Source organism: Punica granatum, chromosome 1, assembly GCF_007655135.1.
Source record: "Punica granatum isolate Tunisia-2019 chromosome 1, ASM765513v2, whole genome shotgun sequence".
NCBI lineage: Eukaryota > Viridiplantae > Streptophyta > Magnoliopsida > Myrtales > Lythraceae > Punica > Punica granatum.
The window spans coordinates 44,083,730-44,201,271 of NC_045127.1; the positions used below are offsets into that span (position 1 = coordinate 44,083,730).

The window sequence follows — 117,542 nt, forward strand, 5'->3', positions numbered from 1 at the left end:
TAGGTTGCAAAACTTGTTCATCTTCGACACCTTCCTCACGGTCATGAGTCCAACTTCCTGATTGTTGGCGGTCCAAACGAGAATCTCCTGAAACGGCTATCTCTCCCTCCTCGAGTTCATCTGACTGGTAAATGTGAAAAGAACCAAATTGCAACTTAAAAATTTTTTAAAAAAAGGCGCTCAAAATACCTAGAAAAAATCCACAGAGATAGGTGGAAAGAATAAGAGGCCGTACCACCCGTTTTGAGAGAGAAGTGGGTCTAGCATCTAATGCTGATAGAGATCCAAATTTCTGTGAAGAAACAGGAGATGGAATCCTAAATTTCTGAGACTCCGCAGATGATCCTGAAGAAGTGCCTTCTTCAAGCATTTGGTTATTTTTTGCCCTCTCCGGTCCCCAAAGATACTCGTTACCCACTTCACCAGTCGGAACATCCTCTTCGGACTGGTCTTTATTATTTGGTAGTTGCCCAGCAGCACTCTTATAGTCATCATCATCATCAAACCCCTCGACTTCTCCCTCTTCTTCACGTGCAGAGTATTTGTTTCCCTCATCAGAACTTGCTTCAGAGTACTCTTCAATATCGTCATCCAATTCTTTGTAATTAATATTACTTTTACCCTTTGGTCGCCCCCTCTTTCTCCCAGTCTGCAGAGTTTCTGAATCCATGTCATTGCTTTCCATTCCAGCACTGCTGACAAAGAGAGGATTCTTAGATGGTTTCTTTGATAAAGCAGCAATAGCTGCATTGACCTCTCTTGTACTAGCTCGAAGCCACTTGGGCACCTGCTCATGATCTGTCATCTCTTCAGTCCAGTCCAGATCTTCATCCATTTGATCAAACAATTCAAGTTCTTCTTCACTCCTAGCAATCATACGATTTACCTCCCGCAGTGAGGGAACATCATGCACAGTTTCCTGGTACCTCTCCTCATCATGCAATAATGTTTCCAGAGTTAAGCGTCTTTCCTCATGCGTTGTCCTCTGGTCAAAACGACCAGCATTAATAACCTCATCAGCCATGTCAATCTTGTACTGTTGTATATTGTTCCTGATAAGACTTTCAATGGATCCCACATATCGATCCTTGCCTGCCATGTCGTCCTCCAAATCAACTCTACCACCAATCCTGAGTTCATCCTCCTTCTGATGGCTGGAAATCTTATTAACAACTGCTTCCATATAAATGACTTTGACTTCTCTTGTCTGCCCAATGCGATGGGCCCTGGCAACAGCCTGCTCTTCATTTTTAGGATTTGGATCGGGATCATAAATTATAACTGTATCAGCTGACTGAAGATTAAGACCTCTTCCAGCAGCACGAATACTGAGCAGAAAGATGAAGCAATCAGAACCAGGGCTATTGAAGTCCACAATTGCTGATTCACGATCTTCCAAGCTCGTTGTTCCATCAATTCGTCTGTAGACAAGTCTCCTCCACTGCAAGTATTCTTCCACTATGTCTAGCAGTTTTGTCATGGTGCTAAAGAGCAACACCCGGTGACCAGTTCTCTGCAATTTGATGAGGATCCTATCCAAGATCCACAACTTCCCGCAAGATCTTACAAGAAAATCTTTTGAAAAATCACTGTAGTATGGGTAGTTAAGCAAAGGGTGATTGCAGGCTTTACGGAGCTCCATGCATCTGTTATTCAAAGTCCTATAAATCCTCGCCTGGTATATTGGATTTTTCTGGACTCTGCGTTTCTCATCTTCTGGGTCGACTCGAAGAGTGCCAGTAGACTTGATCCAGTCATAAATTGCACTCTGAATTGCAGACATTCTACATTTGAGAACTATGGAGATCTGCAGTTAAGAAATCATTAGGAAAATACCATTTGAATGGAGATGATTGATTAACTAGCTCTGACCAGGGGCATACCTTAGGAGGCAGAGAACCTTCCACATCTTCAACACGGCGCCTGAGCATAAATGGCTCAAGAATTTGATGGAGCCGATGGATAATGATAACCTTCTTTTCAGTCTCAAGCCAGTCATCCTCAGCATTTGGAGTAGGGCCTTCCTTTTGGAAAGGTTTAGAGAACCAATCATGGAAAACTTTTTTATTATCAAAAACTTCAGGAAGTAGAAGATTTAAAAGGGACCAGAGCTCTTTCAGATCATTCTGCAAGAAAAGGATTATCACTATCATGTCAAATAGATCAAACACAGGCAATTCAGTGGAAGATCAATACATAGTTGTCTTGATTGTAGATAATGGTGCAGTTGCATCTATATTTCAAGACAAAGACTTGCACCAGGAAATGTTTAGCGTCCAGATATACAAGCAAAAACTTTCCTCGACAATATTGTCGGGCCATCATTAATTTTTTTTTTTTTTTTAAAAGATGGCAAACCTGAAGTGGTGTCCCTGTGAGAAGTAGCCGCCTTTGGCAACGGTATCTATCGAGATCCCGTGCTAACACTGATTCCCGATCCTTCATCCTCTGTGCCTCATCAATTATGATGTACTTCCAGTCAACTTTTGAGAGTTTCGAGCGATCATACATAATAAACTCATAAGTGGTCACTAAAACATTGAACTTCATGGCAGCAACCTCCTGTGAACAATTACTGGAGTCAAACAATAATAAAAGCCAACAACTAAAAGTACCGTAGAGAAAGAAGAAAAAACCCACCTGCGAAAACAATTTTGACCTTTGATCCTTTCCCCCCACATAAAAGATGCACGAAACAGTAGGAAGCCAATTATGGAACTCACTCTGTAAAAAATAATTGTCAATCCCACCTGAAAATCTGGAAAGAAGGTTTCTACTAGAGCATAACAAGAAGAACAAGAAAATCTACCTTCCAATTTACCAACACAGCATTAGGAACAATGATAAGATGAGGTCCATAGTTCCCTTTAAACTCCATCAAATAGGCAATCAAAGCCATAACCTGCTCCGACAGTATGAGTGAGTCGAGAATGGAAAGAGTCACGAGAAAAAGGGGGGGGAGAAAAGGGTAAAAAGTGCTCATTAGACTAAATGCTCAAAAACCAATCTCCCATCTCGTGCAGGAGAGTACTTCAACCAAGACTTTACCTGAACAGTCTTGCCGAGTCCCATTTCATCTGCTAAGATACCATTAAGCTTATTATTGTACAAAGAAAGCATCCATTGCAACCCAACCTGCAAATTTAAGTGAAAATAAATAAAAAGACAAACTAGCAGTGAACACAGAGCAGAAAAAACACTGCTGAAAAGCTCCATATAGACCTTGAATAAGTGACCTACCAGCTGATAGTCTCGCAGAGTTCCAGCCCGCAACATTGATGGTTGCCTTAGGACCCTTTCATTAACAGCATGAGCAAGATTATAATACCTGGTGAAAGCAAAGGCAATGGAATAAAGCCCTTATAGCAAACAGAATATTCATACAATTAATTTAAATAAAAATAAAAATAAAAACTAGATCCTGAACATGACCATCTGACGAAAATCAAAGCATAGCTAAGAATGTTTCACATCCACAGCCAGAACCCTGCAACATCTACAGACCTTCACTGAGGGTAACCGTATGTGAAAAACAAACTTCATTAACCTTTGCAACAACTCCTCAAACAGAGATTGATAAGGAGAATATGACCATCCTAATTATCTTACTTGTTAACATAGGAACCGTCCTTTGGAGCATTCATTTCAACAAACTGATGGCGTATCATTACTTCCTCTCCTGCGCATGTGGCTGCTGCCCTCACTTCTTCTTCTGATAAGCCCTTCAGTCAGCAAAAAGTAAGTAAACTAATCAGTTAGTGAAGCTGGACAGGGTTAGTAACACAAACAAGCATCGTACTTCGAATTAGAACTTGAAACTGCACATATGAAGGATATTCTATGCCAGAGCACAATTGAACAAAGGCAGAAGATGCTGAAGAGAGTAGGAAACCTGTAATCGTGCAGCAGCTGCTGCAGCATTTGCAGCCTCCTCAACTTCCTGCTGAGTTTTGGCTGCTGATATTTTATTTCCCAACTTTTGGAGATATTCTTCTGTTTGAGTCAAGAATGTCGAAAGAACAGCATATCTCTCCGCAGCATCACCAGGAATGCTTGTCTGCTGCTCCAGTAACATTTCCCTGTATCTCTCAACATCATTATTCTTTAATGCTTCCATTCTCTTATTCCGATCGTCGTCTTTTCTCTTTGAAAACTCTCTCAACATTCTCTCATGATACTTGGCAACTCCTCTGTTGCGTGCAATTCTTGCATCACGGATGGTCCAATGAGCTTCAAGAAGCTTTTTACGCCATTGAAAGATGGATTTCAACTGTTTTTCTCTCGCAGCCTTTTGAGAGACTTGTACTTGACGGGCCATCTCGAAACGCTGACGCTCGCACAAGCGAACAAATTTACGATATGGCCTATCAGGCATTGCCATTATCTCCTGTTGCTCATTATCAACTTCATCCCTCAAGCGCGCTTGCAGGTCTAATAGGCGAAGCTTCTTCTCTTCAATTTGCAACCGCAGAACAAGATCAGGCCTAATTCTTTTCCTTTCAAGATTAACTGCCAATAGACTACCAATTTTTTTCATGTTCTCAGACCTCTTTTTGTTAAGTACTTCCTGACCTTCCTCAAAAAGAACATCTTTGACATCATATGCCAATGTGAGATCATTATTGCCGCTCATCATCCCTGACCCAAATGAGTCATGTTTCCTGGTGAAAAATGGAAAATCGAACAACGGCCCATGATATTTTCTGGTAGCACCCATATCTTTTGGATGGGGACCTGTGCTAGCTTGTGGATTACTACCTTGCCCTGCATCAGGTGTCGCAACTTGGGGTGCAACAGCTTTCCCTTTATCAGCAGTAAAATCATTTTTAATAGGAGCTTTCTGGACAGCATTTTGCTCAGACTTGACAGCCATCTCAGCAGGCTGCTGCTCTTCTTTTCCGACAGATGCTGCAGGAGAGTGTTCCTTCATAACAATTGATGCACCTTGCATGTGAACTGCCGAGGCAGTAGCTCTCTCCTCAGCATCTGCTTCATCTCTGAGACGTTTTGTTGTATCAAGTGATGGCAAAGGTGGGCAATCCTTATCATTGGACTCCAAGTGTTTTCCACCATCATCAACAAGCTTTCCAGCAGGTTTATCCTGAACATTTCCTCCTGGAGAAATAACTTGCTGCTGCTGCTGTTGCAGCTGCAACTCAAGGGGGGGTGGCGCAATAGCTCGGAGAAGCTCCTGTGGTAGAGTACCTTCTCCTTTCTGCCAAGCCAAAAAAAAAAAAAAAGAAGAAGATGAGTCTGAGAAAATGGAAGTAATGGAAATAGATTTTCCCCAACTATGAGAGAAGAAAGATGGGAAAGATATTTTCCAACCTTCAATCTTCTAAACGCCAGGATTTGGGCTTTAAGGACATGCAATTGCTGTTTGGTAAACCCAAAACGCTGTTGTGCTGCTCCTTCTTGGGATGGGAGAGAATTGTTGGAGCCTCCACCATGTGAAGGAGCTGCAGGCTGTGGTGATGGCCGACTTACCTGCCTAGGATACTGAGCTTGGAAAGTTTCAGGACCATTTAACTGGCTTTTTGTTTGTGACAGTTGGTCTGCAACCTGACTTAAATTTGCAGCCTGTTGAGGGGGCCGCATAGGAAGCACTCCATCCTGTGAAGGAACTACAGGTTGAGGCTGAGGATGATTCATCTGCCTGAGATACTGAGCTTGAAAACCTTCAGGACCGCTTGAACTTTTTGCTTGCTGGGATTGGTCTACACTCTGATTAGAATTTGCAGCCTGTTGAGGTGGACGCATAGGCAGCATTCCATTGCCAATTATTACTGATTTTCCTGAAGACGAAACTTGGTTGTCCCTCATATGAGCAGGAAACTGCTGCATCACCATGTTATTGTTCTTGACAATTCCAGGGCCAGAATTCAGGCCAACATGAACCGTCTGCGCAGCTTTACCAGAGGCCGACTGTGTAGGTGTTTCATTAGGTGAATTGACATGAGGAGAACTAGTACCTGCCACAGATGGAGAAGCAGCTGGTGGCTTTGACAATGGAACGGGTGATGATTGGGCATTGAGATTGTTTTCATTTGCTTTTTGCTGCGCAGCCATCCTGGCTTGCATGAGAGGAATCAGCTTTACCATCATGTTGGCATTTGCAGGCTGTGATAGATCAATATTGTTTTCCCGTGCCCATGCCTGAATTGCTTGCATCTGTGCAGCCACGGCCAGCTGGTTGTTCTGCATACTCTGAGCAAATTGTTGAGCCTGCATCATTTGTGGAGGCCTCGCAGCACTTGCAGGTGAAAACTGTCCCATAGGAGATGACTGCATCATTGGTCTCATCTGAGCAAACTGTTCAGATGGATTCTTGGAAGATGATGCATGAGATTCGCTGGCAGTTGAACCCGCAGTATGCTCCTGCATTCTCACATTTGCCATGCACACATCTTGATCTTTTCCAGGTGCAAGGCCTGACAAGTCCATTTTAGCTTGTTGTGATGGTTGCGGCATTAAGGGAGACTTCTGTGGAGCCTGAAAAGCAAACTGAAAGGGAGCTTGATGCATGGGATTCGACACTTGCTGCTCAACAGACTGCCTCCTAGTTGATCCATCCTCAGTGGGAACATGTTGTAGAGCCAAATCATCTAACTTCCGAGACTGTTGAGGCAGTTGGCTGGACCCTGGCGATGGAAATGAGTTGCTCCCTCCCACCACCCCTTGTAAACTACCAGCTTGATACGCTAGAAAGGCTTCATTCCCTTCTGGTTTTCTGAGAAAAGGTTGTTGGAGTAACTGCACGCATAGAAGTTGAAGCCAAATTACAAAAAATTCTAATTTCCATAGAGGATGCTCAATTAAGACAACATAAAATTTATAGAAAACAAGGATCTTCTTTTGTAGAAAACTAACATCCTCTGGCAAATTAACCAATCTGGTCAAGCACATAATTTACAGATATAAGAGGCATCGAAACAAGATACGACCAACATATGGGATCTTACATCATCTATGGCAACTCATGTGAGATGAAAAACTTCAAATGCCAAGGGTAACTTAGAACTACAAGCACCAGACTGATCACAACTCCACTCAAAAAACAAAATTTCTTTTTAAAAGAAAAAAGGGCTTACTTTCGAATGTGGCCAGTATCAGCTAAGAGCTGATAGTAGGCTGCACTAATACCATCGAAATGCTATTGTTACACATATCTATGTATATATATATATATATATATATATCTATACCGAAACCCACTTCTCTCAGGGAAAAAAAAAGAAAAAAAGAAAAAAAATAACTGTTTGGAATGAAGCATAGTGAAACTTCAAATAGTCATCATAACAGAAAACACCAATCAGGAGAGCTAGGATCAAACCATTTGCAGGAACATTCAGCTAATAAATTGCCGAGGCCGTTTAGTAAATCACCAGAGTAAGAAAGAGAGCTGCATCCTGCAGCTTACCATAAAATAAGGTTCTAATACCGCTGTTATATATACCATCTAAAGCTAAAGCGGCAAGTAACCGACAGCAGAAATCTTGGCAGGCAGTCACCACAGATTCCCACAGGTGGCGACAAGCCGATGCAATAAATACATATCGAGTCCAAATTATAGGGATTCCGTTGGGATTGATCAATGATTTAATAATACATAATCAACAACAACAACATCCATCCCACTATCAACACAGCACGAAGGGTATTAATTACCACGATCCACTCACCCAATCGCAAGAAACCACGTAAAATTCGAAAAGCAGAGCTGAAAAGGACAAAATCAAGAGTGATCCCCTCAGGAAAAAACTCACCTACAAACCCATTAGCAAATCCTTCGAATTTCTTGGAAAATGGAAAACGCAATTCGTAACAGATACCCAACAAAAAGAAATTACCTGCTGAGTTGAATCAAACCCTAGGTGAGAGGCAGACACGGCGGAGGAGGACGACGACGGCGATGCCGCGGCGGAAGTGGACCCGGCCCGGCCCGGCGGGTTCCGGCCGGGCCCGTTGCCTCTACCGGCGGTCTGCATGCAATTACGGGACGCCCAGGAACAACAGCTGCTGCTTCTGCTGCTGTCAACGTCAATTCAACAGAAAATCCCAAAACCCTAAAAATGTCAGATCCCTCCAAAATTTGAAGGAAACCCCCCCCCCTGTTCAGCTCCGATCCCAACGTTTAAAACCCAACCAACGGCTTCCACCACCCATGCAGGCGGGCACACAAGCACAGAGACAGACACAGACACCCAGTCACTCTCTCTCTCTCTCTACCTTCCACCAAATATTTTCTCTCTCTAGAAAAGGTTTTCGGACTGGCGTAGTGAGTTTCCTTCGGCGTAAAAGGACTCGGACGTCAGAGAGGAATCGGTGAGTCGACCCGGACCCCTCCCCCACTCGGCTCACTGTTGTGGGTTCCTCACGCGATTGGCATCTTGCAGTCAAACTCGAACGAACCCTAGAGAGAGCGAGAGAGAGAAGAGAGAGAGAGATCTTCGCCAATTTGTCTATTTTCTTTCTATATTTTTTATTTTTCCTTTTTGTTTTCTTGCTGATTTTTCCCTGAGGTCCTACCTGCTAAAGCAGAGAGCATCGGGGCTTTTTATGCAAGGGCTACGGGGCCCCACCTGAAGGTGGTATTTGAGAATATAACCTTCACTTTCTTCATATTTACGAAACAAAACCCATTGCTTTGGGATCAGTTCCAATTGGCCTTTTCTTTTTTACAGTTTGCAGCAGATTTATTTTGAAATTAAAGAGAAAAAAAAATTAACAATTTATGACCAAATTCGAGTACGTATGCTTTTAATTTCCAAATTTCATTGATTTTGAATCAATTTTGATTAATTTCCATCACCTGCACCCTCTTCTTTTTTCTAATTCTATTAATTATATTTTGAGGTGATGATGGCTCGCATTGTTTTCCTTTTCTTGAAATGGCTATAGGCTCGAATGAGGACATTTTTTTAAAATTCTCCCTGAATTTGTGATATCGTTTTTCTCCTCCATATGGTATCATTTTTAAATTAAAACATGCATAATCTAAACGCGTCAGAAATTGAATGCGAGATCTCGCTCTCTACGAAACTTTTTTTGCATTTTCTCATATTACACCCTTTAATACCTATGGCATTTCAAAGCTAATGCAATCTTAACTCTTGCGCTCAAAACCTACCTTCAATAAGTATTGGTACGATTTAGATTCACAAAATTAAATGACAAAAAAATTAAATTTTACTAAAAAAGAGATGTAATTGTACTACGGGAAAAGTCACATGAAATTTCAAGGAAGCCCAACTTGGCACATTTAATATAGCCCAAGGATTTCTCCTCGATATTATCGAAATGAGGGTAGAATTGCTTAGAATATGTTTGGTATTTGAATTGAGTTAAGTTTTCGTTTTAATTGGTTTGTAATTATTATATTATTGAATTGTGAGAAAAAAATGTGAAAAAATAATGAATAGTTGAGATAAAGTAATGATTAAATAATGATTGTATTGTTAAATTGTGGAAAAAGTAATGAATAGTTAAGAGAATTTAATATTAAAAATTGAATTGAATGGTTAAAAAAATTTTAAAAAAGAAAAAAGTAATAATTGTGTTGTTGAATTGAAGATAAATAGAGTTGAGTTGAGTTGAGTTAAAAAAATTTCTAAATCCAAACACACCATTAGGATTCAGAAAAAGTGAAAATAAGTTCATGCTTTCGTTCAAATTCATATTTGATCATTAATTAAGAAATGGAACCATAATCGATATTATAAACATTATCCACATATAAGTAGTAACAAGATTCATACCAATGTTATACACAATTTGGCATTTTTCTTTTCGTTTCTTTCAAAATCTCTAAAAGCGTATATAGATATTGAGAAAGGGTTTTTATTTTTTATTTTTAAATAAGAAAATAAATAAAACATGAAATGGTAAGAGGAAAGAGAGAAAAAGGTGGGAGAAAGAAGGGAAGAAGGAGAGAAAATAATGAGAGAAGTAAGAAAATTAGTGTGGTTAATAAGTATTCAAATTTATTAATTTATTCTTTAGTTTTCTAATTTAATGGTTTTAATTGAAGTATTGGTACGATTTAGATGCACAAAATTAAATGACAAAAAACTAAATTTTACTAAAAAGAGATGTAATTGTACTATGGGAAAAGTCACATAGAATTTCATGGAAGTCCGACTTGGCACATTTAATATAGCCCAAGGATTCCTCCTCGATATTATCGAAATGAGGATAGAATTGCTTAGGATTCGGAAAAAGTGAAAATAAGTTCATGCTTTTGTTCAAATTCATATTTGATCACTAATTAAGAAATGGAACCATAATCGATATTATAAACATTATCGACATATAAATAGTAATAAGATTCATACCAGTGTTACGCACAATTTGACATTTTTTTTTCATTTCTTTTAAAATCTCTAAAAGCGTACTTATATTTTCATATTTTTCAGTATATATTATTTTATAGATATTGAGAAAGGGTTTTTATTAATTTTATTTTTAAATAAGAAAATAAATAAAACATGAAATGGTAAGAGGAAAGAGAGAAAAAGGTGGGAGAAAGAAGGGAAGAAGGAGAGAAGATAATGAGAGAAGTAGGAAAATTAGTGTGATTAATAAGAATTCAATTTTATTAATTTATTCTTTAGTTTTCTAATTTAATGGTTCTCAATTACAATCAAATTACTAGGTGCAGAGCAATGCGTTATGGGGATGCGTAAAAAAACCAAATTTATATTTTTTGACATTTATGAGTTTCTTTTAATTTGAAGCAGATTATTCTTGAAATCAAAATAAAATCAACAATTTATGACCAAATTTGAGTATGTAATCTTTTATTTTTTCAAATTTCATTTATTTTGGATCAATTTTTTATCAACTTCCGTGACTTTCACCTTTACACTTCTTTTTTTGACAAAAAATTATTGATAATATTTGGGCGAATGGTGGCTCAGATGAGGCCATTTCTTTCAAATTTTCCTAAATTTGTAATATCATTTTCGTTTTTTTAAATCGATATGAGCTTGAATACTGACATTTTATTGAGATTCTCCTTAAATTTGTGATATAATTTTTTCATTCTCATATGGTATCTTTTTAAATTAAAGCATGCGTAATTTACATGCGTGAGAAACTGAATGTGAGATATCGCTCTCATAGTTAATGCAATCTTAACTCTTGCGCTCAAACCCTGACTTCAAATGTACCTTTACTACTTAGATGCACAAAGTTAAATTACAAAAATTTTAAATTTAAAAGAAAAAAAGATGTAAGTGTACTATGGGAAAGTCATATGAAATTTCATATCCTAACTCGGCACATTTAATATAGTCCAAGGAATTCCTCCTTGGTATTATCGAGATGAGAGTAGAATTGCTTATGATCAGGAAAAGGTCAAATAAATTCATGCTTTCATTCAAATTCAAATTTGGACACTAATTAAGAAATGGAATCATAATCGATATTACAAACATTATTTACATATATATAATAACGAGATTCATATCCGTGTTACGCACAATCTAACTTTCTTTGTTGTAGAAAAGTACTTATTTTTCATATTTTTCAGTATATATTATTTTATAGAGATTAAGAAAGGGTTTTCATTAATTTTAATGTTAAATAAGAAAATTAATAAAATGGGAAATGGTAAGAGGAAAGAGAGAAAAAGGTGGGAGAGAGAAGGGGAGAAGGAGAGAGAAGTAGGAAAATTGGTGTGGTTAATGATTATTCAAATTTATTAATTTATCCTTTAATTTTTTTCTAATTTAATTATTATCGATCATCAATTAACTTATTAGGTGTAGTCCAATGCCCAATAGGGGTGCATAAAAATCACCAAATTTATTTTATTTGACATTTATGAGCCTTTTTTTCTTTTTTTTAAATTATGGACCATATTAATTTTTTTGATGTGCACCTTGGCATTTAGAAACCCACTTGGCCATAACTAATCCAGATCAGAAGATCTCGCATTAAGGTTATTCTCATTCCCAATAAGTGTGATTTCCGAGACACGAACTTGTGTTCTCCTTCTTATGAAAGTTTGAATTGATTATCACTCAAACAATACTTTGTTGGTGGAACGAATTAATTTTGAAATCAAAAGAAAAAAAAAATTATGACCAAATTTGAGTATGTAATCTTATAATTTACAATTTTCATTTATTTTGGGTCGATTTTTTATCAATTTCTTTCGCTTTCACCTTTACACTCCTTTTAAAAGAAATTGATGTGAATAATGTCTCGGATGATGTCATTTCATTCAAATTTTCCTAAATCTATGATATCATTTTCCTTTTGTTGAAATGGTTACGGGCTCGGATAATGACATTTTATTGAGATTCTCCTTAAATTTGTGATATCGTTTTTCCCTTCTTCATATGGTACCATTTTAAACTAAAACATGAGTAATTTACATGTGTGAGAAACTGAATGCAAGAACTCGCTTTGTAAGCTACTTGTTCCACATTTTCTTACATTACATTTTTTAATACCTATAGTATTTCAGAGCCAATGCAATTTTAGCTCTTGCAAACCCTAGCTTCAATATGTTCCTATATGACTTAGATGCACAAAGTTAAATGACAAAATTTAAATTTATATAAACAAAAGATATAATTGTCCTATGGGAAAAGTTTTATAGATGCTCAACTTGGCACATTTAATATAGCCCAAGGAATTCCTCCTAGGTACCATCAAAATGAGGGTAGAATTGCTTATGATTCGGAAACGGTGAAAATAAGTTCATACTTCCTTTCAAATTCCGATTTGGACACTAATTAAGAATTAGAATAATAATCGATATTATAAACATTACTATATACATGTACTAACAAGATTCATACATGTGCCATGCATGGTCTAACTTTATTTTTTGTTGTTTCTTTTAAAATCTCTAAAAAAAATTATACTTTCATACTTTTCAATACATATATTATTTTATAGAGATTAAGAAAGGATTTTTAATTATTTTTAGCATAAGAGTTTTTAGTATATAAGAAAATTAATAAAAGAGGAACGGTAAGAGAAAAGAGATAAAAAGGTTAAAAAGGGTGGGAGAAGGAGATAAGATAATGAGAGAAGTATGAAAATTGGTGTTGTTAATAAGTATTCAAACTTATTAATTTATAAAACTGCAGGGAGACGTATTTGTGTGAGACTTTCATTTTCGGTATTTAGTTTTTTTACTATAAAGGTTTTTATACCAAGTAAAATTTGATCATTGGAGATTGGATATAAAACCCTCCTGGTCATTAGCTTCAACAAGAATCATGTTAAAGATCAAGATAAATAGTGGAATAATTTCAATCTATAGTTTCTTTTGATCATGAAAACATCTATCAAAGACATTATGTAGAGCTTTTGCGAATTAAGTTCCAAAAATGAAACTAAAGGCATGCAACATACCATATATCATGTGATGGTATGAACTATTTTTTTACCATGTGCGGGTAGATAGTAATGCATAAGTGTATGCAAAATAAAATGTGTGCGCTCTTGTACCTGTACTTATAATTTTCATCTTTTTAATTTTCATTCATTTATTTCAAACATATTAATTGAAAACACATATTGCGAATACCCGTGCAATGCGCGGATTACTCGATTAGAAGCAGATTAATAATAAAAATGAAAAATCAACAGTTTATTACCAAATTTGAGTGTGTGAGCCTTTAAGTGTCAAATTCGTTCATTTTGGATCAATTTTCGTCACTTTCATCTGGGCACTCCTTTTTCAAATGGAAAATTATTGGTAATATTTGGGGGAATGATGGTTCAGAAGATACCATTTTATTCAAATATTTCTTAAGTTTGTGATATTGTTTTGCTTTTCTTAAATGGTTACGGGCTCAAATAATGACATTTTGTTGAGATTCTCCTTAAATCCATGATATCTTTTTTCTCTTCTCCATATGGTATCATTTTAAATTAGAGCAAGTGTAATCTACATGCATCAGAAACTGAATGCGAGATCCCGCTCCCAAGGCTACCTTTTCCGCATTCTCTTATATTACACCTTTTATTACTTATGACAATTTAGAACCAATGTAATCTTAACTCTAACGCTCTGTAGTAATCTTAAAGGCCGTTTGGATTCAGAATTAAAGTTACTTTGATTTTGATTTTGATTTTGATTGTGGAAAAGGACAAATGAGATGTGATTATAAATTTGACTTGGGAAACGTGTGTTTTTGTTGTGTAGTGTGTCGAGTTAAGATTAAAGTTAAAATTTTTGAATTGGGAAATGTGTATTTTTGTTATGTAGTGTGTTGAGTTAAAGTTAAAGTTAAAGTTAAAATCAAGTAACCCTCAATCCAAACGGGCATTAATACTTATGAGAATTCTTTTTAATCACTTTTTGATAAATTTCGTCACTTTCACTTGTGCACTCTTCTTTTAGGGTAATGATGGCTCAAATGATGCCATTTCATTCAAATTTTTCTTAAATTTTTTTCTATTCAAATCAGCATGCTCCTTCATTATTTACAACAAGGATCAAAGTACAAATAGAGGCCAAATCAGTACAAGGCAGAATCCCAAAACAAGAGCACACAGGCTCATGGAAGTTTAGAGCCCAATTAATACAGTAAAATATAATCATAAATAAGGAAATACACCAGAATCTATCAATAAATCACTCCCCTTTCAGTCAGCAACTTCTTCTGAGGCTCTGTAATGATCTTTTAGCTTTTAATTCCAAGCATTCTTCCTCGAGCAGAGCTGCAAACTGTCTGAAGAATTCTCTCCTTTGATGGATTCTTCATTTGAAAGGTAGCCAAGTTCATTTCCCTCCAAACAAAATACAAAAAGGCATGCCACACTAGTTTGAAGAGTACTATCAGCATCGCTTTTCCCTTGAAATTTATAGCTGCCCAAATCAATTCTCTGTTCCAATCACTTACATTCCATCTTATACCAAACTTATGTAGAAAAACTTTCCATAAATCTCCCACAAATGAACAATCAATGACGATATGGTTCTTGCTTTTCAATCCTCCTCCGCAAAGCTTGCAAGTAGAATATGCAATGGGATTTCATCGTTTAATCCGATCCATAGTACTCAACCTATCATTAATAACAAGCCAACCGACAAAGTAATGCCTAGCTATACAGGGATTAAACCAAATAAGCTTATACCATAAAACTTTACTACCCTTCTTTCTCAACTCATTCTAAGTACCAAAAATGGAAAACCTCTCATTTTTACCACTCCAATAAACATCATCTCTCTTATTATACACAAGTTGTATCAAGGATGAGTTTCTAATCTTCCTCCTCCTTCCCCCTACACTCTATAAATCCAAGTAGTGGTATTAAGAGCACTAGTCACATAGCATTGGTAGGAATTCCATATAGGGAAATAGTAAGAATAAGTGGACATCCATCGGGCCAGTTGTAATACCAAAGTATATTGAATTGCCATTGCCCACTTTATGCCTTATGAAAAGTATATATAGTTGATTTGATCTTGAGAAGCTTTCTCCAAGCACAAGAACAACAACTTGGAGCCTTTAAACTCTAGAAATTTCTCCCTTAAATATAGGATTCAACCCAAGCAATCCATAAGGAACCAGCCTTCTTAAAGAGTAACCATATCAGTTTAATGTTGTAGGAGAGATTAGAGATCCCTCATCCCTAGTCCTCCTTCATTTTTTGGAAGACACTGTCCTCCCAGTTCACCTTGGCACTTCTTCCATCACCATCCTTACCTTTCCAAAGGAATGCTTTACATTTCTATTACAATTTTGTTCCACCCTTTTTAGAACTTTCTTTTGTATAAAAAAGCAGTGCACCATAAAGTTCACCAAAGAGTGTATCATTGAGTTAATAAGTTGAAGTCTTCCAGCGTATGATAATTCCGTCACTGCCCAGCTATCAATGCGACTAATATCCTTGTCAATGAGAGGCTTACAGTCCTTATCAGTGAGTCAGTCTGCAATTAGAGGCATTCCCAAGTATCTAAAAAGTAAGGATCCTTTCCTAAAACCACTCAATTTAAGAAATTCCTTCACTATTTGAGAAACTCATTCCAGCGCAGTAAAGCTCTGATTTTGCAGGGTTTAGCCTTAGATCAAACATATTATAAAACATCTCAAAAATAGAAAGAGCTGTCTTTATGGAGTTAGGCTCACCCTTGATGAAAACCATCAAGGCATCAACAAACCCAAGATAAGTAAGCTATATCCTTTTACAATGAGGATGATAAGCAATTAGACCATAAGCAGCAGCTTTGTTGAGTAACTTAGAGAGAGTTCCAATAGTCATTACAAACAGGTAAGGGGACAAGGGGTAACCCTGCCCAAGTCCCTTTTGTCTTTGAATGTAACTCACATGTAAGGATGAGTTAGGCTCACCCTTGATGAAAACCATCAAGTCATCAACAAACCCAAGATAAGTAAGCTATAGCCTTTTACAATGAGGATGATAAGCAATTAGACCATAAGCAATAGCTTTGTTGAGTAACTTAGAGAGAATTTTGATAGTCATTACAAACAGGTAAGGGGACAAGGGGTCACCCCTGCCCAAGTCCCTTTTGTCTTTAAATGTATCTCTCTAAACCTCCATTAATAAGAATAGAATAGCGTGCCCCAGTAATACATTCAAATACCCAATTAGTGAAGACTTCAGGGACACCAATAGCACAAAAAATATTCCTCAAGAAGCCCTAATCCACTGAGTCAAATGCCTTCATTCTATCAGCCTTGATAGCATAACAAGGACTTATCAATTTATGATAATATCCCTTTACCATTTCATGAGCAACTGGAATATTATCACCAATATACTTTCCACTCATAAAGGCACACTGGTTGGGAGAGATAAAATGAGGCAGTACACACTTTAGATGATTTGCAAGAACCTTCTTAATGCACTTATAAAGAACATTACAACAAGAGATATGTCTATACTCATACATCTTTGAAGGACATGGAACTTTAGGAACAAGGGTTATGCAAGTGTTGTTAACTTCCTTAAGGAGTTTTCCACTAGCAAAAGAACTTTTAATGGTAGAAAGAACATCCTTTCCCACTATATCCCAAGAGGGTTTAAAGAAATGAGAATTGTAACCATCAGGGCTTGGAGTTGTTTTTGGGTTAGATTATATGCTGAATTGGGCTGGCTTGGAACAAAAGGACCAAGGTTACCTGAAGGCTCGAATGAAACTGTTGGGCTTAGTCGCGGGTCACGGGTTTGACCCGAATGATACTGACTCAACTGCTACCCTCTTTGCCCAAATCTTCCTTCCCCTAAATTGAAATTAGGGTTTACGTCCCCTTCTGCCCGAATCTCCCTCCTTGGCTCCAATCGATAGAGTCCCCTGAGTGTCCGGACCCTCATCTTCCTTTGCCACCAAAATTCTTGTTTTTACCGCCATTATTCTTCCATGAGCTCTTCTTTCCATCATTGCCATTCTTCCGGTCGTTCGTATAGTTAGGGCCGGCAATATTTGATACGACACGATTACACGACACAGACATGACATGGAGTTAAATGGGTTTGGGTCGGGTATTTTTGATATTCGGGTTAAACGGGTCCAACCAATTTAGACACCTTTAATAAGCGTGTCTTACCGGGTTGAACCCGTGTAACCCGATTATACACGATTAAAATTGTTTATTTAAACGTGTTTAATCGTGTTACTAACATCGTGTAACCTGTTAACCTGTTTATGTATATGAATTGACCAAAATATCCTTATGTAACCCTAACTTCCTAACTCCCTAACCTAATTTCCTTCAATCCTTTCCTTCCTTATGCTGCAGCGCTGCTTCCAAACTCCACAGCAAATCCAACCTCCACCGTCTACCCTCTGGCCTCTTCCCTTCCGCGTAACCTCGACCTCGACCCCGGCTCAATCTTACAGTCTCAGACCTCACCTGAGTCACCTCGATCGTGCGACCTCGACCCCGGGCATTTCCCCTCCTCTCTTCCACTCTTTCGGTCTCTCCCAGTTTCCATTTGTCTCTCTTTCTCCTCCTAAAGAGAAATGGCAGCAAATAGATTTGCAACAATGCTTCACAGGAACACGAACAAGATCACCGCAATACTTGTTTATGCAGTTCTTGAGTGGATCTTGATATTTCTCCTCCTCCTCAACTCCTTGTTCTGTTACTTCATTGCCAAGTTCGCAGATTACTTTGGCCTCAACCATCCTTGCCTCTGGTGCTCTAGGATCGACCATGTCTTGGACCGTGACGAGAACATAAAGAGCATCAAGGCTGATTCCATGTGCAATTGCCATGCCTTGGAGATTTCTAGACTGGGCAACTGTCACTGCCACCAGAAATTGGCCAAGTCCCAAGAAATGTGTGAGAATTGCTCTCTGACTTCGGTGGCAGAAGAAGAAATCATTTCAAGGTGCAATTGCTGCAATGGGAGGTTAGTGGGGAAAGTTTTCCCTTCCTGTTTGCTGCTAAAGCCCTCTTGGTGTAGTATAGAGGGGACAGGCCGCGAGATCGAGAGCATTGGAACCAAAAAGTGTGATAGTCCATCGGTAACTGAAGATCGTACTGATGAAGGAGTTGCAGATGTGGATGATGAGCATTAGCTAATTTCTGATTTAGATAGTTTTAGCATCCAAGAGATTACTTCCAAAGTGGAATGCTCAAAGTCTCTCTTGAACTTTCGGTGGCACGAAAAGGAAGCTACTGGAGATGGTAAGGACGCCTTTTGTGGCATGGAAGCCATGCGGGAATCTTTTGATAGCAATAACATGACAAGGATCTCTTTAGTGGAGGATTCTTGGATTGAAGTCATTGACCTGCAGTTCATTTTTGGAAAACTTTAAGCAGGTCGTGTTAATGTGTCCGGGTAATCGGGTTGAACGAATAAACATGTCGTATTAACGTGTCTCGGTAAACGGGTTGATCGGATAAATAGGTCGATTAACGTGTCCGAGTAACCGGATTAATCGGATAAACAGGTCGTGTTACTGTGTCTGGATAACGATTATAATCGCGTCATGTATACGTGTACCTATTATGACACGTTTCGATAAACAGGTTTAAACGTGTCGTGTACTGATTGACACGAATATAAACTTGTCGTGTACAAACCTGACCCGTTTAATAATCGTGTCGTGTACGGGTTATGACTTCGATGACACGAACCCGTTTAGACACGACACGTATAAATACGACACGATACGAATTGCTACCCCTACATATAGCAGTGTTATCAGAACCGGACCGGATGATGAACCGGAAGGTGTATGGGTTCACGGGTTCATGGGTCCAACCGGGAGTTTGATGGGTTGGACCGTACGTTTAATTACAATAAAATAAATATTCATATTATTAAAAAAATTATGATAATTAAGATAGAAGTATGATGATTTCAAAGAAATATAAGAATAGTGTAAAAAAATATCTATATTTAATATTTCTTATTTCAAAATAAATATTGGATTTTAATAAGTATTTAAAACTAGAGTTTAAAAAATAAGAAAATAGTGGTGGCTTGGTTGATAATATGCTAGTATGGGAAGCAAGAGGTCATGAGTTCAAATCCTTGCACAACCAAGCAATTTTTACACTAAATAAAAAAATTCATAAAACCAGCCGGTTCAATGGAATTTTGCTCAAAGCTGACCAGTTTAATGGGTCCGGCAGTTCAAATATGCAATTTGGGTTTTCAGGCAAACCGGACCGGACATGGTGCCCGTTTCCGATCCGACCGGTCGAACCTACCGGTCCGGTCTGGTTTTGATAACAATGCCGTATAGAGGATTTACGCAGGTCCTGCACCGAGCAATCCCAACAGCGGAGCTCCTGTAGTGGCGTTCGTTTGGGCTTTGGGATGGAGGGACTGAAGGTATCTGACGCGAATTTGGTGGTGTACGATCACCCGTCTAAGAGTCGGAGGGTGTCTCAAGCCATCCTCCGCGAGCTTAGCTCTCTGCTCTTCAAGTAAGATTTTGCGCTCCTTTCGTCTCTATTTTTAGGGGCTAGTGAGAAAAGGCAAATAAAGACCGTAGCCAAAAACAGGGGATTCTCGGGGCCCGAACGAGACGGGAGACGACAGGGAAGGCATTCTCATAAAAAGAAAGAAAGGAGGCAATCGGAGCTAGTTCCTTTTTTACTTTATGGTTCTTTCGTCGAAGTACCGCCCGGGTGAAGCTAGACTTGATTTCCTTATGTGATTGCCACATTTTGGCCAGGGAACACCAGCTAAAGGCCTCAATCCACCCTTTAGGCGGGAAGGTCGTAGGACGAGGGGAATAGATTTTCATGCACTGGTTTTCCATTATCTATCTTGAACTCTTGACGTTGCTTGACCCAGCTTTTGAATCATCATTATCCGTTACGAGCTTGCAAGTTGTCGATTCATATTGGCTGCTCGTGTATTGTTCAGCTTCAGCTGTTTTATTGTTGCAGTGCTGAGTTATGTCTTGCCTTCAAAATGCAAATTTTTTGCACATAGCTAGTTAACTGCACTATCAATTCAACTTTTTGGGTACTCGATTCCTTATACAAGTTTGGATTTTACGAAGGGTGACTTGGTTGATTCATGTTATCAGAAAAGTGCGAGGCACATGGATAAGGTTTGTTTTGTATGGGAATGTACAACTGATACTTGAGATATTGATTCTGTTCAATTGAATTTTGTTCTTTACTGTATTTTCCCTTGTTATTATGACATTCTCGCGTTGTTTTCTTTCACAGGTTTCATGAAGTTTTTGATGGTGTAGTATTGGCTTAGAAAGAGAACTCGTGGGAGGACACCAAATCTCGACCTCACTGGAATGCCAAGAACGCAAAAGTTGCATTCGATTTTAACAATTATGGGCAACCAATTGGGGAATATGCTAATAAAGTCTCGAGTATCTCGGCAATTTAGTTAGAACATCCGGAGATGCACCGGTTTCTTTACTTCATTGGGAAAATGTGACTGAAGATAAAAGATAGAAGATTTATGTTGTGTTTGGTTTCAAAGTAGGATTTTAAAATCAGATTTTGATTTTGAAAAAGAGTGGTATAAATGAGACCCACCCTTTAATTTTGTATGAGTTATTTTATTTTATTGTGAAAAAAGAGTAATATAAATGGGTCACCATTATTCATTTTCTTGTACATGCTTCACCCGTTTTAGGAGAAGTTTGAATATGAAGAAACTGGGTCAATTAAACAGAGTTTTATGCTAAAGATGGAAAAGAAATTCAGTGATCACATATATCGCTTGAAGATCAATTACTTTGATAACTATGGAACCCTGGAGGAGAAGTTAGCAAATTTTCCAGATTACATTGACAAGACTGACTGGATAGTATTTGTCAATCACTTGGAAACTGATAAAGCAAAGGTACATATACAAATAAGTGAGTTTTAAAAGTTTATGGTTTAACATTGGTTTCCAAACTCAATACTGTCCACAATGTTGCAGGAAGTCGCTCTCGATTCAATTGCCACGCCTTATATTCCTTCGTCTCTACTGGCCTAAATATTTACAAAACCATTGGCTCACGATGTCTTGTTTACTCTTCGGACCAAACTCGGCGTCTGGCACTTATGACAGCCGATTTGCAGGGGGATATTCAAGCAGATTCCAAATCTGATTCAGCCGCATCCAATCCCTCTGGAAGACCTTCTAATTGTTGCACTGATGAAGGAAAATAAAATAAAATCATCACAGCCAAGGAAAGCCGTGGCTACAGGAATACCGTCGCATGTGATCTTCATGCATGTAATAGGAGTGACCAAAATGATTAACTTCTAAACAATTGAATGGCTAAACTTAGACAAAGAAAACTCTAGTGGACAAAGTGATGTCATGATTCAGTTTTAGAATTTGATTGATCAAACTAACATAAAAGAAGCTTTAGTAGGCAAAATGATATCAAACTCAAATTTTAATGGGCAAAGTGTTTTTTCCCCTAAAACTTATGGTGTAAAATATAAATTCAAATTTTTACTTTTACTCTCTCTTAGATAAGGAATGAAATAATAACAAGTGATTATAATTTATCTTGATAATATTTTATTGGAAAATATATGTCATAGCTTTTGCATTCATTAACTCTCGGATCCTGGATTCATCACTAGCTACAAGTTGATGAACATGTATCCGACATAAAAGATTAGTGTAAACTAACAATTTGCCCATCAAGAAATCGATGTTGTATCAAATCTGATTTCAAGAAAATTTTTACATCAATTTTGACCTTGACCTATTAAATGTATATCATATTATCCATTCCATTTGTCTGCCGTTAAGAACTCGACGGAACCATCATCAGTAAAAATTCGATGGAACCACTAATTGAAGGGACAATATAATGTATATTTAATAGGTCAATGTCAAAATTGATGTAAACAAAGTAAAAAATAATACAACATCAGATGTTTCTGTCCACTATTAGACGGCAAGCAGACAGAAGGGGTCATCAGATGTACACTCAATCTATCAAAATTCAATTTGATATAAAAAAAATTTTGAGATTTGATTTGATGTAATATCAATTTTTGAATGGACAAATTGTTAATTTACTCAAAAGATTAAGTTTGATATTTGATTGGACGGTGAATACAGTACCCTTATCTACTTTGTTTAAAAAAATAAAATTTTCAGTTAATTACTAATAGTTCCGTAAAGTAAAGAGTGTTTATTCAGCCAAAAAAAAAAAGAAGAAGAGTAAAGAGTGTTGTTACATATGTATCGGAAAAGGAGCATTATTATATCCTCTCAATAATAAATCGAAAAAATATTTTCAATTGAAAAACTATACTCATAATGGCATGAGTATAACTTACCAACGTTTAAGAATTACTTGAAATATGTGAGTATAGGGAAATCATTAGATACATCGCAATTTAGTAATTTCACAGTCAAATATTATTAATGGTTTATCTTGAACTATTATCTCCACAGTTCGAGTAATTTTCAAATCATAATATGACGATTTGTCTGAAAAATCATTAGACGGATCTCTAAGGAGGATTTAGCATATTTGTAAACTAGATACTAACTAATCTCACTTTAGGTGAAAAGTCTCTTTTAAGTAGTCTACGCGAGTTGGCTAAGTGGCCCTTATTCAACGACAGTAATAAGTAGAAAATAAAATGAGGAGAGAACAAGAAATTTTTGTAGACATTAAAAAGAAAAATACGTGTAAGTATCAGTAGTAATGGTACTTTTGCACTGCAATTCAAATCTCCTTACATCTTTATCCTCTCATTATCTCCATCTAATCAGGTAAATAATCCAAATTATGCCGACAAGTGATGCTCCTCACGTGATTATTCACTGCGTTCACTTAGCTGTCTCAGACCCCCATGCGCTTCTTTTAAAATTAAAATCCTATTGTCGTCTCTCTCTTTCGTAGACATACTAATTAGACCATCTATGGACATACTTTATAGACTCGACCCTAAGAATTTAAATTTTCTCCAATTAATCAAAAATAATCTCTGTACAGTTATGCTAAAATTGGTCATTTTTTTAGCGTATTCCTTCCTAAAACAGCATCCAAAACGCTGCCACGTCGCAACATTAGTCCTCTATTTTATCATTTTTTTCTACTGGTTTCCTTAGCTAAATGGTTTATTTTTCATTAATGGATTTTCAATTAATTGTTCATTTTCGGCTCGTCTTCATTCAGCGTTAGCTCTTTAATCAATCTCATTGCCAAGGTGGCGGCAGTGTCCTTAATTTAATTAATTAAACAAAAAGGGATATCTTAAAAAATATATATATCCAAAACCACTGTAAGGCAACTCCAAATGCTGACACGTGTTGCAACTTAGGTTCAAGAAATCTTATTTCGAAATTATTATTTCATCAATCACTAATATCAATGATTGACAATATGCTCCCTCGAATTTTTATCGGAAATTTTAGAAATCCGAAATTAGCTGGTTGATTGGACATAATGATTTGCAAATTAGAAAAATGCAATCTTTCTTCTCTTTTTAAATTTTGAGAATGATGCTTCCATCTTTTGATAAGTCATCGGACATTAAAATTAGATGGATCAATTGAAGCCGACTCCAGATGGCGTTGCCGACGTATGTTAAGACTGAGACTCAATCCAAGCTTGAGTGTTGCTAAACTTCTCCGGCTAGCCAGCTCTCGTCTGTTCGACGATGCGACTACATTCCTAATAAAAAGGGGAATGAGTGTAACTCTTTTTTTTTTTTTGCTGGATGAATGAGTTTTTATTCAGAAGTAATATGGTGTGTACGCACACATCGTACCTAGCTGTTGCTCAGGGGCAAGAAAAATCCGTACGTAATGTTTGGTTCCTACTACAAGTCGAGACATGCATACGTGAACCAATTTTGGAAGCTTATAGGGGAGATTGAAGGATTGATTGGTTTAATTGATTAATTAATTAATTGATTTCCTCGTGAAATATTTCCAAGAAGATAATGATAATATTTATTAATACTCACGATCAGTAGCTAGCTGCATTGACAATCACAGCTTGCTGTCAGGACGACGGGTGGAAATTGCAGCTACTACGCCCATCAAACGAATCTTTATATCGAGGATTGGATTATCTATTGTCAAATAGCGTTTTTATTTCCGTAATGTTTAAGACTTTCGTTGGGAAACAAGTACGAGAGCGAGCTGGTTCAATAAGGTAGCATCTGAAGTGTTGATAAAATCATAAGGTTTGCATTGTATTTGAAATATCGTATACAGACAAAAGACATTTATCGTCTGTACAGTAATGTCATGATACTTCGACAGCCTTTGCGTGTGATAGAATTTTTGCGTATTTTCTTGATTTTTGACGCTCGGATCACGCCCCATCTTGCCACACTCTTCATGGCAAAACTAAAACTACAAATTCCTTTTACAAATTAAACAAGGCAAGATGAGGAATTGGAGACAGAAGGAATGGGGAGTGATCATGATATTCACCTTTTACACCCACCACATTGCTAAAAGAAAAGCCGATGAGAGACAAAGTACAGATACAATACATACACTCCACCTTCTTAATTTGGGTGTCTTTGATTGGGACGTCCACTGTCCATTTATTCCTCTTTACAGTGCACACATTCGATTTTTTTGTATACATTTCGAGTACAAATAATAGCAAGACAGTAACTTTTCGAAAAGGTCTAACATACAATCATATGTAATTGCACTACATATGTGAGAAAATGACTTAAAACTAGTCGTGAAACTCGTGCATTGCACATAATAGAACATAAAACTGCTTGTGTTTTTCTTCACAACTATATGAATTGAGTTATTCTGCCAAAAACAAAAGGTTTAAGAATATAATGTTATTTCTTTGCATTCATTATAAATGATATATCCATGCTGATTAATTTGCTACTTTTTGTGTTCACAATATCCCATAATTTGATTACTCTAAATTTTAATTTCCACAAATCTTTTGTCAGATGCTAATTCTCTCAATAAATTATAAGACACCCTAAAAAATAAATATTTAAAAATTGTAAAAAAGCGAAGAGCATATTTAAAAAAACAAAGATACAAATTAATATACGCATTATGAAAAAGACAAAAAAAATGAAGAAATGACAGCCCTAAGGCAAAAACTCAGATGACCAAAATCGGGAAAAAATATGACAGGAAAAAAAAAAGCAAACATTAAGGACAAAAGAAATTAAAAAATGAAAATTTCCATAAATATGAAAGAAAAAATCAAAGCACGTCGTGTTGCGTACATAGGACAAAGAATAAAATTTAATGAAAAATATGTTCCATAAGAGTATAGGTAGACGTACAAAAAGGATCGATTAAGAAAAGAGTTTAGATTAATTTATCACGGCTTTTATATTTTTTAGATAGAGGATTTGAAGTGAAACAACAATAAACAAAAAATTATAACAACAACGACAACAATAATAATTAATAACTCAACTTGTGACTATTGGTAAACGTACTTTTTAAGAACTAGCGTCTTGTGATAGACGTATTTTTTTAGACTTGAATAGGCTGTTGTTTATGGAGCGGTGCTTCATATTTATAACGCAATGCAGAATTTAGAAAAAATATATATTTTAATTTCTCTTTTTAAAATTAAATATAATTGATATATCTATAAAATATATTATGTAATCTTTTAAGGGTTAAATTGTATATCAGTAATCCAAATATCATAATATCAATTCATTGTATATATAAGACACAAAATTACATTAAAGATAAAGATATAAAGGTATTTTCATAGATTTCTCTCATCTGCGGGTACATGCCACATCAAATCATTAAAGATAAAGATATTTTAGAAATGTCATAGTGAAAGATATTAGTAATTTTTAATAATTCATCAAAAATTTAAAAATTATAAAAATACTCAAAATCTGATAAAATTTCATTCAAAAATCGAGCGTTCTCAAGCCATCTCGTAGGACCTATCGTGTTTTTGCTTCCTCATATATATATATATGTATATGTATATGTTATAGTAACGTAACTTAATTTGAAGTAGATTACAAGTCTTTTAAGTTTCAAGAGAGTTATACATATTTTGAGAAACTAATTGAGGTAAATTATTTAAATTCTTAGTATTTACTTACAATTGGAGTAAATTACTAGGGCTGTACATGGGTCGGTTCGGTATGGATATGAGGAAAATTTTCGGGGATCTAAAGTGGTCGGGTTTTTCATTTTAAAAACCATCCCCGCAATAAAGAAGAGAACCGAACCTCCATGGATCTTCTTTTTTTTTTCGGGTCGATTCTCGGGTAACTCGAATGCAACAAATATTTTTTTAAAAAAGTAAAATTTACAAATGAGATAAAATCTCAATTCATCATACAAAACTATAGTAAAAATAACTTCATTGAGATAATTAAAACTCCATATGCCATAATAGCATCACTATCACTATATAAAACTAAAATGGTCCATAGGGGTCAAAGCTCCATCAAAAACAAAATCATACAAACATAAAAAATTTGGGTCGTTTCAGGACAAACGGGTTTTCAATTATGAAACCTGAAACATATCTGAATTTGAGCTACAAAAAATAAACCTACCCTAGAACCGAACCGGGTTCTAAAAAACCCGAGACTCTGATCAGTTTGAGGCCGGTCGGGTCGGGTTTTCGGGTCTTCCTATTTTTTTTGAACATCCCTATAAAATTACACACATTTTGAGCAGTTTTTATTTACATTGTTAATAAATTACAAGGATTTTGAGACAACTTTACTTAAAATTTTATACTTTGTTTGGGTTACAACCTATATTAAGGGAAAGGTTAGGGAAGATGAGGAATTGGAAGAAAAGGGAGAAGGGAAGGGATGAGAAATTTTAATCTTGTTTGGATATACTTAGTAAGGGGAAAAAATAGAATGAAAATGAGGAGATTTTAATCCTGCTTAGGTATATATTTTTTTTCGGTTACAAGAGTACATTGAAATATAAATCTTAAATATCTAATAAAGGGCACGGGTAGTCCCACTGGGTATCGAACCTGGGACCTCTTGGTCACCAAGCGAGAGGTGCACTACTGTGCTTAGGTACATATTACTAAAGGAAATGGAGGGGAAATGAAAGAATTTTATATCAAATGACAAAAATTTATATTTTTATATGAGCTTATTGACGAAAGAATGATGGATATTTTGTTCCTTCTATTTTTAAATTTTTAAATTTTTTTGAGTGGAAATGGGCCGAAGTCAAAGTATATTAAATAAATACAAAGGAAGGTTAAATTGGGGTTGAATGGAAATGAGCCGGTGAAGGAGAAAGAAGGTTAAAGTTTCATCTCCATTGGCTTTACCTTCCTTTGAAGTATCAAAACCAAACAATGACAAAAATTCCCCTCAAACCAAACAAATTGTTAGAAATGCTTGGGTCTATCATAGTATCACTTTTAATCATCATAGTATCACTTTTAGTGATTACACTGTAGAATTTCTCGAATATCTACTATCCAATTTATAGAGCGTTCAAGGATGTGGACCGCCAATTGTTGATCTGACAAAAGAGAAAGATTTCGAAAATGTCGATTAACTGAGCTGGTGAATCTCCCGCAAACATAGTACTGTACTATGGTAAATTAAAGAACATTGAGATCACCCGCGACCGTAACATAATATCTCTGTGACCTTGTCTGGGATGGTGATAGTTGTGGCTAACCTACCTTCACTTGAATCATCACCTTGGCCATTGGACGAGGTTGATTGGTGCGGGAGACCACAAAGACAAAGCTCCCTTGGGGTCAAGGTGGCCTTCGTCAAGCGTCTCAAAACCCAATATTTGACGACACCTTAGCCATGATCGAAGTTCCCAGCATCATCTGTAGTCTATGGTGAAGTCGGCGCTGAACTTTTTGGAACGCTGGTATGTGTCAATGGCGACTGCATAGGTGGTTAGGGCCACCTGCATGAATAGTCGATCGGCGCAAAATCTTGGCAACGATATAATGGCATTGTTAGGCTGGTTGGGATCCTTTACATATTAGGAAAAGATAAACACTCGAAGATCGAACCAAAAATAATTCCCTAAAATCCTAATAATGAAAAACTAATTTCGATGAATTATGAGATTTCACTTCAGAAAACAAGATAATTTGAAAATAACCAAACATTTCCTCGTTAGTCGTTAAGATAAATTATTTTATTTTATTCTTAGAATTGTTTTTTATTTTTAGCAGATCAGAAAGACATGGGAGATAAAATTGATCATTTCCAAGGTAAAGCTAAGCTTGCTGCGAGTCAGAAAGCCCATCACGCCAATCCATCCCTCCCAGGATTTCTCTTCCATAAATTAAAAAAATAAAAATGAGAATAGCATAAATTTCAAATCCTCAAAAGAACATAACATAATCGCAGAATTCTCCTCAACTCTCAGCTCCTATATAATTTCCGTGAAGGGAAAAGAAATAAAAGAAAATGGTCTACTCGATCATACATGGTGGCTATGACTTAAACATTTGATGTTATCATGATAAATATGACGAGATTATTGCCCACCAACTACAGTCCGTCGGTAGATCGCTCTCTCTTCTCTGCCTTTTGTACTGTGACTGCAATGTGATGGCACATATCAGCTCCGCTGGAAGAGAAGCACGGTAAACTCCTGCAGTAATGAATCCATATCCATCAATTTTATTGGAGAAGCAGGTTCAACGGACAGTAGTAAGGCCTGCCTAACTCTGAGATAGCTAAAAGAAGGTTTATATTCTTCCAATAGGGAAACACAACTGCAGGTAGGTGTGGGCAGACATAATTACAGGAAGGAATGGCACATCATATCATAAGCATCGCAAACATACGAAAGCAATCTAGAACAATAAACTGGGGAAAAAAAGTTTATTTTACTTCTGAATGTAGTCAATATGACCAATCGTAGCGAAAGACTTACCTCAAAAAAATGAATTTCTAAATCAGAACATGCATATTGCCTTTAAGGCTCTTATACAATTCTTCGCTTCTTCAACTTTATAATTGTGTCATTAATGGGGGTGAGCTCCTTCGTCGCTTGCCCCTCCAACAGGCCCCGACTCTCGTTCACTCTCTTTCTACTGCTCCAACACTCACAGGTTTGATAGTAGAAAAAACAATTTTTAACCTACTAATAACATTATAAATTCGAATATTGATATAATAATGTTACCAATGCAAAATGAATACCTGTCAGTAGTTGATATTTCTGTGGAATTCTTATCCAGCCAACTGATGCTTCCTGTGTGGGCTGGAAGTAAAGAACCAGAAATGTGCAATATTTCCTCATCCAGACTGCAATGCAGTCAATTAACTGATACATCAGAACATGCAATTCACCTACACAAATTATAGAACAAGCTACATATATTCAATGACAAACTTTGGGTGTTTGTATGGAAACAAAAGGAAAATGACCATCTGAACAGTTTTATAAGGGGCACAGTACAGAAATGTGCCATACTAGGCAGATACAACAGAAATAGACCTGGAATGAACTATAATAAGCTCAAAATCCATCCCCGAGGAACTAATTTTGGGAGGATAGAAAATGAAAGAACTAAGTAACAGCAAACAGAATCCTGAAAAATACAATCATTTGAAAAGAGAATCACCTTTTGACCATGAAACGTATCATCATTCCAACTTTTATCAAGTGATGCTTCTGACTTCTGCTGCAATACAATTCTTTACCATTTTTCTGAAAAAAAAAATAGAAAATTACATCTCCAAGTTGGAAAAGATGGAACCCAAACTATAAGCAGATAAAAATCAAGTCATTAAAGAAAATGTGAAGCTGCCGCAATTTTATTTAGTAGTAGTGTACTGGGTTTTCTTCCAACGAGCATCTATTAGAAGCGAACTTCTCCTTCAATCAAACATCCATCCACATATGTAGGTCCCACTAATTTCTCATCCGAAGAACAGGAATGGAGTAAAAGAAAGAAATTGACATCTCTAAAAGGGAATGTTGATTCTTCCTGGCTAAAATATCAGGTTACTTACTCTATTTCCCCTTACTAAGACAAAAACATTCATAGTTGATCTCCCAAACAAAGAAACTATTGTTACCCACATTTTTATATCTGAAGTCTTCGCGGATATCTTCACCGATTATGACAGCAGATGCAAAGCCAAGAACAATAATATGAATGGATTCTTGTGTGAGTTTCACTACTTTTCCCTCTGGAAGTAAAACAACAAGAAAAAGAAATTGTAAGACTGGCAAATTAGAAAATAGAAGTATCAAAGGGTCTTGTCCCAAAACTACAGATAATGTCGTAGTGACATCTTCCAAGCCCCAAACATCTTTTATAGAGGAAAAAGAGCAACATAAAGGACCATCCTGAATCTACCTAGTAGCATATTCGGCTTGGGAGAAAAAAGCAACAACTTTGCATTTAATCTGACTCCAAAGTATGGATGGAGACCTGGAAGATTCTTTGCAATTTTATCGACAATTTCAACATCATAAGCCAATACTACAGCATCAAAAACTTCATGAAACCTGTGAAAGAAAACAACGCGAGAATGTGATAACAACGAAGGAAAATACAGTAAAGAACAAAATTCAGTTGAGCAAAATCAATATCTCAAGTATCAGTTGTACATTTGCATACAAAACAAACCTTATCCATGTGCCTCGCACTTTTCCGATAATATGAATCAACAATGTCACTCTTCGTAATATCCAAAATTGTATGAGGAATCGAGTACCCAAAGAAATTGAATTGATAGTGCAGTTAACTAGCTATGTGCAGTAAAATTCGCATTTTGAAGGCAAGACATAACTCAGCACAGCAGCAATGAAGCAGCTGAAGCTGAACAATACACGGCCAGCCAATATGATTCGGCAACTTGCAAGCTCGTAAAGGATAATGATGATTCAAAAGTGGGGTCAAGCAACGTCAAGAGCTCAAGATAGATAATATAGACGAAAGAAGCACAAAATCTTACTTTAAGAGCAGAGAGCTAAGCTCGCGGAGGATGGCCTGAGAGACCCTCCGACTCTTAGACGGGTGAACGTACACCACCAAATTCGCGTCAGATACCTTCAGTCTCTCCATCCCTAATAGAGAAGATACACCACCAGATTCGCGGAAATCCTCTATACGAAAGATCGGAAGAACGGTAATGATGGAAAGAAGAGCTCTGGGAATAATAATGGCGGTTGAAGCAAGAATTTTGGTGGCAAAGCAGGAGAAGGGCTTGGACACTCGGGGGACTCTATCAATCGGAGCCAAGGAGGGAGCTTCGGGCAGAGGGAACTGCAAGCGTTAAAAAATCTTAGATGCACATTTTTTACTTTTAACTTTAACTTAACTCACTACGTACGTAATAAAAATATACATTTCTCAATTCAAAAATTTTTAATTTTAACATTAACTCAATACACTATACAACAAAAACACACATTTCCCAAATCAAATTTATAATCACATCTCATTTGTCATTTCCACAATCAAAATCAAAATCAAAATCAAAGTAACTTTAACTCTGAATCCAAACGGCCTCTTAACTTTTTACTTTTAACTCAACACACTACGTAAAAAAAACGCAGTTAAAAATTTTTAACTTTAATTTTAACTCAACACACTGCACAATAAAAACACATATTTCTCAAGTCAAATTTATAATTACATCTCATTTGTCATTTTCTACAATCAAAATCAAAATCAAAATCAAAATTACTTTAACTCTAAAACTAAACACACCAGTAAAATTTCATAAGTTATGATTTAACTTTAATTTTAACTCTAACTTCTGCACACAGCACAAATCAACAAAATAATTATTATTTTCTTTAATTTTTTTAACAATTCAACTCAATTTTTAATATTAAATTTTTTTAACTATTCATTATTTTTTCACATTTTTTTCTCATAATTCAACAATACAATCATTACAAGCCAATTAAAAATAAAACTCCATTGCACTTAATTCTAAAACCAAACATACATTCTAAGAGAGGCTTTTAATTAATTACCACAAATGCCCTTAATATTTCTTCTAATTTTCAAATGAATGCCCCATTTGCCTCATACCTTCTTTGCGCCTCGTCTACCTCATATGTGCCTCCTCCACCATTGTCACATGCCCTAGGTCGGCACGAGCCTAGGGCTTGCAGCCCTTCGATCAACTGAAACAGCTCGCGATCTCTCTCTCTTTGTTTTTTTTTTTGCTTGGAAATTCACGATCTCGTTTCACAATCTCGGATGGCTTCGAGAGATCAACGGAACAAATCTAGTTGTCTCAAACTAATCTATAGTTTTGGGAAGAGAAATTGGCCTACTAGCCGATTGATGCAAGGCATGAACCCCGGGCTAGGCGAGCCTTGGCTCGTTGGAGCTGACCAGCTCCGCCGAGTTTTGGCCCTTGTGGTCGAAAGATCCTCTTTTTTTTCTTTTTCTTTTTATGCTTTAGAAATTTAAAATTAACTAATTTAATTTTATTTGCAATGGACAATTTAGTCTTTTGCTCTTTAATCTTATCCAATTTCTTATCTATTCCGAAATTTAATCAAACAAAAAAATTGATCCATAATATCAATTCAAATGATTCAGGCCTTGTTTGGTTATAGGATGTAATTTTAGAATTACAATTCTAACTTAACTCTACCCACTACAAAATAAAATAACTCATACAAAGTCCAAGAGTGGGCCCCATTTATACTACTTTTTTCCACAATAAAACAACATAATTCATACAAAGTCAAAGGGTGGGTCCCATTTATACCACTCTTTTTCAAAATCAAAATCTAATTTTAAAATCCTACTATGAAACCAAACGCAACCTCATATTCCCTTCACATTCTAATCCCCCGATTCTTATCCCACCAACCCAACGCCTCGAAATTTCAATTTAGGGGAAGGAAGCTTCGGGCAGAGAGGGCAGCAGTCTAGTTAGTATCATTCGGGTCAAATCCGTGACCCGCGACTGAGCCCAGTAGTTTTCATTTGGGCCTTCAGGTAACCTTGGGCCTTTATTCTTGACCGGGCCAATTCAGCATATAATCTAGCCCAGAACCCAGCCCTTTCTAGGAATTCCACTCTCCGACCCAATTCAATGGTCATTTGCCAGACTCGTAACCGTCCAAGCCACACTGCTCCATTTTGTCAGTATTTTGGAGTACAGGCTCATCTGACCCATAGTGTTTCTCCAAGATTTCATGATCCTGACTGGTACATGGACGTAGGGGCAACACACCATGTCACATTTGACATGTCCAACCTCAATCTTCATGATGATACCTTACACTCATATCACTTCTTCATGGGTGATCAATCACTTCACTCGTGCGAAACCTCGGTGACCGCAGAGGCAGGCGGATGACGCAACGTTGCAAGCGGAGATCGTCGGCGGAGCAATAAATAAGTCAGCCGGGGTCGACGCGGGAGAAGGAGAAATTAAGGTTAGCTTTTGATTTGTGGCGCGAAAGAAAATTTTTCTTTTTCTTTTCCTTTTTTATTTTTGGTTACTAGTTAATTCAGTTAAAGAGTACATGAATTCTTCACAAAATTAATGGGGTGGGCCCTGACAATGTTTACGTGGAGGAGAATTGAAATAGGCCCATGGAAATTTATATGGGCTTTTAATTAGATGACCGGCCCAACCTTCATGCCAGTATTGCAAGATTTGGGCCAATTCAGCAGATATCGAAAAATTAACAGGGACAGATGGTGATCTTAGCTCTGGATATAAATAGATATATAGATTAGCCCGACATTTCTGGCCGGATCGACATTGTAAAATGATGGCCGAATCTAGCTGGGTACGTAAAAGCGGTGGTTGGTTTCGTGAATCCGGAACAGAAAGATGGTTTCATGATAGGAGCTCTTTGGTTGAGAACACCAATGATGGATGAAGTGAGGACTTGCCCTTATGTTCACCTAATTAGTTGGATTATTGAAAAGATGAAATCACTACGTTTTCCCATAATTCATTTTCTTTTCTCCTGGAGATAGAGATGGTACAACTGATGAAGAGGGCCCAGGAAGGAAAGGTGAGCCGAACAAAGATTATGAAGGTAGCTAACATGAAAGGCAATAAAAGAAATATACAAGTTATTAAGAGGAAGCACATGGGATGGGCTGAGACAGAGGGAATCAATCGACCCGCCAACCAAATTTAGAACCCTAAAACCTTCTAACTATAAGGTCTTCATGATATCTTCTACTATATCAAGGAAAAAAGAATAACAATAACATACATCATCCATCTATATATATATATATATATATATTGGTGAATGTGGAAGGGTATGAATGCATGTGTGGGCTGCCCAGAATCAACTGTGGGTGTTTCATGAAAGAGTCTCATCAATCCTCCAAAGGATGCCCTTTATCTCAATATCAGTAACAGGTTGAGAAAGTACAGCTGAGTATAAAATTCAAAATATTAGATAGAATGGAGGGGTCAGCACATGAAACAAAGAGATCCTTTAAACTCAATAGTCTTTGGTAGAAACTCGCCGTTTCTTTAGAAATCTTCTCAAGATTCTCCAGCCTGGAACCATCCTCAGTAAAAAGGAGCTTGAGAGTATGCTTAGATCATCTAACTTTGACAATCTTGTGAAAGTAGCTGGTATATGCTAGCGCGAATAAGGATATAGAACTAGCCTTAAGTGCTAATACTCTAGTTGAACCTGCTGAGGTGCCTATTCCACAGAGAACCTCAAATATCGGTTCACACCCTTCACAGAGCTTGCCTTTCATATGAAACAAGCCACTGCCATTGGTATTGCTAATTTCTACTTATCATTGACCTCTTTCAATTGCTTTTCAGTAATTATTTCTATTCAATGTAAATGATAAAATATTGCTTATCTATACGTATTGCTACTAGATGTCCTTGTTGTCCTTGAGTACGTCGGCCCAATACAGGATTTGAAGAGGTCCACGACCGGTGAATCCATCAAGAAAAGAGACGTTACATTAGCAAACCCAAAAGTAAAACTATCTAAGCTACTTGCAGATAATGTTTTTGTAATTTAAGGAACATACATACATATATATATATATATATATGTTATCTAATACTCTATCTCAAAATTTGTGCATATCCCAATCCATTATTCTTACACTATGGGGGGATATGGCTATAAATGAAGAGCGGATGCTAGCTGATGTTATTCAGATGGTGCCAGTAGTTGCTATTTCTGGGGCAAAAGTTACAATCAACTTTGACGGTTTGTATTCAAAATCTCTTACATCTAAAAAATCCTTAACAGGAATTGTTACTTTGTCAACCCTATCGTTTACCACAATCCAGATTGATCCAACAATTGTGGAGGCGGAGAGCATAAGACTATGGTACGCATAGATTGATTTTTGCTCTTAATTATAGACCTATCCACGATTAACACTATTTTTATCTAATATCTATAGAAAATTCTAATATGACTCCGTGTCATCGTGACACGGAGTCTGCCCATCATTGATGGTGTAGTGGGCCACGAGACCCACACACATCTCACAGTGGAGAGGCCCGTGTCAAGATGACACAAAGTTATATTACAGTTTTCTATTATCTAAACACTTCTCGCTTGTCTAGGTCATTGAAATTTGATAGCCCAAGAAGCCCCACAAAATTTTTAAGGCCCAGGGCACAAAGTCAATACGAGCTGCTAACTCTAGAGCTAACAGAACGCAACCAATGTGAATTTAAGGTACGAACATTTTCATTAACCTTACAGGCATTTATTATTATTTAATATATTTAGTTGCCATTTCAACATTATATATGTCATAACTATAATGCTTATTATTTTCAAACCAGAATCCATATTGCTCATTCAAGGCAAAGATAGTGGCAATAGACAGTGAAACCAACCCATGGTATGATCAAGGACAGAAAAATTTACCCCGCGCGCACACACACATATATATTATAACGAGTTCGTCAATTTTTTACATGAAATTGTCATATCCCATCCCCTTGGCTTTACGATTTTAGTTTTGCTTTGGCTTCACTTTGATTTCGCTCCCTTTGGGTTTAATTTCTAGATCCATCCATGGGTATGATGCATGTAAAAACTACAACAAGTGGATTAGTATCAATGATGGAGATACATATTGCGACAAAAGTGTGCTAAATGTGTCGACTCTTATCAAAGGTACTAGATTCTTATCTCCATCCATAACAAACCCGATCTCTATCACAATCCTTGATGTAACTGTTTAATTGCATTTATAATCTAACTGTTATTAGGTATGCTGAAAATTGTTGTTGATGATGGAGTACATCGAGCACAAATCTCAATTTTTTATGCAGCCGATAAACTTTTAGGATGCTCTATAAGTGATATAGTTCAAATAACGAATCAGATACTTAAAATTTAGCATTACCAATTAAGGCTCCATAATTCCAACAAGCTATACTAACACATTTTTCCTTCAATAGGGCCAAGATCGGGGAATGTTAAATGAGCATGTTGGAAAAATAATTGGAGGCAATTATATCTTTCATACCAAAGTCGAAAAGGGATCTAATTTAGGTCGAACATCAGGGAGGATCATTGTTCATGGGATGGTTGAAGAAGGCTAAGATTGTTTGATCTATGCTTTGAAGGATTTATAGAATTATTCCATATGAAATTGTGTTTGCTAGACATACTGTACAATAATGCCCTAATTGCACCTTCATTTACTTAAATAATCAAATCTTAATTGTAAATGCACGTTCATTTACAATTTTGTAATATATGTACTATCTTAGTTGTAGATTACAATACACCCAATGCTGGTGCATTTGGATTTTTTTTTTATAGCTTTTACAGATTACTATGCCATAGAATCTAAACCTATGCCTTGCAGAAAATAAAAAATAAACACCCACAAAGCACGTGCAACGCATAGGCCATACCACTAATAACTACTAAATGGACACAAGTACTCCTACTGAATATTGAACTTGAAATATCTTAATTACTAGGCGAAAAAGTGCGTCACTGTGCTGCTCCCTCTTTTGATTGATGTTGATATTTTTTTATATTAATGATAGTATTGACACTTATTCAGAAAAAAAAAATTACAAAATGGGAAAATTACAGCAAAACAATGGTTGTAGCTGCTGGCAAAGCCCCCTACTACCCTCTCAAAATAGTTCTTTTTTTTATTGGTAAATTGCACTGGTAATCCAAAATATTTTACAAATGTTACAATATGATACAAAAAGTTTTTTTTTCTACTAAATGGCACACTAGCTTTCAAAATTGTTTCAGTGTAGTTCATCCCGTCATCTCGCGATTGACGTCGTCAGGCCGACGTGACGTGACTTATTATGTGTCAGCACTTTCCCGACGTGGCATAAACACTAAACTAATGTGGCAGGGGTGGGAAAATATGGGTTCCAACGATGATTGGAATAAAAAAAATAGAAGACAAAACTTGAAATATAGGACAAAAAGAGAGAGAGCAATGAACTAAGACAGAGTGCTGAGGGAGATAGGAGAAGACCGATCATCTCCCTCACCAAGCTCTATCTTTTACATTTCAAAATCTAATTTTGAGTGCGATCGAAGGTTTTAGGGTGATCAAATACCAGTGTGAGGGTTGTTACGTGCAATCCCTTTGTTCCCGAAGATGACTAAGTGAAAGAACAAAGAACTGAGACAAAGTATTGAGGGAGAAAGAAGAAAACCCATCATCGCTTTGGCCAAGCTCTATCTTTTACATCTCAAAATCGGATTTTGACCGCAATCAAATATTCAGGGTGATCAAAAACCATTGTGAGGGTTGTCAACAATGGCGTTCGTTCCTGATGGTGATCAAGGACCATTATGAGGATGATCAAAGAACATTTTGAAGTGAAACTATGAGTAACGATCTTACTTGAAATAGTTTTGGGATTTTTTATGTAGAGAAAGTCCTGAATTTTTTTTTCTTGCTAGTGTATATGGAATGTTTGAAGGACATTGTGCAGGATAATTGATTTGATACTTACTTGTTTTTTACAGCTGAAGGTTCTCAATATTTTTTAATATCATCATAAGGGCAAGTTGAAACATGGTAGGATACATAAAGTTTATGTTATGTGAACTAGATTTTGTGGATTTTGTATCTGTTGAATACATATCCCTACTAAAGATTGATGCTCATGTTAAGAAGTTAGGAATAAGGGGATTTGCACATTACTTTTGGACAACTTGGGTGATGTCTGGGGAAGCTTCAAACAGATGATGATGCATTGAAGATGGCAAATCGAGCTCTTAGGGAAAGGAATTATGTGCATATACATTGTTACTAAATTCGCACAAGAGTTGCTAGAGGAGTATATCAAAGAGGAACAAGTAAGGAAATTTCCCATTAATGTTATGATCAAGCAGTTGGAAGATAAAAAGCCCCCATGCCAGTGCAAAGGCCAAGAGACATTAGAAGCAAAATAAGACACCTTGTTATTGGTTGGCATGCAGATGATGGGGGTTGAACTGATGAAATTAAGGGTGAGGAGCATAGAATGGTGGCAAACAGAAATGTTGATGAGCCTGTGGAAGAGAGAATAGAGGATATTAGAGACATTGATCCTATGTGATGCGGCAGACGAGCTGGCAAATCGGTACCTGGAGACAAACAAGTTTTGACGACCCTGTTTCAAGGGAAACGACCTCTAAAGCACAACTTACGACCTTTGGCTGTGAAAAGACGAGATTTAAGCCGAATTCCATCGTTTAGGGTCTCAAATGGGCATTTTATTGTTATTTGGGAATTTTTATAATTTTAGAAAAGTTTATTTCTTTTTGTACAATTTAGGCTATTTTTAAAACCATATTTAAGCTTTATAAGTTTTAGGGCTAAAGACAGTTGTCTTTTGATCAATTAATAAAAATTGGAGCTTTTGTGCTCTTTGCCTTATTCTAGGATTTGATTCGAGTTTTATGCCGGTTTCCTATGAATTCGAAGAATCGATAGGAGATCGAAGGTCGTAATTTCGGTATTCTGCGAAATCAATGGATCTGTGACAATTACTCGCGTGCACGTGGATGACATTCCTTCTCCAACCAACTGTCTCTACGGAACTTTCATATATAGCATGAAGCCTCTCGCAAGAGTGACAGGAATAAAATTTTCACCTCGCTTGCCTAAAGATGCAGTAATTTCGGTCAATTCCTTCCGAGATATTCTAGCAGAGAGTCGAAAGAACGCAAATATGGTAGCAGAAGCAACAGTTGTTTATTATGACACGGAAGATTTGGAACCAGCGATTTTGTCCGTAGAAGATGCTGTTGAGAGATCAAGCTTCTTTGAGGTTCCTTCTTTTTTCCAGCCCAAGCAAGTTGGTGACTTCTCAAAGGGGATGGCAGAAGTCGATCACAAGATCCTTTCAGCTCGGATTCCGCTCAGGTCTCAGTACTATTTTTTCATGGAGAATCAGAGTGCACTTGCTATTCTTGACGAAGACAACTGCATGGTGATCTATAGTTTGATGCAATGCCCCGAATTTCTACACGGCACTGTTGCAAGATGTCCGAGAATTCCTGAACATAATATTCGTGTTATAATGAGAAGAGTCGGTGGTGGATTTGGTGGAAAGTCTGTGAGGTCCATGCCAGTTGCGACGGCCTGTGCAGTTGCAGCTCCAAAACTGAACCGTCTTGTCAGGACTTATCTTAACCGGAAAGCTGATATGATACTGGCTGGAGGAAGGCATCCAATGAAGATAACGTACAACGTCGAATTCAAGTCAAATGGGAAGATCACAACTCTGCATCTCGACGTACTATTCAATGCAGGGTTCTCTACTGATATCAACCCCATAATGGCCCAGAACATGGTGGGCGACCTCAAGAAGTACAACTAGGGCAGCCTGTCCTTTGAATTTAAAGTATGCAAGACAAACCATACCAGTAAGTCGGCTATGCGGGCCCCAGGGGAGGTCCAGGGGTCTTTCATCGCAGAGGTCGTGATCGAACATGTGGCATTTGCCTTCTCAATGGACCCTAATGCAATCAGAAACGTTAATCTCCACACATATGACCGCCTCAGCTTGTTCTACGGGAGCAATGCTATTGGTGCCTCGGAAGATTACACAGGACCCTCGATATGGTCAAAGTTGGACTCGTCCTCCGATCTGACAAGACGGGCTGAGGAAGTAAAGGAGTTCAATATGCATAAAAAGTAGGAAAAAAAGGGGATTTCTCGAGGGCCTGTTGTTTATGAAGTGATAGTGAGACCCACTCTTGGAAAGGTCAGCGTGTTGAGTGATGGGTCCGTGGTTATGGAGATCATAGATAAAATCAATTTGAATGCCTATCGGCTTAGACTTCCCAGCCACGTCCGTACTGCCGATGTGTTCAATGTGAAGCACATGATTCCTTACGCAGGTGATAGCTCAGACAATGACGATTCGATGGCGAATTCTCTTCACCCGGGGGAGAATGATGTGGCAGACGAGCTAACAAATCGGTACTTGGAGAAAAACAGGTTCTGACGACCCTGTTTCAAGGGAAACGGCCTCTGGAGCACAACTAACGGCCTTTGGCCGTGAAGAGACGAGATTTAAGCCGAATTCCATCGTTTATGGCCTCAAACGGGCATTTTATTGTTATTTGGGTGTTTTTGTAATTTTAAAAAAGTTTATTTCTTTTTATGCAATTTAGGCTTTTTTTAAAACCCTATTTAAGCTTTATAAGTCTTAGGACTAAAGACAGTTGTCTTTTGATCAATTAATAAAAATTGGAGCTTTTGTGCTCTTTACCTTATTCTCGAATTTGATTCGAGTTTGATGCCGGTTTCCTAGGAATTCAAAGAATCAATAGGAGATTGAAGGTTGTAGTTCCGGTATTCTGTGGAATCAACGGATCTGTGACAGTTACTCGCGTGCACGCTGCGTCACTATGGTTGATCCTATTGTTGTTCTTATGGAGGATAGGGATGGGGAAGACACAGTGGAAGCAGTTAGAGTAGATGTTGAGGCTATAATTGAGCCTATTGTTGGGTCTGCAGAAGTCAATGGCAGGGAAAATAGAGTGGAAACATCAGGAAATATTGGTGGGACTGTTGGAGATGCATGTCAGGGAACTGATGTGTTTACAGATATTGATCGGGGTGATCTTAACTTAAAAGAGATCGACAAACTTACATCTTCTGCAACAATGAATGCCAATACAACCTCTGTTGTTAATGAACTTCCTAATGCTATGGAAGGGTAAGAAAGAACTGAGAGAGAATTAGTGGAAGATGCTGTCGGTGACTTCAATGATAATGATTGTGATACAACTGATGATGTGGAACGGGTTGAAGAAAATGTTGCAATGGCAGAAAGAATTCAACATGAGGGGATTGATGAAGCAAATCATGAAGCACAAGGTGGATACGAAGAACATGAAGAAGTAGAAGGTGGAGAGGTAGAACAAGAAGAAGCAGCATGTGGAGAGGCAGAACACGAAGAAGTTAAAGGTCCCCCCTAATCTGGAAGGTGCATGAGAGGTAGGTGACCATGGTGATGAATCTGATGGCTTCCAGAGCATACATTCCGATGATGAGGATGGGACTAGACAAAGACTACTAGAATTTAGGCCAGAAATGGACATGAAAAATCTCAAATTTCATAAAGTTATGTTATTTGCAACTACGAAGGTCCTTAGGCAACTAGTGAAATATTATGCTATATTGAATAAGGTTCAGTGGTATTTGAGAAAAACCACAAGAATAGAGGGAATGCGAAGTGCAAAAATTATCACTAGACCTTGGACCTTCATGCGAGACAAGGAAAGGTAAATTCTGAGTTCATTTATATGTAGATGAATACATAGTTATTATGCCATATTGTTAGTTGCCTCAACTGCTTTTTCTTCCTTTGTTATTTAGGGACTGGTACAATCCCTTCAGGACTTGTGTGAAAGAATTTATGCACAATATAGACTATCAAAAAAATGAAATAGCTTAACGATCTTCTTTGGGCAGCTTGCTAAAGCCACTTACCCAGCTGAATTCTTTAGAGCCATGAAAGTGTTAAAGAGAGAGGATGAAAAGGCTTGTTAGTGGCTCCAAAATAAAGACCCATTACAATGGTCTAAGTCTCATTTTAGACCATACCCTAAGTGCGATGTCCTGTTGAACAACCATTGTGAAAGCTTCAACAAGTAACATATATATTTAAGCATTTAAGTGAAAAATATAACTTATAACTTAAAAATATGTGTTGATGCTTAATTCAATTCCTTTCTTTTGTAGGTGGATTTTAAAGGTAAGGGATAAGCCTATTCTTACCTTATTGGAGACTATCAGAACACAACTAATGAAAATGATGGTCCTTAAAAGGAAAACAACTGAGAAGTATATAAGAAAGTACTGTCCAACGATCTTGAAAAAGCTTGAGAAGTACAAGTCACTTACTTCTGGTTGTTGGCCAACATAGTCCGGTGCTCAAAAGTATAGTGTATCTATTGGTGAGAAGCTGTATGTGGTAGATTTGAGAGAAAAATCTTGCAGTTGTAGGAGATGGCAGCTATCTGGTATCACCTATCAACATGGCATTTCATGTCTTTTGGAAGAAAGGAAAAAGGCTGAGGATTTCATTCATAAGAGCTATACTGTTAATCAATTTAGATCATCATATGGCCCAATCATATATCCCTTAAGGGATATAGATGACTATGACCCTATTGGTTTACTCCCCGTGAAACCTCATTCCATTAACGCCAGAAAGGGTAGACCCAAGATTGTTAGGAAAAAGGGTGTTAATGGCAGAACGTAAGAGTTGAGAAAGATGGTACTGAGATTATGGGAAATAAAGGACATTATCAACAAGTGCAGTAAATGTGGTGGCTAGGTTCACAACAAGCGGACCTATAAGAAAAGAGGCAGTGCTACAAGTGTTAAAGATGGTTCTTCTAACCCACAACATGATGAAGTGCTTGTCACTGAGGACGATATTAGTAGAGTAAGTGTACACTATCTAATAGTTTGTGCTTTACATTGGTGCTCTACATTTCTATTACACATTGAATTCTAAGTTGCAATTGCAGGCAAAGAGAATGAGAGCAATTGATAGTGTTCCCCCCCCCTCGATAACACTGTACTTAGGCCAGATGGTACTCCGGTGAGATCATAATTTGTTATGACAAATCATACATTGGTATATATCAATTACACATAATGAATTCAAGGATATTGTGTTGATCAATTGATGAGTTTTCTAGATACTTAGGTTGCACCTGAACTGCCCCAAGTATAGTGCCACAATCAGAGTTCATTAGAAGCTCCCAACCACCTGCTGCATCTATTTCAACATCCAATAACAGAGGCACATCGATAAGGAGAGGGAGAGGAAAGGGAGGCAGAACTGGTGCAACTGCTCCGAGATCTATGAGCCAATAGCCAACTACAAGAAGGAGAAAAGATTCTGAACATGGTTCTGGATATGGTTCTTTAAGCCAGCTTGCATCCACCTGAAGACAATTAAAGCAGCTAAAAACATGGATATGCACCAGTACTAGTGATTGTAGTTATTTTGGTATATTTGGACAATTAGTTGGAACCATAATGGTGGCTACCTTAATGTTTTGCTTTTGTTTTGTGGCCTGCCCTAAACACTATTGGCTATTTATTTTTTCATTTAGGATTGTGTTTGACCTCAAACAATGGATGTGTTAACTTTTGTTTTATTTATTAGCCTAATTGGCCTGCCCCCTTTTTGCTTATATATGTAATCTCTATCCGTGAGTATGTTGTTGTTTTGGAGGCAAATTTACTTTCCTTTAATGGTTTACTGAGCTAATCATCAACTGTCACGATTTGCCTCTAATTTGGTCTCACCGTGAACCCTTAAGTTACTTAAAAAAATATTTTGCACCATTAAGTTACCTCTATAAATCATTCTGCACTATATAAGCGATGATTGCACCATCATTTTACATTCAACCACAAGTAGATAACAGTCATCTTATTCCCCTGTCTCAGTATATAGCTATGTTCCTAAACGTGTGAGTTTCCATAAAGGGAAAAAAAAATTAACTCAGAGCTAGTTTTTTCACAAAAAAAAGAACATCGCCATTTCCTTTACAAGATCTAATCAGTTTGAGGATTTCTCCCAACCATTATAACCACCGCATCATAACCATTACAACTCCTTCTAGGTCACACTGCTTCAGCCCAACAATGATAGCCCTTCATCTTCGATCCAGAGCTGAGGAATCGTCGGACTGGCTTTGCCTCCATCCATGATGTCCTCATTGTACCAGCATCTCCACATTTGCATACTCGGCGAACCTTCTGTGAATCCATCAAAATGATCAAACTCTAAAATTCGATTTTGATTTCACAGGTTTTGGAGCCCTTTTATGGTTTTGTCGTTTTCTTTTAATTCCAGTCCTCGTTTGCACCTATATTTTCCCGGCCCAACCCCATTAGTTTAGTGTTTGTGCCACGTCGGGAAAGTGCTGACACGTAATAAACCATGTCAGCATCGGGCAGACGACGTCAATCGCGAGATGACGGGATGAACTACACTGAAACAACTTTAAAAGATTGTGTATCAGTCAAAAGCAAAAAAAAAAAAAAGAAGACCTTTTTGCACCATATTATAACATTTGTAAAAATTTTTAGACCACCAATGCAATTTACCATTTCTATTCCTTATTCCATGTTTTTCTTTCAAAATTGATTTTTAATTTTTTAAATTTAAAAAGAAATTAAGTAAAAAAGACCTGATATAAACAATGTTTGAAACATTACGACTTCATTGAAACGAAAATAAAAGTTCTGACTTAAAAGAGAAAAGGTACCACACCTAATACCAATGAACTTATTTGATAACTATCCCTTTATAAAATTAATTCTTGGCTCTTATTTTTTCATCGGCATAGAATGAGACAACTGGAAAAATGATAAAGAGTTGATCAAGATACAAGCATTCTGCAAATTGGGTCGAATTACGATCGACTTATATACTTCTTCTCGATGGAATCAGAATGGTCATTGCCCCTTCGGCTTGTATATGACTCCGTCCCAGCTCTTGAACAGACTCAAAGCCACTGTGACTCGAATAAAGTGCTACCACGATCAACATAAATGGACCAGAAGACAGCTTATTATACACTCAGTCGAGACGGCTCTGGTTCTTTCAAGGCGAGCATATGCTAGCTAAGATAAGCTGTCCTGAAACTAAGTGGCCACGACCTGATCATACTACATACCGGCAATCAACCACCTTAGTAGTAGTCTTCGTACGTACAAAAAACCAACATGAAAAGAAATTCAATCGACTGAGACTGGTTGCATGTTTTCAGCCTCCTTCCTCAGGTCCTGGAAGAGGACCGACGACAGATATCTTTCACCGAAGCTCGGATGAATGGTCTGAAATTCGATCCACAGAATCTCAATCAGAACCGATCCATATGATTCATTAAGCATGGAATAAATATACACAGGAAACCAGTTGTTCATACCACAATGAGTTTTCCCTTATTCTCCGGCCTCCTTGCGAGCCTCAGAGCCGCGACTGTATTAGCTCCCGACGAAATCCCGACCTAAGATTTGATATAAAATTTTGGATTTTTATTTTTTGTGAAATTTAAAAAAGAAAAGATAATGTGGTAATCTTGCTGAGAAATTGCAGATTTACCATCAGCCCCTCTTTCAGTGCCAACTGCCTTGCCATGTTGACTGCATCTTCACTGCTTACCTGTTCGTACAAATAACTAAACTTAACTTGGAACTACAAGCCCCAAAAATAAGTGAGATTTTCCTGAATTCGTGATATTTGTTATTAGTTGAGAGCTTATCGAATATTTTAGAGTTGCGATCCTGACCATAAGAACTTCCTCCATCACGTCCATGTCCAAAATATCTGGTTTGAACCCGACTCCGTTGCCGGTGATATGATGAGGCCCTGTAACCATTCCAGTGACTGTATCAGATACTGGTTTCTACATTGAACAGACGCTCGGGAGATTTTGGAACTGAGAATATGATTGGAGCAATCCTTACCGGGTTTACCACCATTGAGGATGTTACTTTCCTCTGGCTCGAGACCATATATCTAGCACATAATATGTCAAGAGTGTTTAGCAATGAAATTTGGTTTCTGGTTTACTTCACTGATACAATGAAAAATGAAGTTAGAAAACTGATGTTCATCAATCACCTTAACATTCGGATTTTGGGATTTGAGATAACGTCCGACCCCGGATACAGTGCCTCCGCTACCTATTCCCATGATAAAAATGTCCACTTGCCCATTGGTTTCCTCCCAAATCTCCGGGCCAGTCGTATCAAAATGAACCTGTTGTTGTATATCCAAGCATCGGAGCAATTATTCTACCATATAATCTATTTACGAAGTCATAAGATCGGTGAATCACAGGGTAAAAGGCCTTACTGGATTTTGAGAGGAGGGGAGACTTGGCACCCAGAGTTAATTAGTTACAGGTGATTCATTAAACCGGGTACCTGAGTGTTGGCGGGATTGGAGAACTGCTGAAGCATGAAAGCATCTGGTGTAGATTCGAGAAGCTCGTAAGCCTTCTTAACAGTGCCGCCCATTCCTTTTGTCGGGTCAGTGAGGATGAGATCAGCGCCAAACGCTCTCATAGTGACCCTCCTCTCTAAACTTGTGTAAGAGGGCATGGTTAGGACCATCTTGTACCCTTTCATAGCTGCCATGAATGCCATGCTTATTCCCATGTTCCCGGAAGTAGGCTCGATCAGTGTGGTCTTAATATAACCATAACACATGAAAATCGATTAGCCGTCTCCTCAATTCTAAAGCTGAGCAGAAGAGAGACAAAAGGGAAAGATCAAATCTCACTTTTCCGGGAGTGATCAGGTTCTTCTTCTCAGCATCCATTATCATAGCAAGTGCTGGTCTGATCATCATTAAAAACATGATATGTATGAAGATGTACTAAATTATGCGGAATCGACCAAGTTATCAATTAACATGAGCCAAGCTCGATGGTTGTAAAGTAAGAGGGCAGTTCGATAGGCGAGATTTTGAACTTTGATAATCCTGAAAATCATAATTACTGAACTAATTTGTACCTGTCTTTGATGCTAGCTGTGGGCTGCATCATTTCTTGCTTAACGGCCACGTAAGCCCCGCATCCTTGGGTGACCTTGTTCAGGTAGACCAGCGGAGTTCTCCCAATGAGCTGAACTATCACGACGATATTAATTCAGAAGATATGTACATGTTATGATTCCAATAATATATATATTAACCGAGAAAAAAGATAGTCATAGTCCTAGTTATCTCTCATCGAATCGGTGAAAATGAACCGATAAATCAGGTCCTATGACTAGGAAGAGCGACAACACAATTGGTATTAAGGATCACGTGAGACCCGATCCCGCGGATCGTAAATAAATGAGAGAGGGAGATCGATGACCTGGGAAACTTCTCTCTTGATGTTAGTGTCCCTGAGGAGGCTCTGACTAGGAGGAGGAGAGTCAGCCAGAGATTGAGTTGAGAAGAGTCTCCTCCTCCCAGCCATCATCATCATCCCAAGACCATTATTCAGAGCTCTGCAACTCTTCCGGAAACTGCTGCTTCCCGCGGCGGCCATTGGAGGCGAAGAGAAGGAAGCAAGTAAGCAAGGAAGGAGGTTAGTTAAAGCTCTGCTATTAACTGCTTTATTCAGCTGAACTACTTTGAAGAAGAATGAGAGTGAGAGTCCAATGGAAAGGAAAAAGGCACGCATTTTATAGGGCTTTGGGACGTGGTCCACTGGGTGGCTTGGGTTCAATGAATATGCGTAAGGAACTTGTCTTTTACCATGTCTGCATATGATTTTATATATACATATTTATTTTATGTTTGATATTTCCAAAAGAGATGAAAGCAAAATTGGATTACCCTATAAAAAGAGGTGCAGTGTAATGATATATGTACTCACTAGTTAATGATTTTATATATACATATTTATTTTATGTTTGATATTTCCAAAAGAGATGAAAGCAAAATTGGATTATCCTATAAAAAGAGGTGCAGTGTAATGATATATGTACTCACTAGTTAATTAAGAAGTTTCAAGTTCAATATTCAGTAATACTATTCGTATTTCATTATTATCTATTAATATTTTTACTTCATTGTATTAGACTTGCGGCCTTTGTGAGGAAAAAAAAAAAAGATGATTGGATTGCCCTGTTTCTGCTCTTAGTCCGTGCCTAGAACTTTAGTTATAAGAAGGAAATGGATGTGTTAATGTTTCGACTGATGGTTTTTCGCGGGCTCGATCAGATCCGTGGACCGTGGAGTTAAGTTTCGAGGAGGAGTTGAGGGTACATCTCCAAAACTGTTGTTTGAGCGAACACAGTACGAGCCCCCTTCTACGACTACATCAGTATACAATCGATGCGGTATTCTTAATACCCGTCCACAATTGTAGCATATGGATGCAAAGCCAGATGTGATGTCATGCGTAATAGCATACATGCAACAGAGCACGTAGATGGATACATAAACATCCGGCACGAAAAATGATTAGGGTTAGCATAGATAGCAATAAACATGTGGGATCCGTAACACTTGGAAAGGCGGGTGTGCTTCTTCGATTATCGGGCTTAACATCGCTGAGTCTTGCTCCAAAGTTCATCCGCAACTGCAGCAATGACGAGCGATTTATTCGGGTATTTGTCCTTGGTAAGAATCATGTAGCAGTCACTTCTTGGACTGAGTCCAATTCTATATGCATAGAATACATGCCCATGATGATCAAAGTGAAGACATTACTTCATTCCAACAAATTTGCCTGCACTTGAATTTGATTGCAGGGTTGAATATTTCCAAGCATGAAGCATCGGTCTCGTTTCTTAAAATATTTTTATTTTTTTATTAGTTCTTTTCTCCATTTACATATTTAAAATAAAAATAAAAAGACAGAGAGAAAAGGACGTTCAAATTTTGTGCAGAGCCAGCAGGATGAGCACCAGTGAGCAAACAAGCAGAATCCAACGATCAGATTACTCCAAAGAATGCTTTTCTTAGGCAACCGATATCGACTAATATAGATTTATTCAAATTATTCGACACTTATTTTCCTTAAATAAGTTATTGGTCAAGTTTTTGTGAATAAAAAAAACTAATGCCAAGACAGCATCACTCTTTTAATGAATTAACTCAACTCGAACTTAAAGATAAAAAAGAGGAAATCGCGAATATAGCCAATTGGAGTACTCTTGTAATTTTGACTAATGATGTTCACAAGGAAAGATTCATTTTCAGCCTGAAATGAAGATATTTCGCATTATGTTTTTATTGCTGGTCCTGCCTTTTCCTTATCCTTATTTAGATCCACAACTCTCTGCTATAAAGTTTAAAAAAAAAAACAAGGGAGAGAAAGAAAATTTCAATATTTTTTTTACGGGTGTTGCTATATCATCCTAATAATTAATCCAAAAATTCTCATAATTCAAAATTTCACTAAACATGAGTTACAATTATACAATATTCAATAGTAGTGAGTGTGATTTTGAATCAAGAGGATCTTTATATAGAAGGATTTAGCATTTCAAAAATGATTTTCCTCCAATTCGAAATATGCCGAATCTCTCTGCTCTGTTTTTAATAATATCTACAACTATGCTCCATAGAGAGATTCGGCTGTACCGAATTCGGAGGTATATAGAATAACTCTTAGCATTTTTGTTCTCTAATATATCCATTGTTAAGATATTTCCTGTGATTATTAAACATTCTAGAAGAATTGCAGATATTGGCCAATGGCAAAGTCCTATTCCTCGTCAAGTAAATGTCTAATCAAGTAAAGAAAAAACGTAAATCCAGATAATTTAAAATAACAAAATAATTCATCTCATTAGGTTAAAAAAATTAACTAATTGATTCAAACGGTTTGATATTTATTTCACTTAAATAAGATCTCATATTTCAGTATTGTGAATAGAAAAAGAAGTATTTAATTATAACGCCCCGTTTGGATTGAGAGAAATTTGATTTTAACTTTAATTTTAACTTTAACTCAACACACTACACAACAAAAACACACGTTTCCCAAGTCAAATTTATAATCAAATCTCATTTGTCCTTTTCTACAATCAAAATCAAAATCAAAATCAAAGTAACTTTAACTCTAAATCCAAACGGCCCCTAAGAGTTTTATTTTGTAGTGAATCAACTCGGCTCGAACTGAATATGTTTGAGATATCATTGTACATATTCAAAAAATTAAAGTCCAGCAATCTATATCTATTTTTATATTTATATCTATATATATGAAGTAATGAACCTTTCCACGCTGAAAGCGGGGGCTGACGTTTTCATCTGCAAGCAATCTAATCTGTTGAGCATTAGGCCGACCTTTTTTTTTGTATTTTTTTTTGGGGAAAATGGGATCATGAAAGTGATACATCCTTATCAACCTTGGTATTTTGATTAGTGACATTATTCATTATATAAATGCTAATTGTGAAGAAGACTATCCAATTAAAAACAGTTGCATAAAAGACGAATCCGAGAGAATTTAATATCGGATAAAAATGAACGAATCGTGAATTTGAAGCTTAGTTGGGATAACATGTTATTTAAATTCGCTTATACTTGAACTTACGAGATCATCGGTACAACCAAATGGCCATCTCGAGACGTACACGGGATTTGCCGTTCATGTTGTAAGGGCATGTAGGATTTAGTTCAATGTGATTCTTTTGTCTGGATTTTCTTAGAAAGTGGTGGATTGGACGCCTTAGGAAGCACATAATTTGAATCAGAATGTGGCATCTGTGGACCAAGCAATCTTTTTTCTTTCTTTTTTTATTTGAAAAAAAAGAAGAAGAAAACTCATAAATCTAACATACTATACGACAAATGCGTCGGATTGGCTTGTATTGCTCTATTTGGCATGGAGCCTTAGGCTCCTTCCATGCCAATGGAACCAAACCCCTAACCGCTTCTTGAAGGGACGTCGCATTACCACTTGGACACTAACTTTCGTTTCTCGTAACCATATCTGAGAGTAATATATGTTTCCTTTTTGGTAAAAAAAAAAAGGCATCGATTGGCGGTCCCGACCCCTCATTCCCTTTCGATTTTCTTTGTAGGACTAAAATGAAACAAAATGAAAAGTTGAGGGATTGAATGATAAAAGAAAAAATATTTAGAACTAAAATACTTAAAAGGTTAAAGATTGAGGACTGAAAATGAAAAAAAAATTAACAATATAACCTGCTATGTCTAACAGAGTATACCACATGATAACTAATTGTCCGTAACAAAAATACATTGTGTAATTTATTTCGATCCCAAACCACAATGGGGTTTTTGTACATTTCCCTTTCTTTTTTATCAACCATTAGATCGTTGAGCATATCCTGTAATTAAAAATATATATATATATATCCCATTGGCTCATGGCTGAGGCTCCAAAGGCCCGTGTACATCCTTTAATGGGCTTGATTCAGCGCATCTCCATTTTGTAAATATTGTGGCCCAGCCCATGTAAGGCCCAGCCCATCATCCACAAGGCCTTCTTCTCCTCTTCCTCCTGCTCTCTCAGTCGCTCTCATCTCCTGCAGCTTAGGCACTGTTGCCCATACCTCTCGAAACTTGACTGCTTCCCCTTCCCCGTCTCCTCTCTCTCTCCCTCCCCCTTCTTATCCTCAGGCGACCTCCGATCTGCGTCGTCCACCTTCCCTGCATCGGCTGCGTTACTCCCCAGCTCAACTGGAAGAGGTGACAGTTCTCATCTTATGGTTCTGTATTTCGATTAATTCTGGTCTGATCAGTGAGTGGATTGATTTGTAATTATTGCCTGATGGTCGGAGCAGATTTTGATTCGTTGATCATTTGAGATTAGAGGAATTTGCTTAACCAATCGTTAGAAGAAAAGATATATGGTCGGTTAGATCTTGGCTAGATTTGCTTGGTTGCCGGTTGGAATCGTTTGGTTGGTTGCCTAATCTCAGTTGACAACCTCGGGCTGTCCAATCGCTTTCCTGCAACTTTTTTTCTTTTCTTTTTTATTTGTAATTTCTGGTTGAGCTCTATTATGTTGGATCTCTGTTGGTTTCCGCTCAAAGTTTTAGTCTTTACTATCTTGATACTTTCAATCTGGTGTAAATTTTCTTCTTTTTGATGTAATCTCTTTTATGAAATGGAATCAGGGAGGATTGAGCAGGGGATGGCAGATAATGAGGAAGGAGAGGAAATGAATACCCGTAGAAGCGATTGGGAAGTTGTTTCCCTTACTGCATCAGCATACGCTGCTGCACCCAGTTCTGCGGAGGTTCAGCGAAAGGATGATGAAGCGGGTCGTACTTACAATGAAGCTGAAACTTCTCGGGCTTTGTTCATGTCCGGTCACTTTGTCTTTCCACCCAGTCAACATGAGAACCTACCCCTGGAGCCTGAGCATGAGATTCGCGAAGACAGTGCAGGCAAAGGAGATTTTGCTGAATTGGGCGTAGAAGGGGATAGATCTGTGAGAAAGGGTGAAAAGGATCAGACAGTAAGGATCGTGCATGATGAATTTTCAGGAATGCAGTTTTTTGATGAGAAGGGCAATAGACTATCTGTTCAAAATTCGGAGTACAACCCCGACAAGGAGCAGAGTCCATACAGTGCTACTACTCTTAGTTCCTTGCACAGTGAGACTGTCAGTGGTGGTGGCACCGTGCATGCTGATCCTACGCCAAATGAGGTAGAAGAAGCCGAGGAAAGTTTCGATCCAACTGCAGAGTCATCGCAGTTGTCCAAGCCCCTGAATGAGAAGGGTTACTTTGGGTCGGACCTTCCTTGCAGTGCTTGGTGGAAGAAAAGAGCTACTTCTTTGTATGCTCACGCAAAAGATGCAAATGCATTTTGGTCTATATTTATTGCTGCAGCTATGATGGGCCTTGTACTTCTGGGCCAGCAGTGGCAGCAAGAAAGGTGGCAAATGTTGCAACAAAAATGGCATTTAAGCCTCAAAGATGAGGTATGTTGGTCGCTTTTCTATGATTTGGTAAGCAAATGCAATCACATTCTTGCAATACTTGGCAAAAGGAGCCACTAGGCTACTCACCTCTCATCCATTTAGTCTACCAGGTTCGGAAAAGGCTCGAATAATCTATTTAATAGGATTGAGGTTTCTAAACCTACCCTTTTCTATGTTTGACTTGAGAAGTTTCTTGTGGAAAAAGGATATAAATAAGAAGGAGCTCAAATATCTTGGAAAGAAAATCAGATGATATTGGAGAATGCTGTTAGAAATCCAAGCGGTGGTACAAGTCGCAATGCATTATCATTTTGAGGGATAAGAAAGTTACTATTGTGGTCCATGTTCTAAGCAGGCTCGTGGTTTTTACTCCACCATTCTGGGGAATTTGTTATGAAATTGGAGTATAAGGTTTCAGTTGCTTCAACTCTGAAATTGGTGGGAGGATGTAATGATTATAGAGAGCAAAATTAATCAAAGTAAGATCGGCAATCAAGAAAATGTTCTGTCTTGAATATGGGTGTGATCATGGCAAATTTATCAAGGTGCAGAGTGTAGGAAAATACTCAAAACATATTCTTCTGCGCTTCATTCTAATTCTTCTCCTTTTGATGCTTCTTACTGGTCTTAAACTTTTTGTTGGATTACATTATGACAGAAGATGGGCAGGATGCTGGGTCCCATATATCGGATTAAAGATGTGATTGTTGGGGGGCACCGCCGGGGTTCACTCATCAGGAGCAGCTCCTCGAGTGACAACTAAGATAATGACGAAAAGTTGTGTTAATCTGCTGGTTTGGTTGTGTTCCATATGTTATATTTTTGTTTCCAGGTTACAAAAGAAAAGGTACATATTAGCATTTGATGTTGTCATGCTTTACATTGTTTAGTGTATTGCCTACTTGCTAATTCGTCGCGGCTTAATAAGGTAACAGTTTGACCATAATTTGCTGCTCTATCTTCCTTGCTGTGAGATATATGAATTCACTGGTCTGTCACTGTGTGATTGAGGGTCTGTTGCACATAGACTCATTCTTTTGGATTCAAGTTGTCTGGTTGATGGAAAATTGAGACGTCAATGGAGAACCATCTTAGTACGCAAGCCAAGCAACGTTGCGAGCCAATTTCGGATTGGCTCGATTGATACTTGAGGTAAAAGTTGCTTGAATCTCGAGAAGGATGATATCGTGCAGTAGTGTGGCGAGATTCTCCATGCCTTATATTAGAACATTAGGAATTCCATTTCATTTTCTTACTCATAGGTCTCCTTTATAACTGAAAAATATTGCTTAAATCTCTGCTCGCTCTAATAATGCTTGAAATTCCAATGGGTTCTCTGGAGTTGACCAGAGCTTTGGTGAGGTTGATGGAATGGGTCGAACACGGGCAATGCTGTGATCCAAAGGTGGCAATCGGGGCTAACCCCAATTGAAGGCAATGGAAGCTAGGGTGCTTAGCTCCATCGAAAGAGAAACAATTGATTTTCATTCAAAGAGAAGATGCCGTATCTTCCTATCGCGGGGATGTGGTCTCTCCACTGCACGACCAAGCACTGAGATATACGTGTTCCCTAAGAAAATGGATAAAAGGACTAGAGTACGGTTAGCTTTGGTCACGCTTTTCGAATTTGGTAGTCTAACCTAAAGCTTTTTCCGAGATCAAAAGCTAAGCGGCAATTTTAACGGTGCGATAAATGACAATCTTTTCTCGACTACAAAGAAGGCTAGTGAGTATATTCATGGATAGAAAAATGAGAAATAACATAACGCGAAAAGTTTCAAAAATAGGCCTTTTAAAACTAGGTTCCATAGAACTGTCCATTTTTTTTTTGGGGGTCTTCAGCACTACCATAGATGGGCAAAGAAAGAGTACAATCTTTGCATTTATTTGTTTTTTAAATTTTTCTCCAATTCTTAACTTTTGGTTTTTTTTTTTTGTGAGGGACAATATCGATCGAGCTCTGCTTCTGATTGAGCATCGGGCATACTTTGACAACCTTAAAACTGCCATGTCTGGTCAAAGAAGGGATGCAGAAGTTGGGTTACTGATCCATCTGGACGTTTGTACGCTTGACACAGCTTCCTTCCTCTATTTCCTCTTTTCTTCTTTTCCATTTTAATTCGTCCTTTTGTCGTTTAAGGGAGAGGGAGATGGCTGGGTGGTTCATCAGCTTCATAGTTCATAAGGGAAGAAATTATGGAAAGTTTGGGCTTTTTTTTTTCAAACAGTGGAGGCCCACGGTAAAGGAATATGGGAAGAAAAAGAAAGGAGCACAGGAGAATCCCATGGAAAATCGAACATCATTTTTTTTATACGTATCTTGATATTCAGAAGTCAATTTGAATCACAATCAATTTAATCGAGCCAGGTCGACTCACTAAGAAGCAAAGTTCTCCAAACATAGATTTTTTGTATTCATAAAGACTCGAACGTAAAACCTTACTTAAGCGGAATAAGTGTTGAACTGTTTGAATCAATCCATATTAGTAACATGACATCTTTTAATTTTAATGTAAGAACATGTAAACGGACGGACATAAATTCCCCCTTCTATCTCCCACCAGCACCACAAGTCAACTCTCCCATCCCAATCTTTATTTTTCCTTTCGTCCGTGTGCTATGATATCTCAAAATCCAATTGAGCCTCTATTAATCCAATCAAGATGAATCAGTCTAAGAAAAAATAAAGCTCTCCCACCGTGAATTTTCTCTATTCACAAGACTTGAACTCGAAATCTTATTTAAGATAAACAAATGCCTAACTGTTTGAATCAATTCATGTTGATTCTCCATCCCAATCTTAATATCACTGACAAAAACCATTTTTAAGGAAATCGCATACAATGAGAATCCACGTGAGTCCTTAACATTAAATGGGAACTGTGGAGCGCAAAATTCTAACGTGAAAGTGAGGATCTTGTCCGAAACGAAACCTAAGCGCGATGGTGTGAGTAAAAATCCCCGTGTTCGACCATGTCCGAGCTAACTCAATCTAGTAATTGTCCGAGACAGTGGATAAAGAAGACTTACGAGATTTAAAGGATCACTGAACAACCCAAGAAGAAAAGAAATGTGTTTTCCCCCATTCAGTTTGTTATTATCCGAATTCCTAGCCGAACACCTAAGATGTTTGTGTTGGTATGTGCCGGGAGGTCAAAGAGTGGTTCTCCTAATGATGGATATTTTCTTTCAGCTCCTTCACCAACTCGGAATTTTCTTATATTGTTATCACCTATGGCAAAAGGTTGCTTGCATGACCGGGTTTCGTTCCTGTTCGTAGTTGCCCATCTGCTGAGTCCCAAAACATGGAAGTTACTTGTCAGGCATGATATCAATCTTTAATTGAAAAATGAAATATGCGCATTTCCTCAGAGCTCTACTTCATTGACTGACATGGTGATGGATGGTGATAGATGAGAAGAATCATATCTGCATCATCGCCATAAGGAACTACAAATGCAGGAAGGTTAGGAATTACCCCCAACACAGCCACACAAGCAAAGATTTTGTGTTTGTTCTTTCTTTTTCTTTCTCCTTTTGGGATCAAAAGGAGAAGGGAAGTGTTTGGAGGTACCAAGGCAGACGAGACGACCACCTGTCTTCAGGTGAGAGCAATGGCAAAGCAAATGCATGCTGCAGGTTTGACCTTGTCAAGCTCACTTACTGGCTCCTTTTAACTTGTTCAGGATTTTGTTTTGGGAATGATCTCAGACATTAAATTCGATCGAAAGTCAAAACCTGGTGCTGAAACCTCAGCCTCTGCCAGTCTTCTTTTTTTTTTTCAAATAACTTTTTTTTTTGACAGAGAGAAGAAGATAAAAAAAAAAAAGAAAAAGAAAAAAGAGGATGAAGATGAAGAGGAAATGGAAGTCACACATAGGCTATAAATTTTGTTGGGTGGTTTGCTCACCGACCCCTGACCAAAGTCCCACATGAATGGCCATTCCTCATTTAAAGCACACACAACACACAATTGAGCCCCACTTCCATTAGGGAAAAATCCCACCGAGAAAAAGGATTTCATCCATCCTTATGTATTAATCTTCACGAAAAAGCAAAACATAGGAATGATTATGCGCTTCTCCCCCTCCCCTTTGTTTATGTATGCGATGTGATTCTTAATGCCCCTCACTCATCCTGGGTGTTCATTTTCTGGAAGCATTGACTCAATTTTTATCATCAGCAGCATCTTTCTTCTTCTTCTTATTCTCTCTCTCTCTCTCTATTTCTGTCCATCTATCTATCTATCTATCTATCTATCTATCCATCCACCCCTGCGTGCTAGCAAGCTCCTCAACTAATCACATTAATTCTCTTCATTCAATGCAAAAATTTATGGCCCCCTCCCTTTTTCTGCAGGATTAGGTGTGACTGCATATGTGTGTCTATGTATGTCTACGGATGAGAGAGAGAGAGAGAGAGAGAGTTGAAAGGCTTTAGTAGCAAAGTATGTGAATCAAGGAATAGAGAGAGAGAGGTGTCTTCTGAATATTTCTCGTAATACTGAGGAGAAAGGAAAAGGGGGTGTGAGCTTTAAGAGCTTCAACAACTTCGCAGGGCATTTAATGGAGGCGCATCTCATAGTCAGAAACAAGAAGAAGAGAGGGACAGAGTAGAGGAAAGACAAAGAAAAGATAGAAGATAGAGAGAGAAAAAGAAGGGTGGTGGTACAATTCGAGCCAACAGTCTGTCCTCCATTATTGCCCTTCTTCCTCCTCTCCATCAATTTCACCTATAAATCCCGTCTCTGCAACTTTTCGTACCACTCCCATAGTAACTCTGTCATCATCCTCACCCCCCCCCCCCCCCCCCCCCCCCCCCCCCATTCCCATTCCTCCTTGCTTCACCATTTCCCCTCCCACCCCGCTCCTCCATGAAAACGATCCTCACGTCTCACTTTCATCTCCAGACACAGATGTCGCACCTCAGTTTCCCCGTTTTCCACTTATAGCCTCCCCCCGACCTCTGGGTCAAGCATTTTTCTGGAAAAAGAAAAGGACATTTTTTTTATTTTTTTTTTTTTGGGGTTGTCTTTGGTTTTTGGTTTCTTGGAGACGAGGTTTACCCGGAAAACAGAGTGAAGTCAGCGGAAAACAGAGCATAAAGTCAAAGGGACATGGACGCGTATACGGCCTTGCTGATATTAACGGCTATAACAGCTTACCTGCTATGGTTCACCTTCATCTCGCGGTCGCTTAGAGGTCCACGTGTATGGCCGCTATTGGGCAGCTTGCCAGGGCTGATCGAGAACTGCGACCGGATGCACGACTGGATCGCCGACAACCTACGCGCGTGCGGCGGCACGTACCAGACCTGCATCTGCGCCATCCCCTTCCTCACCCGGAAGCAGGGGCTCGTGACCGTCACGTGCGACCCCCGGAACCTTGAGTACGTCCTCAAGACGAGGTTCGACAACTTCCCCAAGGGCCCCACCTGGCACGCCGTGTTCCTCGACCTGCTCGGGGAGGGGATCTTCAACTCCGATGGCGACACGTGGCTGTTCCAGCGTAAGACCGCAGCACTGGAGTTCACCACCCGGACCCTCCGCCAAGCCATGGCCCGGTGGGTGAACCGGGCCATCAAGGACCGGTTCTGCCCCATCCTTAAGTCGGCCGAGCTGCGGGGCGAACCGGTCGACCTCCAGGACCTGCTCCTCCGGCTCACCTTCGACAACATCTGCGGCCTCGCCTTCGGGAAGGACCCTGCCACCTGCGCGGAGGGCCTCCCCGAGAACGGCTTCGCCGTGGCCTTCGACCGCGCCACCGAGGCATCCCTCCAAAGGTTCATCCTCCCGGAGGTGCTGTGGCGGTTCAAGAAGTGGCTCCGGCTCGGGATGGAGGTGGCGCTGAGCCGGAGTATCTCCCACATCGACGAGTACCTCTCGAGCGTGATCAGAAAGCGCAAGCTCGAGCTGCAAGGCCAGCAGCAGCAGCAGGACGGCAACCCTCACGACGATCTCCTTTCGAGGTTCATGAAGAAGAAGGAGTCCTACTCTGACTCGTTCCTCCAGCACGTGGCCCTCAACTTCATCCTCGCCGGCCGGGACACGTCGTCGGTGGCGCTCAGCTGGTTCTTCTGGCTCGTCATCCAGAACCCGGCCGTGGAGGAGAAGATCCTGAGGGAACTCGCGGCGGTCCTGATGGAGACGCGGCGCGGCGACGTCGAGAGTTGGACTGAGGAGCCGCTACAGTTCGAGGAAGTTGACCGGTTGGTCTACCTGAAGGCCGCTCTGTCGGAGACCCTGAGGCTGTACCCGTCGGTGCCGGAGGACTCGAAGCACGTGATCGCCGACGACGTTTTGCCGGACGGGACGTTCGTCCCTGCGGGATCGTCGGTGACTTACTCGATCTACTCCGCCGGGAGGATGAGGACCACGTGGGGGGACGACTGCATGGAGTTTCGTCCGGAGAGGTGGCTGTCGCCGGACGGGAAGAGCTTCGTGGCGCAGGACCAGTTCAAGTTCGTGGCATTCAATGCAGGGCCGAGAGTATGCCTGGGGAAGGACCTCGCGTACCTACAGATGAAGTCGATCGCGGCGGCGGTGCTCCTCCGGTACAGGCTGACGGTGGCGGCCGGGCACAAGGTGGAGCAGAAGATGTCACTGACGCTGTTCATGAAGTACGGGCTCAAGGTGGACGTCCACCGGAGGGACCTGAGGGCGGTTCTTGAAAGGGCGAAGCAGGTGGCGGGGGACAAGAGACACGACACGGACATTAAATGCAACGGAGGCGGAGGAGGGCCGGTAGTTGGGATGGCTTAAAAGGGGTGGCAGTGGCAGTGGCATTCATACCGTAAATTCGATTTCCTTAAATACTTGCTCGGAGCTAATTCACATTCATTGCTGTTGCCACGCCATTGATAAGATGCATCAGAGGCTTCAGTGGGGTCGCCATTTTTTCTCATCATCCGAGCTGCATCACCTCGCTTCCATCAGCTTCTACTCTCTGATTCATACTCACCGGGGAAGACGAAGACCAGATGGTCTCAGGTTCAGATTTCTCAAAGGCGGGAAAGCTCCGCGATTTTTTTTAAAAGAAAATTATTTTTGGCTTACATATATGCTGTGATTGAAAATTATTTTGTTTTGTTCGTTTTCTGGTAAATTTACTTGGTAAAATGTCTCTTTCATGACAATAATGTTGCCTATAAATGAATGAATAGAAAGTCCATTTTCATTATCCCTGATCAACCATGTGAATTTTGCCGACAGATATCTTTTCCAGTTAGGCCGTTTGGATTCAAAAAAATTTGATTTTAATAACTCAACACACTGCACAACAAAAACATACGTTTTTCAAAGTCAAATTTATAATCACATCTCATTTGTCCTTTTTCACAATCAAAATTAAAATCAAAATCAAAGTGACTTTTAACTTTGAATCCAACTGCTCCTAAGTTTCCGACAGATAGCGTTGTTATCTATGTAGTTAGGTCTGTGTCGGGCATAGCATGGCAAAGAAGGATAGCAAGCTTGTCATAGATCGATGAACATATGAGCTACGCATTATGTCTGTCGCTGTCGGTCCTAGGTTGTACGGTATGCTGAATGTCATGCTACATTGACAGAGCAATGCCATTATGCCCGGGCAAGAGATTGGACCACGAACCATCTTCGTGTGGGATAGATTATTAGACGTTTTTGTGAATATCACCGTCTACATCTTCTTGTGGAATAAATAATGTCAAATCTTGAATTTGCTGAGAATAGTTTGTGTGAGGTTTCCTCAAACAGACCTGGACTTCAAGCATTGTATAATTGTATTGTGGGTCAAAGAGGAGGTACATCGATGCTAATTACCCGGAATTCCTCTGAGTCGAGATGTACCGGAAAAGAAACAGAATATAACCTGCGGTAATAAGCATATTTCCCGAGCTTTACAAATGTGGCTGGGACGGCCCAAAAGCCTCTTCCTCTGGGGAGAATGTAAGAGGTGAGGTCTATACCCATATATCCAACCCGAAGCATCTTCAAGCCCTCTGCCATGGGTGAGCTGATTTCTCGTTTTGGAGATCCTCGTATAACTTCAGTGTTTCACGTAGGAGATCCTTAGTTAATGCCTTTAGTTAACAACATGTTCTTGTCTCCTCTGAAAAATTTCTAGTCGAGAATTTTCTCTCCGGTGGAAAAAAAGTTCCATACTAGGGTGCCGATGATGTACAGTACGACAGCAACCTTAAATACATCATCCCAAGAACCTGCAAAAGTAGCCTTTCTCAGGACAGAGGAACCGGCTTTCCAGACGGTAAAGAACAAGACAGGTTGGATAAATGAATGAACAGAGTATTTCAGGAGCAGGTAAAAGCCCTACCCCGTTGAAGTATATATCCAGTCGCAGCTGTCCCAAAGACACCGGCAAGCACTCCTGCTGTGTTCGATAACCCGAGCAGTACTCCCTGTGATCAATTCTAATGAGCTCGGGAAGAACAATGTCACGGAAAAACAGTAAAAACTCGAAGCGATTGAGGATAATGAGAGGTGTTAATGAATAATTTTCAGGTAAAGCTTCCATTAGTTTTGAGTAAGACTAAGCCACCACTTCTCTTACAACGCAGCAGCGACCTTCGATAATATTAATGGCTATATCCTACTTTACACAGATTATTATGAGTGAGCAAACACTTACAGCATAACGTGGTCCAATGTCTTGGTGATTGGAATACAGACCCGATTGAGAGAATGCGTCAGATCCCTGACAAGATGAAACGTATAAATCACTTTAGTGAAGAATAACTTTCACAGGAGTTTGACATCAGTGAACTTCTTGGAAGTCCTCTGTTTCTGAAAGGCATCTTTACTGGATGACTAGTATTAGGTTATCTATAACTGTGCGGTCATTTCGCATTAGTACTTTTTAAATGCTATTGGGGTATTTTGGTGAGACGTGACTGACAGTGGATTCTGCTGTGGTATGTCTTGGTTGAGGAATGCCTGATATTCTCTCTTGAACATATGGTTTCATTATGACATAGGCTTTGAGTATGTACCTGAAATTTCCATCCTAAGGATGTTTTCTCCCTACCCAGTATCCGCAGAACCCCGATAAAAGGCTTGCATTTCGAATATTAAGCTTTTCCACACATTCATTGCAAAACTAATCTGGTAACGCTTACTATTTCTCACAAGTGCAAATTTGCCAAATCAATCTCATGCAAACGATATTGAAGTAGGACAAACCTGACTACATGCCATGCATAGGACTGCCATAGCAGGTGTCTTCACATGGCTCAGTTGTGTAAGGAAGAAGGCTGGGCCTAAAAACCCAATTGACTGCATTATCTGCGAGATTGAGAGAGGGTAATGATCACTCTCACATTCTGTTAAGTGTGTGCTGATAAGCTGGTTATGAGATGTGAAATATTTGGCTGCTAACTACTATATTTGTCTAGGGCAGAGAGAGTGCGGAAAATGCAGACAAGAGACAATTGTAGGAGCAGCACTTGAAAAGCATGCATTAGTCCTTGCCTTACGAACAACCGTAATGGAGAGACCTCTGCTAACAAGTGTGTCGGCAATCCATCCTCCTAAGTTGGCAAATGCAGCCATTGTAAACCATGGTAAGACACAGAAGAGCCCAGATTCAGTGAGGTTGAACTTCAGAACCTGAAAAGGAAGACAACGGTGCCATAGAAATATTGATTAACATAGCTCAGGCCATATGATTATTGATTGATTGTGCCCCAGTAAAATAGATGCTAAGAGCAGAATACAGCAGGGACAGAAAACTGAAAGTTCAATAGTCCAAGGAATGACAGAGAAACATGATGGACCATTTATCTATAAGTTCCTAGCAGGCTTTACTTTTCAGTAAGCAGCATTTCTCACATTTGCAAGTGATAGATGCGTCAACAATTTGTGATATCTTTTGCTGCCTGCTTATTATACAAAAGTGAAATTGCTATCATAAAATAAGCAGAATAATTACTAAAATGCTGTTAAGGAGGCTGAGAATTGCACACCTGGTTGTAGTATGTCGGCATCCATGTTAAAAGAATAAAGGTTCCCCAGTTGTGGCAGAAATGGGAGATTATTAAAGCCCAGACAGGTGCTTTTGATAAAATCAATTTCCACGGGATAACAGTCACCGGTTCCTTGGATATGCTGCCTCCTAGGATAAATTCTTTTTCATTTTCACTAAGCTCTGGATCTTCTTTTGGTGAACTATAAGCCTGCATGAAACCAATATGGCATGAAAATAATTATTAATGCTGAAATGATGACAGCTCTCCAAGTTGCAGTACATCTCTCTGAGCGCCAAGTGTTATAGAGTAGAAAGATAGTTCGTTCATTAACCCATCATTCATATAATTTTCATTAGCATGTAGGTTCATTGGCAAGATAATGCTCCATAGTTATTGTTTGCCTGATCCTATTTACCTTGCCATATTTAAAGTTGGCGTTAAATTCTACTGGCAGTTTTTTCTTTAAAATGCAGTTCCTGTTCAGTTGGATAATGTAAGAAATACAACTTGCAGGAAGAAAAGTTCTTACTTTTCTCAGCCATAACGCAAACCAGATACTTCCGAGAGAGCCAAATGAATAGAACACAGATGGCCACCCAAACTTATGGATCAGAACAGGAGAGAATGCCAACCCTATAACTGAACCAAGATACATGCCACTGTATACTAGTGCCAAAGATCTACTTCTCTCTGAAACTGGAATCCACTTAGAAAGTAAATTATTCATAGCAGGCATAGCCACTCCCTGTAAAGAAAGGAGTGCACTTTAGTTAGTGAAAATAATGTAACATTTTATTCAATAGAAAACCAAATTCATGAGGACTAATATTTGTTAACTAATCTGCAAGACCTGCATTTGCACATTGAGGGAGAGAAAGATGAGTCGAAGGGAGATATAACATTGACATGTAGGTGTCTTACGGGAACAAGCCATAAGAAACTGAAAAAGAAGCTACTAAAGGACTAACCTCGCCGATCCCCATAAACGCACGCATAATGAGCAAAACTGGAAGCCCAATTCGTGCTGCAAGTGGGGTCAAAATAGTTGCTACTGACCACCAGACCACTCCAAATCCCAGTACCAACTTCCCACCAATTTTATCAGCCCATATCCCTCCGAGGATCTATCCATGAGCAAAGGGTAATTAAGCTCAGTCAGTTGAAACTTGGGAAGTTTGACATTGTTCAGCATATCTCAGAAAAGGGTAGTAGCATGTGCTTATACAAATGAGAAGAAAAATATATAAAATAACAAGGAAGAGCTCAGATTCTGCAGTAGCATTATTGAAACTTGACTAGCTTTATTGATGCTTCCATCTATCGATGACAATTCTATTACCATTACTTCTGCAATGAAAAACAAACTAGTTGAGCCCAAACCTGCGTAAGTAGATAGCCCCAGAAGAATGAGGATTGAATCAATCCAACTGTTGCACTGTTCCACCCAAACTCTTGCGACATGGGAAGAATGGCAATGCTCATATTGACCTAAAACAGATCTATTGTGTTAGCACATATCATGCAGGGTACTTATCAAACCTCAACACTGGTAAGGAAATATTTAAGCACTTATGGCTCATATGCACATTCATATCTACATGAATGTAAATTGTTTATGCACACATATATTACTCAAGTAGTCTTCACTGATCAAGGCATCTCACCCAAAGAAATGTATAATCTCAATGAGTACCACAGAAGATACACATTTGGGAGGAGTTTATGCCGAGAAATCTTCATAGATAATATGTCTTAGAAAAGTCAAATCTGAAGGTTTCGTACCCTGTCCATGTTGCATAACAGAAAAGCCGCGAAACAGAGCAGCACAATCACCCAGCGCTTTGGGAACTGCTCCCACCAAGGAGATGCTTCTTTTGCAGTTGCATCCACCATAAATACATCACTAGATGCTTCTGGAGGAGTCAATGCCTCCAACTTTGCTTCCGTAATATCATATTCCTCCGACTTGTAGTGAACACGAATTCTATTAAAATCAACAAGTTGAGACTTGTGTACTTTAGCATCTGATCTGGCCAGCAGTTTCGAAGGTCCAAGTTCATGCCAGCTGCTATAAGAAGAATTTAGCGGAGGAGAGAAACAGTATCTTCTGCTTCTTTGGGAGGAGGCAAGAGCACGATTACTCTCCCTAAAATTTTGAGACGACAGAAGAGGTGCTTCCCTTCCACTGTACAACATTTGCATAGTTCTCGAGTTCATGCCATTTGAAAGAACAATAACGCGTAGGGCAGGAAAATGTGCCTTCTGTCTCTGCATTTTCTGACAGGGAACGTTGCGGCGTGCATAGCTTGGTGAAATGCAGAGATTATCCCCTCTTATTTTCTCCTTTTGACAAACTTTTCCTGTCAAACATAAAAGGGATTCGCCCTCTTGCATGTAGCTCAGAAATGAAAGACAAAATGAAGAAAAGATATTAAAAGGGCCTACATATCTTCATCAATAATGGGTCGGTAGTTCTGGCCTACCGGCACGCATAAACCGACTGATTTTATGACATTGAATGTATACGGCAGACAAACATACCGTATCGAAATTTCATAATAAATCAAATCAGCATCCCCAGTCATCTACTCCGGTTTCCTAGAGGAATAACTACTACATTTCTGAAACTTAGCAATTATAGCAATAATAAGCAATAGAAGCGGATTCAACCGACAGATGGACGCGACAAAACATCAGCTGAAAACCGCAACACAGCGAGCGGCCTTCCAAAGTGTGCACACCATATGCAACATGCAGTCGAATCAGAACAAAGACAGGTCCATGACCGGTAGACTAAAACTTCATTCATCAAATCGCCAAGCAAACGCCACAGTTCATCAAATGCCGCTGAGTCAACTAATTCACACAGCAGTATGCAAACGGAAACCCAAGCAGAACAGAAGAAGTTTGAGTCGCAGGCGGACAAAGCTACCTGAGCCGATGAAGCCACCAAAATTACGGTTCGAGATAAGACCGCCGATTGCCATTGTTTCACCTCCAGCTCCCGTATGAAGCTACTGTACCATCTCAAGCTTCAGCGAACGAAGCTCGAGGAATGCCAACGCCTTCACCGTCTTCGCGCTCTCCCTCCTCCTCCTCTTCCTTCTTCTTCTTGCTTTCTCTGAGCAGTTGAGAGGATAACCAGAGGGGGCATTTTTTGGGTGAATATTTTATCTTATTTTAATTTCCCTTTTATTTTTTTAATTTTTTTTAGTGTCGTCTGATAATAAGCGGGAAAAATCCCGAGTGGTGTTCATGTACCCAGCAAAGGGGGGTTGATAGAGCGACACGTAGCAAATCATCCTCGGGTCGCAGTCGAATTCCCTTCTTGCCCCTCCTCCCGATGAGAAAATGCGGCGCATTTATTATGGCAAGACGGTGAATAGCGTGATGTGGTGAGGGCATTTTGGGGCCGTTCGGTCCGGCAAATATGGGCCGTAATTACCCGAGGAGGCTTTCCTTGTCGCAGACGTTGCACTCAACGACGTGGGCCGTTGAAACTTAAAAGTACTAGAAAAAGAAATATCGTTTTTTTTTCCTTTAATTAATTAATTAATGACGTCGCCGTCAACAGGCATTTTGGTGTGGAATATTCTTGTAGTGGCACGTGGATGCACTTTTCGATTTGTCTCTTTGTGGACCAATGGGCAGGGGGGTTGGGCCTTCAGGCCCATTGGACGTCAAATTGCTAAAAAGATTATCATATTTCCATCCCAGCCGATAAGATTACGGGGCCACGTTTGACCGTCGGGATATGAATTGGGATTAAAATTTTGAAATTCTTATCACACATTTGGTATCGATGGGATAGGGATAAGGATTGTGATAAGGTGGGACATAATTATTAAGAGACTAATCATGTAAGGGATGGGATAAGGGTGGATTGAGATTAATATTTATGTCAAAAGATAAAAATGTCAATGTCCTAACATTTAATTTTTCAAAATTGCCATAATATTTTTTTTTAAAAGGTTTGAGGCCATAAGATTGGGAGGGGCAGCAGTGGCCTGACCCTAGCCACCACCGCCCGAAATAATAAATAAATAAAAACAAAAACAAAACAAAACAAATAACACATGAGAGAGAGATAGAAAGATCGGGGTGGTGGTGGCCGCCCACCACCACCCTGGCAACCTCACCTGGGTGGCGGCAACCTGCATTGGGTCACCGTCGCCACTTTCCTTCTCAAGCTCTACGGTGATCTTTTTTTAAAAAAAATTCAAATTTTTTATTTAAAAATATTAATAAACTCTTGGGCATATTTTGACAAAAAGAAAAAACTAGGGGACATATAGGTAATTTTTTCTTTTTAATCTGATCCCAAACCATAGACTACAACAAATACTAGATTAGGATATTCAATATCCATGGGATTTAAATCCCATGACATCCCATCTCTATCCTTATCCCTAGCTCGACGATCAAACGTAGCCTAATTGGATTCGTTAAATACATAACCTCTTGGAGGAAAGAATGAGATTTTAATCTAAGGATAACTTTAATCATAATCTTGTGTTTGAAGTAAACTAGGATATATGAGTCGGATATAGCTAGGGAATGACCAATTATTTATCCCAGTTTTTCCTCTTTTTCTTTAATTTCTTAAAATATGTTTTTCAACATTTGAATTTAAAAAAAAAACAGAAGATCCACGAACCACTAGAGGGAGGGAGTTGGGGTTCCAGCCATGAAACCTCCGATCGAGCTTGTTAGCGGCACTTGGCATCGCCAGCGAGCTTAACCAGAGGGCTAGTGGTCAACGTTGAGCCCCCACCATAGCTTTTAGAATCGTGATTCAAATTGTAGAATCGTACAATTTTACGATTCAAGGAGGGGCATACGATTCTGAGTTGGAGGGTTGAGTCGGAAAATATAGAATCGCATGTGAATCAGGCCGATTCTGCGATTCCGGATTCAGCCCAGACTCGGACAAAGCCCAAGCCTGATTCGGGCGAAGCCCAAGCCTGATTCGAGTGAACCCAGGCCTGAGCCCAACATACTTCTTTTTTTTTCCTCCTTTTCCGTTTCTTTTCCAGCACTTCCTTTCTTCCCTACATTTATGTACCCTAATCTAACCCAGTCTCCGATTTCTCCGAGTCTCTAATGGTCCGTCCTTTATGCAACCATTTCGTCTTGTTCTGCCAGCGAATCCGTATTTCCGAGTCTCCGACGAGCTTGAAGCTCCGTGAGTCCGTGGTTCCGAGTCCGACTTCCACTTCCGCAGTTGCTTGCTCTGCGCCTCTGCCTCTGCCCAGTGCCCGAGCTTTGACTGCCGTCACTGCCCAGCCATAATGGATGAAAATGGGTGGTTCTTGAGAATAGTAGATGTGCTGCGATGACCTTTATTTCATCTACTTTTCCTAATATCAATCAATGCTCATGTCCCTCCTGGTATTATGTGGTTCAACTCCAATTTGGACTTTTACTCATCTATTTGCGTTTTGGTCTTATCCAATTTCTCTGTCACGCTTCTCTTTTGTTCTTCCTTTTGCTGAATTGAAATGTTGTCCTCTTTCATGATATTATGTAGACCTCGAGCTTTAATCGACTAGTCAAATGAACCATATGCTAATGGTAACTCAAAAGTGGCTTTCAAAGTTAGGTGAAGTCGTGTTGTAACGATATTTTGTGTATTTATCATTTTATGATTTATTGTTAATTTGTTGGTTTGTGGTCTTTATTTGAATAAATAATGATTGATTTTTTTTCTCGGAAAAGTATGCTAAATATATATATATATATATATTATTTTTTTAATTACTGGTAAAATCTTATAATTCACGATTCGAATCGGTATTCACGATTCTATGACCATCAATCAATTCTAAGTAGAATCGCGATTCTGAAAACCTTGGTCCCTACCTGCCAAGTATCTCCTAGCTCTAGAGAGAGAGTCAAGGACTCGAAGCTGACCACTAGACCGACAATTGAACTTGCCGGCTGCATCTCTCTTTAAAGCCAAGAGACTCCCTATCATTGGGGGTTTCAACGCCGGCCACTAGCCCTCTGGTCGAGCTCGCTAGTGACACCAGATGCCGCAAGCTAGCTCGATATAGGGGTCTGGTGGCCGGCGTCGAACGCTAGCTCCCTTCCTTCGTTAGCTTCGACTCCTAACATTTCATGGCATATTTGGAAATTTTTATCCTAGCATAAGGTTATTTTCGTCTTTTTAACCTAAATAAAATCCTAATACGGGATCAATCCATCACCAAACACCATATAAGGGTCTAAGAAATTATACCTGGTGTTATATCCTATTGACCAAACATATTAGTTTAAAGTCAAGTGTCGTATTGCACTCCTTTCACTAGTAATTTTTCTCATATTTTATGTTTAATATCACTTTTCAGCTTTTCACTGTGCGAAACACGACATTTCTCTCGTCACGCGAGTCATCTCTCTTCTCCATGCATTCACCCTTCCTAGTACATCGATTTTGCAGTAAAACCAGCCATAATCATGAAGTTCCCATCGAGAGCATCGCCTTCCATCTAGAAGATTGTTTCACTGTTTGACTTTTACCTCAATGGTATGCATCAAATGATTTTAAAATTGATTAATAATATTAGTTAATGGAGAATATAAGGTATTTTAAGAAAATAAAAGTACTTTCATTTTATAAATTTGTAAAAATAAAATAGTATGAAATCAATTTTAATTATTGAGTCTTTTTATATATGAATAAAGGGAGAAAAAAAATATTACTCATAATATAAAAGGTAAGCCTATAAGTATAATTCATAAAAAAGATACAATATAGAATGTGAAAGTCTATAAATAAAATTAAATAATATGGATCGAAAGGAAAATATAATTACTAATTTAAAAAGAACAATAAAGTATAAGATGCATGTTTATATTAAGTATAAATATGTATGCGGGTGACGCATTATCATATGATAATGCTATTATAATTTATAATTTTTCTAATTGCAAATATACTATTAAGTATAATATTTATATTTTGATATTGAATATAATATTTATATATTTATGTCCCTCTCCAACCCCCCCCCCCAAAAAAAAAAAAACCACCCCCCTCTTTTTCTCTCTAAATTTATACGAACAATGGACAATTTATATAATTTGCCCCTTAGTTAATTGCTACTGAATAGTGTAATATCGTCTCTTATCCTCAATTGGTCCAGTATTTTCTTGCTACTGAAGAGCGTAATATTGTCTCTTATCCTCAATAGGTCCAGTATTTTCTTTTATTTTTTTAATGAATAGTTCAATATTTTCTTACATGACTAATATAATGATGGTAAGAATTAACCACAGTTTTATATAACTTGAAAACTTGAAGTTAAATACAACTATAATTTGTTGCCAAATAATCATTAATTTCTAGTAAAAATTTGTGGATGCAATCTTAATCTTAATGGAAAATAATAAGCTAAGTGGTCTTTTTTTGGTGTTGTTGTCGATTTTTTGTGAATGGAGAAATGCAATTTCCAATCTAGAGAAAACTAGAAATTATATTTTCATTTCAAATTCTAGATGAATTCTTTTAGTAATGCCTTCTGTAAAAGGACTATATGTACTAAGGAAATTCACTCAATGAAAGCAGATAATCAATGAGGAAAAGCTCTTCATTAACTGAAGATGAAAAATACACTAATCGAACTACAATTAAAAGTAAGAGATATAAACAACTCAAGCCAAAATCACAAAGGATGGCCTACTCTGCTTTCCATCAAGGCAGGTAGTTTAGGCTCTGAACTCATATATGAGATCTTCTGTAGATGTAGTAGAAGGAATGCAATCACATTGAGACTCTTTGAGCGAATGATTGCGGGATGAAGGTGAGACCTTCTGTCGACAAGCTGATGGAGTCGTGGCTGTGTCGTTGAGGATATGATTCTACCGCCATAGACTTGTGAACTTGAATCATTGAGGGGATCACCATGCCGATACAAACTTGAGATATCTAAATTACTCCTACTCCTAAGGATAAAAACTCGTCTAAGCTGTGAAATTTGTAGAGAGTCTATCTGTTAGATAAGTTGCTTTTTAAATCCTGCGAGATCTTTTAGTATTTATAGATTTTCCTTCTACATTGGCGGTTACAAATCTCCTCTTTGATCCTTTGAGAACATTGGCTCCTTGTTATCCAACTGCCATTAACTGTAATCTTATCCTCACGTGATAATTATCCAAAGCTTTGGACTGGTAACCACGACTCAAAGACAACATCGTGACGGCTTAGACTCTGAGATAGTTGAGATTTGGATACGACGAAGTCACTACTCCGATTCCTAGAGATAGTCAATCATATAATTTGAATCATGCAGCACCATACACAGTTACATCTAGATTTTGTTTATTCACAGTTTTATAATCTGAATCTTTTTCCACTAATATTACGTCGATGCCCCTAAACTTTTATAATTAACATAAATGCCCCTGAGACATCTAATGACTTGATTGGGCCAAGTGGCGGAGCTTCGAAAATTATTTTATTATGCTAACAAGTGCGAACCTTGGTATTCATAAATCTAGTAGGCCCGACTAATTCTGTCTAGCCGAGTCAGCCCACTGAGGGGTAAAACTCTCCTAGCGTGGATTTTCTCCATTCACAAAACTCGCGGAGACCTTGTTTACGGGGAATAAACGCCAAATCACTTGAATCAACTTACATTGGTTATACTCAGTGATCTTTATTAGACAAGACGCAAAAAATACATTTTTATTGGCATATAATGGTCATCCTCTCCTTATTTTTCATACGTGCAAATATAATTGATTGTTAGAATAGAAAATTAATATGAAAATTGAATTTAAAAATATTCAAGATTCTAGTGTATACATATAACAAGATAAATTTTTAATTTATTGGAATATTACAACTGATATTTAATTTTATTAAGTAATATATAGGTAGCGTAATATATGTACATAGACATGTTGCTCCCGCTGACCAAAATTCCTGGCTCCGTCCCCTGTCGGGTGATTTTTCGGGTGATTTTTCGAAGCCTCAATGCTTCAAAGAGTTCGAGGACCATCACCAAGGATTTATACTTGTGAAGTGTTTAGCCTAGTCGGAGTATTATATTTGCATGACGAGGTGAAGCTCGATCGGGCTAAAGTTGAGCATTTGCTTTGCCTTTGGTTCATGTTTCAGACCAATGATCTAGTGGTCTGGTTGCTTGTAGTTTGCAAAAGGGTAATTCGGGTCGCTCCGGACGATAACACAAACAGAACCTTTGAATGTACTTATATTGAAGTAAATGAGCCACATTCATAAGATTCACTCAACAAGCCATATATAAGTTGTACATTGCATTGTGATCATAAACCACATGTACAATAAGTTATACAGTAACGTATGGAAGCATATACAAATGAACCGCAGTGCATGAAATAATGAACTTCTCAAGCAATGGGAGTTTTGGCATTCTCAAATCCTGGATTTGAAGGGTATGGCTCGGAGAACGATCTGATGGTATAGCGCAGCAAGTGCGGCTCCAACAAGAGGACCAACACAGAAGATCCACTGAACAGATTAGACGAACAAAAAGTTAAGTTGAATTTAATTAATTCGTAAAAGAATGAAATATAATCGCGGTCGTCGAAAGGTAATGAGCTCTATGTGATCATTCTCTCGATCACCTGATCATCCCATGCGTGGTCACGGTTGTAGATGATCGCGGCTCCAAGGCTCCTGGCAGGGTTGATGCCGGTCCCGGTGATGGGGAGCGTGGCTAGATGAACTAAAAACACTGCAAACCCGATTGGAAGTGGAGCTAGTATCTGAAATTTTGAACGGTAGAGTCTTGATTATTATCCAGCATGTCATTCACGCAGGATGTGTTTGGTGGGGAGTAATAATCATTCGGGGCAGTCGTCTGGTTAATAGTAGATTAGCACCAGTTTGGTTCATTCTATGGTTGAAGAGCAATACTTACTGGAACATGGGAATCTCTAGCATGTCGCTTGGCATCGGTCGCAGAGAAGACGGTGTAGACGAGAATGAAAGTTCCCAGAATCTCGGCACCCAGGCTGTCTACCCTCGTGTAGCCATTGGCCACTACATTGGCCCCGCCGCCGAGCATCTCGTACTGCGACTTCTGGAAGCATTTCACCATGGCAGCCCCGCATATCGCGCCAAGGCATTGCATAAGGATGTAATACAGAGCTCTGATTAAAGAGAGTTTTCTTGCCAGGAACATGGCGAATGACACTGCCGGGTTTATGTGCCCACCTGACCAAATCAAAGGACAATGGCAATCAACATTTTTAAGACATTGATGCAACATATGAACGCGGGAATGTGTAATATAGGCTCTCATAGACCGCAAGCCAAACTTTTTGCTAACAATTGGGCGTATCGGAGATTCATGGAGTGCGGGATCCCAACCCATAGTCCGGGTCAGGCTTGGCTGGCTAGTCCAAAAGAAAAAAAGACTTCAATAGAAAGTAAACCGACCTGATATTCCGGCGGTGCAGTAAACGAGGGCGAAGATCATGCCACCGAAGGCCCAAGCAATGCCCTGAGTGCCCACTGTGGAGCATTTGTTCCGGGACTGAGACACTCCCATGACAGTCATCATGGTGACGTAGAGGAACAGGAAAGACGCCATGAACTCGGCGATCCCAGCCCTCCAGAAGGACCACAAGCGGAGCTCCAGAGCCTCAAAGATGGGAGCCGGGGGTGCCTCCTTGTAGTCCTTGATGGCATCATCCGTCTGAGCTGATGTCCCAATGGGCTGCCTCTCTGTGAACCTGTTGGCTCCGACTCTCACGTCCTCGTCTTTCCCTTCCATGGTTGTTCAGTCGTTTCTTATATATTGACGCTCGATTCGGGATTTGCATCAAAGATGGAAGGATAAGAGAATAGAGGTGAGTGGTTATATAGAGGGAAGGCAAAGGGAGTAGGTGAAATCAAATCATGTGTCTGTTTCAGTTATTGAGTAGACTTCGGAAGTAAACATCGTTGGATGCAAGAGATATTGTTGTCCCGTTCCAAGACACAAGTGAAGTCTTGCGAAGAAATCTCTTGGGATACAATTCATCATAGTCGCAGAAAAACGGCAAACCGCAAAGCAACTGTATGTGGGCTAAATTTCCATCGACTCAAATAGAAAAACCTCATCTTCTATGTCTGCTATGTTCGATCATTTCAATGGAACAGTGATCGTCTTTGATTCTGGAAAAACATGATTGAGAAAAGTTGATGTTCTAGTCATTTGTATGAGTCTAGTGCTTAAATTGGAGGGCAAACAAGAATGTGTTGTCCCAAGGATGAATGAGCCGAGTTGCAGCATAGAAAACGAAAGCCCAACTCTCAGTGGTTGCTGGTAACAGTTTTCAGATCCTGTGCCGATGATCCATGCCGAGGACAGATAGGACATACGAAAGAAGCTGCAAAGAGAAGCAGCCTCTGCTAGAAGAACGAAGCTTTGTCACTTGACGTGATGGGTTGACCCAACTTATAACATCCATAGAGCCAGGCTCAACCAGTTTGATGTTCAGTCAAAGTCGCCGATAAGACTGTATATCGGAATTGATGTATACAGGCAGAATCCAAGTTACAGCAGTGGAACATAAGAGAGTCCAGACAGAAAGAACTCGACAGGTTAACACTAATCTGTAGCTTTAATGAATTTACGCGGACACTCTGCAGTCTGTTCTCCATAAAGAGTACATGATGACAACTGAAGAAACCGATTTGCTAACAATAAGTTACATGCAGCCCTTTAAGCTCCTCTAACACTAGTAAAAGGGGTAAAACCAACGGCTAAACAAAAGGGTAAAAAAGCCTATAGAGAGATTAGAAAATTACAATGACTGTCAAACTATGAAACTCATTGGGAAGGTTGAAGCTGAACATGCGGACACGGCCTCTCCGGTTCTCCTCGTGTCCACAGCCTCTTGAGATCTCCTCTTTGCTTTCCCAGTGTCAGAAAGGTCCCTGCCAGGAAAAAGGAAAAAAACACTTCCTGAGCTGAGTGCAGCGATAATAAACACCAACTAGTTCTATTGTATCGGTCCCTTTTCCCTTTGAAATGAATATAATGGTACTTGTTTCCTTACGACATTTACGCCGCACATAAACATTCGTGTTTGTCGATGGAAGACTCTTCTTACCCAATTTTAAGTGGGTTTAAACAGATAAATGGCTAAAGCAGAGGACCCTTTCCATAAGAGAGCAAAGTGTAGGCGCTAACCGAGTGTGAAAGGAACGATATAGAGCAGAGCAGGTTGGCCATGTCCGTCCATCAGATTAAGAGCTACATATGTGATGAGCAGACCTGCAAGGGAAATTGTTCCATAAATTGCTTGTCAGAAGAGGAAAAGGAAAAGAGAAGGTTTCCATCATTTTCAGAAATGCTTAACTAGGAGTTACTCAGTTAAAGGACATATTAATGTCCTTTGAATTTCTGTCGTACCTAATCCATAAGCAAACATAGCCCAGATAAAGTATCCTTCCTTGATTCTCTTGTTTTCCAACCAATCATACCTGCAAAATGAGAGAGACCATACCAAAATTGAAATTTTTCAGTTTTACCGCGTAATCTATATGATAATGAATAGAGTGTATATAAAGAATAAATTTTGGCAAAAAAAGGAATAAATACGATAATATTTTAAAATACATGGTCGAAACTTATATTTAGGCTTAAGAGTGCAAACCTCAGCGAGAACACAACCACAAGCCCTGGCAAGATGATATCACCAAATCCGATAATGCTATAACCGCCCCATGGATCAAACATCCGTGGAATTTTCAGAAGCATAGGGATCCCATCCTCCCCACTCCTATCACCACGAGCCACCTGTAAGAAAGAATGAGTGAAAATTTGAATGCACGAGGGAGGAGGGCCAAAGAAAAAATAAATAAATAAATAATCATCGGGGCAAATCGAATCAAGTTCAAGTAGCTCGTTCTAGTTGGACTTGTTCTTAAAACTTAACCACAGATCAAAATACATAGCATAAATGTCGTACATCATGTCATACTTTGCATCTCGATGGCCTACTGTGTTCTGCTTTGCATCTTTATGGTGTCAAGTCTCTAAAAGGCCAGCTGATCTATAATCAATGGTAGATAAAGCTCACTTGGAAAATATTATTATAATCGAGTAAATGTTTTCCAATCATGAGTTTTCATTGGTCAACTAATGTCACGGGCTGGGGGAAGGAAAAATCATATTGGGTTTCATGTATTGATAAAAAACCCTACTTGATCAAGGATGGACTCGGTGTCAAAAAGTAGCAGGTCCAACCAGATTCAAAGTTAAGAGCTTACCACTATCATGACACTCTCGTGAAACCACCACTTGGAGACAAATACCCAGAAGATATCATACAGAAAGGCGCAACTCAGAAGTACCGTTCCGACCTGGTTAAGAAAAGGGTTAAGAGCTTGCTTCAGCAATGAAATAAAACGTTCGATGTTTATATTATAACATGCACCAAGAAGTTGCAAGAGCATTGAATTTGTGTATTCCATGGCAAAACAGCATTCAATACCAACCATGGTCTACAAATAATTAAAGCAACGCTCAACATGCATATGTGCTTCATTCTCGTTGCAAGTCATAAAAACAAGTGACCGCAATTCTTTCCTTAGTAACAGCGTTTTATAAATTTGAAACTGGCTGAGTTCCAGTCATCACCTTAAGATTTGGTATCCGAACAATCTGGAGAACCGTGATTATCAGAGCGATTCCCTAATACAAGCAAAGCAGAAGTACCATTAGTTCTACTTTTCATTAAAAAGTGCATTTTGCAGCCAAGACAAGTGCTCAAAGGAGAGAAGAAAGGAGAATACGGAATGGAAGGAAATAGCAAAAACATCTGAAAACACAGACTTGAATAGCTTAGAAGGGAAAACTGACCATGAAAATGGGAAAAACATAATGGAAGTTCCTTATTATTAATAAAGGATTTGACAAAATGATGAGACCTGAGGAATACAAATACTTAAAGATGGATAAACATAGGAGGTAAACAAATATTCGCCTTACAAGTATATCTTGGCCAATCCATGCGAACGAGACTGTACGAAAAACTGCCCAGACAACCGCAAATGCTATGCAGAATGGAGATACAGCCAATGTCAGATAGGACACAGCTCCAAAGAGAGGTAATCCAATGAATGATTGCCCAGCACGTTCAAACCATCTGAAACTAAATTTGCTTCTTCGTCAGTCTCATAAAATAGAATAAATTTTAAGGTATGAAACATGCTGCACAGAGTGTACGTTTTAGCACAACCTCCTTTTCCTTCTAGCGGATGATATCGACAAATTTGTCCTCATCTTACTTAACCAATCCACAGCCGAAAACAAAAGAACGTAAAAGAGGTTTCAGAACGACTGATCATGACCATCTGAGTTTAAACTTTCAGTAACCTGTGTAGCTTATGATCCTATTTCTGTAGGACCTGCAATTTACCATATTTTTCTCTCTGTCTCAACATACATACTTATCTACAGAAAGCACAGCACTTGAACCATGAAGTAACAGAACCGAGAGAATACATTTTATGACTCATTATCAATTGTGGTTCAAGGAGAAGCAATCTGAGAACACATGTGGAAAATTTTCACTCTTCAACTGTAATTTACATAGAGTGAATAAAATTTTAATTACTTGCATAATAAACATGCAGATGCAAGGGGAAAATCTATTGGGTTGAACAGCAAGAAAACTTCAAGAATATCATTTGTTCACAATCAAAGTTCAGGAATCCACAGAACATCCTTAACTATAAGTGACTTATTGAAAAGGTTGAAAAAAATTTAATACATACCATGAAAGCAAAGTCACCAAGCAAGTTTGCAAGCCCTGTAAGCAGAAAAATAATCACAAGGTTAAGAACCACACCCCGCAGAACCTAAAGAATTTGGGAGTAACGAATCTGTGGGATTGTAAATCCAAGCTTGGAGCTAAAGTGGCAACAGGAATTCTTTCAGGTATAACTTTGAACATGATCAGTGTGATGAATAAAAGAATTCAACTACCCAGTACTTCCCAAAAGCCATACCAATATGCCATGTAATAACTTCGCTTAAATTTGAGATGTCTATAAAGAAGATCCAACCAGCAATTAGTCATCATAACCAAAATATGGGCCTGACGCACCTCGATTCCACCGATGCAAAACAGGACCACCAGCACCTCGATGAACCAATACGACATCAGCTTGTATAGCATGATTAAGAAACACGAAGCAATTACAACAAAGAGAACTGCCGACATAGTGTTTATTTCTACAACACCCCTTGAACCTACACCTTGTGTTTGAACAAGGTCATCAGAGCCATCCTGCAATGATGGCAAATACATATTTCAGATTAACGACCAAACGAAAGTGAAGATACTTTGTCACAAAGACCAGATTCAGTCTTAATTTTCAAACTTTAATCCAAACAAGCATATGTAACCTTCAGCATTTTGTCCTGCTCAATAGCTGCTTCTCTAGCACTATGTGCTGACCAGTAAGAAGCACATAATATGGTCCCAACTGCCATAAGCCATAAGAAAACTTCTGCAACATCCACCAAGGGACGTTGTGGGGAGTATAACTGCACCGAAACTGAAAAAAGAACAGGCACACATTTTATTCAAAAAATCTTGCCCATCAGAAAAATGCTAGAATTGCTGCTAGAAAGCAATGTGAAGCATGAAATGACTATATCTGCATAGGGGAAATGCAATTCAAAAAAACCAACCAACATGGCTATCTAAAATGTTGAGCTACATTCATTTGGAGGAGGGATGGATATATGCCTGTAGAGTTAGCTATTAACTTTTCTAGGCTTGCACCAGCATCTTCTGGAAGCATGACGGCAGGAATATTAATACTGACATCTGTTTCATTGACTTCACACACCATCTTGAAGAGTTCTGCAAAATATTAGAATCTATTATTAGCATAGGAAAAGCAGCTTCTAGATTTGTAACTTCTTTTGGAGATTGCTCCAGCAATAATTTTGCATTCTATGTATCACAAAGAAATAGACAACAATATAACTGGAACAGAAAGTAGAAAGGGAAAAAAGAGGGAGTAAAAGAAGGCCAGTCGCATGATTCCCCTAGATAGCACATAGTATCAAAGTATAGTAAGAAAAGCTGATTCTGAAAGATACATCTGACATTAGCCCACTCCATACATTTCATCTGTAATATGAACAAGTGGGAAAGTCCCAAATCCACTTGTCCCACTAGATCGACCCCTAGGAATTTCTGAAGCTCATTTATGAAGCGTTTCATGCAAAGAGTACTGACCAATTTATTCACCACAGAGTCTAAGAAATCCACATGCAAGTTGTCAAAAATATGCAAGCTTTGGTGCAACAGCCGGCCCCATAAGTACTTTCTGACACGGTATGGCTTGCTTATATTGTTTACCTAGTAGAATCTTTTCCAATTTCAACAACACATTAGTCTCTGATGTGAAACAAAGGTGCAAAGAAGAATAAAACTTTTTGCACAGTAGCCAACATGTTCTACAGGACTGCACATTAATACCTCTTTATGTGAGCAGGAGGTGGACCACCATGAAGCAGAAAGGCACCATATGACATTGAAAAAAAAAGAATAAAACAAAAAAAAAGATAACTAATTTAGAGGGGAACGTTGCAGCACATAAATGTCTTCCCTGTGATTGCTGTAAAATTCTTATTCTCAAAGATAAAGGCAAGAATATTCCATACAAATATTTCTCTAAATCTTGGAGACAATGTTCATGATGCATAAACAGTGCATATACTTTCCTATGCCTCAAAAGTGAACTAAGTCATAGTTAATTAACTAAAGAACAGAGGATAGATAAAGAGAAAAATCCAAGCAAGATCATCATTCAAAGTGAGAATTTCTTCCAATCTCTTTCTTAGGAATATTCTTGATAGACAACGAAAAGGAAAAGGAAGAATGAGTGACAACAAGCAACTTATGATCTATCAAGTTGCATCAGAAGAAAACCAAACACTGAGAAGCAGGTGAGGCATTTGAAACTGGTAAAGAGTTCAGTGAATATACACAAACTGGGAGGTTTGTAATTACCTGTCTGATTGTTTATAATAAGGATAGCTGTAGCACCGGCACGCTCAGCAATACTTGACTTAGTAGTGAAACTGCAGTTACCTCTATGTACCAAAAGAACCTCCCTGTTAAGCTTTACATGGAAAGAGCAACATGTTATTGATTATATTTAAGGAAAATTTTTGAGTTATACTCAGAAATAGTTGAATTAGATGGAAAGGAAAAGAAACCTTATTCTTGGGCATGTCACAACAATCAAGAGGGTCTGAAATAACAATCCGGGTATGGTTGGCGTGCTTTTCCTTTGATTCCAAGGTAGGGCCAAAGCGAGCACCAACCCCGACATACTCAATGTCTTCAACTCCATTCACCAAGGTTGGCACTTTCACCTAGTTAAATTCATGGTTGTAATACAGATAAAACAATAAAAACTCATAGAACAAACTCAAAATGACCAGACAACAGTATTCTTTAGAATAACCATGGTACGTTGCAAGCATTAAATTAATTTCCTTTTTCTCCTAGAAGAACAGAGTAGAACTATAGCCTCTCAAGGTCCTTTGTCTTGATTCCACCAATCCCCGAAGTTGAATTTCAGTGTCCTATCTTAGCTTAATAAAATGGCTTCATTAATGATTGTGCTTCGGAATCCAATCAGGGAAGGGCGCCCAGCTCACTACAAGAAATTTCACTCTGATCTCACAGAAGTAAGGTATCTTGATAAATGATGAAAACAGAAAGGCAGTCTTGCTAATAAATTCAACTACCAGCTACCAATAATTCATTTATAGAACCCGATGTTCAGTCCTCCCAAAGCAAGATTCCAGTTCTAAGGAAATTTCTCGCCAAATGCTAAAAGAATAACTTCACGGCCATCCTAGCTCCGCTGTTTCAAGCCCAAAAGAATTCTCCACCAAAATCGAAATGACTGCTGAGACACAATCATAAACTAAAGAACAACATGGGCACTTCTATCACCCAAAAGATTGGATTCTAACATACAGCAAGCTCATGAAATTCGGATCCATCTTGTTCATGATGTCCTATGTTCCATATCAGAAGTCAACTGAGAATCAATCAGCATAAGATCCCCAAGTCAAACCCTCTTAGAATCGACTAATCTCACTCACCCGCCATAAACCAACTCTCAGCCTCATCTAATCTAACCCTTCAAGAAACTGAACCCCATGTCTGAAATCAAATCCCCAGTTTCAACCAAACACCAGCTCGAAGGTACTCTTTTCTCCAGCAGCAAACAACCGTAATCATAAGCAAAACAGCACAACATAGCCCGCGGTCTGCAATTATTCATCACAAACGGAAAAATTGTTCTTCCGTTTTCTCCGTCGAAAATAAATAGAGAAGAGTAAAAATCAGTACACTCCGGAGCTAATAGCACTTCCAGTCAACTCAGCTCAAATTAAATTCCAGAAGCCACCGGAAAACGGCTAAAACCGCAAAATCGGAGTGTTCTCGCTCATTTCTGGCGGAAACAAACCGGCAATCAGACAGACAGACAGAGGCGACAGCTCGATTGAGAGGACAAGGCCCGGAGGAAGAATAAAAGGGTATGTGGGGGGAAACAAAATACCAGTACGAAGTTGTTGTCGCAGCCAGGCCTCTTCGGGGCGACGTCGTCGTGGTGTACTATGTCACCGCCGAGCACCACCGGCAGCGTGCTCCAGCTCAGTACCAGACAGACAACCACCGCGGAGGCGTGCGAGTACGGCAAGCTCCTTGAATCCATTGCTCGGAGGAGGAGGAGGAGAAGGAGGGATGAGACCAAGCTGTTCTGTGAGAGATGAAACGAGCAGAAGAGGAAGAAGACGACTCAGGGTCATAGAGAGAGGGAGAGAAGAGGGAGGGGAGAGAGAGAGAGAGAGAGAGAGAGAGAGAGAGAGAGGTGGGGAGAGAGGGAGGGGTCGAGGAGAGAAATATCGTGTACGTGTTTATTTTATTTTATTTTTTCCCCCCCGAGAGATCGAAGTTGTCGTTTAGGCTAGGAGACATTAAAAAAACGCCGTGTCCTAACGGTTGGGCAATCGTTCAGCGGTTTTGCCCTTTTCACCCCCACTTCCGTCAGAGGATCTGAAGCTTTTACCCAAGCGCGACAGTCGGCGCGTGTTTGTGGACGACAAGCGGGAAGGTCTACGCGGGTATGGAAAGTCAACTCTTGAGTAAATCACCTTAACTCCCGCCCGGTTTCTTCCTTTCTTTCTTTCTTTGCGGAAATCACTAGATGAACGACTTTATTCGATTCAATGAATTATTTTTCTTACCTATATAAAAAAATTAATTGCATTTTTCTAATAAGCCTAATAATTTTTATTTTCGATCTTGACACTTAGATTTTTTTCATATCTTGATGGATTGTTCGTATAACAATGAATGTTCGTTCAGTTAAACTTTAGCAATAAAAAATTATTAAGAATTTACAGAATGTGGAACCAAATTGATAATTGATAGTACGATAGTTTCTTAACATCAACAATATAAAAATGTTGATGGAGACGCTATTGCTACAATATAAAACTATTGATGTGAAAGAAGACCAAGTACCCTTTTGGTTGGCTTGGAGTGGAGAAGATCCAAATTCTATCAGGATATTCGACTCGTAATAATTGTGACATTGCAATTTTTTTTTACTAACTCCATTTATATAAACTAATCGGTCCTTTCAATAGATATGTGTGTTTGAATTGAAGATTTTTTTTTAATAAACGAGGGCCTTCGTCCGCAAGCCCACGAGAGAGGTCAGTCCGACCATAGATTGCGCAAGTGGCCCAATAGAGTATTTTCCTGCATGAATTTCAGGGAGATTCGAACCTAAACTTTTCTAAAGGAATTACACTCTTTAACAACCAGACCAATCATATTCAGTTTGTTTGAATTATTTTAAGAATCTCACAAATTATAGAAATGGCAACTTATTGGGCTTTGTAAGGAGGATTAATGATATCTTCCTTGAGATTTCTTTTAAATATGCATACAAAGTTGCTCTTATAAATCATATAAAAGCATTAGAGATCATTCAATTTCGAATCGAGGGTGTTGAAGTAAGTGTCCAATTCATGCTCTACATTGGTGCGAGGACATGCTTTTTTTTTTGGTCACCACTACGAGGACATGTTTAAGTTAAGGATATCACTATGAATACAAACATGATACTAGTTAAGGAAATTACAAAGAGAACTGATAATATTTTTTTAGAGATTTAGTTTGTAAATGTTGAGACGAAAATATAATAGTTTATTTATTTATTTATTTATTTATTTTGTTCATTCTCTCTGCTCAAAAGAAACCAAAATATTTTCGAGGTCGACACGTTCCCAATTTCTTTTTCTTTTTTTTTTAATTACTAGTCGATGAGCAATAGTTAATACTAATAAATTAAGCTGCCGACTCCTCAGTCTGAGGTGCCGTACATGCCGTGCTCATGGAGACGAGGAGGAAAGCGCGTGAGGGACCGCGTCACTTTTGTTTCTCGTCGAAAAAGGTCTACCGGGTACCGTCCCAGGAGGTTTCCTTGGCCGTATGGACCGTACAGATAAGACGGCGGTCGACATATAATAATTCAGCGTTCCGCGAGTGATCGCGTGCTCTCTGTTCCACGGAAGGTACGGGCCCACGTCAACCACCGATAGGTCGAGATGACTCCAAAAAGTCAAGAGTCAACCGACCCCCCGAGGTCAGAGCGCTGAACCACTAGGATTGGGAAACCTGGGGAGGGTCCGGTGGGCATGATCGCAGGGGATCGGAGGACCGTCGATGACTAACGAGGGTACGGCAAGTGGTCCATCGATGCTTGCTTGGGTAAGGTAAGTTCTTCGGCTCGAAGCTTTCGTTGAAATTACGATGGGAACACTTTGACAATGTTGTCTTTATGCTTTTAAATTTATCGGAAGGGAAGGGGGGTTTAACCCGTCGCTTTAGTGTCACGAAATATTAAGTACGATGCTCGAAAGTAAACAAAGCATTTTTTATTATGAGATTAGATGGTCATAAAATGACCTTCTTATTTATATTTTTTGTTGAATCGATAGATAATACAAAACAATGAAAATAGTCGCTATTAATCCTCAACAATATTATCATATTTCCTCTATTATTTTTTCAGCTTTGTCCTTAATTATTTTTTATGTTGTTTATATTAACTTATATTCAAAAATATTTAAAGAAGGGGAGAAGGTAGAGCGCGGGAAGAAGGGAAGGGCATGGGTAACGTTGTTGGTGATTTTGGAGGTAATAATGGTCAACCAGGCCTCTATCACTTTAAGTAAAGAATTTGAGAATAGTGAAAATTTATAGAATAGGATAAGAGAGAGAGTGGTGAGGATTGGTATGTAGATGCTATTGCTTATTGAAAAATGCAAAAATGCTATTGCTAGAAAAAAAAATATTATTGATTTTAAAATTAGTTAAAGAAAAAACACTAAATTAGACCTTTCACTGCACTTCCATTAGAATACTAAGGCTTTATTTGATCGTCAGGATAGGATAGAATTATTGATTGAGATGAATGGGATTTAATGTCCCATAAATTTACAATATCCTAATTAGTTGTTTGGTGCATGTCAAGAATTGGGATTGGGACGTGAAATTAAAATCAACAAGATACCATCCAAAATAAATATTTATATTTTTTCTTAAAATAAAAAATTTTAAAAAGATAATTAAATAACTAAAGAACAAATTGCACAATCGAAGAAGAAAGAGAGGGACTGTAGAGGCTCGACCCTGGCCATCACTGCACTCAGCGAGGTCATCGGGCATCTCACTTAATGCAGTGGGGTCAGTCTCTCTCTTCACTAGAAGAGAAAAGAGAGAGAGAGGAAGGAAATCGGAGTTGCGGTTGCCCGACGCCGATCACCACAACCCCAATCCAAGTCATCTAGTGGTTAGAGAGATGACTGACAATCTTGATTGTGGTTGTGGTGGCCGGTGTCGGGACACCACAACCCCGATTTCCTTCATCGAAGGGAAAGAGAAGGATGACTGTAGAGTGGTGGGGGCCCGACGCAGGGCCATCATTGTCCCAACAAGGTCATTGACGACTCTTGGGTTTGTTGGTGACCTCGCTTGGGGCGGTGGTGGCCGGCATCAGGCCTCCATCTGCCCTCTCCTTTTTCAACGATAGTTCAAAAAAAAAATGTTCAAGGGCAATTTTCAAAAATTCAAAACAAGAATAAAGGCATTTTTGTCTTTTTCTTGCCATAAAATTGCGTTATCCATATTAGACCCACCCCCTAGTGATTATATTGTAGTAAATTCCTAACCCTAACCCTATCTCGTTGTCACGAATATGAGTTTTGAATTTCAAAATTCCTATCCTGCCCTATAACTTGACGACCAAACATGATCTAAGAGACACTGTAATTCCTTCAAAAGCGAACTCTGATAAAGAGTCAAATTATCCTTGTAGATAGAGGTGTTAAGAGGGATATAACCTAATGGTACTCAAAGCCATATTCTCAATTATCTCATTTCATCAACCTCCTCGACAAAGAGAAACTCTATCATTCTCCAGTGTTCAGACCTCAAACAAGGTAGTCAATGCCTTCGAGGACCCCAACCCTTCAAATTCATATCCCGCATGGAAAACTCATTTATTCTATTTACTGGTAATTTTATTTTCCGATAGTTCCATTAACGAGCCAAATGATGTGATATCACAAAAAGGGATGTTTCTCATCTATCAGCAAAAGGGGTTGGGTGCAACCAACGTAACAACCACCACAGGATGTAAGTCATACGTATTCAAACCTCGCTGCAAAATGTTCGATTTAAACCATAACGAATTCAATGAAGTTTCAGAGAAGCACAACTAATATTAAGCCTCTAATAAGAATAGTATCATCGCAAGTGGATTAGATAATAAATAGGAGGACCTTCCCCCCTTATTTGCTCCAAAATTTTTAAGGAGACTTGAATTCTTGATTTAATGCATTGAACATTAACACGTCAACAATGACTTACACCTCATTAGTTAACAAAAAGAATGTTAATCATATGGGCAATTGTTTTATTTCTAATTTACTAGGGTAATAATGATTATATAATGGGAAAAATATATGTTATAGCACGGCATTTTACTTTTGTACTAATTTTATCATAGTCCTTTAAAATTACACTATATAGCACAGCATTTAGGGTGTAGTGTCAATTATAACCATTAAATTTTTCGTAAAAATTAAATGGAAGGTTGATGTGTGGAACATGTGAATGAATAGCGGGCCCAGATTCTAGCCACATGCGGAATAACTCATATTCCAATTTGTCCGGTATCCTTTTACGCATTCGACTCCTTCACCATCAATACTTGAATCTCATTCCGGTCTCTTTACATACAGAATTACTCTTTCTAAAAATAATCACACCATCAATAGAATGAAAATTATTGCAGTTCAGATAGTGAACATTTGATGAAAATTTGTTAGGAAAAGAAGAAGAAGGAAGCTCATACTTATTAAATAAAATGCAAATCTTTTTTTTTATGGGAACAAATGAGAGAGAAGTATGAAGAGAAAGACCAACAAGCTCGTTAGTGAAGAGAGGGAGAAATGGCAAAACGTTAAACTGAAGAGAAATTTGGGGCTAAAGTGATGCGAGAGATGTGCGAAGAGGCGGAATGAGATTTGGGTATTAATAATAAGGGAGTCGGGTGGGTAAAAAGACACCGGACATGTCAAAATATGGATAATTTCGCATGTGGCAACAGTTTAAGCCTACTATTCATCCACGAATGTGCCACATCAGTCTTCCGTTTAATTTTTTTCGAAAAATTTGATGTCATGTATGATATTACACCCTAAACGATGTGCTATATAGTATAATTTTGAAAGATTATGATAAAATTGACACAAAAGTATACGGTTGTATCATGATTGACACTACAACCTAAATAGTGTGCTATATAGTATAATTGTTAAAGATTGTGATAAAATTAACATAAAGTAAAATGTTATGCCACAACGTATATTTTTCCCTCATATAATTTATATTATTGTTATTATCATTAATTATGAGGATGCATAATAAATTTACTCAAGTGTAGGTACAAAACCACATGGATACAAAGTTATGGTCAGATGCACGCACGAGCAGGGCGGTTACGGTGGAGCCGCACGTGGAGGGGACAGCCTGTGGGCCCCATATTTTCATATATCCACACACACATATATATATATATATATTTATAATATATATCTAACTTTGGAAGCATGTGTTGGGCTATATGTCTTGCTGGGCCCGAATCAGTTTAAAGGGGCCGAAATTGGTGGAGGTTGGATCTTCCGCAAAGGGAAACGGGGCAATTACCGGATGGCTCCGGTGCATGAACCCTCGCTTGCGCCACGTGACGCGAGATATGTCGCGAGGGTGTCCGACACTGACACTGGAGGCGAGACCCATTATCGGATGACTGCAACGTCTCGGGACAATTTCTCATATGACCACGTATTTGCGTAAGTTTGCGTCTCGATTACTTGCAGTACGAACATGGAGAAAATGAAAGGTCATGTTGACTTTGGCCAGATGCCTAATTCGCGTCTGCATTGGTAAGCTCTGTTAGAGAGACCAGATCCATAATTGCGATATATAGGGAAAGATAGACCCGGAAACTCGACTTCCTAATAACCTCCTTTTTTCCTTAATTGACCATCACCATGGAGGACCACCCCATGAGTGTATCCCAATTGTAGAAAGGTATAGAGATGGATCTACAAATTAGGATCCGAATTCCATATGGAGGTCCTCTTAGCTGTCGGAGTATAACCGATCTAGAGTCAAACTCAAATTCAGCTCGGAAGGCTATCATTTGGAGATAACGTTACCTGTAATTTGAACTTATTAATTGGCTACCTATTGTATGAACTTATGAAACGGTCATATCGACCGAGTAAATCTACCATCATGCTTATAATCGATACGTCTAGCCACGAGATTCCGAGTTTTAACAGTGGAGGTCATGTAATTACGACAGAGCCAGCAGAGTTGACTTTTTGTTTCATAAATAAATATTATCTTGTTTTGTACGGGAACGCGTAATGGAAGGGTTGACTATTCTACAAATGATAAATGTTCAGTCCAAAAAAATAATAATAAGATAAAGATAGATGAGAAGAGATGAGATCTTGCGTCGATTGTGGCGTTGGTAGACGAGGTACAAATATCTGTACGGTCCCCGGGGATTGGAGCTTCTTTTTTTTTTTTTTCCTCTCCTTTTCTTTTTCCTTCCTGTTCATCATTTTATCCAGCTGGCACATTTTCTTAAAAAAGAAAAAAGAAAAAAAGAAAGGCACTTCGAGGAAGAGAGTTGTAAAATTTTCGTTGGATTTATATGCGAAACCCGTAGTTTATATGCGAAACCCGTAGTTTTCTTATTAACTTTCCGATGCGAAGCTTCTTTCCCCCCCCCCCCCCCCCCCCTAATACGCAACGCTCAACAAGTATTAGTGGAGAGATCTTGATTTGACGAAACTTCATAGTAACTTCTCTCTGTCTCAACCGATGTGAAAAATATTAGGCCAGAGTTTGCCGGTAAACATTGAGAGGGCCTCAGACAGGATCGTGGTCGATCAGGTGACAGCAATGGCCAGATCTCGACCACAAGAGCCTTAGGAGACACCAACGATGGGCTTGCAACTTGGAAGTTTACAAAATATTATTTACATATCAACATCTTAACGAGCTTCACAGTTCCAATTCAAATATTTTTCGATTCCACCCACTGCACTCAATACTGATGCTTATATTCCAATAGACCAAACATAAAGAAAGCAGACCATGAAACATGCTACACCTCGTGGAAACTCAACATTGCCATCAGTCCAATCCACGACATTCGATAAGCATCAGAGTAAATATCCAGTCAAGGCTATTATTTACATACCTGCACTACTACAGACAGCGATACGGAGGTATACGGGCCATGCAGCTTCAAGCTCCGAAAGAACAGGGAAGATAACCTCTAGATGTGGACCTCGGGAGTTGGAACGGATCATCCAAAATATCTCTGAAGCGGGCTGCCATATCTGGGTGTTAAAGGTCCAGAGATGGCATGCGGAAGAATAATAAATTAATCATTGATGGTTTTGCAACCATTCTTGAATGGCTGTTCGGAGAGTCCGATTCGGGATGAGGCGGCCATTCGGAAGCTGAAGGTTCGTCATGGGCGAAGTATCGTGCCCACCGTTTAACCATCCCCTAATTGCGGATGCTTCATAAGTAAAACCATCTGCGGCCACATGAGGATCTTCCATAATTTCCTGCGAGTAACAGGATAACAACTTAATGCAACAGAATTCCGAATGTTGAGCAGAAGAAGAACTGGTAAATCAGCAAAACCTTTTCCTGTATGTGCCAAAGGCAGCTCGAAAAATATGTTAAAAAATTTCCACTGATTAAGGCTCGTACTTGAACTCCAGAAAACGACTTGAGGAGCCATAAAATATTCTTCAGAAATTATAAGATGGTTTTTTTGTTAGCCAAAATCATTTTCCAATAACCAAGAGGCTTTTAGTAAAACGAAAGGGGGGAAATAATTTGAGAAAACAGATCCTACGAGCGAAAACTATTTCCAAAATCAAAGAAGAGTTGGAAAGAAAATTTAGATTTACCTGATAGATGGGGCAAATAAGATACGATGGGGTTTCGGTAGTTTCATTGGGATCACTTTGACTAGGAGAGGTGGTAGGGACTTCACAACAGGCTCTTATTGATTCCAATACAGTCCAAACCTCTGCGATGAGGTCTGGTTGGTTGTTACGATCCATCTCACAACAACTCAACGCCAAGCGAGCCAATTGAGTGGTTTCCAGAAAAGGCCAGTCGCCTGCTGTTTCGTCCAACATGTCATTTATATTCCCGTCATAAAGAGCATAAAGAACATCATGTAGTTCTGCTGCTAAGTCTGGGGCTGATCTCCCAGTCAGTAGTTGTAAGAGAATGATTCCCAATGAGTAAACATCTGACTCAACAGAAAATTCCCCTGATGAGTTGTTTCCATTCTCCGAGGATGTGCGGCTTGGATTTTGGTCTTGAATGCGGAGGTCCTTCAGCTTGCTGACTAAGTTAGCATCGAGAAGAATATTTTTGGGTTTCAAATCACCATGTACTATCCTATCAGGATTGCAGGAGTGGAGGAAAATGAGTGCTGAACATATCTCGGTAGAGATACGTAAACGGTTTTGCCATGACAGAGGTGCAAAGTTGTTTTCACTGCGAAGTCGGTCTTCGAGGCTACCATTTGGTAGATGCTCATAGATGAGAGCCCAAGCATCAGGACAGACCCCAATAAGCGCAACCAAGTTTGGGTGCCTCAACTTACTCATAACTTCAACCTGAAAAAGATAGATAATGTTATTAAGCCGAGCTTTCACCACTGCAATATTTCTACAAACTGATGAGGAACTAATATGCCCAACTTACATAACAGATAAATTAACTTTACCTCCGGATGATATTGTGATGGTCCCAGGTAACTATCAGGGTGCAGCATCTTTATTGTCACTGGAGTGTGGCGAAGGACACCCCTATAAATGCTGCCATATTCGGCCTCCTCGAGCTTCGAGGATGGATCAAAATTATTAGTTGCTTCCTGAATTTCCGAGAAAGAGAACTCCAAGAGACCTTGTTGTCTCTGAGATGTTGAGGCTTCTCCGCCTTGACTGGTCAACAGCTCCTCATTTACTTTGAGTGCATTCTCAAGGCACACCTGCAACTCTTCCTGCTCTTTCTTGCATACCTCCAACAGCTCCTCAGTAAAGGCAATCTTGTCTTGCAACTCTTGCGTCGTGTGATTGGTAGTTGCAATTTGACCCTCTAATATTGTTCTACAATTGCTGGAAGCAGAGCGCTCTTCTGTTTGCTGATTCTTGAAAGTTTCAAAACTCTCCTTTTCTTTTGCTAATGCTTCCTGGAGTTCCTTCCTTTGTCGCAGCTCATCACAATATAATTTCTCAAGCACTTTAGCCTGCATATCAGTTAACTAGTTCGGACATTGCAAAATAGCAAAAGGGTCTGGTTTTACAAGTTGTATATTAGCATTGCAAGCCATTCCTTAGAATATCACAAGTTTACTAGGTGGCGCATACTGCTAAAGAGAATATGATACCTGACTGATGAATACATATTCAGATAATTTCGTCAATCATATTAACAGCAACATTGCACAATCTTCACCATCAATTTTATCTAGAAATTGCTCCAAACTTAATTAGTGAAGGGAGAACATAAGTACGTACTCTGCGACTAACTTCGATGGCATTCTTTTCAGCTTTTTGTCGACGAAGTAACTCTTCAAACGCCTCTCGTTTTGCATTTGCAGCCTCCATCATTGCTCTTTCGAGTTGTTCATAGAGATCATCATTACCATTTCCTTCCTGTGAAGCACTATAAAATTAAATTAACTCTGAGAGTACTTTTAATCGAGAGTTATTTGCTTCTAATATAAAATCAGTTGACTTGTTATAATTGTACTAATACTTCACGTTATCATGAGCATGTCCAAACTAAATTTCAGATTCTCACATGTTCCAGAAAAGTAAAGAATTGAAACTTTGCAGTACCAGAAGCAGAGCAGGCTGGCCATCCTCCTCATATGAACATGTTGGATCTGATGTTGATGGATGTGAACTCCCCTCACCTCTCTTATACGGAATCAAACATAGCACATCTTCTATTTCACTAGAGGAGGACACCGAATGAGCTGAAGCTACCAGATTCCTTGGGTATGACTGTACTGTTCCAGATCTTGCTGGCTGCCTGGACGATGTGCTATCCATATCTATGGTGCTAAGATCACCCTCCCTAGAAAAATATCCAAAGCCAATCAGCTGATGATCTACTCACTCCCAGCGTCACAAAATCAATGATTACATTCAAGCAAATGTCTATCTAGAGAGAGGTTTTTAAATGAGGTGGTCTACAAAGACAAAACGGAAACTTCAGCCTCTACAAGATCGTAGAGAACTAAAAGCTTATACAATTAGAAAGGAAAATAATGACATCAGAGACACCAGTCCAACAGCATATCAAAGCTTAGCCAAACGCATGCCAAGGTCAGAGGAAATGGGCCAAAATGTCAAGATATCAAAATATTCTTTGCTTATGGACATTTTATACATGTATACCTTATAAATCTTAATTATAATAATATTTTTGCATACCTAAAGTAAATTCGGTGTCCATTGCAGATAAACCAAATATTACAGGAAGGATGAGCGTGTTGGTCTACATACTTGGCTTTTGAAGATTTAAGTCCCGTCATTCCCCTGCAAAGGTCATAACAAGAAAAGCAGATTCATGTCGAGTAAGATCCAACCTACAGATAAATCTAAGTTGTAAAATTAAGATGCCATGCGTCATTTACGGATAGTTCAACATTCTTGTAATCTTTGAAATTGCCAATTTTAGAACAAAAGGTTTCTTCTTTTGCCATACCAACAACCAAACTCAAAAGCTATACCACTTATTGATTTAACATAATTGCACATTCAGAATTAATTTTGCATACTACAATACATAAACATTATTTAACACTTAAAGATTAGATATATAGTAGTGACATAAAAAGGAGAGACTCAACAGCTTCTTTATACAGTGCCTCTAGTTTATCAACAAGATACCAGAACAGTCCAAGTCCATCGAGCCATGTGGCATTCATGTAATTGATAAGTACTTCCCCACATCAATAAGACTCCACAAGGCCTCTGCCTAGAATTTAAGCAATAAAAATCCTGAAGGACAAAGTTTTCTTTAACGGCAATCCTTAAGTTGTTACCAATTGTCGGCTTTTCCGACCTTTGCCATCAGCTACAGGGAGTCCAAACCCTCCAAACTTTATCCTAACACGAGGATGGGTATAATCTTACTCAGTGTAGTGCTCATCTGCTGCACCTCCCATTACAAGCTTTTCAACAGCGTGCTGCTCAATGAGTTCCACGATCCCTTTTCCAATGTCACTCATCTCAATCCATCGTGCCTCCGCAGACACCTGCGGAAAGATTAACCAATGGCAAAAATATAACAAAGCTTTCCAAAGACAGGCCAACTTCAAAAAACATCTTACACACCCTTCGATGTCGGACAGGACTGATAAAAAGTTGCATGAGCAAGACTAGTGTTCCTTGTGTGTCGTCAAATGATCCTATATTATAAAATTGAGTTCTTACATCTGATGTCTAATCCTCACATTCAGCCTTTTTTATGTATAGTAGAAGAAATTGGCACTCTGTGACCTTTTCTTGTGGCAAAACCACGAAAGTTACTCCACATGTTGCATGTATCTTCTTTCCTTCATCATGAAAGATTGTACTAAAATGCATGTTTGTCTTTTCCATTGAATTTTAAGTTTATGGGCAAGATTATGAACCTCTGCTTGGTGACAAATGTGAATATATTCATCCAGGACGTCCTCCATGGCACAACTGTCACCGTCCTCTGTAAGAGGATACCTCCCTGCATCACAAAACAAATCACTTGCTGAATAAATTTACCAATCGCAACAACGAGTAAGTCAGTATCATTACATTATAACAAGAAAGATGCAAGATTCTGTTGGTATATATATATGAGATGCACTGTTACTCATACAGCTAGACGAAAAATTCCAGATTTGATAATATACCTCGTGTTCTACCAATAGAAAAGGCATAAACTGCATTTTACATTTAAAATGCAAGCATGCAAGATTACGACAACATTGGAGCATATGAATTATGCTGTCATCCACATCTAGCTTATACCTGCCCTGCATCATATCCTATACGCCCACTTCGTTCTTCCAATTTGAACAATACGGAAGTAACTCAAATCATGCTTCTCCATGAGTTTTCCCATGGTATCAGATGAGCGAGAGATAACCCATTATTGGCTAATCTAGCTAATAATCAATGGCTTCTCCCAGTCATCAATAGTCAAATCTTACATTCCTTTTATCTCCCGGCCATTGACACAACCAAATCGCGGACATCCCGAATCGAACATACGAAAATACTGCAAAAGGAACTTCTAACTTGTGTTTCAAGGACGTCGACACTTACAGCGAGGAGTGTCCGGGGAAGGGGAGCGGACATGGATGATGCGGAAATCGCCTCCGAAGTTCTTCAATGCCCACTGGAGGGTCAGCCTGCTCTCCTCGACGTCGCTCCCCACGGCGACGTACACTCTCTCGTTGACCAACCTGGGCGGCGACGAATCTCTCGACTCCATTGACGCTGGAAGACAATCGAGCAGAAGCAGAGTGAGCAGCTAATGGCCTACGCGGGAGTGCAGCGGCGATCAGCCCAGACGGGTGCAATCATACACGGGAATGCGATGTGCTGAGAGGATCGTTTTCATGGGTACTTTTGTCTGCATGTACGGGGTAAAGCGGGTTTAGCTTCTGAGGGAAGCTGTCTGCCAGGCCCAACGAGTCGTCGGGAAGTCAATGGCCATGGCGCGAGTGAAATTGACGCGCGGACCCCATTGGGGGGGTGGGGGGCGGCGTCGAGGCCCCCACCACCGGCCGCCTCTCCTCCTCTTCACAATCGGCCTTACGACCCTTTTTTTTGCTTTTTTCGTTATTTTTTAATTTTCAAATTTTTTAAAAAAATATAAAAATTACTCGGCCAATCACCATACACTACTTGATACCGTCATGTATACGTTAACATTCCAGTTAAAATTAATTGAGAAATTGACATTGTTATCAAATCGATAGTTTGTGATTTAATTTATTAAAAAAAAATATTCGTGCTAAAATCGTTAAAATGTGAAAAGTTTAGTATTTTTTTATTATTAACCATAAAAATTACAAAAAGAAGAAACTATGAGAAATAGTACAACTTTAAAGAAATTCCTAGATAGAACATTGTTTTTTGTTTAAATTCAAGTGCAGTGATGAGCTGAATGACATAAGGCGAAAAGTGAAAATTGCAAACTCTGACAAAAATGAGAGCAGAAAACCATAAAGAGTAAATTGAGAAAGAGAGAAAACTTAAGGGGATTTCTTTTAAAAATCAACTCATTGCTTTGGGGGAAAAAAAAAAAACGATTCCAGTACCCCAACAGAACAAAGAAGTTGGGCCTCGGAATATATTCTCAGAATACTCTCTGTTTTTTTTTTTGGCTAATAAGTTATTTCACTTGACTAAACTCGACTAAATCCTGTGATTCCGAAAAAACGAAAGGCACTTCGAGGAATTGAGTTGTAAAATTTTCTTAGATTAGTTTTCTTATTAACTTTCCGAGGCGAAGCTTTTTTTAAAAAAAATTAATATGTAACGCTCAACCAGTATCCATGGAGCCTGAATTAATCAAAAGCATGTAAATGCAGAGATCTTGATTTGATGAAACTTCATAGCAACTTCTCGACGTCTCAAACGATGTGAAAAATATTAGGCCAGAGTTTGCTGCCAAACATCGAGCGGGCCTCAGACAGGATTGTGGTCGATCAGGTGACAGCAATGGCTATATCTCCACCACGAGAGCCTTAGGAGACACCAACGATGGGCTTGCAACTCGGAAGTTTACACAATATTATTTACATATCAACATCTTAACGAGCTTCACAGTTCCAATTCAAATATCTTTCCATTCCACCCACTGCACTCTATACTAATGCTCATATTCCAATAGACCAAACATAAAGAAAGCGGCAACCGTGAAACACGCTAAACCTTGTGGAAACTCAACAACGCCATCAGCCCAATCCATGGCATTCGATAAGCATCAGAGTAAATATCCAGTCACGGCTATTATTTACATACCTACGCTACTGCAGACGGCGATACGGAGGTATACGGGGCAAGCAGCTTCAAGCTCCGAAAGAACAGGGAAGATAGCCCCTAGATGTGGGCCTCAGGAGTCGGAAACGATCATCCAAAATATCCCTGAAGCGGGCTGCCATACCTGGGTGTTAAAGGCCCAGAGATGGCATGCGGAAGAATAATAAATTAATCATTGATGGTTTTGCAACCATTCTTGAATGGCTGTTCGGAGAGTCCGATTCGGGATGAGGTGGCCATTCGGAAGCTGAAGGTTTGTCATGGGCGAAGTATCGTGCCCACCGTTTATCCATCCACTAATTGCGGATTCTTCATAAGTAAAACCATCTGCCGCCACATGAGGATCTTCCATAATTTCCTGCAAGTGACAGGATAACAACTTAAAGTAGCAGAAATTCCGGATGTTGAGCAGAACAACTGGTAAATCAGCAAAACCTTTTCCTGTATGTGCCGTAGGCAGCTCGAAAAATATGTCAAAAAATTTCCACTGATTAAGAGTGTGTTTGGATTGAGAGTTGAGTTGAGTTGAATTTTGGTTTTAATTGGTTTGTAATGATTATATTGTTAAATTATGAAAAAAAGTGTGAAAAAGTAATAAATAATTGAGAGAAAATAATGATTAAGTAATGATTGTATTGTTAAATTGTGAAAAAGTAATGAATAGTTGAGAGAATTTAATATTAAAAATTGAATTGAATGGTTAAAAATATTTAAAAAATAAAAAAAGTAATGATTGTGATGTTAAATTGAAGATAAGTGGAGTTGAATTGAGTTGAGTTAAACTTTGTTACGAAAACGACTTGAGGAGCCATAAAATATTCTTCAGAAATTATAAGATGGTTTTTCGTTAGCCAAAGTCATTTTCCAATAAACAAGAGGCTTTTAGTAAAACAAAAGGGGGGAAATAATTTGAGAAAACAGATCCGATGAGTGAAAACTATTTCCAAAATCAAAGAAGAGTTGGAAAGAAAATCTAGATTTACCTTATAGATGGGGCAAATAAGATACGATGGGGGTTCGGTAGTTTCATTGGGATCACTATGACTAGGAGAGGTGGCAGGGATTTCACAACAGGCTCTTATTGATTCCAATACAGTCCAAACCTCTGACTTGAGGTCTGGTCGGTTGTCACGATCCATCTCACAACAACTCAACGCCAAGTGAGCCAATTGAGTGGTTTCCAGAAAAGGCCAGTCGCCTGCTGTTTGGTCCAACATGTCATTTATATTCCCTTCATTAAGAGCATTATGTAGCTCTGCTGCTAAGTCTGGGTCTGATCTCCCAGTCAGTAGTTGTAAGAGAATGATTCCATATGAGTAAACATCTGACTCAACAGAAAATTCCCCTGATGAGTTGTTTACATTCTCTGAGGATGTGCGGCTTGGATTTTGGTCTTGAATGCGGAGGTCCTTCAGCTTGCTGACTAAGTTAGCATCAAGAAGAATATTTTTGGGTTTCAAATCACCATGTACTATCCTATCAGGGTAGCAGGAGTGGAGGAAAATGAGTGCTGAACATATCTCAGTAGAGATACGTAAACGGTTTTGCCATGATAGAGGTGCAGAGTTGTTTTCACTGTGAAGTCGGTCTTCGAGGCTACCATTTGGTAGATGCTCATAGATGAGAGCCCAAGCATCAGGACAGACTCCAACAAGCGCAACCAAGTTTGGGTGCCTCAACTTACTCACAACTTCATCCTGAAAAAGATAGATAATGTTATTAAGCCGAGCTTTCACCACTGCAATATTTCTACAAACTGATGAGGAACTAATATGCCCAACTTACATAACAGATAAATAACTTTACCTCCGGATGATACCGTGATGGTCCCTGGGAACTATCAGGGTGCAGCATCTTTATTGTCACTGGAGTGTGGCGAAGGACACCCCTATAAATGCTGCCATAGTCCCCCTCCTCGAGCTTCAAGGATGGATCAAAATTATCAGTCGCTTCCTGAATTTCCGAGAAAGAGAACTCCATGAGACCTTGTTGTCTGTGAGATGTTGGGGCTTCTCTGTGTTGACTGGTCAACAGCTCCTCATTTACTTTGAGTGCATTCTCAAGGCACACCTGCAACTCTTCCCGCTCTTTCTTGCATACCTCCAACAGCTCCTCAGTAGAGGCAATCTTGTCTTGCAACTCTTGCATCATATGATTGGTAGTTGCAATTTGACCCTCTAATATCGTTCTACAATTGCTGGAAGCAGAGCGCTCTTCTGTTTGTTGATTCTTGAAAGTTTCAAAACTCTCCTTTTCTTTTGCTAATGCTTCCTGGAGTTCCTTCTTTTGTCGCAGATCATCACAATATAATTTCTCAAGCACTGTAGCCTGCATATCAGTTAACTAGTTCGGACGTCGCAAAATAGCAAAAGGGTTTGGTTTTACAAGTTGTATAATAGCATTGCAAGCCATTCCTTAGAATATCACGAGTTTACTATGTGGTGCATAATGCTCAAGAGAATATATACCTGATTGATGAATACATGTTCAGATAATTTGGTCATGCATATTAACAGCAACATTGCACAATCTTCACCATCAATTTCATCTAGAAACTGCTCGAAACTTAATAAGTGAAGGGAGAACATAAGTACGTACTCTGCGACTAGCTTCAATGGCATTCTTTTCAGCTTTTTGTCGACGAAGTAACTCTTCAAACGCCTCTCGTTTTGCATTTACAACCTCCATCATTGCTCTTTCGAGTTGTTCATAGAGATCACCATTACCATTTCCTTCCTGTGAAGTACTATAAAATTAAATCAACTCTGAGAGTACTTTTAATCGAGAGTTATTTGCTTCTAATATAAAATCAGTTGACTTGTTATAATAGTAATACTTCACGTTATCATGAGCATGTCCAAACTAAATTTCAGATTCTCACATGTTCCAGAAAAGTAAAGAATTGAAACTTTGCAGTACCAGAAGCAGAGCAGGCTGGCGATCCTCCTCATATGAACATATTGGATTTGAGGTTGATGGATGTGAACTTCCCTCACCTCTCTTATACCGAATCAAACATAGATCATCTTCTATTTCACTAGAGGAGGACACCGAATGAGCTGAAGCTACCAGACTCCTTGGGTATGACTGTACTGTTCCAGATCTTGCTGGCTGCCTGGACGATGTGATATCCATATCTATGGTGCTAAGATCACCCTCCCTAGAACAATATCCAAAGCCAATCAGCTGATGATCTACTCACTCCCAGCATCACAAAATCAATAATTACATTCAAGCAAATGTCTATCTAGAGTGATGTTTTTAAATGAGGTAGCATACAAAGACAAAACGGAAACTTCAGCCTCTACAAGATCGTAGAGAACTAAAAGCTTATACAATTAGAAAGGAATAAAATGACATCAGAGACACCAGTCCAACAGCACATCGAAGCTTAGCCAAACGCATGCCAAGGTCCGAGGAAATGGACCAAAATGTCAAGATATCAAAATATTCTTTGCTTATGGACATTTTATACATGTATACCTTGTAAATCTTAATTATAATAATATTTTTGCATACCTAAAGTAAATTCGGTGTCCATTGCAGATAAACCAAATATTACAGGAAGGATGAGCGTGTTGGTCTACAAACTTGGCTTTTGAAGATTTAAGTCCCGTCATTCCCCTGCAAAGGTCATAACAAGAAAAGCAGATTCATGTCGAGTAAGATCCAACCTACAGATAAATTTAAGTTGTAAAATTAAGATGCCATGCGTCATTTACGGATAGTTCAATATTCTAGTAATCTTCGAAATTGCCGATTTTAGAACAAAAGGTTTCTTCTTTTGCCATACCAACAACCAAACTCAAAAGCTATACCACTTATAAATTTAACATAATTGCAATTCAGAATTAATTTTGTATACTACAATACATAAACATTTTTTAACACTTAAAGACTAGATATATAGTAGTGACATAAAAAGGAGAGACTCAACAGCTTCTTTATACAGTGCCTCTAGTTTATCAACAAGATACCAGAATAGTCCAAGTCCATCAAGCCATGCAGCATTCATGTGATTGATACGTACTTCCCCACATCAAGAAGACTCCACAATGCCTCTGCCTAGAATTTAAACAATAAAAATCCTGAAGGACAAAGTTTTCTTTAACGGCAATCCTTAGGTTGTTACCGATTGTCGGCTTTTCCGACCTTTGCCATCAGCTACAGGGAGTCCAAACCCTCCAAACTTTATCCTAACACGAGGATGGGTATAATCTTACTCAGTGTAGTGCTCATCTGCTGCACCTCCCATTACAAGCTTTTCAACAGCGTGCTGCTCAATGAGTTCCACGATCCCTTTTCCAATGTCACTCATCTCAATCCATCGTGCCTCCGCAGACACCTGCGGAAAGATTAACCAATGGCAAAAATATAACAAAGCTTTCCAGAGACAGGCCAACTTCAAAAAACATCTTACACACCCTTCGATGTCGGACAGGACTGATAAAAAGTTGCATGAGCAAGACTAGTGTTCCTTGTGTGTCGTCAAATGATCTATATTATAAAATCGAGTTCTGATATCTAATCCTCACATTCAGCCTTTTTTTAGTATAGTAGAAGAAATTGGCACTCCGTGACCTTTTCTTGCGGCAAAACCAGAAAAGTCACCGCTGCATGTTGACAAATGCGAATATATTCAGCCAGGACGTCCTCCATGGCACAAATGTCACCGCCCTCTGTAAGAGGATACCTCGCTGCATCACCATACAAATCGCTAGCTGAGTATACCAATCGCAACAACGAGTAAGTCAGTATCATTACATTATAACTTGAAAGATGAAAGATTCTGGCGGTATATATATGAGATGTACTGTTACTCATACAGCTAGACGAAAAATTCCAGCTTTGATAATATGCCTCGCGTTCTATCAATAGAAAAGGCATAAACTGCATTTTACATTTAAACTGCAAGCATGCAAGATTACGACAACATTGGAGCACATGAATTATGCTGTCATACACATCTAGCTTATACCTGCCCTGCATCATATCCAATACGCCCACTTCGTTCTTCCATTTTGAGCAATACGGAAGTAACTCAAATCATGCTTCTCCATGCGTATCCCCATGGTATCAGATGAGCGAGAGATAACCCATTATTGGCTTACAAAAGGAACTTCTAACTTGTGTTTCATGGACGTCGACACTTACAGCGAGGAGTGTCCGGGGAAGGGGAGCGGACATGGATGATGCCGAAATCGGCTCCGAAGTTCTCCAACGCCCACTGGAGGGTCAGCCTGCTCTCCTCGACGTCGCTCCCCACGGCGACGTACACTCTCTCGTTGACTAACCTGGGCGGCGACGAATCTCTCGACTCCATTGACGCTGGAAGACAATCGAGCAGAAGCAGAGTGAGCAGCTAATGGCCTACGCGGGAGTGCAGCGGCGATCAGCCCAGACGGGTGCAATCATACACGGGAATGCGATGTGCTGAGAGGATCGTTTTCATGGGTACTTTTGTCTGCATGTACGGGGTAAAGCGGGTTTAGCTTCTGAGGGAAGCTGTCTGCCAGGCCCAACGAGTCGTCGGGAAGTCAATGGCCATGGCGCGAGTGAAATTGACGCGCGGACCCCATTGGGGGGGTGGGGGGCGGCGTCGAGGCCCCCACCACCGGCCGCCTCTCCTCCTCTTCACAATCGGCCTTACGACCCTTTTTTTTGCTTTTTTCGTTATTTTTTAATTTTCAAATTTTTTAAAAAAATATAAAAATTACTCGGCCAATCACCATACACTACTTGATACCGTCATGTATACGTTAACATTCCAGTTAAAATTAATTGAGAAATTGACATTGTTATCAAATCGATAGTTTGTGATTTAATTTATTAAAAAAAAATATTCGTGCTAAAATCGTTAAAATGTGAAAAGTTTAGTATTTTTTTATTATTAACCATAAAAATTACAAAAAGAAGAAACTATGAGAAATAGTACAACTTTAAAGAAATTCCTAGATAGAACATTGTTTTTTGTTTAAATTCAAGTGCAGTGATGAGCTGAATGACATAAGGCGAAAAGTGAAAATTGCAAACTCTGACAAAAATGAGAGCAGAAAACCATAAAGAGTAAATTGAGAAAGAGAGAAAACTTAAGGGGATTTCTTTTAAAAATCAACTCATTGCTTTGGGGGAAAAAAAAAAAACGATTCCAGTACCCCAACAGAACAAAGAAGTTGGGCCTCGGAATATATTCTCAGAATACTCTCTGTTTTTTTTTTTTGGCTAATAAGTTATTTCACTTGACTAAACTCGACTAAATCCTGTGATTCCGAAAAAACGAAAGACACTTCGAGGAATTGAGTTGTAAAATTTTCTTAGATTAGTTTTCTTATTAACTTTCCGATGCGAAGCTTTTTTTAAAAAAAATTAATATGTAACGCTCAACCAGTATCCATGGAGCCTGAATTAATCAAAAGCATGTAAATGCAGAGATCTTGATTTGATGAAACTTCATAGCAACTTCTCGACGTCTCAAACGATGTGAAAAATATTAGGCCAGAGTTTGCTGCCAAACATCGAGCGGGCCTCAGACAGGATTGTGGTCGATCAGGTGACAGCAATGGCTATATCTCCACCACGAGAGCCTTAGGAGACACCAACGATGGGCTTGCAACTCGGAAGTTTACACAATATTATTTACATATCAACATCTTAACGAGCTTCACAGTTCCAATTCAAATATCTTTCCATTCCACCCACTGCACTCTATACTAATGCTCATATTCCAATAGACCAAACATAAAGAAAGCGGCAACCGTGAAACACGCTAAACCTTGTGGAAACTCAACAACGCCATCAGCCCAATCCATGGCATTCGATAAGCATCAGAGTAAATATCCAGTCACGGCTATTATTTACATACCTACGCTACTGCAGACGGCGATACGGAGGTATACGGGGCAAGCAGCTTCAAGCTCCGAAAGAACAGGGAAGATAGCCCCTAGATGTGGGCCTCAGGAGTCGGAAACGATCATCCAAAATATCCCTGAAGCGGGCTGCCATACCTGGGTGTTAAAGGCCCAGAGATGGCATGCGGAAGAATAATAAATTAATCATTGATGGTTTTGCAACCATTCTTGAATGGCTGTTCGGAGAGTCCGATTCGGGATGAGGTGGCCATTCGGAAGCTGAAGGTTCGTCATGGGCGAAGTATCGTGCCCACCGTTTATCCATCCACTAATTGCGGATTCTTCATAAGTAAAACCATCTGCCGCCACATGAGGATCTTCCATAATTTCCTGCAAGTGACAGGATAACAACTTAAAGTAGCAGAAATTCCGGATGTTGAGCAGAACAACTGGTAAATCAGCAAAACCTTTTCCTGTATGTGCCGTAGGCAGCTCGAAAAATATGTCAAAAAATTTCCACTGATTAAGAGTGTGTTTGGATTGAGAGTTGAGTTGAGTTGAATTTTGGTTTTAATTGGTTTGTAATGATTATATTGTTAAATTATGAAAAAAAGTGTGAAAAAGTAATAAATAATTGAGAGAAAATAATGATTAAGTAATGATTGTATTGTTGAATTGTGAAAAAGTAATGAATAGTTGAGAGAATTTAATATTAAAAATTGAATTGAATGGTTAAAAATATTTAAAAAATAAAAAAAAGTAATGATTGTGATGTTAAATTGAAGATAAGTGGAGTTGAATTGAGTTGAGTTAAACTTTGTTACGAAAACGACTTGAGGAGCCATAAAATATTCTTCAGAAATTATAAGATGGTTTTTCGTTAGCCAAAGTCATTTTCCAATAAACAAGAGGCTTTTAGTAAAACAAAAGGGGGGAAATAATTTGAGAAAACAGATCCGATGAGTGAAAACTATTTCCAAAATCAAAGAAGAGTTGGAAAGAAAATTTAGATTTGCCTGAGAGATGGGGCAAATAAGATACGATGGGGTTTCGGTAGTTTCATTGGGATCACTATGACTCGGAGAGGTGGCAGGGACTTCACAACAGGCTCTTATTGATTCCAATACAGTCCAAACCTCTGACTTGAGGTCTGGTCGGTTGTCACGATCCATCTCACAACAACTCAACGCCAAGTGAGCCAATTGAGTGGTTTCCAGAAAAGGCCAGTCGCCTGCTGTTTGGTCCAACATGTCATTTATATTCCCTTCATTAAGAGCATTATGTAGCTCTGCTGCTAAGTCTGGGTCTGATCTCCCAGTCAGTAGTTGTAAGAGAATGATTCCATATGAGTAAACATCTGACTCAACAGAAAATTCCCCTGATGAGTTGTTTACATTCTCTGAGGATGTGCGGCTTGGATTTTGGTCTTGAATGCGGAGGTCCTTCAGCTTGCTGACTAAGTTAGCATCAAGAAGAATATTTTTGGGTTTCAAATCACCATGTACTATCCTATCAGGGTAGCAGGAGTGGAGGAAAATGAGTGCTGAACATATCTCAGTAGAGATACGTAAACGGTTTTGCCATGATAGAGGTGCAGAGTTGTTTTCACTGTGAAGTCGGTCTTCGAGGCTACCATTTGGTAGATGCTCATAGATGAGAGCCCAAGCATCAGGACAGACTCCAACAAGCGCAACCAAGTTTGGGTGCCTCAACTTACTCACAACTTCAACCTGAAAAAGATAGATAATGTTATTAAGCCGAGCTTTCACCACTGCAATATTTCTACAAACTGATGAGGAACTAATATGCCCAACTTACATAACAGATAAATAACTTTACCTCCGGATGATACCGTGATGGTCCCTGGGAACTATCAGGGTGCAGCATCTTTATTGTCACTGGAGTGTGGCGAAGGACACCCCTATAAATGCTGCCATAGTCCCCCTCCTCGAGCTTCAAGGATGGATCAAAATTATCAGTCGCTTCCTGAATTTCCGAGAAAGAGAACTCCATGAGACCTTGTTGTCTGTGAGATGTTGGGGCTTCTCTGTGTTGACTGGTCAACAGCTCCTCATTTACTTTGAGTGCATTCTCAAGGCACACCTGCAACTCTTCCCGCTCTTTCTTGCATACCTCCAACAGCTCCTCAGTAGAGGCAATCTTGTCTTGCAACTCTTGCATCATATGATTGGTAGTTGCAATTTGACCCTCTAATATCGTTCTACAATTGCTGGAAGCAGAGCGCTCTTCTGTTTGTTGATTCTTGAAAGTTTCAAAACTCTCCTTTTCTTTTGCTAATGCTTCCTGGAGTTCCTTCTTTTGTCGCAGCTCATCACAATATAATTTCTCAAGCACTGTAGCCTGCATATCAGTTAACTAGTTCGGACGTCGCAAAATAGCAAAAGGGTTTGGTTTTACAAGTTGTATAATAGCATTGCAAGCCATTCCTTAGAATATCACGAGTTTACTATGTGGTGCATAATGCTCAAGAGAATATATACCTGATTGATGAATACATGTTCAGATAATTTGGTCATGCATATTAACAGCAACATTGCACAATCTTCACCATCAATTTCATCTAGAAACTGCTCGAAACTTAATAAGTGAAGGGAGAACATAAGTACGTACTCTGCGACTAGCTTCAATGGCATTCTTTTCAGCTTTTTGTCGACGAAGTAACTCTTCAAACGCCTCTCGTTTTGCATTTACAACCTCCATCATTGCTCTTTCGAGTTGTTCATAGAGATCACCATTACCATTTCCTTCCTGTGAAGTACTATAAAATTAAATCAACTCTGAGAGTACTTTTAATCGAGAGTTATTGGCTTCTAATATAAAATCAGTTGACTTGTTATAATAGTAATACTTCACGTTATCATGAGCATGTCCAAACTAAATTTCAGATTCTCACATGTTCCAGAAAAGTAAAGAATTGAAACTTTGCAGTACCAGAAGCAGAGCAGGCTGGCGATCCTCCTCATATGAACATATTGGATTTGAGGTTGATGGATGTGAACTTCCCTCACCTCTCTTATACCGAATCAAACATAGATCATCTTCTATTTCACTAGAGGAGGACACCGAATGAGCTGAAGCTACCAGACTCCTTGGGTATGACTGTACTGTTCCAGATCTTGCTGGCTGCCTGGACGATGTGATATCCATATCTATGGTGCTAAGATCACCCTCCCTAGAACAATATCCAAAGCCAATCAGCTGATGATCTACTCACTCCCAGCATCACAAAATCAATAATTACATTCAAGCAAATGTCTATCTAGAGTGATGTTTTTAAATGAGGTAGCATACAAAGACAAAACGGAAACTTCAGCCTCTACAAGATCGTAGAGAACTAAAAGCTTATACAATTAGAAAGGAATAAAATGACATCAGAGACACCAGTCCAACAGCACATCGAAGCTTAGCCAAACGCATGCCAAGGTCCGAGGAAATGGACCAAAATGTCAAGATATCAAAATATTCTTTGCTTATGGACATTTTATACATGTATACCTTGTAAATCTTAATTATAATAATATTTTTGCATACCTAAAGTAAATTCGGTGTCCATTGCAGATAAACCAAATATTACAGGAAGGATGAGCGTGTTGGTCTACAAACTTGGCTTTTGAAGATTTAAGTCCCGTCATTCCCCTGCAAAGGTCATAACAAGAAAAGCAGATTCATGTCGAGTAAGATCCAACCTACAGATAAATTTAAGTTGTAAAATTAAGATGCCATGCGTCATTTACGGATAGTTCAATATTCTAGTAATCTTCGAAATTGCCGATTTTAGAACAAAAGGTTTCTTCTTTTGCCATACCAACAACCAAACTCAAAAGCTATACCACTTATAAATTTAACATAATTGCAATTCAGAATTAATTTTGTATACTACAATACATAAACATTTTTTAACACTTAAAGACTAGATATATAGTAGTGACATAAAAAGGAGAGACTCAACAGCTTCTTTATACAGTGCCTCTAGTTTATCAACAAGATACCAGAATAGTCCATGTCCATCAAGCCATGCAGCATTCATGTGATTGATACGTACTTCCCCACATCAAGAAGACTCCACAATGCCTCTGCCTAGAATTTAAACAATAAAAATCCTGAAGGACAAAGTTTTCTTTAACGGCAATCCTTAGGTTGTTACCGATTGTCGGCTTTTCCGACCTTTGCCATCAGCTACAGGGAGTCCAAACCCTCCAAACTTTATCCTAACACGAGGATGGGTATAATCTTACTCAGTGTAGTGCTCATCTGCTGCACCTCCCATTACAAGCTTTTCAACAGCGTGCTGCTCAATGAGTTCCACGATCCCTTTTCCAATGTCACTCATCTCAATCCATCGTGCCTCCGCAGACACCTGCGGAAAGATTAACCAATGGCAAAAATATAACAAAGCTTTCCAGAGACAGGCCAACTTCAAAAAACATCTTACACACCCTTCGATGTCGGACAGGACTGATAAAAAGTTGCATGAGCAAGACTAGTGTTCCTTGTGTGTCGTCAAATGATCCTATATTATAAAATTGAGTTCTTACATCTGATGTCTAATCCTCACATTCAGCCTTTTTTATGTATAGTAGAAGAAATTGGCACTCTGTGACCTTTTCTTGTGGCAAAACCACGAAAGTTACTCCACATGTTGCATGTATCTTATTTCCTTCATCATGAAAGATTGTACTAAAATGCATGTTTGTCTTTTCCATTGAATTTTAAGTTTATGGGCAAGATTATGAACCTCTGCTTGGTGACAAATGTGAATATATTCATCCAGGACGTCCTCCATGGCACAACTGTCACCGTCCTCTGTAAGAGGATACCTCCCTGCATCACAAAACAAATCACTTGCTGAATAAATTTACCAATCGCAACAACGAGTAAGTCAGTATCATTACATTATAACAAGAAAGATGCAAGATTCTGTTGGTATATATATATGAGATGCACTGTTACTCATACAGCTAGACGAAAAATTCCAGATTTGATAATATACCTCGTGTTCTACCAATAGAAAAGGCATAAACTGCATTTTACATTTAAAATGCAAGCATGCAAGATTACGACAACATTGGAGCATATGAATTATGCTGTCATCCACATCTAGCTTATACCTGCCCTGCATCATATCCTATACGCCCACTTCGTTCTTCCAATTTGAACAATACGGAAGTAACTCAAATCATGCTTCTCCATGAGTTTTCCCATGGTATCAGATGAGCGAGAGATAACCCATTATTGGCTAATCTAGCTAATAATCAATGGCTTCTCCCAGTCATCAATAGTCAAATCTTACATTCCTTTTATCTCCCGGCCATTGACACAACCTAATCGCGGACATCCCGAATCGAACATACGAAAATACTGCAAAAGGAACTTCTAACTTGTGTTTCAAGGACGTCGACACTTACAGCGAGGAGTGTCCGGGGAAGGGGAGCGGACATGGATGATGCGGAAATCGCCTCCGAAGTTCTTCAATGCCCACTGGAGGGTCAGCCTGCTCTCCTCGACGTCGCTCCCCACGGCGACGTACACTCTCTCGTTGACCAACCTGGGCGGCGACGAATCTCTCGACTCCATTGACGCTGGAAGACGATCGAGCAGAAGCAGAGTGAGCAGCTAATGGCCTACGCGGGAGTGCAGCGGCGATCAGCCCAGACAGGTGCGATCATACATGGTAATGCGATGCGCTGAGAGGATCGTTTTCATGGGGACGTTTGTCTGCATGTACGGGGGAAAGCGGGTTTAGCTTATGAGGGAAGCTGTCTGCCGGACTCACCGAGTCTTCGGGAAGTCAATGGCCATCACGCGAGTGAATATGACGCGCGGGCTCTGGTCAAACGAAATACTAAAGGAATGGGAACGGTCGGCCCATAAAGAATGAGGAATTTAATTGGGCACCCTGACGTTTATCCGATTTCATTCTGGTCCTCAAATTTTAAAACTCTGCCCCACTTTACATTACAATCCTCCTATGCTCTTACTTTCAGTTGCTCATGTTTGGTACTTCATTCAATGTGCCCTCCGGAAGTTTTCAAAGACCTAAATTTACATAGCACGGGTGTGTTAAAATTTGATCAAATCTCTCTCTTCTTTTTTTTCCTGCAAAATATTGAACGAGTTAGGTGGAAGTGTATGGTGAGACAAAATTATAACTATCAAATAAATATTGTTATCATAAAAGATTTACGACAGTCCCTTGATTAAACATCATGTTATAAAATCAATTGTTTCTGAAATTCGGTCCCTAAGAATTTGCCCATCTCAATTTCCATGTAGCAACTCTGTTCTCCTTTCCTTTTTTTTTTTTTAACGCAAAAGCAAATGAATATACTAAGAGGGAAGATAATATTTGTAAAGAAGGGTAGACAAAGAAAGTTGACAAATTTTTCGGTGATTCTATTTCGACATATAGCGCGAGGAAGCACCAGTCGAATTGAGACGTAACTAATATTAATGAATCTATCATGATCTAAAATGTTCTAAGTTGACAATTTTATAGTTTACCAGGCTGTTGAACTCATGCTTTGTACGGATTTTCTAAAGAAAATATATTATAAAATGTTAGGTTTTAAAACAATTATTAATATTGATTCATACCTTTTTATGCTATATAAACTTTAACACGATAAATTTTATACCCATGCGAGATAATATTAATTTATGAGCTATGAGTAAATAATTCATGTAAAATATTTCATAGAAATGATCTCAATTATCAATTTAATTTATAAAAAAATTCCAAAAAATACAAAATTTCTAATTTTAGTTAATGAAAGAAAGATTAATAATCATAAGAATTTTAACATTAAGTATTAGCAATTGTTTTTTCTCACTCTTTTTTCATATATTAAGTTTTATAAATTTTAATGACTTTAGATAAGATGACTAATCACTTTGATGAGAGATTTACTTAATTTAAATTTTCATAAGGCTAATAATGATTATTAAAATTAATTAAGTAAAGTTTAATAATTTTTAATTTCTTTAAAATTATGTATATTTATTTAATAATAAGATATCAATTGCTTATAGAGTAACAATAAGTTATTAGAATTCTTTTTTAATATTTTCTTTTGATAAATTTTCTTCAATTACAATAATAAGTAATATTATTCAATTTCTATATAACATACTAATTTATTATAACATTTATTATTCCACCCTTAATTAATAGAGACATTTACGATTCTACTCCTATTTAATTGGGTGAAATTCAACTTTTAAAATTTATATATTTTTATTTAATAATAAAATACCAAATGTTTATATAATAATAATAATAATAATAATAGGTGATTACAATTCTTCTTTAATGTTTCTTTTGGTTATATTTGTTTAATTACAATAATAAGTAATATTATTCCACTTCTATATAACATACTAATTTATTAATACATTTACTATTCTACTACTGTTTAATAGAAATATTTACTAGTTTACCCCTATTTAATAACCTGTGATACAACTTTATATATGTAGCTATACATTGCAAAATATATGACTTTAGACTTTGACTTTTGCTCCGCCAAACTGTAGTGTCAAGCTGAACGATATGAACGCGAAAGCGAAAATTTCAAACTATAATAAAAAATTAGGGCTAATAACCAAAACAATCTCAAGTTTTTCACATTTTAATAATTTGAGCATGAACTTTTTTCTCTAACCAATTAAATAAAAAATTACCGATTTGATAACAATTTTAGCACACTGCCAATATCTCTGTTAGTTTTAACCGGAATTGTTGACATGTACATGACAGTGTCACATGGCATATGATAATTGACCGAGTGAGTCTCACATTTAAAAAAAATTCTGAAAATTTTAAAAATATAACAAAAAAGAAAAGAAAAAAAAAGCCCGCAAGTAAGGAAGAGAGGACCCTAATTAGCGGGGTGGGGGTCGGCATCGAGGCCCCACCGCCTACCACTTCTCATCTTCTTCACAATCGGCCTTATGGCCTTTTTTTCCTTTTTGTTATTTTTTAATTTTTAAAATATTTTTATTTTTTAAAAAAATATGAGACCCACTCGGTCAATCATCGTGTGTTACATGATGTTGTCATGTACACGTCAGCAATTTCAGTTAAAATTAATAGAAAAATTGACGATGTGCTAATATTGTTATCAGATCTGTAGCTTATAATTTAGTTGGCTAAAGAAAAAATCAATACTGTAATCATTAAAATATGAAATGTTTGGAATTTTTTTATTTTTAACAGTAAAAATTACAAAAAAACTGAAACCATGAGAAAGAGTACAACTTAAAAGAGAAATTCCAAGATAGAGCAGCGTTTTATGTTTAAATACAACTGCAGTGACGAGCTAAATGATAGAGGTGAAAAGTGAAAATTGCAAACTCTAACACAAATGAGAGCTGAAAACCAAGAGAGAAAACTTAAGGGAATTTTTTTAATAAAAATAAACCCATTGCTTAAAAAAAAAAGAAAAAAAGATTCCAGTACCCCCTTTGTCGCCTTCTTCACCGGAAAGTGAAATGGGCGGCCCTTCCTGGAACAGGATCGAGAAGTGGGGCCCGGAATATATTCTCACAAGAGAACAATTTCTCTCTCTCTGTTTGTTTTTTTTTTCTCTAACGAATTATCCGAATTTCACTTGACTAATTTCAGTAGTGTCGAAAATTCCTGCAACGATCAGGACAGGTAAAGTGGGCCACTTGGACGGACATGTGACTTAAAAGGGTTTCGAATTTAGGATAAGATGGCTACTTATACTCTTTCTTATTGCTAAGCTAAAGCTGTTAAACAACTTGCATTTAGGAGAACACTTTTTTTAATTCTTAATTTAATTTAATTCATCAAAAAAAATCTTAATTTAATTTCATCTCAGATCGTTTCATTTCAGTTCAGTTTATTTCATTTGTACATGAATTATAATTTTTTGGAGTGTCAATGAATTTCATCGCAATGAATTGCATAACATTATTTTTTTCCTGAATTGAATAATTTGTTTAAAAAGCATTTGAAATGGGGAAAGTATAAAGGAATTTGAGATTTAAAATTAAGCTCATAACAACCGATTGAATTTAATTCTCTAAATCCTCTTGATTTTTGTTTGATTTCAAATCCAATAAAGATCTTGCGTTTTCAATCTAATCCTTCTCTTTTATAATTCCACCAATTGAATTATTCTCAAGATGATTATGGCATGAAGGGGATTCCACATGGAGAGAAACAAAATAATTCTTAATAATCCTCCCGTAAAGACTCGAACCAATCTAGGGATTGGCCAAGTATCTTATCATGGAGTCCAATCACATGCTGGAAATGCTTAAGCCTAAATTGGTAGTAATTCCATAGGTTAGAGTTTAGTAACCACTTCACTAACTCTTTCTCCCATCAATATGGGATTTTGGAGGTGTTACAATATCTCCCACTCAAAAGTTTGACGTCCCCATCAAGCTAGACCTAAACTCGGGACATGTCACCAGGCAAGTAGGATTCTAGAGGTGAGTCCTGCGGAATAGCACTTAGTTCCCAGACTTCCAGCTGGTGCATTGCTCTGATAACACTGTAAGCTTGTAATGACCCAACCTAATCTAGGTACTGGCCCAGCAGCTTATCACGGAGTGGAATCACCGGTCCGAAATGCTTAAGCCAAGTTACTAGTAATCTTATAGGTTGGTCTTTATTAAAGACTTCACTAACTCCTTCTCCCATCAATATGAGATTTTGGGGGTGTTACAATATCCCACATTCAAAGGATAATGTCCCTGTCAAGCCAGACCTAAACCTAGGACAGGTGGGCGTGAGGAACAGCAAGTCTACTGTGATGACGGATGGACACCTCTTCAACAACATCTCTCTCGGCGGACGCGAAGGAACTCTTTTCTGACAGAATTTAAAGCTTTGGGCCATATTACGGTAACACTGGACTTGAATGTCCTGAGAAACCCATAGCCACTGCCGACAACCTGTTCGACGAAATGCCTCACTGAGTACAATCCGAAGTTTCCTTCTCCGGTCGTCTCCAGTCTGGTCGTTCAGTCTCCAGTGTTGTCTTCCTGTCGGTGGTTTCGTCTCTGCTTTAGTCTGGTCGTTCTCTTTCCAGTGTTCGGGAGCTCGATTTTGCTGCTTCTGCGTGCAAATAAGGTGTTCGATGATATGCTCATGAGAAGTGTGCACTTGTGGAATAGTCGTCCCTTGATTCCTGCTTGCTTGCTTCCTGCCTGCCTGATTCCTGGTTCCGCCGCTGAGAGGCCTGTGGGAGGCCAAATCTTCACCAGCAATGGCGGAATCGGCTCCTCAATCAGTAACAAATGGTGTCCAGAGTCTTCCGCAACCCATCTCCGGTGAGAAATTGGCACCGAAAGGGCCATTAAACTGGAGAAAAGTTTTTCCAAAGGTAAACCAAAATCTTGAGTACTTTGAAGGAGTCGACCAATGTAATGTAAAACCTCCATCGGAGATCCTGCAGATGGGACTCGACCAATGGTGCTACACTCTTGTTGGTCGATTCTTGGGCAAGACTCCCGAATTTGGAAAGATTGCTGCTGTTGTAAACGGTTTATGGGGTAAACAAGGGAAGGTTACGGTTAGCACCATGGGCTCCCTATTTATTTTCCAGTTTCCTAATGAGGATGTCATGACATGGGTTCTAGAAACAGGACCGTGGCATGTAGAGCGCAATTTTCTGATCTTGCAAAAATGGAGTCCGACTTTCACTGAAGAGGAACTGAGTTTGAAGAAGATGCCGATGTGGGCCCAATTGCGGAGAATTCCCCTTCAGTACTTCCATCCTAAAGGCATCAGCTTTTTAGCAAGTGCGATTGGTAAACCACTCTACATGGATAGAGCTACTGCCCTACGCTCGAGACTGGATTATGCTAAAGTATGTATAGAAATTGACTTTGGGAAGAAAATTCCAAGTGTTTTGAATGTTGATTTGGGAAATGAACACACAGTAGAGGTTCTTGTGGACACCCCATGGCTGCCTGAGAAGTGTGACAAATGCAAAGTTTTCGGTCACAGTTGCAGCAACCCATCTGCAGCCACTCCAGCAATACTGACACCAACCCCTGTGGAAGGGAGTTCTCCTCGGGCTGGTGAAAAAGCTGATGCTGAACGTGCTGAACTGTCCCCTCCTGATGCTGGAATGCTCGCTGGACAGGGAGTTTGCGAGTTGGAGGTCCCCAACTCTATTACTCCCACTCCCCCCCTTGCATCAGAGCAAGGAAAAGTGGCTGAATGGAGTGACTTGCACGGGGACAATATCGAAGTCCCTTCCAAAGGAGAGTCCTCACAGGTGAATAGCAAGCAAGTTCTCTTAGAAGATGTGAAGTCTCGTTCTGATGCGATCAGCTCAGATGATGAGCTGGAGGTATCCTCGCGTCGGGGAGTTACAACACAGAATCAGAGCATTACAGTGGAGGAGGTGAAATCAACCCAGAAAGTTCAAGGCAAAAGGAAACCTAGAACGGGCAAGGGAGGTAAACCTCCTAAATTACTATCATGATAATTACCTCTTGGAATGTTAGAGGGATAAATGACCCTCTGAAACAGAAAATGGTCTTTAAGTTTGCGAAGGAACACGATATAGGGATTTTTGCTCTCATTGAGACACGGGTAAAGGAAAACAATTGTCTAAAGATAGTGAATAAATGGAAGGGCTGGTTGTTGATGGAAAATTATCAGCATGCCCATAATGGCAGATTGTGGATTCTGATACGAGAGGACTTGTAGGTGCAATTCCTTAGCAAAACTAGTCAATATATCCATTTATTGGTAAATGTTCCCAAAGGAGTTGGTTGGGTTGCTTTGACTTTTGTTTATGCTTCAAATGACTTGTCGGAAAGAAGGGTGTTATGGCATGATCTGCAGACTTTAACAGTGGGTATGAGGTATAGTTGGATGTTGATGGGTGATTTCAATGCAATTAAAGAATTAGAAGAGGCCAAAGTAGTTGGGAGGGAAATTGTTGTTGATCAAAGTATAAGAGAATTTGCAGACTTCATTAGCACATCGGAGCTTAAGGATCACCCCTATACCGGCTGTTTTTTCACATGGAGCAACAAAAGACAGGAGGGGTTTCAAGCTAGGAAGATTGACAGAGCGTTGGTTAATGACTTATGGTTTCAACGGGATATTGCCTCAACAGTGGAATTTCTTTCTCCCGGAATTTCTGATCATAGTCCTATCATGTTGAGATTTGGTGCCAAAGAGAATGCGGGCCCAAAGCCTTTTAAGTTTTTCCATTTCTGGACTGAGCATCCAGAGTACTTGAAACTTGTGGAACGTGCGTGGATGGAGGTCCAGGAAGGTAATCCTATGGCAGTGCTTTACAAGAAATTGAGGAATCTAAAGAGACATCTGAAAGATTTCAATAGATCTTACTTTGGGGATGTGCATGCTAAAGTTGACGCCTTGCAAACTCAACTCGCTCAGATCCAAACTGAAATTCTTGAAAGTAATTGCATGTCTTCTGAAATTATGGAAAAGGAAATCGCTATAAGGGTTGAGCTATTAGAAGCCATGGATAAAGAGGAGAAGCTACTGAGACAAAAGTCAAGGGTGGCATGGTTAAAAGCGGGGGATCAGAACACTTCTTTCTTTCATAAGGCAGTGAAGATAAGAAATGCAAGAACCTCCATTCGAGTACTCTACACTAACTCAGGTTCCAAGCTGGAAGATATACATCAAATAAAAGCGGAAGCAGTCAACTTTTACCAAAGCCTTCTAGGAGAAAAGGATGCAAGCGTAGCGGGCACCTCTGCGACGCAACTTTCTTCTATTCTCAAAAAGAAGATCTCTCAGGCTCAACAACAACTGCTTGTGTCTCCTATCACAGAAGAGGAAATCAAATCAGCTCTGTTCTCAATGGGAAATGATAAATCACCTGGCCCAGACGGCTTCACGGTGTATTTTTATAAGCATGCTTGGAGAATTGTTCATAAAGACTTCTTTGCTGCTGTACAACATTACTTTTTGACAGGCGAGCTGCGCAGAGAGGTGAATTCTACAATATTAGCACTTGTCCCTAAGAAGGAGAAAGCTGATCGCATGAAGGACTTCCGCCCTATCTCATGCTGCAATGTGGTGTATAAATGCATTACCAAGGTGATCACCAACAGAATGAAAGGGGTCCTTCCTGATGTTATAAGCCTAAACCAGACAGCTTTTGTGCAGGGCAGGAGAATATCTGACAATGTCTTGCTTGCTCATGAGCTTGTAAGAAACTACCATAGACAAGGAATAACCCCCCGTTGTGCTATCAAAATTGACCTAATGAAAGCCTTTGACTCCTTGAACTGGGATTTTATTCTTAACTGTTTGAAGGTCATGGGATTTCCCCTATCATTTCTCAGATGGATCAAGGGATGTATTACCTCTCCTTACTTTTCAGTGGCTGTCAATGGCTCCTTATGTGGTTACTTTGCCGGCCAAAGGGGATTGCGACAAGGTGACCCCCTATCACCCTATTTGTTTGTTATTGCCATGGAGGTCTTCTCAAAGCTTTTGGACACTGCTGCAGACGAAGGCAGAATCGGCTTCCATCCTAGATGTAAGTCTATCAAGCTCACCCATCTCTGCTTTGCTGATGATCTATTCTTGTTCACAAACGGGTCCAAAGAGTCTCTTGTTGCCATTCTGGAAGTGTTGAACACCTTTTACAACTGGTCTGGGCTCAAGCTGAACCCTGAGAAATCTGAAATCTTCACGGGAGGCATCACTGAGGAAGGCATCTCTATATTGGTGAATAGCTCGGGTTTTAAGAAAGGTACTCTTCCTGTGAGATACTTGGGGCTCCCTCTTGTCTCGGGCAAGCTTTCCACGAAGAACTGCGAGGCTCTTACTGAGAGAATCCTAAAGCGTATAAGGAGTTGGTCTGTGAAACACTTGTCTTACGCGGGACGAGTACAGTTGATCAATTCAGTACTTTTCAGCATGGCCAGCTACTGGTGTATCCACTTCATTCTTCCCAAGAAAGTCATAAAGTTGGTGCAGCAGAAGTGCAGATCCTTCCTCTGGAAAGGCCTTGAGCAGCATATAGGAGGAGGAAAGCTCGGCTGGGAAACTCTATGTCTTCCAAAGTCTGATGGAGGACTCGGTATCAAGGACCTAACCCTGTGGAATAAGGTATGCGTACTCAAAAACCTGTGGTCTCTCCTCGTGCGTTCAGGGTCTCTTTGGGTGGCCTGGGTTGCTAAATATTTAATCAAAGACCGAAGTATTTGGTCTTTAAGGATACCTGGTGATTGTTCTTGGAACTGGAGAAAACTTTTGCAGCTGAGGACTTTGATGTCTCCCTATATCCGCTATTGTGTTGGCCCTGGTACGAATGTATCTTTCTGGTATGACAAGTGGTTACCGGTCGGTTCTTTAATAAACTATTGCACCAGGGGGCTCCAGTGCTTTCCGTCGATTAGGGAGCACGCAACAGTTAGTTCGATTCTGGTTGATGGATGCTGGCATTGGCCTAGAAGCTCGGATCTGCAAGCTGGCCTGCTCCGTGATCTCGCTAATGCAATTCAACTCTCTGATCGTGATAGGGTCACATGGACGGCTCACAAATCCGAGACATTTTCTGTTGCTAGTGCGTGGAAATGCTTTAGTCCCAGAAGCCAGAAGATGGAATGGAGGAACGCAATCTGGTTTGAGGGGCAGTTTCCTCGATCCTCTTTCATTAGCTGGCTTTGTATTCATAATAGATTGAGTACAAAAGATAGGCTTATGAGTTGGAGAATCTCGATTACTGCACCCGAATGCGAATTCTGTAGTTTGGAA

The 117,542-nt window shown here is 39.0% G+C and overlaps 10 protein-coding genes and 1 pseudogene across 20 annotated transcripts in view; 3 read left to right on the forward strand and 8 right to left on the reverse strand.

The window, feature by feature from the left end:
• Nucleotides 1–8,519, reverse strand: part of LOC116208058 (ATP-dependent helicase BRM) — an 11,297-nt gene extending 2,778 nt beyond the window's left edge. The window contains exons 1-12 of the mRNA XM_031541273.1: nucleotides 7,851–8,519; nucleotides 5,329–6,753; nucleotides 3,893–5,215; nucleotides 3,610–3,722; nucleotides 3,241–3,328; nucleotides 3,049–3,135; nucleotides 2,810–2,902; nucleotides 2,641–2,724; nucleotides 2,359–2,562; nucleotides 1,884–2,126; nucleotides 236–1,807; nucleotides 1–124 (exon numbers count right to left, since the gene is read on the reverse strand). The exon at nucleotides 1–124 is cut by the window's left edge and continues 380 nt beyond it. Of these exons, the coding sequence (XP_031397133.1) occupies nucleotides 1–124; nucleotides 236–1,807; nucleotides 1,884–2,126; nucleotides 2,359–2,562; nucleotides 2,641–2,724; nucleotides 2,810–2,902; nucleotides 3,049–3,135; nucleotides 3,241–3,328; nucleotides 3,610–3,722; nucleotides 3,893–5,215; nucleotides 5,329–6,753; nucleotides 7,851–7,988 (5,494 nt within the window). The 5' untranslated portion in view covers nucleotides 7,989–8,519. The remainder of the gene's footprint in view (nucleotides 125–235; nucleotides 1,808–1,883; nucleotides 2,127–2,358; nucleotides 2,563–2,640; nucleotides 2,725–2,809; nucleotides 2,903–3,048; nucleotides 3,136–3,240; nucleotides 3,329–3,609; nucleotides 3,723–3,892; nucleotides 5,216–5,328; nucleotides 6,754–7,850) is intronic.
• A 20,106-nt stretch (nucleotides 8,520–28,625) lies between these two features.
• LOC116198779 lies at nucleotides 28,626–31,617 on the reverse strand. 4 transcript variants are annotated; one of them, XR_004155418.1, is made up of 7 exons: nucleotides 31,299–31,614; nucleotides 30,773–30,849; nucleotides 30,418–30,527; nucleotides 29,957–30,042; nucleotides 29,532–29,636; nucleotides 29,263–29,422; nucleotides 28,626–28,977 (listed from the first exon to the last, which is right to left on the reverse strand). XR_004155418.1 is itself a non-coding variant. In XM_031529087.1 (6 exons), the coding sequence occupies exons 1-6, from the start codon at nucleotides 31,406–31,408 to the stop codon at nucleotides 28,875–28,877; spliced, it is 666 nt and encodes a 221-aa protein (XP_031384947.1). In that variant the 5' UTR covers nucleotides 31,409–31,615; the 3' UTR covers nucleotides 28,626–28,874. The 4 variants fall into 4 exon arrangements, 2 of the variants coding, with proteins under 2 accessions (XP_031384947.1, XP_031385047.1); XR_004155379.1 differs by having other exon boundaries at nucleotides 30,698–30,849; nucleotides 31,299–31,613; XM_031529087.1 differs by lacking the exon at nucleotides 29,263–29,422 and having other exon boundaries at nucleotides 30,698–30,849; nucleotides 31,299–31,615.
• A 3,818-nt stretch (nucleotides 31,618–35,435) lies between these two features.
• LOC116206484 lies at nucleotides 35,436–41,490 on the forward strand (annotated as a pseudogene).
• A 3,604-nt stretch (nucleotides 41,491–45,094) lies between these two features.
• Nucleotides 45,095–47,959, reverse strand: LOC116192421 (bifunctional L-3-cyanoalanine synthase/cysteine synthase 2, mitochondrial). Its single transcript, XM_031520972.1, has 10 exons — nucleotides 47,671–47,959; nucleotides 47,324–47,433; nucleotides 47,091–47,148; nucleotides 46,733–46,996; nucleotides 46,428–46,565; nucleotides 46,271–46,322; nucleotides 46,093–46,172; nucleotides 45,906–45,965; nucleotides 45,730–45,810; nucleotides 45,095–45,637 (listed from the first exon to the last, which is right to left on the reverse strand). The coding sequence occupies exons 1-10, from the start codon at nucleotides 47,845–47,847 to the stop codon at nucleotides 45,539–45,541; spliced, it is 1,119 nt and encodes a 372-aa protein (XP_031376832.1). The 5' UTR covers nucleotides 47,848–47,959; the 3' UTR covers nucleotides 45,095–45,538.
• Nucleotides 47,960–51,804: 3,845 nt separating this feature from the next.
• Nucleotides 51,805–54,220, forward strand: LOC116192327 (ATG8-interacting protein 1-like). The gene is made up of 3 exons (XM_031520859.1): nucleotides 51,805–51,971; nucleotides 52,403–53,214; nucleotides 53,873–54,220. Exons 2-3 carry the CDS (start codon nucleotides 52,420–52,422, stop codon nucleotides 53,975–53,977), a joined length of 900 nt encoding a protein of 299 aa, XP_031376719.1. The 5' UTR covers nucleotides 51,805–51,971; nucleotides 52,403–52,419; the 3' UTR covers nucleotides 53,978–54,220.
• Nucleotides 54,221–58,192: 3,972 nt separating this feature from the next.
• Nucleotides 58,193–60,399, forward strand: LOC116192326 (cytochrome P450 86A8-like). The gene has a single exon (XM_031520858.1). The coding sequence runs from the start codon at nucleotides 58,331–58,333 to the stop codon at nucleotides 59,972–59,974; it is 1,644 nt and encodes a 547-aa protein (XP_031376718.1). The 5' UTR covers nucleotides 58,193–58,330; the 3' UTR covers nucleotides 59,975–60,399.
• A 485-nt stretch (nucleotides 60,400–60,884) lies between these two features.
• On the reverse strand, nucleotides 60,885–66,372 carry LOC116192325 (ascorbate transporter, chloroplastic). The gene is made up of 11 exons (XM_031520857.1): nucleotides 66,107–66,372; nucleotides 64,957–65,534; nucleotides 64,555–64,662; nucleotides 64,143–64,298; nucleotides 63,704–63,919; nucleotides 63,172–63,381; nucleotides 62,678–62,815; nucleotides 62,390–62,491; nucleotides 61,839–61,904; nucleotides 61,524–61,608; nucleotides 60,885–61,410 (listed from the first exon to the last, which is right to left on the reverse strand). Exons 1-11 carry the CDS (start codon nucleotides 66,159–66,161, stop codon nucleotides 61,313–61,315), a joined length of 1,812 nt encoding a protein of 603 aa, XP_031376717.1. The 5' UTR covers nucleotides 66,162–66,372; the 3' UTR covers nucleotides 60,885–61,312.
• A 6,002-nt stretch (nucleotides 66,373–72,374) lies between these two features.
• Nucleotides 72,375–73,940, reverse strand: LOC116209257 (aquaporin PIP1-1-like). Its single transcript, XM_031542856.1, has 4 exons — nucleotides 73,604–73,940; nucleotides 73,083–73,378; nucleotides 72,787–72,927; nucleotides 72,375–72,670 (listed from the first exon to the last, which is right to left on the reverse strand). The coding sequence occupies exons 1-4, from the start codon at nucleotides 73,938–73,940 to the stop codon at nucleotides 72,575–72,577; spliced, it is 870 nt and encodes a 289-aa protein (XP_031398716.1). The 3' UTR covers nucleotides 72,375–72,574.
• A 715-nt stretch (nucleotides 73,941–74,655) lies between these two features.
• Nucleotides 74,656–82,074, reverse strand: LOC116209244 (signal peptide peptidase-like 4). 2 transcript variants are annotated; one of them, XM_031542836.1, is made up of 14 exons: nucleotides 81,761–82,074; nucleotides 80,400–80,558; nucleotides 80,191–80,302; nucleotides 78,916–79,032; nucleotides 78,570–78,721; nucleotides 78,268–78,450; nucleotides 77,936–77,970; nucleotides 77,148–77,310; nucleotides 76,797–76,850; nucleotides 76,427–76,519; nucleotides 75,811–75,953; nucleotides 75,567–75,637; nucleotides 75,345–75,428; nucleotides 74,656–75,088 (listed from the first exon to the last, which is right to left on the reverse strand). In XM_031542836.1, the coding sequence occupies exons 1-14, from the start codon at nucleotides 81,914–81,916 to the stop codon at nucleotides 74,982–74,984; spliced, it is 1,629 nt and encodes a 542-aa protein (XP_031398696.1). In that variant the 5' UTR covers nucleotides 81,917–82,074; the 3' UTR covers nucleotides 74,656–74,981. The 2 variants fall into 2 exon arrangements, with proteins under 2 accessions (XP_031398696.1, XP_031398703.1); XM_031542843.1 differs by lacking the exons at nucleotides 80,191–80,302; nucleotides 80,400–80,558; nucleotides 81,761–82,074 and adding an exon at nucleotides 79,414–79,552.
• Nucleotides 82,075–88,803: 6,729 nt separating this feature from the next.
• On the reverse strand, nucleotides 88,804–101,593 carry LOC116192564 (U-box domain-containing protein 33-like). 6 transcript variants are annotated; one of them, XM_031521144.1, is made up of 9 exons: nucleotides 101,091–101,590; nucleotides 93,542–93,627; nucleotides 93,042–93,163; nucleotides 92,337–92,441; nucleotides 91,737–91,977; nucleotides 91,413–91,550; nucleotides 90,620–91,141; nucleotides 89,787–90,509; nucleotides 88,804–89,435 (listed from the first exon to the last, which is right to left on the reverse strand). In XM_031521144.1, the coding sequence occupies exons 1-9, from the start codon at nucleotides 101,257–101,259 to the stop codon at nucleotides 89,250–89,252; spliced, it is 2,292 nt and encodes a 763-aa protein (XP_031377004.1). In that variant the 5' UTR covers nucleotides 101,260–101,590; the 3' UTR covers nucleotides 88,804–89,249. The 6 variants fall into 6 exon arrangements, with proteins under 6 accessions (XP_031377004.1, XP_031377005.1, XP_031377003.1 ...); XM_031521145.1 differs by lacking the exon at nucleotides 101,091–101,590 and adding an exon at nucleotides 94,212–94,711 and having other exon boundaries at nucleotides 92,409–92,441; XM_031521143.1 differs by lacking the exon at nucleotides 101,091–101,590 and adding an exon at nucleotides 94,212–94,711.
• An 812-nt stretch (nucleotides 101,594–102,405) lies between these two features.
• On the reverse strand, nucleotides 102,406–108,555 carry LOC116212148 (U-box domain-containing protein 33-like). Of its 2 annotated transcripts, none has more exons than XM_031546729.1 (9): nucleotides 108,211–108,555; nucleotides 107,541–107,626; nucleotides 107,041–107,162; nucleotides 106,337–106,441; nucleotides 105,737–105,977; nucleotides 105,416–105,553; nucleotides 104,624–105,145; nucleotides 103,921–104,514; nucleotides 102,406–103,174 (listed from the first exon to the last, which is right to left on the reverse strand). In XM_031546729.1, the coding sequence occupies exons 1-9, from the start codon at nucleotides 108,377–108,379 to the stop codon at nucleotides 102,989–102,991; spliced, it is 2,163 nt and encodes a 720-aa protein (XP_031402589.1). In that variant the 5' UTR covers nucleotides 108,380–108,555; the 3' UTR covers nucleotides 102,406–102,988. The 2 variants fall into 2 exon arrangements, with proteins under 2 accessions (XP_031402589.1, XP_031402583.1); XM_031546723.1 differs by having other exon boundaries at nucleotides 103,801–104,514; nucleotides 108,211–108,554.
• Nucleotides 108,556–117,542: the final 8,987 nt, after the last annotated feature.

What these genes read in the sequence shown, in the direction of transcription:
- LOC116198779 (XM_031529087.1), bottom strand. Translation starts at nt 31,408, where the DNA reads ATGGAGAGACTGAAGGTATCTGACGCGAATTTGGTGGTGTACGTTCAC. An exon ending in CTTAGCTCTCTGCTCTTAAA is followed by an intron (nt 30,850 to 31,298) that starts GTAAGATTTTGT and finishes TTTCTTTCACAG; the next exon opens with GTTTCATGAAGTTTTTGATG. An exon ending in AAGACTTCAGATATAAAAAT is followed by an intron (nt 30,043 to 30,417) that starts GTGGGTAACAAT and finishes TTTTTTTTTCAG; the next exon opens with AAAAATGGTAAAGAATTGTA.
- LOC116192421 (XM_031520972.1), bottom strand. Translation starts at nt 47,847, where the DNA reads ATGGCCGCCGCGGGAAGCAGCAGTTTCCGGAAGAGTTGCAGAGCTCTG. An exon ending in CCCAAAATCCGAATGTTAAG is followed by an intron (nt 46,323 to 46,427) that starts GTGATTGATGAA and finishes ATTATGTGCTAG; the next exon opens with ATATATGGTCTCGAGCCAGA. An exon ending in CCTCAATGGTGGTAAACCCG is followed by an intron (nt 46,173 to 46,270) that starts GTAAGGATTGCT and finishes GAATGGTTACAG; the next exon opens with GGCCTCATCATATCACCGGC.
- LOC116192327 (XM_031520859.1), top strand. Translation starts at nt 52,420, where the DNA reads ATGGCAGATAATGAGGAAGGAGAGGAAATGAATACCCGTAGAAGCGAT. An exon ending in ATTTAAGCCTCAAAGATGAG is followed by an intron (nt 53,215 to 53,872) that starts GTATGTTGGTCG and finishes ACATTATGACAG; the next exon opens with AAGATGGGCAGGATGCTGGG.
- LOC116192326 (XM_031520858.1), top strand. Translation starts at nt 58,331, where the DNA reads ATGGACGCGTATACGGCCTTGCTGATATTAACGGCTATAACAGCTTAC.
- LOC116192325 (XM_031520857.1), bottom strand. Translation starts at nt 66,161, where the DNA reads ATGGCAATCGGCGGTCTTATCTCGAACCGTAATTTTGGTGGCTTCATC. An exon ending in TGTTATGCAACATGGACAGG is followed by an intron (nt 64,663 to 64,956) that starts GTACGAAACCTT and finishes GATCTGTTTTAG; the next exon opens with GTCAATATGAGCATTGCCAT. An exon ending in TATGCATGGCATGTAGTCAG is followed by an intron (nt 61,905 to 62,389) that starts GTTTGTCCTACT and finishes TCATCTTGTCAG; the next exon opens with GGATCTGACGCATTCTCTCA.
- LOC116209257 (XM_031542856.1), bottom strand. Translation starts at nt 73,940, where the DNA reads ATGGAAGGGAAAGACGAGGACGTGAGAGTCGGAGCCAACAGGTTCACA. An exon ending in CTGCACCGCCGGAATATCAG is followed by an intron (nt 73,379 to 73,603) that starts GTCGGTTTACTT and finishes TGATTTGGTCAG; the next exon opens with GTGGGCACATAAACCCGGCA. An exon ending in ACCACGCATGGGATGATCAG is followed by an intron (nt 72,671 to 72,786) that starts GTGATCGAGAGA and finishes TAATCTGTTCAG; the next exon opens with TGGATCTTCTGTGTTGGTCC.
- LOC116209244 (XM_031542836.1), bottom strand. Translation starts at nt 81,916, where the DNA reads ATGGATTCAAGGAGCTTGCCGTACTCGCACGCCTCCGCGGTGGTTGTC. An exon ending in GCGACAACAACTTCGTACTG is followed by an intron (nt 80,559 to 81,760) that starts GTATTTTGTTTC and finishes GAATTTAACTAG; the next exon opens with GTGAAAGTGCCAACCTTGGT. An exon ending in TTGGTGACTTTGCTTTCATG is followed by an intron (nt 77,311 to 77,935) that starts GTATGTATTAAA and finishes AAGCAAATTTAG; the next exon opens with TTTCAGATGGTTTGAACGTG.
- LOC116192564 (XM_031521141.1), bottom strand. Translation starts at nt 101,259, where the DNA reads ATGGAGTCGAGAGATTCGTCGCCGCCCAGGTTAGTCAACGAGAGAGTG. An exon ending in TGGTTTTGCCGCAAGAAAAG is followed by an intron (nt 100,282 to 100,517) that starts GTCACGGAGTGC and finishes ATCTTTCCGCAG; the next exon opens with GTGTCTGCGGAGGCACGATG. An exon ending in GGACACCGAATTTACTTTAG is followed by an intron (nt 99,097 to 99,455) that starts GTATGCAAAAAT and finishes ATATTGTTCTAG; the next exon opens with GGAGGGTGATCTTAGCACCA.
- LOC116212148 (XM_031546723.1), bottom strand. Translation starts at nt 108,379, where the DNA reads ATGGAGTCGAGAGATTCGTCGCCGCCCAGGTTGGTCAACGAGAGAGTG. An exon ending in CCATTGAAGCTAGTCGCAGA is followed by an intron (nt 105,146 to 105,415) that starts GTACGTACTTAT and finishes ACTGATATGCAG; the next exon opens with GCTACAGTGCTTGAGAAATT. An exon ending in TTATTTGCCCCATCTCTCAG is followed by an intron (nt 103,175 to 103,800) that starts GCAAATCTAAAT and finishes TGTCACTTGCAG; the next exon opens with GAAATTATGGAAGATCCTCA.